The 135,673-nt window shown below is 42.8% G+C and overlaps 20 protein-coding genes, 2 non-coding genes and 2 pseudogenes across 34 annotated transcripts in view; 14 read left to right on the top strand and 10 right to left on the bottom strand.

The window, feature by feature from the left end:
- LOC127778311 (nuclear pore complex protein NUP214) overlaps nt 1-11,150 on the bottom strand; it is a 13,006-nt gene extending 1,856 nt beyond the window's left edge. Inside the window, exons 1-17 of the mRNA XM_052304892.1 lie at nt 10,535-11,150; nt 10,237-10,454; nt 9,790-9,958; nt 8,904-9,053; nt 8,150-8,274; nt 6,838-6,950; nt 6,235-6,377; nt 5,981-6,143; nt 5,672-5,847; nt 4,865-5,568; nt 4,313-4,465; nt 4,144-4,201; nt 3,059-3,192; nt 2,848-2,972; nt 1,881-2,199; nt 1,468-1,675; nt 1-1,370 (exon numbers count right to left, since the gene is read on the bottom strand). The exon at nt 1-1,370 is cut by the window's left edge and continues 595 nt beyond it. Coding sequence (XP_052160852.1) covers nt 1-1,370; nt 1,468-1,675; nt 1,881-2,199; nt 2,848-2,972; nt 3,059-3,192; nt 4,144-4,201; nt 4,313-4,465; nt 4,865-5,568; nt 5,672-5,847; nt 5,981-6,143; nt 6,235-6,377; nt 6,838-6,950; nt 8,150-8,274; nt 8,904-9,053; nt 9,790-9,958; nt 10,237-10,454; nt 10,535-10,745 — 4,539 coding nt within the window. The 5' untranslated portion in view covers nt 10,746-11,150. The remainder of the gene's footprint in view (nt 1,371-1,467; nt 1,676-1,880; nt 2,200-2,847; nt 2,973-3,058; nt 3,193-4,143; nt 4,202-4,312; nt 4,466-4,864; nt 5,569-5,671; nt 5,848-5,980; nt 6,144-6,234; nt 6,378-6,837; nt 6,951-8,149; nt 8,275-8,903; nt 9,054-9,789; nt 9,959-10,236; nt 10,455-10,534) is intronic.
- Nucleotides 11,151-11,198: 48 nt separating this feature from the next.
- Nucleotides 11,199-13,307, top strand: LOC127778312 (probable lysophospholipase BODYGUARD 4). Its single transcript, XM_052304893.1, has 4 exons — nt 11,199-11,851; nt 11,938-12,281; nt 12,370-12,566; nt 12,664-13,307. Exons 1-4 carry the CDS (start codon nt 11,422-11,424, stop codon nt 13,022-13,024), a joined length of 1,332 nt encoding a protein of 443 aa, XP_052160853.1. The 5' UTR covers nt 11,199-11,421; the 3' UTR covers nt 13,025-13,307.
- A 1,430-nt stretch (nt 13,308-14,737) lies between these two features.
- Nucleotides 14,738-14,934, top strand: LOC127780977 (U2 spliceosomal RNA). The gene has a single exon (XR_008018868.1). It is a non-coding gene; the product is annotated as a U2 spliceosomal RNA (small nuclear RNA).
- Nucleotides 14,935-17,922: 2,988 nt separating this feature from the next.
- LOC127779627 (protein ETHYLENE-INSENSITIVE 3-like 2) lies at nt 17,923-20,597 on the bottom strand. Its single transcript, XM_052306452.1, has 2 exons — nt 20,292-20,597; nt 17,923-19,980 (listed from the first exon to the last, which is right to left on the bottom strand). The coding sequence occupies exon 2, from the start codon at nt 19,913-19,915 to the stop codon at nt 18,137-18,139; it is 1,779 nt and encodes a 592-aa protein (XP_052162412.1). The 5' UTR covers nt 19,916-19,980; nt 20,292-20,597; the 3' UTR covers nt 17,923-18,136.
- Nucleotides 20,598-23,560: 2,963 nt separating this feature from the next.
- On the top strand, nt 23,561-26,846 carry LOC127778244 (short-chain dehydrogenase/reductase 2b-like). Of its 2 annotated transcripts, XM_052304818.1 has the most exons (7): nt 23,565-23,821; nt 23,917-24,017; nt 24,955-24,996; nt 25,075-25,321; nt 25,418-25,495; nt 26,027-26,212; nt 26,306-26,844. In XM_052304818.1, the coding sequence occupies exons 2-7, from the start codon at nt 23,992-23,994 to the stop codon at nt 26,684-26,686; spliced, it is 960 nt and encodes a 319-aa protein (XP_052160778.1). In that variant the 5' UTR covers nt 23,565-23,821; nt 23,917-23,991; the 3' UTR covers nt 26,687-26,844. The 2 variants fall into 2 exon arrangements, with proteins under 2 accessions (XP_052160777.1, XP_052160778.1); XM_052304817.1 differs by having other exon boundaries at nt 23,561-24,017; nt 26,306-26,846.
- Nucleotides 26,847-32,252: 5,406 nt separating this feature from the next.
- Nucleotides 32,253-34,591, top strand: LOC127780819 (subtilisin-like protease; annotated as a pseudogene).
- Nucleotides 34,592-46,747: 12,156 nt separating this feature from the next.
- On the top strand, nt 46,748-49,111 carry LOC127778870 (ABSCISIC ACID-INSENSITIVE 5-like protein 3). The gene is made up of 4 exons (XM_052305512.1): nt 46,748-47,059; nt 47,187-47,843; nt 47,956-48,027; nt 48,671-49,111. The coding sequence occupies exons 2-4, from the start codon at nt 47,232-47,234 to the stop codon at nt 48,812-48,814; spliced, it is 828 nt and encodes a 275-aa protein (XP_052161472.1). The 5' UTR covers nt 46,748-47,059; nt 47,187-47,231; the 3' UTR covers nt 48,815-49,111.
- A 2,733-nt stretch (nt 49,112-51,844) lies between these two features.
- Nucleotides 51,845-53,067, bottom strand: LOC127778942 (probable E3 ubiquitin-protein ligase ATL45). The gene has a single exon (XM_052305596.1). The coding sequence runs from the start codon at nt 52,992-52,994 to the stop codon at nt 52,449-52,451; it is 546 nt and encodes a 181-aa protein (XP_052161556.1). The 5' UTR covers nt 52,995-53,067; the 3' UTR covers nt 51,845-52,448.
- A 2,104-nt stretch (nt 53,068-55,171) lies between these two features.
- Nucleotides 55,172-60,604, bottom strand: LOC127778439 (uncharacterized). The gene is made up of 6 exons (XM_052305041.1): nt 60,451-60,604; nt 59,557-59,951; nt 58,485-59,083; nt 57,124-58,397; nt 56,716-56,922; nt 55,172-55,909 (listed from the first exon to the last, which is right to left on the bottom strand). Exons 2-6 carry the CDS (start codon nt 59,901-59,903, stop codon nt 55,592-55,594), a joined length of 2,745 nt encoding a protein of 914 aa, XP_052161001.1. The 5' UTR covers nt 59,904-59,951; nt 60,451-60,604; the 3' UTR covers nt 55,172-55,591.
- Nucleotides 60,605-62,229: 1,625 nt separating this feature from the next.
- LOC127778436 (nitrate regulatory gene2 protein-like) lies at nt 62,230-66,225 on the top strand. The gene is made up of 6 exons (XM_052305036.1): nt 62,230-62,515; nt 62,715-63,821; nt 63,910-63,984; nt 64,374-64,531; nt 64,912-65,135; nt 65,334-66,225. The coding sequence occupies exons 2-6, from the start codon at nt 62,810-62,812 to the stop codon at nt 65,941-65,943; spliced, it is 2,079 nt and encodes a 692-aa protein (XP_052160996.1). The 5' UTR covers nt 62,230-62,515; nt 62,715-62,809; the 3' UTR covers nt 65,944-66,225.
- Nucleotides 66,226-70,707: 4,482 nt separating this feature from the next.
- LOC127779931 (calmodulin-binding protein 25-like) lies at nt 70,708-71,853 on the top strand. The gene has a single exon (XM_052306865.1). The coding sequence runs from the start codon at nt 70,752-70,754 to the stop codon at nt 71,406-71,408; it is 657 nt and encodes a 218-aa protein (XP_052162825.1). The 5' UTR covers nt 70,708-70,751; the 3' UTR covers nt 71,409-71,853.
- A 1,753-nt stretch (nt 71,854-73,606) lies between these two features.
- LOC127779844 (RINT1-like protein MAG2L) lies at nt 73,607-78,009 on the top strand. 3 transcript variants are annotated; one of them, XM_052306759.1, is made up of 4 exons: nt 73,607-73,902; nt 74,036-74,146; nt 75,051-75,163; nt 75,315-78,009. In XM_052306759.1, the coding sequence occupies exons 1-4, from the start codon at nt 73,671-73,673 to the stop codon at nt 77,322-77,324; spliced, it is 2,466 nt and encodes an 821-aa protein (XP_052162719.1). In that variant the 5' UTR covers nt 73,607-73,670; the 3' UTR covers nt 77,325-78,009. The 3 variants fall into 3 exon arrangements, with proteins under 3 accessions (XP_052162719.1, XP_052162720.1, XP_052162721.1); XM_052306760.1 differs by having other exon boundaries at nt 73,833-73,902; nt 73,983-74,146; nt 75,065-75,163; XM_052306761.1 differs by lacking the exons at nt 73,607-73,902; nt 75,051-75,163 and having other exon boundaries at nt 73,989-74,146.
- A 1,187-nt stretch (nt 78,010-79,196) lies between these two features.
- On the top strand, nt 79,197-81,258 carry LOC127779577 (probable serine/threonine-protein kinase PBL2). The gene is made up of 4 exons (XM_052306391.1): nt 79,197-79,423; nt 79,564-79,907; nt 79,986-80,124; nt 80,224-81,258. Exons 1-4 carry the CDS (start codon nt 79,366-79,368, stop codon nt 80,862-80,864), a joined length of 1,182 nt encoding a protein of 393 aa, XP_052162351.1. The 5' UTR covers nt 79,197-79,365; the 3' UTR covers nt 80,865-81,258.
- A 1,304-nt stretch (nt 81,259-82,562) lies between these two features.
- On the top strand, nt 82,563-88,280 carry LOC127779575 (alpha-L-arabinofuranosidase 1-like). Of its 3 annotated transcripts, none has more exons than XM_052306387.1 (18): nt 82,563-82,888; nt 83,020-83,135; nt 83,267-83,498; nt 83,853-83,907; nt 84,041-84,252; nt 84,405-84,526; nt 84,610-84,763; nt 85,054-85,123; nt 85,212-85,357; nt 85,443-85,488; nt 85,571-85,864; nt 86,151-86,269; nt 86,377-86,448; nt 86,542-86,645; nt 86,900-86,956; nt 87,066-87,264; nt 87,373-87,516; nt 87,623-88,280. In XM_052306387.1, exons 3-18 carry the CDS (start codon nt 83,322-83,324, stop codon nt 87,740-87,742), a joined length of 2,091 nt encoding a protein of 696 aa, XP_052162347.1. In that variant the 5' UTR covers nt 82,563-82,888; nt 83,020-83,135; nt 83,267-83,321; the 3' UTR covers nt 87,743-88,280. The 3 variants fall into 3 exon arrangements, with proteins under 3 accessions (XP_052162347.1, XP_052162346.1, XP_052162348.1); XM_052306386.1 differs by having other exon boundaries at nt 83,020-83,098; XM_052306388.1 differs by having other exon boundaries at nt 82,564-82,888; nt 83,020-83,498; nt 85,571-85,623; nt 85,720-85,864; nt 87,623-88,279.
- A 1,557-nt stretch (nt 88,281-89,837) lies between these two features.
- Nucleotides 89,838-94,720, top strand: LOC127779576 (CBL-interacting protein kinase 3). The gene is made up of 15 exons (XM_052306389.1): nt 89,838-90,006; nt 90,855-91,043; nt 91,200-91,262; nt 91,397-91,468; nt 91,611-91,718; nt 91,815-91,895; nt 92,018-92,071; nt 92,156-92,281; nt 92,362-92,451; nt 92,645-92,767; nt 92,868-92,978; nt 93,128-93,241; nt 93,415-93,471; nt 93,551-93,625; nt 93,727-94,720. The coding sequence occupies exons 2-15, from the start codon at nt 90,855-90,857 to the stop codon at nt 93,799-93,801; spliced, it is 1,338 nt and encodes a 445-aa protein (XP_052162349.1). The 5' UTR covers nt 89,838-90,006; the 3' UTR covers nt 93,802-94,720.
- Nucleotides 94,721-94,880: 160 nt separating this feature from the next.
- Nucleotides 94,881-99,970, bottom strand: LOC127779578 (dihydrofolate reductase-like; annotated as a pseudogene).
- A 1,762-nt stretch (nt 99,971-101,732) lies between these two features.
- Nucleotides 101,733-104,252, bottom strand: LOC127780485 (SNF1-related protein kinase regulatory subunit beta-1-like). The gene is made up of 4 exons (XM_052307399.1): nt 103,983-104,252; nt 103,119-103,303; nt 102,839-103,001; nt 101,733-102,292 (listed from the first exon to the last, which is right to left on the bottom strand). The coding sequence occupies exons 1-4, from the start codon at nt 104,250-104,252 to the stop codon at nt 101,960-101,962; spliced, it is 951 nt and encodes a 316-aa protein (XP_052163359.1). The 3' UTR covers nt 101,733-101,959.
- Nucleotides 104,253-106,837: 2,585 nt separating this feature from the next.
- LOC127778483 (protein SCARECROW 1-like) lies at nt 106,838-107,251 on the bottom strand. Its single transcript, XM_052305085.1, has one exon. It carries the CDS (start codon nt 107,249-107,251, stop codon nt 106,838-106,840), a length of 414 nt encoding a protein of 137 aa, XP_052161045.1.
- Nucleotides 107,252-109,262: 2,011 nt separating this feature from the next.
- On the top strand, nt 109,263-112,522 carry LOC127778461 (rhodanese-like/PpiC domain-containing protein 12, chloroplastic). The gene is made up of 8 exons (XM_052305066.1): nt 109,263-109,606; nt 109,844-109,966; nt 110,204-110,295; nt 110,996-111,096; nt 111,171-111,281; nt 111,673-111,781; nt 112,008-112,058; nt 112,177-112,522. Exons 1-8 carry the CDS (start codon nt 109,366-109,368, stop codon nt 112,255-112,257), a joined length of 909 nt encoding a protein of 302 aa, XP_052161026.1. The 5' UTR covers nt 109,263-109,365; the 3' UTR covers nt 112,258-112,522.
- Nucleotides 112,523-112,840: 318 nt separating this feature from the next.
- On the bottom strand, nt 112,841-112,913 carry TRNAA-CGC (transfer RNA alanine (anticodon CGC)). The gene has a single exon. It is a non-coding gene; the product is annotated as a tRNA-Ala (tRNA).
- Nucleotides 112,914-113,301: 388 nt separating this feature from the next.
- LOC127779759 (transcription factor TGA2.1) lies at nt 113,302-117,250 on the top strand. Of its 4 annotated transcripts, none has more exons than XM_052306654.1 (10): nt 113,303-113,640; nt 113,942-114,035; nt 114,261-114,445; nt 114,851-114,934; nt 115,021-115,080; nt 115,340-115,417; nt 115,513-115,564; nt 115,701-115,972; nt 116,071-116,316; nt 116,457-117,250. In XM_052306654.1, exons 3-10 carry the CDS (start codon nt 114,380-114,382, stop codon nt 116,601-116,603), a joined length of 1,005 nt encoding a protein of 334 aa, XP_052162614.1. In that variant the 5' UTR covers nt 113,303-113,640; nt 113,942-114,035; nt 114,261-114,379; the 3' UTR covers nt 116,604-117,250. The 4 variants fall into 4 exon arrangements, with proteins under 4 accessions (XP_052162617.1, XP_052162614.1, XP_052162616.1 ...); XM_052306656.1 differs by having other exon boundaries at nt 114,268-114,445; XM_052306655.1 differs by having other exon boundaries at nt 113,942-114,025.
- A 2,958-nt stretch (nt 117,251-120,208) lies between these two features.
- On the bottom strand, nt 120,209-121,696 carry LOC127779150 (galactinol synthase 2-like). The gene is made up of 2 exons (XM_052305863.1): nt 120,837-121,696; nt 120,209-120,738 (listed from the first exon to the last, which is right to left on the bottom strand). The coding sequence occupies exons 1-2, from the start codon at nt 121,608-121,610 to the stop codon at nt 120,526-120,528; spliced, it is 987 nt and encodes a 328-aa protein (XP_052161823.1). The 5' UTR covers nt 121,611-121,696; the 3' UTR covers nt 120,209-120,525.
- A 3,341-nt stretch (nt 121,697-125,037) lies between these two features.
- LOC127779151 (manganese-dependent ADP-ribose/CDP-alcohol diphosphatase) lies at nt 125,038-128,118 on the top strand. Of its 3 annotated transcripts, XR_008018627.1 has the most exons (4): nt 125,038-125,442; nt 126,136-127,334; nt 127,766-127,854; nt 127,982-128,101. XR_008018627.1 is itself a non-coding variant. In XM_052305864.1 (2 exons), the coding sequence occupies exon 2, from the start codon at nt 126,150-126,152 to the stop codon at nt 127,113-127,115; it is 966 nt and encodes a 321-aa protein (XP_052161824.1). In that variant the 5' UTR covers nt 125,038-125,442; nt 126,136-126,149; the 3' UTR covers nt 127,116-127,639. The 3 variants fall into 3 exon arrangements, 1 of the variants encoding a protein (XP_052161824.1); XR_008018626.1 differs by lacking the exon at nt 127,766-127,854 and having other exon boundaries at nt 127,982-128,118; XM_052305864.1 differs by lacking the exons at nt 127,766-127,854; nt 127,982-128,101 and having other exon boundaries at nt 126,136-127,639.
- Nucleotides 128,076-132,697, bottom strand: LOC127779149 (pentatricopeptide repeat-containing protein At1g13040, mitochondrial). 3 transcript variants are annotated; one of them, XM_052305862.1, is made up of 4 exons: nt 130,102-132,697; nt 129,425-129,672; nt 129,151-129,270; nt 128,076-128,209 (listed from the first exon to the last, which is right to left on the bottom strand). In XM_052305862.1, exon 1 carries the CDS (start codon nt 132,317-132,319, stop codon nt 130,322-130,324), a length of 1,998 nt encoding a protein of 665 aa, XP_052161822.1. In that variant the 5' UTR covers nt 132,320-132,697; the 3' UTR covers nt 128,076-128,209; nt 129,151-129,270; nt 129,425-129,672; nt 130,102-130,321. The 3 variants fall into 3 exon arrangements, with proteins under 3 accessions (XP_052161822.1, XP_052161821.1, XP_052161820.1); XM_052305861.1 differs by lacking the exon at nt 128,076-128,209 and adding an exon at nt 128,259-129,023; XM_052305860.1 differs by lacking the exon at nt 128,076-128,209 and having other exon boundaries at nt 128,259-129,270.
- Between the last annotated feature and the right edge of the window lie 2,976 nt (nt 132,698-135,673).

The following is a 135,673-nucleotide window of genomic DNA, read 5'->3' on the forward strand; positions in this document are numbered from 1 at the left end:
CTGTGCTGGCTGAGATGAGGGAATACTCAGTGACGCCGGACGGAAAAGCTGTCCTGGACTGGTTGTCAGGGTAAATGACGAACCTGAACTCTTATTGTCAGAGGTAGTAAATGAGTTCCCAAAGGGATTGGATTTTGGGGGACTTGAAGAAGGCACAGACCCAAGACCAAACCCACCAAGGGCTCCCAAGTTGAGATCCGAACTTGCAGAAGGAACTTCCTCTTCCATATCATCTTCATCTGATGAGGGATTGCTCGGTCCTACATCTTTTCCGGTGGAAGTGACAACAACAGATTCTGCAGACACTGGCACCACTTTAGGTGCAGAGACAGGAATTGAAGGTAAGCTTCCACTGGTTGCTGGAATCGATGAAGGTTTGCCTTCAGTGATTGGTACGCTTGAGCTAGTACTTGCAGAAACAGTTGTTCCAGTTACCTCTGATGTAACCACTTCAGGCTTAGATACAATTTTATTCAAGCCAGTTGATGACTCCTTAACAGGCATTGGAATAGATAGTAGGGAACTAGATATGGTACCATCAGGTAATGGTGATGAAGATTTTGTCATTGATTCCTTTGATGGAAGAATGGAAGGACCTGTTGGAGACAAAACATCTGATGTTTTTGCAGCTGATTCTTGCATAGTTGACGAGGATGATGTAGCTGAAGAGGGAACAGTTGGCTTAATAGAGCATGGAGAAGATTGTGCAACAGGTGTTGGTGGAAATGCAGGAGGTTGGAATGCCACCTCAGGTTTAGCTTTCACTGGGCTCTGCACTGTTTCAGTAATCTTACCAAGTTGCACAGTCTTCCCTTGTAACAGAGCAGACTTGGGAGGTTCAGGAGACAAAGACGGTTTGTTAAGATCTCTAAATGCACCACCCATATTCTGTGGAGAAACATCCAGTCCTTTTGTGGTTCCCAAATATGGCATTGCCTGTCCACCTTGTTTGTTCTTTGTAATAATGGATGACGTACCTCCAGAATCCCCAGATAAAGTTTTCACGGTCAATGGACTCAGAGAGAATTTTGAGCCCGTCATCAAAGGCGACAAATCTGGGAGTGTACTGGTATTAGTTTTTGGAATGACAGTGGTTTTAAATGTCAAAGTACTTGACTTTGGCATGGTATGAGTTGTTCCAGAGGATGGAACATTGGATGAGCTGATATTATCCCAGACATCCTTATGTGAATAACTGAATGACAACGGTGAAGATGAGCCCAACTTTGGTGGCTGGTCAGAACTTTTCCGCTGCCCTGGTAATTCAGGATACTTATGCTGAGGGCCTTGAGATGGTCCAGCCGATTCCTTTACCCATTTGAACAGTGTGTTGTGCTGGGGTCCTGACGGCTTTGTTTTCTCGTGCAGCACTGTAAAAATGATTCAATAAGAAAGTTGTACCCAACTCTATAATCAAACTTTCTTAAAATAATGAAATTTCTACTGAAGAATTGTTAAATAGCTTACCTTCACTTGGATAATGCAGCTTGTTTGCATATGATTCTACTATGGAGGAAGTGGGGCTACTGCTGGACTTCTCCTGGGACATAGCTGCCATCTGAGAATCAAATATTTTCTTATTTGACCTGAATGGCAGGTCACTGCTGATCTTGAGGCGCTGTTGTTGCGCTATTCTTTTAACAGTAGTTTTCTGAGGCTCCAAACTAGCCAGGCTCTAAGAAATTGACAAGTATTTTGTGGTTAGATTTGCAGCCAATTCACCATACATAGAGCAACAAGAAAATACGATGAGAATGTGCCAAAAGAAAAGAAGTGCAGAAAGAAGTGATAAAATGGAACAGAAAGATCCACATTTCTTCCCTCAATCATGTGCATAATGCATATATATGCAAAGTTTGGGTCTGGGTTAAAAAATTTACCCTATCCAGTGACTCTCTCCTCCTCCTTGCAGTCTCAGGCTCAGCAGTCTTGGAAGGCCCTGATATGCTAGTTATGTGTTCTCTCGTTGATGGATATCTCTTAACTGACTTGGAAGGAGTACCACCTGAAAATTTGGCTGCATCCATCGTGTGATCTAGACCAATCGATTCAAACAACTCTTTGGCCACTGACCCTCGCTTTGTAGAAGGAGAACTTATATTTAGTGCAGATATTTGTTTTGAGAGGCAGTCTGACAGTTGTTCAGCTGCTGCTAATTGTGAATTAAGCGCATTGTAAACACTGGATATTTGTGTCTGACTGCACAATAAGAAGATAAAAATCAGATAAGAAACTCACATACATCGATTTATATTTGAAAACAAAAAAAAAAGATTAAAGTATTCTTTTCAGAATAAACAGTTTCTTATTACCATCACCATCCCAAAATAACTTCATCTTTGCCTATCTCACACATACCAATACAAAAGCCAAAAGACTAGGATACCCATCACTTTTTCAAACTCCAATGCATTTATCCCCAACTTCCTCAAACTCCAATGCAATGATTGCTCTAAAGTTGAAGCATTTGTGGGACAAATGAATTAGGTAAAGTCGTAAAGATGAAGTTATTTTGGAACGGAGGGAGTACTAAGAAAGAGTAAAGAACAGTTTATAATTTTGTCATTATGATGTGGTAAAAGTCGTAAAAGCGACTTTAGAGATATGTTAATGTGTGAGAACAAAATCAAAGAGGTATGAACAAGCTAACAGCATATGTACAAGCTACTACATGCATCTGTACCAAGATAGTTTCTGCTCACCCTGATCACATAGCAAGCTAGCAAAGCAATTGGTTACTTTGAAAATTCAGAAAAATAATTGGATATTGATCAAGTTTGGTACGCCATCCATTTAATGATATGACTAAACACACAGGAATTGCTCGTGAGGTGTAGTATTGAGTACCTGGATCGTGCCTTACTAGAATAAATAGCTCTGCGACTAGAAGCAACTCTTCCTGTTTCTCCAAATTTGTTCATCTCCAGATTATTGAAATGCCTCTCCAGCTCTACCAGCTGGTTTGTCAAATTCTGTATGACAAAAGAACCACGAATTACAAATTAGGCTGTTGATGTTATTTTCCTTAAAAAAAGGAACATAAAGGGTCAGATTGTACCTGGTTAGCCTTGAGAATATTCTGCCTCTTCGCTTCGAATTCTGGACTCAATTTCTGACGGTTCCATATATCCCAGTATTGGGTATCTGAAGATTGGTCGACGATTCCTTTCATGTAAGCTTGCCTAGCAGAGACTGTAGAGAAACAGAAATAAGTTTCTTATTTAGTGTGCTAACCAAAATTTAATTTACCCAGATAGCAGATGCGGGCTAAGTGTGGCGTCCACTTCTTGCCTAGAAGGCCAGGCACACTTTAAACCCTTTAATTTCCAATTGAGATATAAAACATTGACATCAGTAGAAAAGGAGAAACCGACAAATCCAAGCTCAAGTCATGATGGGTAAAACTCCTTTGTCATGTCACAACCATATCATTCACTTGGAAGGCTTGTTTCAAACCCACAAAGTCGAGGAACTAAAAACAGACCAGGTCTAGCATACACTCAAGTTAAGGGCAAGCAATCAGCATTCCGCTTTCTGGGTTTCCTCAATCCTTATATATGGAATGCACAAAAGCATTGCCAAAACAACAAATTTGAAATAAATACAAACATAAAATGTCATCCCCACTCTCCACAATTGCAATGTTGACAAAATGTTAAAATAGCAGCAGAGCAAACCAGTTCTTCAAACCTAACCCTGGCCTGACGAATTGTTTTTATTTTTTTTTCAATATATATAAATGTGCAGTAGGCATGTATTAGGAACTACTCCCTCTGTCCCAGAATAAGTTAATCTAGTACTAGGATGTGTTACATCCAGCACTTGATTAACTTATTCTGGGACAGAGGAAGTATGAAGTAACCAAAGTAATGACAGTCATCAATTGATGGAAATATCAGAGATGATCGATATATCAATTTTCATTTTTTTTTCCCAAACGCAAAGAGAGAATGTTGGTATTGGATGACCAACAATATCAACTACCAAAACAACGGCACCAAACCAGGTGTGGATAAAACTTAGCTAATTATCTGTAAGCACTATGAAGATACATATAACCTATATTTCTTTCAGGCATATATTGAAGTACTAGATGTAGTGTGTCTATTGGCAAAAAGAAATAACCACGAGTAGTAGACGTGCCTTGAAACATCTTATTCCGCAGGTCTTCAACTCTTGAACACTGTTCTGCTATCTTGTTCTGGAGATCAAAAATAAGAAGGAATTTCTTTAGCAGGTTAAAGGCAGAACTGGAAGATAAGAAAGGTAAAGGAGACCCAAAAAAAATGTGTGGTGAAAATTAGTATAATACCTTGAAGATCTGCAACAGTTCCAGAAAATTTTGCAAATCACCCTCAAACATAGAAAGAGGCCGTTCCTGGAAGGTTATGCAAGCATCTCTGAAACCACCATCCTTCTCTATGTATGATAGGAGTGTATCTAACTCCTTGGTCATATCATTAATCTGTTTAACAAAAGGGTAAGAAATTTACTAGTTGAATAAAGATAACAAAAGGTAGACCCAAATTCCAATATTTAAAATATTCACTCTGTTTAAGGACATGTTTCATACAGTATTGCACAACAGTTGAGGTGAATAAGATATTAGCATGAAAACAATTGAAAGAGTAGAGAGATGAAATAAAACAGGAACCGAGCATGAGTGCGGAAGAACATAATTATCTATATTTATACCCTATCCTAAGGAGATTTAATATGGCAAATTGAACTGAAAAGGTTCAAAACATCATTTCCGAAGACAATATTCAGGAAAATTAATTACATGCTGAATCATAAAAAACAGACCAAACTGAGGCATTGGTAGTAAAAAAACATTATAATCAAATGTTTTTGTTGATCTTACACTGTAAAATTTTTTAGACAGGTCCTGTTCAGTATCGAACATTGCGCCTAACTTGAAATTTTTAGAATGGTCCACTACTGCATGTGTTCTGTCATGTGGTTTGTCAATGCTTTCCTGTGGTAGAGGTGATCCACGGGAGGTAGGAAATGCCTCAAGATTTCCTGTGCGAAAGCCAGTGGATGAAGGTCCAGCTGAGGAAGGTTTTATTGGAGAAATTGATGGTGATGACTTGGAACTTAAGCCAACTGAACTAGGAACTTTCTTATCGGTAGTGTAGCTGCTTTGCAGCGGGTGACTTCCAAAACCAGGTTCATTCCTTTCTCCAGGCTTAACCAGGGTAGATCCATCAGAAGTGAACACTGATGATTTATTAAAGCTAAGGTTACCATCTTTCTTTGAGTTCTGAGATCCTCCAAATGCTCCCACCGGCTGAATGGAAGGTATGCTTCCTTTACCAAGTTGGTTATTTACGAAATTGCTACTGCTGCTTTGTTGCCAGGAAGAACATAATTCACTAGATGTGTTGCTTCCAGCTGGACTCAAACTGACGCTATTAGCAGTAGAAAAGCTGAAAGATATTCCAGGTTTCAAGTTGCTTGCTGGTGCTAAGAAAGAGGCAGGTGCAGGTGAGGAAGCCACTATTTCCTTGGCTTTTGAAACTGGAGAACTGTTTTTCATATCTGTTGATCCATGCAGGTCTCTATCTGCAAGATACAAAAGGAAGAATTATTAAGTCTCCAAAGAACTTGGAAACCTAACAAACAACCCCTCAAAGATAAAGTAACTGCCGCATAACAGTCCTTTTACCTGGTTGTACACTAGAAAGCTCAGCCCCATCTGGGCGAATACTCTTGTCCAATGAGCTGGTAGCACTTGGAGTAAACTCTTTTCCAGATACAGTTACAGGTGAAATTTCTTTCGTCACATCGCTATCTTCAATAGCAGATAGCTTTGTTTGAGGTAATTCAGAAGGATCAGAAATCCTAGGTAAGAGACCAGTGGCAACACATCAGTTTTTCTTTCCCAAACAAAGGTTAGTACACAGACGCTATAGCAAGTAATAAACAGACCATATTTTTGTTTGTGATTTGGCACTGGCAAACAGAGGTTGACTACCTGGCAAGATAATATATATTCAGTTTCCCTTCACCAGTCAGATAAAGTAGAATATGTTGAGGAGCAACCTCCTTTTGTTCAGGACCAACTGTTACTGTGATCTTCTGAAATAATGACACATTCTCGACACCAAACCCCAATATGACATTGTCATCACCATTCTCTGAAATGGTAGATTAGAGTAGAGAAACCCAAGTTTAGACTTTATTCACAGAGAAACAGTCTGCTCTAGTTGCGGCTGAATTATGTCTTACCTTGTAGGTCAATCCTAGGACTATATTTATCCTCCAACATCTCAAGATATACTACAGTTTTTTTGTCATCAGTTGCAGATGACCACTTCAAGAGAGAAATGTGTTCATCAATGCTCTTTTTATTGGAAGTCACCATTAGATCCCTGTCAAATTACAATCACAGCTAACAAATGTTGGAATAAAATATAAGTAAAAATAAATGCAATATTACCACATTGATGCTAATTAGCAGAACTAAGAAGATACTAATGCCCCAATCTAAGGTCAGAAATAACATAGCCAATTAGAAAAGTTGCATTGTGCAAGTTTAGTCCGTATAGCTTAAAATTTCAGCACATATACTATTTTACTTCATGCTATGGACAAAATAACATGAAATCCACCTATTAAACTCTCAGGAGGTGACAAAAGAACAGAAATGTTTAGCTAAATAAATACTTTGATCAAGTATTTACTTGCTCACAACATGAACATTTCTGTTGGACTCTTAGAAGTATAACAAAAAAAATACTGTGTAAATTGCAGCATGATAGAATATATCCCCACAAAATATGCCATATTTATCTATCAACACAATACAGTAGATAACTCAGGTCTGCATACCAGCGATGCAAATAGCCCAGCAGCAGATTAGGTCCAACTCCAGATGGTAAAACATCATCCATGATGCCTCGGAAAAAATCCACATAGGTGAAAACAACTGACTTGCTTGAATTCTGTAAGGACGTTGAAAAAGCACTTTAATCAATCAGAACCTTAATGCTAGAACTTAAGCGGGTAACTGGATTGCTGTCTCATTAAGAGGGCACCTCGATCAGTCAATACTTTTAAGAGGTCACAAGCTTTATAGCTTTATAACTTATTGCTTGAGTTCTATTATAGTTTTCAACCTCGCCAATTCATGGATGAGAATTAGGAAATCTTGTCGTCCGAAAAACAAAAAAAATTATCACATATATATTAATCATGCACATGTTCTTATTGATAATCAGAACCAAATATTTTAGTATACATGCAACATCATAACATCCATATCATAACAAATCTGCTGTAAGCCCAAGTATTAGTGTTCTGGTACTGCAGTTTGGAAAACATATATGTATATGACAAGAAGTTAACAAAATGACTTTTGTTCTTAGGAATTCTGTAAACTTCTGGTTGTTCCTTCAGAAGGCTAGTTTCATAATAAAAACTACTACCTCTGTGCCATAATACAACTACTTTTGCCATTTCTTGAGGGGATTAAGGTTGAAGAGAGAAATGGTTGTGATTGGTTGAGATGAGGGAGTAGGTGAAGAAATTAAAATTGGGATGGTTGTGATTGGTTGAGGTGGGGAAGTAGGCGACTAGGCGGAGAAGTAGTAGTATTTTGGGACAAATGTCAAATGCCAAAGGTAGTTGTAACATTGGATGAAGGGAGTACCAAGTTCAAATCATAGAAAGTATCAATATACAGCCAATTCATAACAGCTCAAAAGCCTCTTAAATTTTGGCCAGTAGACACGGTATGGATCAAAGGATTCATCCACTGAATTAATGCCAAGGATTATGTAGCATTTCAATATATTAGCACAACTCATACATATATGAGCACACAAGTATGCAGATGCACGTGGTTATGACAGAATGATGGAGATGAAGGCTACAACATTCAGAAAATGGTGATGAGTTGTTCCTCTCAAACCGCTCCTCTCTTCTTTGAAGACATAATTTCCATTTGCTGAAATATATACAAATATTGCCATCACAGCAATATGAAAATATGCGTAAAACTAAATCCTTGATTATTTAAGGTAGCTTGTTTCATACAAGCATATGATAAAAAGGAAACATCGTTTTCTAAAAAAATAAAAAATAAATTTCATGATATATAATCTACACAGCAGAAGCAACTGGAACTAAACGACAGACTAACCTCAAAAAATGTATTTCCGCCGCTTCTTATTACTTGGACAAGATAACCCTCTTCATTGCCTTCTTCATTCAATCTTACAGAACCAACAACAATACTGTCATCGCGCACCCACCCAATCGAATCCACTGATAAAAAGAAAACATTAATAACAAATCAAAATGATCACCTACTTAACACAGTCCAATGCATTTGACTGTGTGCCTGCAATGATGGCAATAGAATAATAAAAAAATGAATAAGATGACCTTGAGGAAAAGAGCATAAACTTCATAGAGCATGGAACAAATCTTGAAACCCATGTTCACCCCATTAGTCATTTTTATTCTATAAGTGGCGATCATATTTGTGGGTTGTGTTTTTCTCACATATTTTTGGAAAATAAGAAACGGGTATGTTTAGCATGTCTGTGTACTGTGACGCTAAGAGTAACAAACCATGTGCTGCTCATGAAGTATAGGCCTGAGTAACAAGCTTACTTGTTTCATTTACCAAAGAATAGAAAACAATTTTACGAGTTTTACGCACTAGGACGTAGTGAGCCAATCAATATGTCCTAGTGTGTAATAGTGCTAATAGCGCTACCAAATTAAGCCTGGTGATGATTGTATCTGTTCTAATAGTGCTACCATAAACCATTTCGTTTAAAAATGTGTGAATAATAATAACTGCGAAGAACTTGGAGCAATTCAATAATTCATCCTGTAACTGGGGAATAGAGATACAGGCCACAAAAGAAAAACTGAATGGTGCTTACCTTTGATGCTAGCATCATCTGAATCACTATCATCAGACCATAGCTGGAACAAGAGGGGCATGCAACATATTTCCTTAAAATCTGATGATAATATGTTAAGTGTATTCTTTTTTGAAAGAACAATGTGAGTCCCTTCCTTGCAGCAGTCAACTGTATACATTTCAAAACGATGGGAGAATTCAGTTCAGAAACTAGTATGGTGGTGATGGTTAACTTCAATTACAACAATGAATCATTGATCAAGAAATATGCTATGCTAGCACATAATGGCCAAGGAGTGTGCTAATGACTAAAGGCAGGAATGCGCCAAAGATAAGTACTCAATATGGCATCATCCTTTTTATACAGCCCACAACAAAAATCAATCTAGTTTGTCTAGTTGTCTTCTGTAAAGACTAAGCATTATAGAAAAAAGATGACTCATAGAAACAAAGATCTGTCGAATGAACTTGCAATACCCACAGAGAGATATATGTTGCAAATGAACGATGTTCTTGTAATTTTCATTCACAATAATATAGGCTATAGCATCAATAAATTAATGGTTCTTACCATCTATGATCCAAATATATACCACTTACAAACCAATGCATGTTTAACAACTGTACAGATGCATTTCTAAAACAAAACTACAAAAAGGATCCTAGAACATGATCTCCTATCCAAAACAGTAACATGACGAAATAAGGTTTTCAAGTATTGAACTTCACAACAGCCAATAACAAATAAAATTTACTTTATAAGGTGTGAATATTGAATATTTGAAATATATTGGTGTATGCTATATCTCACATCTGCTTCAAGAAAGTTTCACTGGAATTTGTAACAGTTAGTCATTGCATAACATTGTGCCTCAAATTTATTAGGAATAGAAGAAGCCACAAACCAGCATCAACATTTTCCATTATGTCCTTCAGACCTTCCCCCAGACTTCCTTGAGACAGCAACCCGTCTTTCGAGAGTACAATAAAGGCTTTGGAAGCATGATTTAGCCACTTGAAATCTTTCACAGTGCTGGATCCTTCCAAGGTACATGATGACAGTGGTTCCACATCCTATGTAGCATAATTGTGAATAGCATGAGTAGAAGATACATGAGCAAAATTACTAGATGTATAAGAGATCCACGAGGTCAAAGTGCAAATAGACATGGGATACTGAAAACATTCACTGACTATAGGTCATTATCGCATAAACATTTCTGTCAGATATTGTTATGTAAAATGCAGCTCAGTAGGATATATATTAAAAAAAACAATTCTCCGGTTCTAATAAGTTGTGCTGGCCTGTGGTTGAAATTTATCATCGACATGAGGGAAGGAGATGAGATAACCTTGTCTGTGAGCAGGGAAGAAGCCGAGAAGAAGTGGATCACACTGCCTGCGCAGGCAGCAAGCACCGATTCATCACGGGAGAGTTCGAGGAGAGAGACCCCGGGGAGAGGGATGTCCGCGACGCAGCAGTCCCGTGCGCAGCGGGTGGTCGACTTGCCCTTCTCGCGCGCCTCCTTGCTGGCCTCGATCAACGCCTTGGTCGTCGCAGCCATAAACCCTGGAAACACGAGGGGAAACCCGAAGCGGTGAGATCGAGATGGGAATGCCCTGGTCCGTCGCGACTTCTCCGTGGCTTACCGTTGGGGTGGGCAAGGAAGACCGCGGCCCGGCGGTTGGAGACGGCGAGCGGGCGCGAGGGAGGCGACTGGAGGTCGAAGAGCGGGAGCGGCGAGGAGGTGGTAGGGAGGAGGGGGATGGGGTCGCCGGCGAGGCGGAAGACGAAGTCGGTGGTGCCGTCCTCCTCGCCCTCGACCTCGTCGGAGAGGTCCAGCTCCCGCGGCGGCGCCATGGCCCCCCACCGGTGGTCGGAGGAGCCTAGGGTTTTGGGCGGGAAGCGGGACGGAGACGGCGCGGCGGCGAGGGAGCAATAGCAAATGGGGTTTCGTGAAGCGAGAGCGCTAGTAGCGGAGGCCTTGGCGTGGAGTGTAAGCAGAGCCCAGCAGCGTGGCCGGCGGGCGGGCGCACGCGGCGGAGGGGAGAGGGAGAGGCGGAGGCGGCCGCTTCGCTTGCCGGCGGTGATGGTGGTGGCGCTGAATACATGGGCTCTTGTCGTTGCCCCGTGGGCTTAATTGGGCCTTCTACTGGGCCGTCACATATATTAATTTGGACTTCTTTTTATTGGGCTTGACCTTGACGGTGAGTAAGAACGGAAGGCGCATGAATTTCAAGGAAAGCTACCGGAGGCGAGAAAATTCCGGCGATGTCGCGACGGTGACACGGCGACCGAACACAAAGATATCGCCGGCAAACTCACGCAAGCACCGCGCGACCGACGAACGGCAGGCGGAACCGCGCGAACAGCCGCTGCTTCCTTTTCGTCTCCACCTAGCGACGTGGAGCAACGCCATACACACGCTCCCATCCGCACGCGCATTTCCAGCCTTACTACTCTCTCGCACCATCGTCTTCCATCCGCCCATCTACCTCCCTCCTCCGTCCACCCTAACTACGGCGGGTCGCCGGCCATGCTCGCGTTCGCGGTCATCGTCTCGCCTTCCGCGTGGCCGAGAGCCGTCTCCTCAGCTTTCGCGGCGGCCGTCTTCGCGTTCCTGGACGTCGTCGACGTGCTCCTCTGCTTCGTGTACGGCTTCCTCGACGCCGTCTTCGAGGACAGCCCGGTCAGCTGCTACTGCCACGGGAGCCACAGAGCGGCGGCGCTGGACGACGACGACGAGGTCTCCGACACATTGTACCACCGGCGGAGCGCTCTCCGAGACGCGCTGATGGGGCTCGTCAGAGGCAGGAGCGGCGGCTCGCCGGAGACGGAGACGGAGCGGCGCAAGGGGCGGAGCCCGAGGTGGTCGGACTGCGGCTGCGATTCGTGCCGCGCATGGCAGCGCCACGACGACGGCCGGCTGCACTTCGTCGCCAACCAACCGCCGCCGCCGCCAAACGGTCTCAACCGCTTCCGTTATTTCTGTTACAATCCTTTCGCTTTGCCGTGTCGGCGACATTAACGTTCGCGAGCTTAGCTTTTGCAGATGGAGCAGTGACAACGACGCAGCAGAGTGGAGAAGAAGACGCCATCTTCATCCACGGCTTCACCTCGTCGTCGTCGTTCTGGGCAACAGTGTTCCGCGAATCATCCATCCTCAACAACTGCAGAATGTTGGCGGTCGATCTCCTCGGCTTCGGCAAGTCTCCCAAGCCGGCAAACTGCATGTACAGACTGAAAGATCACGTCGAGATGATCGAGCGGAGCCTCATCGATCCACTCAACCTGAGCTCCTTCCATCTTGTCAGCCACTCCATGGGCTGCATCATCGCCCTCGCATTGGCTGCCAAGCACCCAGAACGAGTCAGATCAATCACACTGATTGCACCGGTAAGTACAGTACATATATATCTGAAGAAGAATCAGTGAGAGCTCTGAATTTAATTAAGGAAATATCGATCCGTTGCTTTGGTTGTAGCCGTACTTCGGAGCATGCGAAGAGAAGGCGAGCCAAGTGGCACTGAAGAGACTGGCGGAGAAGAAGCTGTGGCCGCCATTGCAGTTCGGATCCGCAGTGATGTCATGGTACGAGCACATTGGGAGGACTGTCTGCTTCTTGGTCTGCAAAAATCACCTGCTCTGGGAGCGCCTCTTCAGGCTCATCACAGGAAAGAGGTAATCACATACTAGGATTAATTCAGAGTTCAGAAAACAAAGCTCCTTTTAACTAAGATTGATTTTAAACAAAAAAAAATGTTGTTGCATGCTGCAGGGATGTGGACTTTCTGCTGGGTGATCTGACGAAGCACACGCACCACTCGGCGTGGCACACGATGCACAACGTCATCTGCGGTGGGGCCATGCTGCAGGACAGGAACCTGGAGGCCGTCGAGGCGGCCGGCGTCCCGGTGCAGGTGATCCACGGCGGCGACGATCAGGTGGTTCCGGCGGAGTGCGGCCGCCACCTCAAGGCCAAGCTTCCCGGCGCCGAGCTCCGACTCATGGAAGGCTGCGACCACAAGACGGTGGTTTTCGGCAGGGAGAGGGCATTTGCTGAGGAGCTCAGAGCATTCTGGTCCGCGTCTCATCAGAATAAGCAGCTAGCAGCATCTGCATCAGGGTGGGCAGGTTAACGGATGTTGATTGTTGGTGTGTAGAATAATGTCTGATATGAAATCATGATGTAGCATAGAGAAATTCAGTCCACACTTTAAAATTACTGGTACTACAATTTTTAGAGATTAAAGACTAGGGTGAATCCATCGACACGTTTCTTTCGTCAGAACAGTGTCCGTATATTGGAAAATCCTTTTCTAGCTCGTGGATTGGCAGATTAATCTTTGAATTTGCAAAGGGGACTTGACTGTTTCAGATATAAGCACTCACTCTTGTTTTCATATTATAAATCATAATATAAGTCGGTTTTATTTTTTTTCTATTCAAATTTTATTTAAGTTTAACCAAGTTTATAGAAACAATACCAAATGATTTAATATTTTTTTGATAGTATATTTGTTTTGTGTTAAAAAGAAGTTACTATATCTTTCTACAAATTTAGACAAACCTAATAAAAATTGACTAGAAAAAAAAAAGTAAAACAATTTATAATATAAAACTGAGGGAGTTGATACTATCGACGACATGAAGTTTGGCCTGACAAATGTTCATACCCCCATGTGGCTGTTAACTGGGAGATATAGATTCCTTTCCCGATTGATCAAAGCGCACACAAATTAAGTCGTGCATATAGTTCAGCTCCATGCCGATCGCATATAGTTCAGCTACATTTATTCTCAGATCGCTTTCATAGCTTTTCCTTTTCTCATCGATCGAGCTGATTGCTGCTTCGCGTACGCGCCTAGAAATACAGCACGCCCCGTCGACCCGGGGGGTTGCAGATCGATCGGAAGCTCAAACGCACGCTAGCTACTGCAGGCACACCAAGCTGACGAACGACAACATGAGCACCACCGGAAGGGCTCTCCTCGTCGCTCTCGCCGCCGTTCTTCTCGTCACCGGCGACGCACTCCTCGCTCCCGCCGGTGGCCAGGAGCAGTACACCAAGGCGCCGGCGGAAGCGCACAAAGGCTACAGCATCGTGCCAGGTGAGCATGCAATTGTATAACGCTGCATATCTGAATCCATCCTAGCTAATTACCGTCGTCATGCATCGAGCTATGATAATGATAGAATTAAAAGAAAACGGCGTCTTCTTGTTGTGTTGTTACTCCCATCTCCATGGCGTTGCAGTTGGACTACCGGTGATGGAGAAGGAGGAGAAGGCCTGGTTTGCCGGACGCACCATCTTCAAGATCCCACCCGCCCCTCCTTGCCGTGCAAACGCAAACGCCATCTGCTGCTGAAATCAATTCCTATATACGGGCCGGCCCAGCCCAAACACAATTATCTCTCTCTCTCTCTCTCTCTCTCTCCACACTTCAAACCTCTCCTCCCCGAGTAATAATATGCCTAATAATATTCCGCTTTCATATATAAGAAGATGTAACCAAAGTAGTACTCGTATTATGCTACTGCATATCGTTGGATTGTTGCTATACTGAAACTCCCAATGTTATCAACTTATCATGTGATGATGATCGTCATCGTATATCGTATATACTGGGCCACGAGAAATATTGCATACTGGGCCCTTACAGATCGCATTACGGGGGCAGGATGTCAAGGCCCATGACCACGAGAAATTTAGCATACTGGGCCGTTGCAGACCTAGCTGGTAGCCCATGCCAAGAAATCAGTCCTCGTTAGTTTTGTACCACATCGCCTACCAGAGAGGATAGGGAGAGCACCCAGGGTATAAGAAGAGGGGTTCAGCTTCGTACCAACTCATACCTTTCTCGGCCTTTTGGCTAAGATCAAGTGTAGTATCTGTTCTTATCAGTTTAATATCTGATATGTGGGCCATGTGCCCACTTCGATATTAAATTTATTTTTTATGGGGGAGGGTCCACCATAGTGGCTTGCCACTGGGGCCCTCGCGTGTCGCCCAGGCGTTGCACTGCAGCCTGGGCCTGGCGCACCCCAACCAAGTCTCAACTTAAATTTTTAATTTTGTTTACAAAATCTAATCTAAGTTTTAAATTTATTTTTACCAAAGCTCAATCGAAGTTTTAAATATTTTTACTTCATTATTTCTTCATGCTCATTCAGGCTTGTTTTCAGCCCAGGAATGCAACTATTTTGAATCGACCCAAATTCCTTCAATTCGTAAATTCCTGCATCAATATGATCCCTTAGGAATTCGATTTGTATTTCTCATCACTATACATATGATGGCTGTATGAATAATCTGACAGCCTGAATATGAACTAGGTTCAGTGATACTAGAGGTCGCTTGGATGAGTTGGGTGGCCGACAAGTGTTATCCTCCAACCTGTCGCCGTTACTGTTCAGAGAGGATAATAACAAACGAGTACTATTGTAGCATAGTCACCCAGATTCCTAGCGTTTATACGTACTACAGAACGTATAATATCCGGCCTGTTGCTTCCCTCAACAGAGAACATGAAAGGCACATGATAGTTCAGCGTTGCTGATAAAAAGAGCACGAAGATTGAAGGACACGACGTAACATAGGCAAGCACAACTGGTTCAATACTTACTTCAGATTGTTAGATTTGCCTTTCCATGCCATGATGTAGTACTAGGCCATCACTTCCTTTAAAAAGTTCAGAACTTAACCTCTGCTAAAGAGAAGAAAGGGAAGACAGATAAGTTCAGCAATCAGCATTCCTGTTGCTAGATACTAGTAGAGTACAAAACTGCATGCATACAATTTCATGATTACCATATCTAAGTCTGGTAACTGTTCAAGACTTGAAGTGTTTATCATTCCTTTTGCTACCAACAAAGAGAATTTGAGGCCGTCTTGCGATATGTACGATTGGTACGGTACTCGGTACTCTCTCTGAATGTTGAGCAAGCAATGAGCACACACACACACGATGACACGAGACATCTGAAAATTGGCACTTCGAGACTTGTACAGTAGCAGTAACAGTAGTAGTACCAATCCGATGTTGAGATGGATTGGGTGCAAACGCATGCAGGAACCAAATGAGGCCCCAACACCTGTATCATATCCACGATCTCCATCTCCATCCATGTTCCCCAGTACTGCAAATATTGCGCCAGCCACTGTATGATATACATGCAGGGGGATCTATCTATATCCACAGTGTTGAGAGCACCCACCAATCGCAGGCACGAGACGTGTAATCCTGTCGAGCCAAGGGACCACCCACGAGCGGCAGATCAGAGAATTTCACTATTGCAGCGGCTCCATCTCCATACTGCAGTCGATCGATCGATCGCCGACTCGCCGTCGCCGTCGATGTTGCTGTCAGCCGCCGACCGGCAGGCAGCCGCTCTCGATCCCTCTCTGAGAAAGTCGAGTCTGAATTTCTTCGCTGGCCACACTTGGCGCGCAGCTGCGTGCGTCGTACTCGCTCACTGTCCTCTCCTCTCCTCGCGTTGATGCCGTGTCCTACATACTGCTAGCTATCAAAAGCCTCCTCCTCCATTATTTTTGTGTAGCTGAAGGTGGAGAGAAAGTTCCTTCTTGAGGCCTTTTGTTTTGTTTTGGCCACGAGTTTTCCATGCGTTTGTCAACTTGTCCTCCCCTATTTATTCCTGCAGAATTCGACGTGTGAGGTTTTTGGTCGGGAGTTACTACTAGCCACCAGTATTTCTTCACTCTGAAAATAGTAGGAGTATTTTTTTTCTAGTATATCTTCTTCTTCAGATTCAGCAAAACGGCTAAGGAATTCCTTTCGGTTGGTTTCTTCAATTGACTATACTTTTTAGTTATGAGGTTACTGTCAGTTTCTTTGAGTCTCATCTGAAGACTGGAAGGGTTTCAGATAAAATAAACAGCCATCCCCATATGTTTTAAAACAGCTGTATATTAGTTCTACTTTAATGAGTGATTATTCCGCTTTTTTTCTTCCTCCTACCGATTTCATAATTAAACATTGACCAAAAGTAGAGGATTATTGGTGAACCATACCATGGGAATGTTAAATTATCTCTAGTCACACTAGCCATTTTTTTAATCCTGTAAACGGCTGAAGGCATATGTTAATCACAAACCAAATCGTGTACATAAAAAAATTTCAAGGACCTCATTTTTAAGAGTCAGATTAGGTAGATCTCAAGAATGATTTGGAGCCGACAGGGCCCAGATTTGGTGGCATCAGCATGGTAGCTTATACTCCTAAATCCATAGCTCACAACTGGCTCAAATGTTCATCGGAGAGGCATCTTAATTCATTCAGTTATAAGTGTTCCCTCCCCTGTTTCAACCATAGCATCTGATTAAAAATCTTCAGACATTTTTAAGCCCATTTCGAGACAATTAAGCCACTAAAATCAGTTATACTACATTTCCACCAAAAAAAAAAGAACCTCAGTTACCTTGAGCCGAGTGCGCCATGTGCTGTATTGCCGTGTCCGTCAGGTAAACAGTCCTTATCATGACTCAACAGTTCATAGCTCCTACATGACCATGATATGCTCATCGAGGATTACGAGCATGTGAGTGAGGGGTCACCGAATGAATCAAAGAAAAAGGGACAAGATGATGGATCGATGGATGTATCGCCACCAGCACCGGCACCAAGCTGCAGCAGATCGAGTAAAGCACAAGATTGTTTTTTTTTTATTTTAACGCAAGGAAAGACTGTTGAAAGAGCCTTTGTGCTCATGAAAGGGCAACATCACTTTTCTAGATAAGGGAAAGACACCTTTTTATTATAAAAAAATATTGCAAAAAATGTTTTTTTATTTTTAAAAAAGGATCTTTGAGCTGCTGGACGAGCAAATTTGACCTTGTTCATGGAGAGAAACCGTGCGTATGCATGTCTTGGCTTAATTTGCATTTCGTGTCCATATCGATCGATCAGAAGATCACGAGAAGTAGCTCACGTAGTACATCTAGATCGTCCTATCGAGTACACGAGCAGCACCACGACAAAGAAAAAAAAAATCAAACATGGAAATTTCCATAAAGAGGTTTGATGGCGTGAACCGTTTTGCAGAGCCAACTGTGTTTTGCAAGCTTGCATAGCATGGATCTACACTGAAAAATTATTAACCAATAATTCTTACAAGCACACTGAAAATTAATCAGGCTTATGAGCTCCTCTAATCCCCTACAGCTACAAGCTACTGACCGAATCGAGCTAGGGGTGGTGATTCTTTTGGTTCCCATTCGATTCGAATTCGTTTCAGTAGAACCAGTTGGATCCGGCGTACTTCGCCGGCGGTTGCTGCATGGCGCCGCCGTAGTCCACGGCGCCCCCTCCTGACACGTTGAAATTTGAACTGAACCTGAACTCCGGCGCCGCCGCCGCCGTGGCGGCGACGTCGCCTCCGAACGGCGCGTCGTCGCGGATGAAGAAATTAGCCTGCTGCTGCTGATGGTGGTGGTGGTGCATCTGCGTGGCGGCGGCGACGTCGTTGTCGTACATGGTCATCAGCCCGGCGAGGCATCTCTGGCCGTCGACGGGGAGGTCGAAGTCGAAGCTGCCGAGTGGCTCGAAGATGTGCGGCGGCGGCGGCTTGCTCTCGGCGGCGGCGGCGGCGGCGTTGTGCTTGCAGGCGTACTGATGGGCGTTGCGTTCGTTGCGGTCGAGGAAGCCGAGCGCGTAGTTGCTGTGCGGGCACTGCACGTTGCCGCAGGTGTAGACGCGGGCATGGCTGTCGCTGCTCAGCATCAGCTCCGGCTCGCTCCTCTTCTGGATGAAGTCGACGTCGATGGCCTCTTCCTTCATCAGCGGCATGATCAGGAACTTGTTGTTGCTCAGAGCAGCATCCATGGTGGTGGTGAGGTCCATGAACGCGGTCGCGTCGTTCTGCGCCTTCTGCAGGTTGTTGTTCCCGGCCTCGTCGCCGTCGACTCCTTCGACGTCGTACTCGCCGGAGACGCTGGCGTTGAAGGACGCGGCGGAGAGCGGCGGGGGGAGGGCGCCGGGATGGAGCTTGAGGTAGAGGTCCTCCTCCTGCTTGAGGACGGCGAGCCAGGTGACGATCTCCTTGGCGGTCATCTTGTCCTGGAGGCACTTGGACTGACGCACGAGGCGGCGGACCTTGTCGACGTCGGGGGACATGTGCTTGATGACGGCGGTGAGCACGGCGACCTTCCACGCCTTCTTGAGGTCGTGCGGCTTCTTGTACGGCGGCGGGCCGAGCTCCTTGGGCACGCCGGCCTCGGGCCACCACGCCTCGCTCCCCTCCGGCCACCACGGCGGCGGCACGCCCTTCTCCAGCGGGAAGCGGCGCTGCGGCGGGTCGCAGTGCTGCATGAGCGCCGAGAGCAGCGATCCCAGCGTGGTGTCCTGCAGCTCGTGCAGGGAGTGCGGCCCCGCCGGCGCGGCGCCGCCGGCGTCGCCGTCGCACCCCGGCACGGCGTTGTCGGCCTGGTACTTGGCGATGGCGGCCGGGCCGTTGCGGTCGAAGCGGACCTTCTCCTTCCACCATGAGCGGAGGTTGTCGGAGGCGCCGCTCACCGGCTTCCCCTTCTCCGGGATGATGCCGTACACGAACCCCTGCGCGTTGCACACCTCCATCATCTTGAGCATGTACTTGAGGATCCCGTCCTGCGCCCGCGACATCTTCTTCCGCCGCGCCTGCTCCTGCGACTGCCGCTGCTGCCTGCCTCCGCCGCCGGCGTCGCCCGCCCGGCTCTCCCTCCCGGCGCGGCTCTGCTGAAGCTCCTTGAGCCGCTTGTGCCGGACGCGGTCGCGCCACATGCGGCGCTCCAGCTCCTCGATGTCGTCCACGTCGTCGTCGTCGTCGTCGTCGTCGCCGTCGCTCTCGTCCTCGGCGGCGAATCCGCCCTCGTGCACCTGCTGCTGCTGCTGCGGCGGCGGCGCCGGGTTGACCAGGTCGCCCTCGCCGACGAAGCACTCGCCTCCGAAGAATCCAAAGGCGGCCTTGCTATCAACGTCGGCCTCCGCCGCGAACGCCATGCGCCGATCCACCATGGTCACCGCTGCTCCCATCATCTCCTCGATCGTAGCACAGACTGACTTAATAGCAGCAGCAGAGCAGTAGCTATCTATAGATCCACCTGCACGTAAGCCGACCTCGAATTAGTTTTTTTTCCCCATAGTAATTACTTTGCTGATCAATGATCATAAGCTTTTGGTAACTCAAATGATGATTTCATTAACAAAGAGAAATGGTTTAGCAGAAGTGAAAACAAGCTAGAACATGCGCCCATGTGCCAAATGATGAACAAAGGATCATCAAAGGCCATCATCAAGTAAGAAGACAAAAATAAAATAATAATCGGGCCGTATACAGACACGCATCAAAATCAGGGAACTCAAAATGGAATCTTTATTGAATGAATCCTAGGAGCATGGAACACACACATACCTCTCTCTGACTCTCTCTATGCCCTTATCTGATCTCCTTCTGATTACTCTACCACTCTTTCCATAAGCTTGGCACTCAGCTAGTAGAAAGAGAAGAAGAGAGAGTGCCTTTGTGTGTGTGGACTGGAGAAGAAGAAGGACAACAACAACAATAAGGAGAAGTTAAAAAGGATAAGAAGAGAGGAGAGGAGAGGAGACGATGCTGCCAGCCACGAGTCCACTGTAGGAGGAGGAGGAAGAAAGGAGGAAAGAAGCAAGTGGGGGCGGGCGACGACGAACCGAGCGAGAGGTGCTGGGAAACAACAGCGACAACTACCATTTATAATGCCCTCTTGACTAACGCCTTTGCCCAAATTCAATCCAGGAAAATGCAGTACTACGGTTTTTAATACCACGTGTTGAGTGGTATCTCTCCTCGTGCGCCGATGAACAATTGTACTACCAAACCAAGGCGGCTTCTTTCGCTCAAAAACAAACAATTTGCCTTGCAATACACAATACTGCTGCGTACACTCCGTCAGTGACCAAGCAAATTTACCAGCATGATGCTTGTAAAACATGGTTCAAGCTCTGAAAAACAGTTTTTTTTAATTAAAAAAAAGCTCTGAAAAACAATTGCAGAGTTCTGAACTTTTTCGTTGCAAAAGGGAACACACTGTTCATCGGCTTTAGGGGTGGTTCCTAGTTCCTGCTGGAAATTAAAAGCACAATAATTTGACAAGGTACCTTCATTTGCTACGTGGCGAACTCTGTGCTAATGGCCAAAAGGACCAACACAATCAGGGCCCTACCATACCACCCACACCACATGTAGTAGCAGCAGCAGTTTACAAGAGGCCTGCAAATTCTGTTGGGGAGAGGTAGCTAGGTCTCCTCCGTCTCCATGGAGATGGAGACCACACATTTACTCATTAGCCTTATCGCACAGCTATTATTTTGGTTGGTTCCTCTAACTCTGAGATTAATTTCAGGATTTCAGGCCCCATGTAAAGGCTGGCTGGACCATCATGCCCATCTTCTTCTTCACTTGTGTCATTCTCCCTACCATTTCTCCATGTTTATCTGTAGGTGTCGGCAGGTTTGGCCAGCTTGCTCTCTCTAACTTCATCTGCAAATTAAAACCCAGCACCTTGATAGCGATCCACGCGTTTACTAAAGGATCGTTGAAAGACACCTCTTTCATCTGCGCTGCTCTTAATTCATGCTGTTGTATATTCATTCTGAAAAATGTTGTGTTGCTGTGCTGTAGTCAGTAACAGACTAACAGTAACACGCCTCATGCACATTCAATTTTGGAGAGGTCAAGTTGTAACATAAAGAATGAATTCTCAGGATCAGATTTCAGAAGACAGTGAATGAGAGAGAGAGATTTTGCACCATGTTTATGCCTGATGCTTTGATTGACAACAAAAGCAAGTCAACTGTATTAGCAACTTGCAAGCGTGGAGAGTAGTACTAGTATATCGAATGCTGCTGGGTCGACCATGTTTCCGGTAGCAGTGGCAATGATTGGCCCAAGTATTCTAGAGAGTTTTATTCAGTTATCGACATCTCCTCCCCAATCCTTTGATCTGATACACCACGTTGTACGCAATGTTTGCCAACTTATTTAATCCAGTTTGATAGTTCTATTTCAGGTCGTTATCGCTGTTAGTTTATTTTGCTTCTTTCTTCAAGTCTCCAATAGGAGGGATCACTACATTTGCAAATGCCGACTGAATTTTTTGAAAGATCGCCGACTGAATTTATTAACTTTTTTTTTTCTGAAGGTCAGTAAACTTGGTGTGACAATTTCTTGCCAAATTTCGGCACAAAAACAAGATGATTCATACTAGTACTAAGAAACAAGATGACTTGCTTTAACTTTGTGAAGCACATGCCATCTCTCCAAAACCCAAAGTGAACAGGTTCTCTGAACAACGAACAGGTAGCAGAATAGCTCGCGGTGTTGCATGTGTAGGATGTCGCACGCAGCAGCAAAGTTTTACAAGAGTTGCAGATAATTGACGATGACAAGGATGTGCTCCCTCCTCATCAGGCAAGGATCTCCTTGGATCATCTCGGATCTAGATAGATACTCAGGAAGATCTCAGGAGCAAATCTCGTCGTCAATGGTGTTCAGTTCACTGAACAGGGCTGTAGAAACCTGCAATGATCTGAACATTGGAGTTCCAAGTCATTGCTTGGACTTGTGTGCAATCATTTGTCCATGTTCAGATCACTTTGGGCGATGGTCTTTCTGAATGACTTCAGAAATCTAACTCTATATCACTTATATAGCATGAAACATATGCGTAGTTTGCTTAGAATTTTTTTTGTCAAAGTTTATGAACTTTTGAATCTTGAGTTCGTTGTGTCTTATATCACTTTCATAAATTCTGAAATTTAAAATGCCTAAAAAATTTTTGAGCACATCTCTGTTACTCAAAGCACTTGAAAATGTTATACTGCCACATCATCTATATATCCAAATCAGTTTCAGCTTAAGCAAGCATTGGCAACTGTGAAAATTCTCATTTTATTCCTCCATATTCTGAACATGTTTGACTTCGAATTTCAGTAGGATGCCGGAAACCCATATTTCGCACGCTCTTGATTTTTTGGGGGATTTTTTCGTGGTGATTTAGTGGGTAAAAATGGGGAAAGGTTGGTCAGGGAAGAGAACTCCGACCCCCTAATGAGTCCGAATAAAGCTGACCGAGTGACCGGTTACCTCCTTCCGTTGAAGAATTTTGAGCACATCTCTGTTACTTGAAAAATGCTACACTACCGCACAGTCTATATCCAAATCAGCTTCAGCTTCAGAAAACTCCGAACCCCCTGATAAGCAATGCAAAACCTGAACTTAAGCAAAAGCATTGGCAACTGTAAAATTTCTCATTTTATGTTTCCATCTTCTGAACGCGTTTGACTTCGAATTTCAGTTGGATACTGGAAAGCCGTACCCCGCGTATCCTTAACATTTTTAGGGGAATTTTTCGCGGATTAAAACGGGGAAAGATTTGGGGGTCGGAGAAGAAAACACCGAACCCAACCCCAAAAGGAGTCCGAATAAAGCGGAGCAGTCAACGCCAGCGGCCCGTCATCTCCTTCCGCTGAAAAGTCAAATCAGTCTTCGCCTACGCAGACTCCCGTCGCGCTCACTGCCATGTGGGCCCAACCGCCAACAAAACCCGGCTCCGCCTTCCGAGGCGAGCACGGTCGTCGTCTACGGCGCCGGCGGCAGTCCAGCGGCGGCGCACGGAGTCACGACGCCGGTCGTCGTCGAGACGAGATTGTGCCTGCAGTCAAGATCGCAGGCGACAGTACAAGAAGACCTAACGCAACGTCTTGTGGTTAAAAAAAAAAGCCTACAATGCTGTTTAATTAGGGTTTAGTCCATTCAGTCATCCACCGAACCCTGCAACCCCAAGCGCCGCCGCTTCCCTCCTTTTTTGTCGCTGGGCCGGCGGGGGCACGCTGGCCAAATATTTTAAGCAAAATCCGGCGGCCGGCGCCTCCTCTCACGCGGTTATCTATCCAAAGCTGAAGGTGCGATGGCCGCCGCCGCCGCCGCCGCCGCGAGCTACTCATCTACTTCTTGGAGAGTCCGACCCGGCCTAACCCCATTTCGCTCCCCTCTCCAGCCACACCCGCAGGGACGAGTCCAGCGGATAGCCATCTTCGCCACCCGCATCCGCATCGCAACACCCTCGGCGGCGATGCAGTCGTCCTCAACGCGGCACAGGTTGCGCCCCCTCCCCCCATTTCGTTACTCTGATAGGTCTGCTTCACTGTAAAATGCTGTATTCCTGTCCATGCTATACATGTCTGAAAGTCTGAAATTATCCTGAGTGCATGTCTGAAAGTCTGAATTTATCCTGAGTGCAGAGCATTTCATAGGTTGCATGTTTTTCTAAGTATTTATTAGTTACTCACCCAAAACCCTCATGTTGTTTTCAACATAAGCAGGTAGAAACCTCCTTGTTCAAGTAAATAACTATATTCAGTACTCTATATGTCGAGATATGGATAAGAGGGGCAGTTAGGGCCTGTTTAGATTCATACTATCATTTTAAACCATATCATTGTTTGGTAAAATCAACAAATGTATGGCGGTGTTTACTTTGTTATCAAATATTGGTCATGTCTAAAGAATTTGACAATATCATATTTAATCTATATTTTAGCAATGCTAAATTTTGGAAAGGTTGAAAATAGCTATAAAGTGAACAAGCCCTTAGTATATTGTTCCACGGCAATAAAAGCTATTGCCTGTTTATTCCTTTCTGCAGCCTGGTTGGGGTAATGCATAGATGATATCTATAAATACTCTTTATTCCTACTATATTCAAAGAAATTGGCACACCTGGTGCCGGTTCGTTTCCCCAAAAAATAGTAAGCTGGTTAGGTGCAACAGTTAGTCTGAACTTCTTCTTCTTTTTTTAGGATCAGCTACTCTAAACTTTTGAAGAACCGTATTTTGTTAGTTTAGCAGCATTCAGTTTAACCATTCCGCTCTCATGAGACGTCAAGTTACTCATAAAAATCATAGAGTTTTTGCATTTTTCTTTCTGCACCAAGAACACCACCCTGCGCCACCAGTACTTTTCAGCACAAAAGAGATTATAGGCATTTTTACTATTTTATCCAATGCAACAGAACTCACACTGTTTGTTCCACAGGCTTGAGGCAGTGAATCATGACCATGAAACAATACCTGAAAGGTATTACTATACATACAAAAAATAGGCACTTTTAGTCCTCAATGAACAGGATACTAAATTTTTGCCTGTCCGATTTAGGCTTGCAGTAGTCACTGGTGGAAACAGAGGGATTGGCCTAGAAGTGTGCCGCCAGCTTGCCCTCCAAGGTGTGACAGTCATTCTGACAGCAAGAGACGAGAAAAGGGGGAAAGATGCTGTTGAGTCCCTTTGCCATGAATCTAACCTCTCCAACATAATCTTCCATCAACTTGATATCCTAGATGGTAACAGTCGTGCCTCATTGGCCCGATACATCAACAGTAGATTTGGAAAGCTTGACATCTTGGTAAAAATACAGCTGTTTCCTTCTCTTTACTACAAAGTCTAGCCAATCTGTTTCTACAAGAACGAACATATACTGAAGATCGCGTGAGAAATGCAGGTGAACAATGCAGGTGTTGGAGGGGTTGCAGTAGACCAGGATGGCCTGAGAGCTCTCAACATTGATCCCAGGGTTTGGGTATGTAGATTTATCTTAGCTTTTTACTCCCTCCGGATTGATAATACTTATTGTTTTGGACAAAGCTATTTTCAAACTTTAAAAACTTTAACTATAAATAACATCTAAAATATTTATTGTAGAAATATGGTGACCATATGCATAGATTGGTCTTAAAAGGTGCTCCAATAAAATCATATATTTATTGATATTATATATATATATTATAATAAAAAATAGTGGTTAAAGTTGTTTTTTGCATACCGTGTCTTTGTTCAAAACAACAAGTATTATCAGCCAGTAGGAAGTAGCATATTTGCATAGCTTCAAATGCCTCCCCTATTTTGTTCTCTAATTTTTCCCTTGGATGATATGGCCCCTTACAGTTGTCAGTAGTTTTAGTGTCAGATATCCTTGCGTTATTTTGGTGCGTAGTGTTCATTGCGAACTTTGAACACTGGTGTCTATTCAATTAAAAATTCTCTTTTTGATGCACAAATGAATAGTCAGCAGCAACCATCTCAACCACTAAAAAATGTGTTTGCAATTCAGCTATCCGGCAAAGCAGTCAATCTGATCCAATCAGTAATTGTACAAACATACGACGAGGCAGTAAAATGCCTCAACACCAACTATTATGGATTGAAATGGATAACAGAAGCTCTCCTGCCGCTACTGAAACAATCGCCGTCAGGAGCAAGAATTGTTAACACCACCTCTCTTCGGTCAGAGTTGAAGGTACAAATTCTTTCTATTAAAAAAAAAAGGTAGTTCTGTGCTTCAACTAGCTTACCTAACAACATGATAGTTCCTGTGCCAAACTTGCCACAGAGAATGCCCAATGAGAAGCTCCGCGACGAGCTGCGCAACATCGACATCTGGGACGAAGCACGGATAGAAGCGATGCTGAACGAGTTCTTGCTTGACCTGAAGAACGAACGGCTTGAGGAGGCAGGATGGCCAACAATGCTGCCGGCTTACAGCATGTCCAAGACCGTCGTCAACCTCTACACCAGGATCCTGGCCAAGAGGCACCCGGAGATGCGCATCAACTGCGTTCACCCTGGATTTGTCAACACGGAGATCAACTGGAATACAGGGATCATCCCTCCTGAAGAAGGCGCGAGAGGTGCGGTCAAGGCAGCTCTGCTCCCTCAGGATGGACCAACCGGTTGCTACTTTGATCAAACAGAGTTGGGTGAAGCTTGGTAGTAAAAGATAGCATAATAAAATTATTAAGCATGTTTAATAATCATCCTTCCATGCTAGCTTAGCGATCAGAGCTGTGTAAACATATACCACTACATGATTCATGGATGTTTCACAGACTAAATTTGTTATGCAAGGATGCTTAATAATCAACCACTTTTGAATCGTTTTGCATGGATGTTCAGAGATGCTCAGGGAGTGGTGAACGTTGATGATGTCATTTTTTTAGAAGGGTATTCTTTTACTCTAGATATATACAATCTTTTTAAATTAGAAACTTAGCCTATTAAAACTTAGCTCTCAAATAATCCAATCCGAATATTCGATCTTATAGAGATTTGAACTCAAGATCTTAAAATGCTACTCAGAAAACTTCAATCACTAGTCTCCATACCCTTTCATGGTAATGCTGGCATATGCTACTCGTCTTCTCGGAGATAAGGGGCACACTTGGCCCTGGCCGTGACCAAAATCCTATCAAACGTGACACGTTGCAATACGTGTCCACCCTCTAAGGGACGTGTCGCCTAGCCGTCGCACGTACAGGTTTATATATGTTCATCATCAGAGGCGCTACCCTACGACGAACAGGAAACCACCAATTTAGCAGTGCAGTGCGCGATCATGTCGTCGACGCAGGAGAAGCGAGGCGAGCAGATGGCGCGCGCGCGGGAGGCGGCGCGCGAGATCACGCACGAAGGCACCGAGCGCGCGCGCGTGGTCGGCGAGGAGGAGGCCGGCCCCGAGCACCACCGCGCCGGCATCCTGGAGGCGGCGCAGCGGGGCGCCTGGTCCCTCGTGAGCGCCGTCGGCCGCACGCTCGGCGTCGTGAGGGACACCGCCGCCCAGACCAAGCCCAGCGAGTACGGCGACGCGGCGGAAGCGAAGGACACCACCGTGGACAAGGCAAGGGAGACGAAGGACGCATCCAAGCAGCAGAGCGAGGAGCTGAAGGCGACGGACAGCGTTGCAGGCGAGCGTGGAGGCGACGCGGCAACAAGTGGACGCGGGCAGGTGGCAGGGAAGGAGGAAGACTAGTACGGCCCGCCCATGTGATCCGTCTTGGGCCAAGTCGGCCCAGAAACGTTGACCTAATTATTAGACTTGGAATAAGTACACTTTGGGTCCCTCTATTTGTTGCCCAGTCCGATTTTCGTCCCTTGACCGCAAAACCGGGTATGACCCGGCCCCCAACTTAAGAAAACCGGGTAAACGTGGTTCCTCGGCGTTTTGAAGGTAGTTTGGCTGACGTGGCGCCTACGTGGCTTGTTTGACTTGGTCTTCGTCCCATGTGGCATTGATGTGGCGCTTACGTGGCAATTATACCTCGGGAAAATAATAAAAAACGTGGCCCCACATGTCAGCTGCACAAACAAAAATAGTTTTAAAATGGTGGGGCCCACATGTCAGCCTCACTCATCTCTTCTTCCCTCTCCCTTCTCTCTCTTCTTTCCTTTCCCCTCTCTTTCTCCTTCCCAGGCAAGGGACGGCACGGGTGGGCGGCGGAGCAGGCGAGCTCCGACGGCGGCGCGGGCGTGGTTGGCGCTGCTCCCCGACCGGAGCGCCGCCGGTCCGCGTGAAGGCAGGTCCGGCCGTCCGGGGGGGTCTGGCAGCTAGCGCTACGGCGGCGGCGATTGGCGACGGGAGCGCTGGGCGGGAAAATGAACAGGGCGGCGGCGGGCAGAGCGGCGGCACGAAGCCGAAGGGGTGCCAGCCTCGTCGTCATCTTCTTCCGGCGCACAGTCGTGGAGCGGCAGGCGGAGCGACGGCGACGGGCGGCGGGCAGCGTGGCGAGAGCACTGCGAGGGAGGAGGCGAGCTCGTCAGGGTGGTCGGCAGGAAAAGAGGTAGCGCAGCGCACGCCGGTCGATGGGAGGGAGGGAGAGGAACGGGGGTCGGCAGCCGGCGGGTGTCGGCGGTGCGTGGGGGTCAACGGCTGGTGGAGGTGGCCGGAGGAGGAAGAGGCAGAGGAGGAGGTCGCCGGCGAGCGCGGGCTCCATGTCGTCGGCCGCTCCGCCCGAGATGCCCAGCAGAACGGCGCCGCCCCTCCTCGCCTGGTCGCTGAGCGCCACCTCCCTCCTCGCCCGGTCGCCAAGCGCCGCCTTCCTCCTCGCCCGGTCGCCGAGCGCTGCCTCCCTCCTTGCCCGGTTGCTGCGAGCGGCCCCTCCTCTCACCCAGCTGCGGCGCGCCGCCTCCCTCCTCGCCCGACCGTCGCGGGCCGCTCCGCCCACCACCCCCTGCTGCGCCGCCGCTCACCATTCTATAAGGGAGAGAGGAGGGATAGAGAGTAGAGGGGGTTGATATGTGGGACCACAGGGGCCCCACCTTTTCTTATTATTTCTTGTAGCTGACATGTAGGTCCCATGTTTTTTATATTTTCATGAGATCCTATTGCCACGTAAGCGTCACGTCAATGCCATGTGGGACGAGGACCAAGTCAAAGGGAGCCACGTAGGCACCACGTCATCCAAAACCGGACACAATACTGCCGAGGGACCTCTTTTGCACAGTTTTGTAAGTTGAGGGACCCGTCATACCCGGTTTTGCGACGGAGGGACGAAAATCGGACTGGCCGACAAATAGAGAGACCTAATGTGAACTTATTCCATTAGACTTTGTGTAGGTCTAATAGCCCGGAAATGTTGGCCCAAATGTTAATGGAAGAAGGTGCAGGCTTCCCTGAGGAAAAAAGTCCAGATGTATCCTTCAACTTATGGTTCGTGTCTGATTTTGCTCGCTCAACCACAAAAGGAATAAGTTTATCTAAGTTCCCTTAACTCGTCAATGGATCCAATTTTCGTCCTTCAACTGAAAAATCAGATACAATGGGTCCCCTTAACTGTCAAAAACCGGTACAATATAGGTCCCATGGTAATTTGGATGGCGGTTTTCGTTAAGGTGTAGCCTACATGGCTAATTTGACTAGTCTTCATACGATATGGCGATGACATGGCGCTTACGTGGCAATTTGATTTGGAAAATAATAAAAAATATCGGCCCATATGTTAGTTACACCAAAAAATAATTTAAAAATGGTGGGCTTCGTGTGGGCCTCACATGTCATTCTCACCCCTCCTCTTCTTCCTCCTCTCTCCCCAACTCACCTTTCTTCGTCTCTCTCTCTCCAAGCCCGCATTGCAGGGAGATGGGGATCTATGGGATGTTGCAGAGCAGACGAAGCGGGGGATTTGGGTTTGGTTTATGCTAGTTTTGGAACAAGACCAACAGTCAGGGGTGGCCGGTGCCCGGTGGTGAGCACAGTAGCGACGCCCTATGGAGGAAGGCGGTGGAGGGAGCTCATCTATCAACTCCAGTGGCGAGTGCTTGTGGCGGCGCTGCCTCCCTCCTCACCCTGCTGCCGCGTGCCGTCCCTCCTCACTCACACCTAGAGAGAGAACGAGTAGAGTGGAGAGAGAAATGATTAGAGGGGAGTTGGGGTGAGAGGAGGAAGAAGAGGAGGGGTGAGAATGACATGTGGGGCCCATCATTTTTAAATTACTTTTTTAACTAACGTGTGGGGCCACAAATTTTATTATTTTTCAAATCAAATTGCCACGTAAGCGCCACATCATATAAAGACCGAGTCAAATTAGCTACATACGCACCACGTCAACGAATACCGCCGTCCAAACCGCCATCAGACCTATATTGCACCGGTTTTAACAGTTAAGGGATCCGTTGTATCTGGTTTTCTCGTTGAAGGATGAAAATCAGATTCGTTGACAAGTTAAGAGAACTCAGATGAACTTATTCCACACAAAACCAGACATGGAGGCTCTGTCAAATACGTAAATCGGCCCAATATCATGCTGAATTGCTGAGTAGCCTACTCAATATCTAGCACAACCTTTTTCCCCCTTTCCGTGATGAATTCCTATGCGTGCAAAATTTATATGATCTCTCCTGAGGCATTCGCTAGCTGTCACGATTGGATCCTCGATTACCTTCCATACTTGAGCTATGATTTACTATATATGCTACACCTAGGTGCCATGGCACCTATCATTTGCATGTGACTTAAATAGTTATAGAAAAAAATTAAAAAAATTAGTAACATCGTTTGTGATGATACAAGTCTATACACAAACATGCAAGACTAAATTTGATCTACAACTAGAGAAACAAAAATAATAAAATCAGACATTCAATAGTACCCGTACAGTGCAGATAAAATTTGTTATTTTTGTTTCTTCATACATCGATCGAATTTAGACTTGCATGTTTGCATAGTGACTTATATTATCATGGATTATCTTATCAAACTTTATGTATTTTTTATATAATTATTTAAATTACAGGCATACACCTAGGTGCCATGTCACCTAGGTGTAAAAAATACTTTCTGTTATAGTGCTGGACTCGATAATTTTCATAGTTAAGGGAGGCTTATAATATGTTTTTTTGCGTTTATGGGATCAAAATGGCCTTAACTCTGTAGTTAAGGCAGGCATAATAAGTGATGAGTTCATATACGTGCAACTGCAAACTTATCTGATCTCTCGCGACATTCACTAGCTGTCACAATTGGATCTCCGATTACCTCCCATACTTGGGCTATGATTTTCCTACAATGAATTAAGGTGCAAACGTGGAGGATGAAACTAAAACTCGTCTAGATTCATGCAGAAACATAGATAAGTGTTGCATTTGAGTCGCTGGCAGAGGATGAATTCCAACCCAGATCTGCTGAGATATCAATTGCCATGATACGTCGGGTCCAGATCCCCTAGAGTTGGGCATAACTTTACCGGGTGGAGTTGGCCAAATCTGTGCCATTCGGCATACTTCAAGGGCTAGGATTAAGCCACATTAATTTATACTTAAAACCAGTAACTGACCATGCAACAAATAATCTTACATCAACAGCTTGTCACGAGATCATTTTTACTGTATAATTAGCACAAAAAATTCAAGATTCATCTATTATTTAAAAAAATCATACACATTAATATTGATATGGTTCGCTGATTGCATATATGTAAAAGCACTATGTTGATATACACTGACTGCCGCTTTAGAGTTGATCGACTATATCTGTTGTTTGGGGAATAACAAAACGTTGTTCTATTACATTTTTTTGGGGTGAGAACTTAATCAAATTGCTATTATTGAGCAAACACATGAAAAAACTAAGTCATAACCATTAATTTAAGGAGTTAATTTATTAGGTGAAAATTCCTTAAAAAAACTTATTAGGTTAAATTGACGAGGAATGATCTCAGCCGTAGAAAACAATGGATAGTACAGATTTGGCCAACTCCACACGGTAGAGTTATACTCAACTCAATGGATAGCACAGATTTAACCAACTCCACACGGTAGAGTTATACTCAACTCCAGGGGATCCAGACCCTGATACGTCCACGAAATGCATTCCTCTCAAATCCCAGCCGGATTTGGCACCAACTAATGGCGGTGAATTGGATAGGTTAATTCATAGATGAAGGTAATTGATTGATACGGGCTAATATCATCTTGCCAAAACAAACATGCCATCCAGGCGTGTATAACAACACATCACCACCATTGCAAAGCTTCTTCATCGATCGCCATCGTCTTCTCCAGTCCTCATGCAGGCTATGGCGTCCTTACTCCCAATTCTGTTGCTCACCGCCTTCCTATCGTCTAAACCTGCACTCTGCTACATCAATCCAGGTGCAACGCCGCCACAGAAAATTGGCACGAAATCTTCAGGTGGCCGTGCAACCTACATCGTGTTCGTCGAGCCGCCGCCGCCGCTTGGCCACGGCGATGGCGAGGACGACCACCGCCGGTGGCATGAATCTTTCCTGCCACTGAGTGAGCTCGCCGGCTCCGACGACGAGCCACGCCTCGTCCACTCGTACACCGAGGCGGTCAGCGGCTTCGCCGCGAGGCTCACCGGCGGCGAGCTCGACGCGGTGTCCAAGAAGCCGGGGTTCGTGCGCGCGATCCCGGACAGGACGCTGCAGCTGATGACCACGCACACGCCGGAGTTCCTCGGGCTGAGGAAGGACGCCGGATTGTGGAGGGACTCCGGGTACGGGAAGGGCGTCATCGTCGGCGTCCTCGACACCGGCATCGACTCCTCGCACCCTTCCTTCGACGACCGCGGCGTGCCGCCGCCGCCTGCGAGGTGGAAGGGCTCCTGCAGGGACACCGCCGCCCGGTGCAACAACAAGCTCATCGGCGTCAAGTCGTTCATTCCCGGCGACAATGACACCAGCGACGGGGTGGGGCACGGGACGCACACCGCGTCGACGGCCGCCGGGAACTTCGTCGACGGCGCCGCGGTGAACGGGCTCGGCGTGGGCACGGCCGCCGGGATCGCGCCTGGCGCGCACATCGCCATGTACAGGGTGTGCACCGTGGAAGGGTGCACCGAGTCGGCCTTGCTGGGTGGAATCGACGAGGCCATCAAGGATGGCGTCGACGTGCTCTCCATCTCCCTCGGTAGCAGCTTTGCTGCGGACTACGACAAGGACCCCCTCGCCATCGGCGCGTTCAGCGCGGTGTCCAAGGGTATCGTCGTGGTGTGCGCCGCCGGCAACAATGGCCCGGCGTTCGCGACGCTTAGCAACGAAGCGCCGTGGATGGTCACGGTCGCCGCCAGCTCAGTCGACCGGCGGTTCTCGGCCCCCACGCGGCTCGGCGACGGCAGGGTCATCGACGGCGAGGCGCTTGATCAGGCGAGCAACTCGAGCGGCAAGGCGTACCCTCTGTCCTACTCCAAGGAGCAGGCTGGTCTCTGCGAGATCGCGGACACGGGCGACATCAAGGGCAAGATCGTGCTGTGCAAGCTGGAGGGGAGCCCTCCGACGGTCGTCGACAACATAAAGCGCGGCGGCGCCGCCGGCGTGGTGCTGATCAACACCGACCTCTTGGGCTACACCACCATCCTCCGGGATTACGGCTCCGACGTGGTGCAGGTGACCGTTGCCGACGGAGCCAGGATGATAGAGTACGCGGGGTCGAGAAATCCGGTGGCGACCATCACGTTCAAGAACAGGACAGTGCTAGGTGTTCGTCCAGCTCCCACCCTCGCGGCGTTCTCGTCGCGGGGACCGAGCTTCCTCAACGTCGGCATCCTCAAGCCGGACATCATGGCACCAGGTCTCAACATCCTCGCCGCGTGGCCCTCGTCGGTTGCTCGCACCGATGCCGCCGCCGCGCCGCCGTCTTTCAACGTCATTTCCGGCACGTCCATGGCGACGCCGCATGTGAGTGGCGTGGCGGCGCTTGTCAAGAGCGTCCACCCCGACTGGTCGCCGGCCGCCATCAAGTCCGCCATCTTGACGACATCCGACGAGGTCGACAACACCGGCGGCCCGATCTTGGACGAGCAGCACAACAAGACCATGTTGTTCGGGCCCTTCAACACCGGCGCCGGCCACGTGAACCCGACGAGAGCCGCCGACCCGGGCCTCGTCTACGACATCGGAGTCGCCGAATACGCCGGCTTCCTCTGCACGCTCGTCGGCGAGTATGTCCTGCCGATCATCGTGCGCAACTCCAGCCTGCAGAGCTGCAGGGATCTCCCCCGGGTGGGGCAGTCGCACCTCAACTACCCGTCGATCACGGTGGAGCTGGAGAGTTCACGGTGAACCGGACGGTGACCAACGTCGGGCCGGCGGAGTCGAAGTACACGGCGAACGTGACGCTGGCCGGGGAGACGTCCCTGAAGCTGAGCGTGTCGCCGGAGACGCTGGTGTTCTCCAAGGCCGGGGAGAAGAAGACGTTCGCCGTGACGGTGAGCGGGAGGTTCACGAAGGCGGCGCAGGCGGTGGCGGTGCTGGAAGGGAGCCTGAGATGGGTGTCGCCGGAGCACGTCGTCCGGAGTCCGGTGGTGCTCTACATCCCCGTCGCTTCCGCACCGCCGTCGCCGCCGATGCCGGCGGTTGGGACTCGGCGCGGAGATAACTGGGCCTGAAGTTCTTCATGGGCTATGTACATGGGTCGTACGCTTTGCTGTGTGAATACTAATAACTGGGCCGATTTTTTACTATAATCCTAATGGGCTTTTGGGTTACTCTCGCACGCAGTTTCAGCCCATCAGACTGTACTGGAACGGATTGAGATACTCTACCTGCCACTTTGCCTTGTTAATAACATGTGTGGGTCTAGGGTTCATCGGGCTTACATATTAGTGATGGAATCAGTTTACTTCGAAGGTTGAGGATCTTGATCCGTACTATAATAACACATTTTACTTAGCTTTTGCAATTGAATTCAACTGCATCTACTACTAGAGTAAGTACTCTAGTTTTGCTATTTTGCAAGCTTCACATCTTCCTTAATATAAGCTCGACAGAAGGGCAGGAGAAATGGAAAGAAGAACAGAAGGACAGACAGAAAGAAAAGCTTGAGCTCGGCATGAAGCCATGGGGATGGAGATCAGGATGGCACGAGAGCACCTTGCAGCTTTTATGGTGCTCTTGCTAGCTGAATAACGGCCGGTGGAAGGTGAGCTACAGGAAGATTCGTCCTTATAGCAATAAACAATGTCAGCATCGGTGCACAGAACCTAACTGTTCGCTGTTAAACGCAAAGCAGCTCTTCAGTTCAGTTCAGTTCGGTTCAGCTCTTCAGTTCAGTTCAGTTCGGTTAGGTTCAGTTGACAGCAACAGGAGCATCACTTACTAAACCAACACAAAAGTAGATAGGACACTACCTCTATCCAGATTCGTTGTAACATGTAGTATCTCATTTACTCATAAGTTAGTTTTTTCTTATGGGATGGAGGGAATACTCCGTTCCTTTTAAAATACAGTGACCTAAAATGGATGGGGTAAATTTTAACCCCTATTTAGATTCATAGTATTAAAACGCGTCTCATCCTATTGTATATTGTCGCATTTTAGAACAAAGTAAGGACTCCACTTGAATGGTTGAGACTACTCTACAAAGACTGCGTTGCTCGCCTTCATTCAGGTAAGGAGAGAGAGCCTTCTCTAATCTCTACAACGAACTGAACCGTGTGAGCGAGATCAATCTTAACGCTCTGAACATTGGAAATGCAGGACAGGAAACGAATCGAATCCGATGAAATTTCAGACGCCAGTAAAAAGGGTGGAAGGTACGGTGAAGGTAATATCAAAACGTGAGAAAGAATCTGCTGCGAATTGGACAGCAGTAGCAGTGAAAGGTAAGATCACAGTAGTAGGAGGAGGAGCATTTTCAAGACCAACCCGTTTACCCGCGTGCATTTCCACGTCAGGCCCGTACGAAAGTAGAAGCCGCAGTTGCCACTTGCCACTGCAGCTAGCTGGAATAGCTTACCGTACAGCATTCAGCTGGATCACTCCCAAAAAAAAAAATTCTGTAAAACATCACACCAACTCTTCGTTTGCACTACCCGTTTCAAAATAAGTGCAGCATTAGATATCTGTATCCAACATTTTACCATCCATCTTATTAAAAAAATTTAAAAGAATTAGTCACACATAAAGTATTATTCATGTTTTTTCATCTAGTAACAATAAAAATACAAATAAAAAATTCAAATAAGACTAGTGATCAAATGTTGGACTTAAACATTACAAAACTGTATTTATTATGGGAAGGAGGTATTACTACTACTTCACGTTTGCGTACGGGAAATTCGTTTGTACTCCATTGTCGAGAAAATCTCAGGGCTCATTAGGGTCAACCTTCATTTTTATTTTTGAAAACAATGTTAAATAAACAAACTTAAAAAGTAAGACATGATTGATAGTTAGACTTAAGAGTAGAATCAAATGAACAATTATCTTTTTCTATAAACTTGTAAAGATGTTTGATTTAGGATAAACCCAAAATAACTTATTACATAAAATAAGTTTCAAAATTTTAGTCAAATAAAATCAACAATTTTGGCCGTTTTTAGTTCCCTTCAAACTTCCAAAAATTCCGTCACATCAAATGTTTTGATACATGCATAGAGCATTAAATGTGAATGAAAAAAAACAATTACATAGTTTGCATGTAAATTGCAAGACGAATCTTTTGAGCCTAATTACGTCATGATATGACAGTGTGATGCTACAGTAAATATTTGCTAATGGTGGATTAATTAGGCTTAATAAATTCGTCTCGCAGTTTACAGGCGGAATCTGTAATTTATTTTGTTATTAGTCTATATTTAATATTTTAAATGTGTGTCCGTATAATTAAATAAAAATTAGCCAACGAACTAGACACAGCCTTTATACAATATGCGGATGGAGTACGTACGTTATAGGGCAAGCACTGCCTCTTCTTCTTAGGTTTCTTCTGTTTTGAGAGAGGGGTTGAACAATTGCAGGCAGGCACTGCAGCGTCTAGAAGAATTAGAAGCTCGGTTTTTGAATCATGTACAGTTCTTTCTCTTTTTCTTTCCTGGAATAAGGTAGAGCTAGCTCTCGAGCTCAATCTTAATTACCTCGTCTGTTAAAAAAATCTAATCCTAACTATGTATTTAGACACACGTATAATTTAGATTCGTAGCTTAAAGTTAGCTTTTTATATACGTCCTGATGAATGATGTATAGTGGCGTGTGTGGTGCTGATGATGATTAGCTATTTAAATCTGGGCGTGCCGCTCCCTGATGCTGTGATTATGAACTTATTTTGGCTCTTCCTCTTGTAGCTCTCAAGAGTGTCTGCCATGATTGAGCAGGGCCAGGGGCATGGATAGTTTACAAACAAGCCTACCAGATGTGTCCATGGACCCGCCATCTTCCTATACAAACGCACCCTTTGATACTCAAAAGATTCAGCCACAACTTGTGCTATTAAAGAACGTTGGTTACAAACGTTTACAGCTTTGCACTTAGGTCCTATTTAGATCCCACCCTAAAATTTTTCACCATATCACATCAAACGTTTAAACACCTATATGAAGTATTGAATATAGGAAAAAAAAACTAATTGCGCTGATTGCGACTAATTTACGAGACGAATCTTTTAAGCCTAATTGCTATATGATTTGATAATATGGTGCTACAGTAAATATTCACTAATGACTGATTAATTAGACTTAATAAATTCGTATTGTGGTTTACTGATGGATTCTATAATTAGTTTTTTATTAGTGCTGAACACCCCATGCGACACACATCCTATATAATACCCGATGTGACACGCCAAAACTTTACACCCCTGGATCTAAACACTCCCGTAAGATTACTATACCAACCTGAATCTATCTCTGTTTTTTTCTCTTTCACAGAAGGATGCTCCCATGAATTACTAGCTGATGAGTATGGTACTATGGTGTGTACTCATTCAGGCCATTGATGATACTACCAAGCAAAGTTATCAGCCGATTTATTTTTTGCTTGATGCATTACTGCATTATCCCTTTGTAATTTTACTTTGGGACAAATAAAGTAGAAAAAGGTGGACAGGGGAATAGAAAACGAGTAGTACAAACGTTGGAACTTGAACTCTTGACTGACCTATCACCAACCATCTCGTGGTACTAGCACACCACTTAGGGCTGTCTAGATCCCTCGTAAAATTTTTCACTCCGTCGCATCGAATGTTTAGACATATGTATGAAGTATTAAATATATAAAAAATAATTACTAGATTACGTGTAAATTGCGAGATGAATCTTTTAAGTATAATTGCTCCATGATCTGACAATGTGATGCTACAGTAAACATTTGCTAATGATAGATTAATTAGGCTTAATAAATTCGTCTCGCAGTTTACAGGATGATTCTATAATTTGTTTTTGTTATTAGTCTATATTTAATAATTCAAATGTGTGTCCGTATATCCGATGTGACATTCCAAAACTTTTCACCCATATATCTAAACACAGTTTTAATCTCCATCCATTCTCCAAACATCGAGATCTCTGACGAGTATAGGCCAACAAATAATTCCTCCATCTCAAAACAAACTAATCTCGTATTAAAATATAACACATACTAGTACATCGAATCTGAACATACTCTATATCTAGATTTATTGTATTAAAATGTGTCGTATCTTAGTATAGAGTTGTTTTATTTTTAAGGCGGATAGAGTACTCTAACCAACTCAACAGTCAATTACCATTAGGAACCACCTGCGACAACACTACTGCCATTAGTTTATCTGGAATGAGACAGAGCAATGAGCCATGCGTTTAACCCAGGAGAATTCTGAGGCGTGCTGACGAAAATGGGAACTTTCCTTACACTTCCTCTATTTTCTTTTATATGATGTTGCTTAGTATGATTTTCTATACTCTATCTATTGAACTAACCAATATTAAAAAATATTTACTACTAATACTTTCTCCATTTTATAATTCTTGAGGTTTAAATAATGACAAATAAACTAAAGAAACTGGAAATTAAAATCTAGTGTGGTGCAACTTGATAGTAAGCAGAGTAGTCTACTTGAAGTGGAATACTTCCTCCGTTTCAAATTATAAGACTTTCTAGCATTGCCCATATTTATATAGATGTTAATGAATCTAGACACGTGTCTTCTAATCTGAAACGGAGGTAACAGTATCTTTGCTCGGCTATCAAGGTGCAGGGAAAGTTCTCATTGGCATAGAGCGTATCTGACAGCAAGTCTTTTTAGCTTTTGGCAACATCTCTCTTCGCTCGTCGTAACTAGGCTTTCGATGCAATCGAGAGAAAGGAAAACTTCAAGGACATATCCAGTTGTGTTACAGAAAGATCAGTGGAGTTCACTTCCCCTGGGGCCATGCAATACATGCTGAGTTTTCAGTTCAGTTTCAGAGAATATATAAAAGACTTTTGGATCCGTAGCACTCAGCAAAACTCTTTATGTCTCGGAAACATCTGTGCTCAGTTTGATTTGAGGTCAATTTTGTTTTCCTTAGAGCAAGTTCAATAAAAGAATTAAGTTGGTGGTATAATATCGAGGCTAGCAAAAGTAATGAGCTTGAGAAATAATCTTTTTAACTTATTAATTTTCCAATCATCCGTTTGGAGGAAAAGAGTAGTATTATTTTTTCACAAAAGCTGGGAAAAGAAGGTGGGCTTTATTCTTCATCATGCCGTCACATGAATTGGGGCATACTCCATGCCACCATCACTAATCAATGTCACATCCTGCTAATGCAAAACTCTCGCACAAATCCACTAATTAAAACCGTGCTAGTCACCCTAAGATGACGCCAAATCAAGATCTTGCACATGTAATTAAACTACTCTAAGATAGAAGTATGCTTTATGCTAAAGCAAATGAATAAAAACCATTAAGAGATTTTAGAGTATCCAGGTGGCCGAATTTGCTAAAAGAAAGGGTTAAGAGAATTTGTTCTTGCCATTTCTGCTAAAGCCGAGCATCTTCGTACTCCTACATGCATATACATGTTCTGCCTGCCGGAATTTCTTTTCTACTCTCCATTTAAAAATGTAAGAACCTATAACCGAATGATACGTTTTATAGTACAACATATCTTGATAGACTCCTATCTAGATACATTATATTAGAAAACGTTTTATTCTTAGGCCATGTTTAGATTTCACCCTAAATTTTTCACCATGTCACATCGAACGTTTGAACACCTGCATGAGTATTAAATATAGGTTAAAAAATAACTAATTGCACAGATTACGATTAATTTGCGAGACAAATCTTTTAAGTCTAAATGCTCCATGATTTAACAATATGGTGCTGCAGTAAATATTTGCTAGTGACGGAATAATTAGGCTTAATAAATTCGTCTCGCGGTTTACTAACGGATTCTGTAATTAGTTTTTTTATTAGTGCTCGAACACTCTATACAACACCATATATAATATCTAATGTGACGCGTAAAAATTTTACACCCTAAATCTAAACGCCCCCTTATATTTTGGGACAGAGGTGTAGTAGCGTTATCTTATGACTGCTGAAATTTCTTGGTGAAAGGAAAACGCACACTGGACTGCCACGTGTCACGCACAATTAGCTGTTAAGCATCGGGCAGTGAGCGACGCGATCTGCTTTGCCCTTTTGTTAAGCTTTGGTTTGACAGCCAAGCCATGTCGGGGAGGCGCCACGTGGCGTGCACCCAGCAAAGCCCTTTCTTTTACCTCTCCTTTTTTACGGTTCACGATTGGTTGCTGGTGGCAACAACAGTAAAAACTGTACTGTAGTTTGGTCAGAGGGGTGACGAGTGAGTCCGAAATGGAGTCAGTGGTCAAGTCAATAATAGGAGTAGTCCAACCACGTTACCTGTGACGAAACAAAAAAGACGCATTGCATTATTAATTTATTAATGGTAGGAGTACATAAACATTTGGGACCAATAATCGCTACAGTTTCTGCACATATGGGAGTACCAGTACTACTCCTACGTGGGTGTTTTTTTTTCTTCATTGCTACCCCATTCCATTTTTTAACGTAGTTATGAGTTTTCGTTTTCAGTTTTAATGGTTTGTCTTATTTATTTATTTTTTAAAAAATAAAAAACATAAGTCACGCATAAAAGTACTACTCATATTTTATCATCTAATAATAATAAAATAATTAATCATAAAAATATTTAAATAAGACGGGCGATCATAATTAGACACTGAAACTTATAGTTGTGCTTAAAATGTGATAGAGGAAGTAATAATAGTAGTAGTGGACCAACCAAACTTTTTGTTGTTCACGTCCAAGTGTACAGTACTTCTGAAATTTCTGCTAATGGTTGGGTTGCTGGAGAGACTCCGGAGACATGGGAACACAGCAACTGTCAAGATCCAACACATGAACAGGACATTATCAGATAAGTGGGCTTGCACCATTAATATTATGGTCCAGCTAGCTGCTGGTACTCCTAGATAAGACATTATCTCAAGTACTTAAGTAGCATTAGTAGTACTTAATTATGAGTTAAACGGCTTGAAGAAAAAATATATGTGACCTTTGGTACTTAGTACAAATCAATGACGTTACGCAATAATTATCATCATTAGCTAGTACTAGGAGATAAGCTCGCCGGCTAATCAACATGATTAATTTGCTTAGAAATCTTTTTTGGTGCATCCGGCGATCTGATTGGGCCAGGCAAGATGTTTTCGGATTCTTTAAGGCAAAGTTGACGTTGTTTCGCTAAACCGGAGCCGGTGAATAATTAAACAAGCTGCCGAAGAAGATGTGATGCGCTGCTGGTTAATGGAATTAAAAGGGAATCAGACTAACATCTAGTTACATGATCGAGCGACATTTCCAGCATCTTGTTAATTAGTAAGCAATTATTTCTTCCATGTCGATCGTTCAAGTGAGCTAGACAACATTTTTAACGACATAATATGGCTATACTCTTAGGGCCATCGGATTTGTAGATATTTAACTATTTACCACTTTTAGATGTGGCAAATAACTTTTTGCCACTGGATCCACATGTCATAGATACATGTGGACCCATATATCGTTGAAATAGGGGCAACAAATAGTTAATTGCTAATTGGAAAAGTGGCAAATAGTTAAATGCATACATGTGTCTTATAATAATTAAGACAATAAAGACTCTAATCATTAACCTAAAATATATTTTTTATTTTCTATTCTAAAAACTCTAAAATCCTGTTGAGTGAGACTAAGTGCCTTTTATGAATGATTATTGTACATGCCATATTAATTAGTGATTTGCTGAAACATGCATAATGAAAACCCGTGAATTAATTTTTGTATGGTACAAATTTCATTCCTTGGCTGATCTTCAACGGCGATGCAAAGCCATATAGTCCTATATGCAGGCAGGGGCAGGCATGAAATGTTCCCTCGTGACACTTTTTTTTTCCTTTGCTCTATGCCTTTTTCTGTACCCTAGCAAATTAACAAGTTTTTGTTTTCTTTATCCTGTGCCTTTTTGTGTAGCCTTGGAAATTAACAATGACAAATAAATATATGGAGTATGAAGGACACTAGGCATCGTTCGTTCGGGGGAGACAGGGGACATTTGAGTCTCGTTTTCCGCGCGCACGTTTTTTAAACTATTAAACGGTGCGTTTTTTACAAAAATTTTATATAGAAAAGTTGCTTTAAAAAATCATATTAATCTATTTTTAAAATTTAAAATAGTTAATACTCAATTAATCATGAGCTAATGGCTCACCTCGTTTTCATATCTTTCCAATCCACTTAATCCCCTACTCCTCGAACACACGCTAGATAGTGCGTCATGCCGTTTTCGGCAGCTTCTTTTTCTATCATTACCGTGTATAGGAAAGAAGGAATCGGATTCCTTCCTGAAAGACAGACTTGATGAGATAAATGACTTGACCAATTTTCTTGCATGTTTACTAGTAGTATGCCGGAAGGAGTAGTCAACAAGTTCAACAGATTGCATATAATCGAGCGAGACACACTGCATTACATGGTAGCACAATCTGTAGCTTGCATTTGTTTGGTCTTAAACGACAAAGTGCATTAATAGTATTTTCTCCTTTCAGTTCAGTAAGATGAAGATTTTCCCTTTTTTTTTCGGCATGTTCTTTGTAACTGATAGATAAAATTAAATTCATGACAATTATTTGAGGACACAGCATAATAAATTAAATATTAGAAAGCTGAAAAATTGATTTGAATTTTTTTTCAAAGAAATGTTGATTAAGAAACTTTCTTCACTAGAATTTCTTTGAATGTTTTAGAGCTTAGAAACTATGCCCGTGGCAATCCATAATCTATAAGGGCATGTTTAGATCCCCGGTAAAATTTTTCACACTGTTATATCGAATATTTGGACACATGCAAAGAGTATTAAATATAAACGAAAAAATAACTAATTATACAGATTACGTGTAAATTGCGAGACGAATATTTTAAACCTAATTACTCCATGATTTGACAATGTGGTGCTACAGTAAACATTTGCTAATGATGGATTAATTAGGCTTAATAAATTTGTCTCGCGGTTTACAGGCGGATTCTGTAATTTGTTTTGTTATTAGACTACGTTTAATACTTCAAATGTGTGTCCGTATATTCAATGTGGCAGAGTAAAAATTTTTACCCTGGATCTAACCCATGTCTAAGACAAAAGGAAAGGACAACCCTGAGTTCAGAACCGGTGTGACAGGTTAAGCCAATCCATTCATGTTTATTTCAGGGTAGTTAAGAATTTTCATGCAATTTCCAGTTGATCAGGACATCAGAAGAAAACTTTGATCCGATTTCTCCCGTAATAGTAGATTCACTGAGATACCTAGGATGATCCAATATTATTCCTTTCCATCCATATCGTTTGACTGTTGAAGGGACCCCACCAAAACTGCCCTAAACCCCTTGAGCCAATCAATCAGTTTGACCGTCCGAGTACTACGAGTACGAGCAGTACTAGTAGCATTTGGTTTGCATAGTCACACACTAAACTGTCAGATGATCACGTTATCCACAATAGTGTGTTGTGTAGGTCACTGCAATTGCATAGTAAGTTGTGTTTAAATCCAAAGTTTGGATCCAAACTTCAGTTTTTTTCCATCACATCAACTTGTCATACATACACAACTTTTCAATCACATCATCTTCAATTTTAATCAAAATACAAACTTTAAGCTGAATTAAACACAGCCGTAGTAGCAGAGTGCTATGATAGCCGGCATCTTGTGCTGCTCTTCTCTTCTCCATATGTTTGTTTGTTCATTTGTCTCTGCCTTTATCGGACGTCCAATCAATCATTGACTAGCCATAGCCCATGGCCAGCCAGCCAGCACTCCTTGTGTTGCTCATCCAATGCCCAAACGATGCAAAAGATGTCAGACTATGCACAGTGTCTAGTACATGTCCTCCATTGGCATGCTTCCTTTGCTCTGGGACGGTTACTGTTGTGCTTCTATTATCCGGCTGCATTTCTTCACTATTTTTGAATTCAACATATAAAAGCCTGTACAATTTATGTTACAAGCACTTTTACAAATATTGGTACGAGTACGTAGTACTGGATGTTACCAGCTATAGAGCTTGATTGAGCAAACTCACGGAGATAGCAAGGACAAAGAATGTACTTCCTCCGTTCCACAATGCAAGGGCCCCTTTGAATTGCAGGATTGAGAAAACGTAGGAATAGGAAAAACATAGGATTTTGATAGGAATGTAAGACCTTATTTAGATGGGACTAAAACTTTTAAGTCCCTATCACATCGGATGTTTGGACGCTAATTATAAACATTAAACGTAGACTATTAATAAAACACATCCATAATCTTGGACTAATTCGCGAGACAAATCTATTGAGCCTAATTGATACATGATTAGCCTATGTGATGCTACAGTAAACATTCTCTAATTATGGATTAATTAGGCTTAAAAAATTTGTCTCGCGAATTAGCTTTCATTTATGTAATTAGTTTTGTAAGTAGTCTATATTTAATACTCTAAATTAGTGTCTAAATACAGGGACTAAAGTTAAGTCCCTGGATACAAACACCACCTAAGTGTAAAACATAGGATTGCAAAACGCAGGAAAAACACATGAATGACTGTTTGATTGAATCGCAGGAAAAACACAGTAATTGGATGATAGAGATAGACTCGAAGGAAAGTTACCAAGAGGTTCTACCTCATGTTAAATTTCCTCTAAAATTTGCATGGGAAGAGGCATTCCATAGGAATTTTATAGGATTTCATAGGATCCATTCCTTTGATTCAAAGGGCTATATAGGAAAAATTCCTATAGGAATAAAATCCTCTAAAATTCCTATGAATTTCCTTTGAATCAAAGGGGGCCTAAGTCATTCTAGCATTTCTCATATTCATATTGATGTTAATGAATCTAGACATATATATCAATCTAGATTCATTAACATCAATATGAATATAGGAAATGTCAGAATGACTTACATTGTGAAACGGAGGGAGTATAACCCATGGTTTAGAGTGATGAATCATATGTACTGTTAGGCCGTGTTTAGTTCATCCCCAACTACCCTAAACTTCCAACTTTCCATCACATCACATCACATCTAAAACTATCCTACACACATAAACTTTCAACTATCCTCAAACTTCCAACTTTTTCCAGAAACTAAACACAGCCTTATATGTTAACATTGGGTTTTATAGCAGCTGAAGAGCTGCATAGTGATTGCTTTATAACTTATGTCTTGTATTACAGAAACACATATATGATAGAGATTTTCTTAAATCTCAACCACCTGCTCTCTAGCCATGGATCTTAGCCTAGTAAAAAACATTGTCTTCAATCTCTAGCCAACAGAGAGAGGGACGTGAATCCTGATGGAGCTTAGAACTCAAGGTGATGGAATTATTTCCTACGATTATGACGTGGCAGTGGTACAAGCAAGGCGGTGAAAGCAACAACGCCCAGAGGGAGGAAAGGAGGGATTTATGTCTCTTTTTTTTTTCTTCCAAAATATCTTCCTTTACTACATGTCCATCTACATTGGCATGCTTCCTTTACTCTGGGACAATTGCTATTGCTGCTATTATCGACCTGGAATTCTTAACTATTCTTGAAATCGCATACAAAATTTATGTTAATGGCACTTGTACAATAACTGGTGGATGTTAGTAGGGCGAGAGCTTGATTGAAAGAATTCAGAGGTAGCAGGGACAAAAGAAGGTATAACCCATGGTTTAGAGCGGTAAATCATACTTACCGTTATATGTTAATGTTGGATTTTGTACTAGCAATTGAAGAAAAGCACAACGATTCCTTGTATAAATAAATATATGTTACAAAATATACTGTAGAATGTGATTTTCTTAAATCTCAACCACCCGCCCATCTCCCCTCTCTAGCAAACAGAGAGAGGGACATGAGTTGTGATAGCATTGAACTCAAGGTGTGGTGGTGGAGTTTTCTCCCGCGACTGTGACTTGAGAGTATTATAAGGAAGTCAGTGATAACAACATCGATGAACGGGATGAAAGGAGGAAGAAATTATGAGCTTTTTTTTTTCCTTCCAAAATCTCTCAAATTTGTTATTTTTGTGTTAGTAAAAAAAGTTCTACAGCAGAAACACTAAAATATCCCAAACAGAAAGCCCCAAAAAACTTCTTTTGAGATTGATGAGGCACCTTGGGGTTGGGCCCAGCCAGCCCAGTGGAGGTGGAGTACTCTGCTCATCCCCACAAGCCACAGTTCTCCCTCCAAAAACCAAAAAAAAAAAAGTTGGAAAATACTGCTTCCTTCTACTACCCCAGCAATGCCTACAGCCCTGGAACATTGGCCATGCCAAAAAGTTAGGCTTTCTTTCTATTCATTCATTCATTCATCAGCTAGCAAAGCAAAGCATTTTCTCAGCTCAAGTTGCTTGCTCCTCTTCTTTCTTTCTTCCTCCTCCCCTTCCCTTTCAGGACTCCTCCCCCCACATCAGTAGCTTTCACTGCCCAAACCCTCTTTGTGGGTGGCAACCCTAGATTATTAATGTCCTCCTCATCATCACCATCTCCTCCTCTTCTTCCTCCCCTGCTTCTCTCTCCAGATTCTCTTCTCATCTGGTCCCTTCCTTCCCCTGCTTTGCTTGCTCAGGTAAAACCTCTCCCCTCCTTGCAAGATTCTCCCCTTTCTTGGCATGCTCCAAGATTTTTCTTTCCTCCTACATCGCCGGCAAGATCGCTTCTGTTAATGTTTCCGCGCCATTTTTTTTTGTTTGCAGCTAGCTGATCGCACGTGGGTAGGGTGAGTGTGTGTGCGTGTGTGGATGGGAGTCCACGCAATGTCGTGCCACGGCGGCGGCGGCGGCGGCGGTGGCGGCGAAGGGGCACTGTCGCGGCAGGGGTCGGTGTACAGCCTGACGCTGAACGAGGTGGAGAGCCACCTGGGCGAGCCGCTGCGGAGCATGAACCTGGACGACCTCCTGCGCACGGTGCTCCCCGCCGCGGCGGCGGCGGCGGAGACGGCGGGGAGGAAGACGGTGGACGAGGTGTGGCGCGACATCCAGGGCGCCAGCACCGGCCGGCACCACGCGACGCCCATGGGCGAGATGACGCTCGAGGACTTCCTCTCGCGCGCCGGCGTCGCCGTCGACGGTGCCGCCTCCGCCGCCAGCGCGCATTGGCTGCGTGGGCACTACCCGCCGCCGCCGCCGACGACGACGACGCTGCAGTACGTGGGCGGCTCCGGGGCGGTGGTGGACGGCGTGTATAACCGCGTGGACGGGCACGGCGTCGCGGGGTTCCTCTCGCAGGTGGGCGGGGCGGGGCGGAAGCGCGGCGGCGGCGTGGACGGCGTGGTGGAGAAGACGGTGGAGCGGAGGCAGAAGCGCATGATCAAGAACCGCGAGTCGGCGGCGCGGTCCCGAGCACGGAAGCAGGTGAGCTTTCCATCCATCGAATCAATCTGCAGAGAAGCTTCAATTTCCTTCCCCCCCCCCCCCCCCCCCCTCCCCCCTGGATTTGTGAGACGCTCATGTGGTGGCAACGCAGGCATACACGAACGAGCTCGAGAACAAGATCTCGCGGTTGGAGGAGGAGAACCAGCGCCTCAGGGAGCACAAGGTAACAACAAAAAAAAATGTTTATTAGTAGCTTCTCCTCCTAAATCCTACTAATTGCTCACTGCTACTACTCAGTTCCACTGATCTTGATGTGAGCTTCAGCTCCACTGTTTCTTTGTTTGTTTTTAAATCTTTTCTGTGGCTCCCAGTTTGCACAAACTCAGCAAGTCATTTTTTAGTTAAAGCCAAACTAGAAATATAATTTTCTTACTAGTTGTTAGGTTTATAATCGAGCTGGATGCTCAGTGGAGAGAGAGAGAGAGAGAGAGAGAGAGAGAGAGAGAAGGGGGGTAACGAGGCTTGATTAGCATCTTGTGTGTGTGTGCAAATGTGGTACTCCTTGGGATGCTGGGTCATAGATGGGCGAGCAAAGGTTGCAATTTGAGGTTAAACAAGTGACATTGTGGACAAATCATGCACGTAGTACTCTGCTAAAATGGTTCTTTATATCTTACTTGCTCTAGTATATTTTCTCAATGTACTAATTCCTCCAGATGCGCACTTATAGGACAGATTATGACTGTTCAGGGTGGTACGAATTTCTAATTTGAGCTGAACGATCGTCTTAATTAACTAGGGAATAGTATATAGTTTTTTCTACAGTTCAGTTGATGCATTACTGAATCTTTGTTTTTATGAAACAGGCTGTTGCTGATTTCTCAACATTCCCTAGCTGCGTCGATTTCCTGAAAGCATTCTTGACGCAGAAGCTGGAACCAGTAATGCAGATTGTGCCCCAGCCGGAGCCGAAGCAGCAGCTGCGACGAACTACTTCGGCCTCTTTCTAATCAACCAACCACAATGTTCATAGCGAAATGATTTAAACTCGATCTCTGTAGGAAAATCAATGGGGGTTTGTACTTGGGGATGCTGGCTGTTGTGAACAAGAGCTGAAACGACGAACTCTTTTCTTAACTATCGATCTGCACGTCTCTTCCTCTTGCAAATTTCACTCTGGTTAAACTTTCAACGAAAGATTCACTCTGATGGGCGTGATTCTTGTGTTGATCGATGTGGTGCGAATGATTCTCTTTTGCAAGGTTCGAGTAATTCTCATTGATCCTTGTATTTTGCTGTTTGTTTCTTAAGTTTCTTCGTCTTAGAAATGCTAGTACTACCTCTGTTTTTTTAACAAATGTTAACTTTTTACATCATGTTTGATCACCTTATTCAAAAAATTTAAGTAAATATCTTTCCATGTGTTGTGGTTTGATTTGTCAATAAACAAAATTTAAGCAATACTTATATTTTTAATATTTGCATAAATTTTTAAATAACACGAATGATCAAAGGTTGTAACAAAAATTAACAACTTTATATATTATAAAAAGCGGAGGAGAGTATAGTACCGGTATATTGTGAAGCAACATATTTTAGAGCTCAGGTAACTTGGGCCCTTGGCCCGTTTTGGAATTAAGAAGGCCTAGGTCTCGTTCCGTGGAATAAGTTCATCTGAGATCCCTTAACTTGTCAACGAATCTTATTTTCGTCCTTCAACTTAAAAACCAGATACAGCGGGTCCCTCATCTATTAAAACCGATGCAGATAAGATCTCTTGGTGGTTTAGATGGCGGTTTTGGCTGATGTGACTCCTACGTAGCTATTTTGACTATGTGTTCATCTGACGTGGCGTTGACGTGGCAATTTGACCAAGAAAAATAACAAAACTTGTGGGACCCACATGTCAATTTCACACACAAAATAAAAAATGGCAAGATCAACATTGGGTTCGCGCTCCTCTCATCCTGCCGGAGAGACTGTGGGAGGGAGGATAGAGTCATAGAGATAAGATGAAGGGACCTCTGTTGTACCTGGTTTTCCGGTTGAAGGACGAAAATCAGATTCGTTAACAAGTTAAGGGGCCTAAGATGAACTTATTCTTCGTTCCGTTTGACGTCGCGTAACGGGCGTAAGGCCTGCTAATCTGGCTGTCTGGGCCTCCCTTGGCGTGGCCCACGTGGGCTTGGGTCAGGCGGATTCATGTACGCACGCACGCACGGTCACCGCAAGATCCAACGGCATGCAGTCTCCGGAGCTAGGTTAGCGAGAAAAATCCGTGCAACTTTTCTTTCCAACGAACCAAGAGGGATCAACATAGAATAGACTAGATTGACTCTGTATTTAAAAAGTAAATTATATTAACCGAACACGAACCTAATAGGTGGATGCAACATAGTACAGTGGACAAAATTATAAAATACTTGTCACAAACTTGTCTGGTGTGTGCAAAATTAATGACGCCAAAACCGTGGTTGATATACTAAGTTGAAACATGCTTAGAATGGCACGTGCACACGTCAGGAGGTCATGAGGCATACTATATGTGCAAATTATCACTATTTTTTTTCTTCCATTGTTTTTAATTCACTGCATCATTGGTATTTTTTTTCACTGTATAATTAGCATCCCCTACTATCAGTGGTGTGCCCACGTACAATTTACCGGTGTCACAGGACACCGGGTAAAATTGTTAAATTCTAACTAATTTATGCTATTTTGATTAGTATACTAGTGAAATAATTAGATAACTACTATGTAGTGGACCCCAGATAATTTTTGTTCTAGGTTCGCCACTGTCTACTATGTATTTGATCGAGCACACATATGTCTAGATGGCATTCTGATATGTGTACCCATGTAGCATCCTAATAAACATTCAAACTTAGTAAGATTAACCATGGCATGCTTATTTGGTTCTGATTCGCATGCATCAACATGTCCGTACATTAAAACGTGTGTTTTACAAGCTTATGTAATTCGTTACATCCAATACAATTTACTCTTTAAAAAATAGGCATCCAATTTGTCTTCAACATAATTCGAATTTGAATGGTCTAGGCATACACCCATACCCATCAACCAACTGAGCTAAGCCCTAGAATCCATGCTAGTGCTTACTACTAGCATGCGGGCGAAGCATATCGATATCGATGCCACGTAGCGGTCAATTTGACTTCATTAATTCTAGGGTGCATTCATGCAGTTGACTTCCTTTAATTTGTTACGGGAAAGCGATCGGTTAATCCATGTTGAGGGCAAACATCCTTATCCGAAATGGAGTTGGAACCATTTGAATCATTAGGCAGAGTGAATCGAATTTCAACCAGAAATTGTAATACGGTGTTGGAGTGTCATTTGGGACTGATCATGCAGCTCCAGATCGAACGCACATATACAAAAAAAACCCACCGATCTACACTAAAATTAGTCACAAATGTCATGGACATACTCATTCTCAGGCATCACTTTGGTCCCTATGCACCAAAACAAGTTTTGGGTTCATTTGATAGGACTCTAACTCCTAAATTCTACTCCCTCCATTCCAAATTGATCATCACACATATAATGTTTGTGCACTAAGACAAAAAAATTATTTAAACCGCATCGATTAAGAGTTTAAGACGTCATGCACAATATACACACATTCTCTCATAATGTATGCATCGATTAAAACACAATTCATAATTATATCCTTAGCATGCACTACATTCTGCTCTGCTACATTAATTGTACTCCGATAAAATCCGTGTCCATGCGATTATACGACGCTAATCAATTTGAAAAATTATATAATGATTAATTTGGTAAGGAGGGAGTACTTTAGAAGTTGGATATATTAGTCGTGCTAGCTTGTTTTGTGAGAGCACTATAATCAGCTCCACTCTACTCCCTTTTTAAGTGAAGCTAAAATTATTTGGTTGAGCTTCAGCTCTATACCAGAGATGAAATTGAAGCTAGAACTACGCCGAATTAACACTTACTCTGATACTATTACGCCAACGATACACATGATGACATAAAACCAATAACAATGATACTAGGACAGGAACATCTCTCTTGTATGAACAACGTATAAAATACTCAGAGCACAAGATCGATCGATGTACGCGTGTTACGTGGCCCTGCCTCATCCAACAAAATAGAGGCGTGGGCGATCGAGTGATGAGACACTCGGACATCAACCAACGTTACGTTACGTGCCTCCCTCTCTACGTGGCGCTCTTCTAGTTCTCCCTCGCACGCTGCCTGCCTGATGCTGATCGATCGATGCTGCGACGTGATCTCCATGCATCGCCTGCCTCTCCATCTCGAACATCAATTAGGCATGTTTTAGCTGGTGAAATAATTTTTTTTTGTCACATCCACCGGATGTCGAAAGGGATTTTCGAACACGAATAAAAAAACTAAAACCACGAGATAAATCTTTTGAGCCTAATCAATCTGTCATTAGCACATGTAAGTTATTGTAGCACTTATGGCTAATCATGGCCTAATTAGACTCAAAAGATTCGTCTCGCAATTTATATGCAAACTATACTATTAGTTTTTTATTTTATTTATATTTAATATTCTATATATGTGTCTAAAGATTTGATGTGATGTTTTTGAAAAAAGTTTTTGGAACTAAACATGCCTTAATGGCTAGAGCCAGGTGCTACTGCTTCGCAGGTACGCCATGAACATCACCATGTCCGAGTCCGAATCCTCCTCGCCGTCGCCGTCGCCGTCGTCCGCCGCCGCCGACGGGCTCTGCAGGAGCCGGCAGCGGCAGAGCGGGCACGTGGCGGGCGGCCGCGCCGACAGCCACCACCGGTCGAGGCAGCCACGGTGGAACAGGTGCCGGCACCGGAGCTCCCTCACCTCGTCGCCCTCCTCGATGTCGCTCAGGCACACCGCGCACTGATCCGGCCGCCCACCATCATCCGCCGCCGCCGCCGCCGGACGACTACTCTCGCCGCCGCCTGGTTGTTGGACAGCACTAGCGGCAGCGGCGGCGCTAGCGCTACTGTACCGCGCCACGCGCAGCAGCTCGTCGCGCGCCGCCTGCTCCGGCGCCACCTTCTTGGCGATCAGCTTCTTCACCGACGACGACCCCGACGGCCACGCGAGGCTCGGCGCGGCGACGGCGAGGAGGGCGGACAAGGGTGGCACGAGGAGCAGGAGCAGTGCACTCCCCAAGATCTCCATCACTAGCTAGCTATAGCTACTCGATCCACAACAATGCAGTGAGACGCGAGGCGACATGGGAGACGACGCAATATTTATATATCTGCGCAGCAGCTTCAATTCAGAGCTTAATGTCCTCTAAATAATTTATCTATTTAATTAATACCCACTCCGTCTTAAAATATAAAAATTTAGAATCGGATAAAAAATATTCTTATATTTTGGGATGAAAAGAGCACAAATTAAGATGATCGTTTAATTAATTTATCTTCATCTATCTCTATCGCTATTGTACACAGTTGCACAAGACGTGTCCAACATCGTGATCAATAGGATGGCTGAAAGCTCTAGTGCTGTAAATGTCAGCTTGTAATAGAAGCATCAATGGCTTTAATATTTGGGTCTCGTTTTCAATCGGTAGCTACAGATGAACTTCATCTAGATCGTCTTTTTGGTTTGGTGCAACCAAATTGGGCATTTGCTCCTCTGCAAGTAGCTATGCCGTCGAGCATCAGTAAGGAGATATCATACTTAGTTCGTCCTTCTGACTTTTCGATGTGTTTTTGCATTCAATATGCAATCCTTTCAGGACAATGACTTCAAAGGGAGGTAGAATAACAGATAGAGATCGTGTCACCGTGCCATTCAATGCGAGTCCTACCTGTTCACAAGTCACAACACCATCTCATATCTAGGCATCTGTCTCCCTTTCTCCCCTTAATTTCCAGAGCTACTATACCCAATCGATCACACGTCTCCTCTCTGTCCCTGGTTCATTTTTTTTTAAGAGATGGTTGACGCTTCTTCATATATAGTCCAAGAAACCTTACAAAAAGGAGGGCAAGTTAATTAGCATGGGCTAATTGAGAAAAATGGAAGATTTTTCTCTCTTAATACTACTAAACAGGAGAGGAAGAGACTAGACATACATGCATGGATGTAATAATAGTAAAATCAATTGGGACGTCCAGGATTCAGGAAATTCAGACATGTGGGTAGCTCTCCAAATCTTGTTCTGGTCAACTTCTTTTTTCTAATCCGGATTAGGCAAAAACTTAATGCCTATCTTAATCAGTCTGTACCAAGATCAACTTGAACATACTCCTCTTCACCGATGTTCACTGACCAAATATAAATATCCCAGAGAGGATTCTAGATTGCCAAAAACAAATTATTCAGAGTTCCAATGCAACATACACTTTCGGAGTGATGTAATCGTTTCTTAATGTCAAGCTCAAAAGTTAAACAGATCTGGTGCACTTATAGTTAACCACTGAGGTATTCCTTCACTTCCACTCAATAAATAATGTATACACAGTGTCCAGACTTAGGGTGCGTTCGTTTGGAGAACAAAGCGAGTAAGTTTGTTTCGTTTTCCACGCGCATGTTTCCCGAACTACCAAACGGTGTGTTTTTTTGCAAAAAAAATTCTATAGAAAAGTTGCTTAAAAAATCATATTAATCTATTTTTAAAGTTTAAAATAGTTAATACTCAATTAATCATGTGCTAATGGCTCACCTTATTTTGCGTATCTTCCTAATCTTCTCTATCTCCTTTTCCTCAAACACACCCTTAGTGTCTCCGTCTGACACAAACTTATAAAAATAATGAATGAGAGGTAAGACTATCTTATGCTGCCGCTGCTCACAAGCTTCAAAGCCACATGGACAGAGAACAGGCACACCTATCTTAATTTGATTCTTTTATACTCCCTCTATCCCATAAAAAATCAATCTAGAATCAAATGTGATATTTTAGTACTATGAATTTGAAAATATCTACTAAAATATGTCATATCATCAGATATTAAGTTGGTTTTTTATTGGACGGAAGGAGTAGGTATCTACTAGTACTTTTTTTTTTATGGAACCTTGCATATCTATGTCAGACGCCCCTTTTCACCCTTCATTTTAATGAACAGACGAAGACCATATTTCAGCGTACAGTCCCTCAGAGCATTGCACCAGTGGTTGAAAGGTACCTAAAAATCAAATAATTATTCAAAAAGGTTGGACAAAGCCAAAGCCAGCGAACCCCAACATATTGCTTAAATACCAAATATGCAGGAAGCAGAATGAAACTGTCGCATGCATTTCATTGAAAAAAAAATTGAAACTACTGCAAATGCTAGATGCTAGTTGCTGCTGATCTACCACCCACTAATGCAGGTTTTGGTCTCCAATCGCTCCCAGTGCAGCAAACAACACCGGCAAAAAGGACACCTGAATTGTCTAGCTACCTACCATTAGGCCATCAATTCATGCAACATGTGCTCACTCTTTGATCATCAGTCGATAAAACAAGATAAACGCATTGACACTGGAATATCTCATTCTACTTTGCCACAACTTCCGGATTCATGAAGAGACATGAACAAAACAGAAAAAAAAAATGGAATAGTCGTTCAAGCTTCCGAAATTAAGATAGAAGTACGCAAGCTTTACAAAAGGTATAAGCTGGGTAATGGGTTGCATAACATATCGGTATGGAGTAGCGAAGATATTGTAGAAGCATATGAACACTGTATTCACAAGCATCTATCTTTGTCTTCAGAAGTATAAACTATTGAGGCTATCTGACAATCTCTGTTCTAAAACCTTTTCTGTGTATGCAGTTTTCACTCCAGGCCAAACTCCTTCACTGATCTAGGACTGCAGATGAAGTCAAGTTGAGGATTCTTGATGTTATCTTGTAGTATTGATATCTGACCCTCCTTAACAAGTATGTCTTCCTCAAGGGCTTCAATTTTCTTCTTTAGTGAGGCAGTCTCATTTTGCATGATGCTGATGGTTTTTCTCAGCTGCTTTGCTTCCTGCCATAAAAGGTCCCTCTCATCAGTTACTGTTTTCAGCGTTCCTCTAAGGGCACTAATCTCCTTTGCAGATTCCTGGAAATCCAGCTGGACCTGACTAATGATCTCATCTTTCTTCAAGCCCTGCTAGTGCAACAAGTATGTAAACAAACAAGGTATACAAATTGTAGGTTCTAAAGGAGTGCATGGGAAAAAAATGCCACTAATACAAAAGGACGATCATAAGCATATAATCCGACATAGAGAATTTTCACACGCCTTGCAAGTTACACCACTAGAGGCTCCTGGTACTGGTCAAATAACATGCTAAATGTCAGATTATAGACTCTCTATACATAAACTGATTTATGGACCCTGGTGAATTTTCATGCTTCACTTAGTATAACAAAGAATATCACATTGTAATCTCATTTACCATTTATAGTCAGTTTGTCTAAGCATTTATTTTATGATCCGTGAGCTGATACTGATATTCTTGTTGACCAGAAGCCACTAAAAACTCGCATAATTTCATACGCTAATTCAGAGTCTTAAAACTTTGGAACTTCTTCTACAATAATCTGAAACACCTCAGTTGAAGAACCTATCAAGAGGCAAATTGAAGAGCTTCCGTTACTGACCTAAGCTCCAATACTAACAGATGACCTTTTTCTCTCAGATTGTCACTAATATTTACGGTTTAGGTCATATGAAGTCTGATTTCATTAGTGTTAAACATGTCCCTTGTAGCACACGTATAAAGTCATAAGTTGATTCTTAGTAAGACAAAAGCACATTTCATATTTTCACAACCAAACCAGAGGACTAGTTGAAGGTAAAAAATAACAAAATAGATTTTTCTTCAGGATAATACAGTAAAACAGCATGACAAGGGAACTCATTGTTTCAAAGAAGGATTTTGTTGGGGAATAAGGGTAGGAAAAATCTACCTGAAGCTCCAAGTGCTTAGCCTTGTGGTTCATGCAAGATAGTTCGTCCTGAACTCTCTGGATCTCATTTCTCATGACATCCTGTATACGAAGTGAAGATGCCAGATCTGACTCTAATAGTTCAACATCAAGTTCCTTTGAAAGGAGAGCCTCCTTTAGCACTCTATTGAGTATAGCCTCTTCTTTCAGCTTGAGTTCAGGAATATCCTACAATAAGAATAAGATGGTGGTAAACAAAGGCTCAAGGAGTCAAGGTTATGCACCTGCTGAACTTACTAACACATATTATACTACACTAATTATTTTTCCAGCTGAGTGCTCCCCTGTCTTTTCTTATTCCAACCAAAAAGGAAAAAAACTTGATTGAACAGAAAAAGATTTACAGTAAAACATAATAGGTGCTCATACCAGAGGTAACTCATCTGTGTGCTCCCTGGAAGGACTAGATCCAACTACAGTCTCTCCAGAACTTCCCTTTATATTTTCCTTTTCAGTGAGGACAGAACTAATAATCCCCAAACTTTGCTTCAGACTCTGGATTCGTCCTTTGATGCTCTGGAACTCCAAAGTGTAGTCAGTGACAGTTAATGCAGCTATGCCATTGCCAGCTTCATTTTCATGCCTTTTGCATTTCATTAGTTCCAACAATTTGATGCACAGTTGGCTAGTCTTGTCAAGCAATGACAAGCCATGTATCTGCAAGTTATCCACTCTGGCTAGTAGCTCCTGGTCAAGACGAATTGAGGACAAGCGCGGTCCATTTCCAGTACTTTGTATACGATTTAAAAGTGCAATGTTCTCTTGCCTTAGGGACTCTGATTCAAGATGACAAGATTGAACTTCACCTCTTAACTTCTGCTCAACTCCTGTCAGTCTAATAAGTTCCATTTGCATTCTCTTCTTTATCTTGTCACTGCACTCAACAGATTTCTTATCTAATTCAGTACTGTATCCCTGTCTTAAGCCACTGATTGTTCTTTCTTGTTCATTGCATATGGTTTGTAGCCTTGAAATCACTTTATGCAATGCTTTGTTCTCACCATCCTTATCTTCCAAGAATTTCCTGAGATGATCTTTTTCCTCCACAGCCTTAGTAAAACAATCATGTAACTCTACAGATGAATTCTGGAGATTGTCACAATTGTTTCTGACTTTCTCTAGCTCATCAATTAGTTTTTTGTTTCCCATTTCCAAACAAGCAACCTTATTAGAAGCGTCAACCTTTTCTGCTTCAAGAAAAGTAACCTCTCGCTGAAAGGAGACATTCTGCTCTGCAAGTTCTCTCACCCGATCACGTAATCTCTCTTCCTCGCACTGAAATCTTGATAGTCTGATTGACCAATCGTCTGATCTTCTATCCATCTCTTTCTCCAAAGTAGTTTGCACTTCCACCTTTTCCTTCTCTAGCCTTCTAGTTCTGATGTCCAACTCTTTCTTCAAATTTTTGCATTGCTCTTTGGCAGCAAACCTTTCTGTAAGGCGTGCCTTGATCTGTGAAGACAATTCATATGCTAGTTGTTTCCTATCTTCAGTCAAACATTGGATCATCTGGAACATGTCATTTGCGCTTAGCCTCTTGTTTTTGGACATGTTAAGCTCATATTTTTTTTCAGAAGAGACCATGAACTTTGCCTCAACCTCTTTTGCCCTTTGGAGCAACTTGTCATCAGTTTCTACATCCTCTGTTGCAAAATACAAGACAATATCAGAAAAATTGTTGGGCAATCATATATAGAAGAGTATGGTAATATAGCATCTTGAGTTGATACCTGAAGTAGGATCGATGGAGGGATGATTAAAGTCTTGCAAATCCTCATAGATATCTTCAACAGAAGTAACACTTTCCGATTTGTAATCTTCTAAATGTGAAAATCTCTCAGAAGCATCTAGCAGACCTGCATGGTTTCTACTTGCATTGCACAGTGTTGTAATCTTGCATGTGTCTCTTGTATCCTCTTGAGCTAGTTGGTGGAGATGTTCATCCTTTACATCCTCATATGGGTAAGTCTCAAGGATCTCTTTTGTTAGTCTTGGCAAAGATGGTACTGTAGACTGCGGTCGAGGCGGCCTTCCCAAATTCGAAACCGCAGATCTGGTGGGAGAGTTTTGCTTCTGTCTCTCACCGAGGATGGTGGCTTCCTGCTCTCCATCAATGTATCGATCTAGAACTTCATTCTTGTTCAATAAATTGGTTAGTCTTGTTGACCTGCGTCGAATGGCAATGGGAGAACTAACAGGAGAGTGCCCTGTTGAGCATGAATAGCATCTCGAACCAGGAGAGTCACTTTGCAGGACTGAATGTGCTTTTGGATCCTTTATTGTGTATTCTCTTGGGGCTGGACGCCTTTTTGGTGACCATGCATAGCAGCTGCAAGTCAGTACGCACTGTTAGGACCAGCAAAAAAAATACACACTTTATTATCATCACTCAGATGAAAGGAAATGGTAGAGTCACAATTGCACATAATTCACTTAATGAGTGAGGATTGCAGGTCCATCTAAAACTATTCTAGTTGAAATGAGTGAAGAATTACATTGGGAAAATGGGATTTACAAGTAACTGAAATGCCTAAAGAAAGCTCTGAGTGCATTGGCTGAACAATTTATAAGGAGGGCAATCACCACCGTATAATTAAGCATTTAACAATTATAGCTGATAAGCTGAAATGAGTAAAGTTTGCAAGTGCACAATACTTCTCCTTTTCTTGTTTCTACTAATATGGATAAAAAAGGGAATAGGGTGTTGCTACCATGTATTGGTTTGATAATGGCAAAAACATCCTAGGTTTCAATGCACTATTGAACTGTTGATGGTAATCAAAAGGTAAACCAATCACTTACTTAGCAACATGATCGGGTGCATCAGATTCATTAAACAGAGAAGATGGGACATCACCCGAGAAGCTGAAGCTCTGATCCTTCAAGAAACTGTTGCCGACTGGTGATGAGAAGGACATAGACCTCCTGAGCTGCTTCGGATTAGATGGTTCCTCATTGTTCAGATTTCGACGCTGGCTTTTTGATCTACACACTTTTGTGACAGGGGAATTGGAAGCGGAACTGGAGCTGCCATTGCTGTCACCTCCGTCCAATGCCTTCTTCTTAATCCTGCTATCATCGTCACTTGGTGTTTTACCGCCATTCCCAGTGCTTGCGGTGGATGATCCAAAGAAAAAGAACCTTCTCATCTTACAAATGTTCAGAACATCCGCAGATCCCCACAATTGAATCAGTCCCTACAAGGAGCGAATCTTGATCAGCAAAGAAGTAGCAACGAGAATAAATCTTGTAGCAACTACTGAATGACACCAGATGATCTGCAAATATACAATAGCAAACCCTTGTGCGAGGGAGGAATAGCCAATAATAATAATTAAACAGGAGTAACGAACCAAGCAGGAAAAGCGATATCTAAATGAAGTTTCAAGCAATTCCACGTATCCTTTTGCAGGGAACTCTGCAACTAAACCACACATCAAACTAGTTTGGGCCAGGAAATTGATCGAGCAGGTGACACGCAAGGCTAAATGAAACCAAAACACGCCAGCAAAGCATCAACAAGCCACACGAGACAAACCTAACCCCAGAATTCAGAAGCACCAACCCCTTGATTTGGCGCTTGATCCCGGACGCAACACCAAATCCAAACCCCAGAATTGAGATTCGCAAAGCACCCGAGACACCAAAAACGAACCCAAAACGAAACGAAGTCGCAGGAAGGGAGAGGAGGCGAACCTCTCGCGGCGGAGGGAGACGAAGGGGAAGTGGAGGAGCGTGGTGGCTTTGCCCTACCAACGGTCAAGAAATTTGGGGAAAAATCAAAGCAAATCATACGCACTGATTGCGATTTAACGATGGAGACGCGAATCCGGGGGAAAAGGAAAAGGGAAAAAGGGTTTTCAAGTCGAGGTGGGAGCGGGACGGGAAGAGGAAGAGGGAGAAGAGGAGCGTCTTAAATGGGCCAGGCCGAGCCGAATCGTTTCTGTGGGCTTAATTGGTTAGATGGGCCGTAGCGGAGTAATGATGCGTCGAGAGGGAATAAGTTCACCAGAGGTCCCTCAACTTAACAGCGAGATTTTTCGAGGTCCATCAACCACAAAACCAGAAATGTTCGCCCCTAAACTCAGTCAAACCGTTCACCGGAGGTCCCTTGGCAGTATTTTTGCCCGGTTTTACTGACGTGACATCTTAGTCAGCAAAAAAAATTAAAAACAATCATAGGGCCCGCATGTCAGCTTCACATATCTCTTTTTCTCCTTCTCTTCAGTCTTCTTCTCCTCTTCACTTTTCTCTTCACCGGCGGAGCAGCGGTGGGCGAGAGGTTCGGCTGCTGGCGGTGCCGACCAGCGACGCAAGAGAAGGGGAGGGCGTCGGCGGCGGCGGGAGGTGGCCGGAGGAGGAGGTCGCCAGCGAGCGCGCTCCTGGTCCTGCTCTGGCTGCTGATGCGGCCGGGAGGTACCGCCGATATAGGGGCTCGTCGTTGGTCATCGTCACGGGAGGTATCGCCGTCCGCTGGGAATGTCAAAATGCAAAGAGTTCTTGTCTTAGAAGACGGCCATGAGCTTGGCTTCTCTCAGCACATGCCCCTCGATGGCGTCCATCAGCTTGTCCTTGATCACCTGTAAGCAATCAAGAATCAATCACAGTTAATTAATCCTTAAACAGCAAAGATAATCGCTAAAAGATTGTTCGATCGACTTGCCTTGTTGCCGAGGTGCACCTCGTCGTCGAGGACGTAGAGCTTGAACTGGATGCGGTGGCCGCAGGAGGGAGGGATGATGACGACGCCGGCCGCACCGCCGAGGCCGCGACCTGCGCCAGGGCCGGCGCCGCCGCACAGCCACGCTCGCGCCGAGCGGCCACCAGTCGCGCCTAGCTGCATCGGCGCCGCCGTCGCTCGGCCGAGCTCGGCTGCATCGGCGCCACCGCCGCCGCGCTTGCGCAGTAGCAGCCTGAGCAGGAGCAGGAGCAGGAGCGCGCTCGCCGGCGACCTCCTCCTCCGACCAGCTCCCGCCGCCGACGACACCCTCCCCTTCTCTTGCGTCGCTGGCCGGCCCCGCCGGCAGCCGAACCTCTCGTGACCCATGGGCCGTGGCTCCATGCTCGTTCGCCGTCTGCTTCGCCCGCAGCCCGCCCACCGATGCTCTGTCCGCCGCCCGCAGCTGGCCGCCGCTCCACTGCCGCGCTTGCCCACCGCCGCTCCGCCGGTGAAGAGAAAAGTGAAGAGGAGAAAAAAGATATATGAAGCTGACATGTGGGTCCCGCGGAATTTTTTAATTTTTTTTTGCTGACTAGGATGCCACGTCAGCAAAACCAGGCAAAAAATACTGCCAAGGGACCTCGGTGAACGGTTTGAATGAATTTAGGGGCGAACATTTCTGGTTTTGTGGTTGAGGGACCTAAAAAAAATGTCGCTGTTAAGTTGAGGGACCTCCGATGAACTTATTCCACGTCGAGAGCGACTCGGCAAGTGGGCCCGTGGCGACGCGCCACACACACGCACATCTGCAGTTACTCACTCCTCTTCGCCGTCGCCATTGCTGAGCTGCTGCTGTTGCTGTGGCTGGCTGATAGGCGACGGCAATGGCGCCCTCCTCCACTCCTCCGCCCTCCCCGAGCCGCCACCTCCTTCCGGTTTTCCCTACACCCCCGCGTATCCTTCTCCAGTCGCCGCAACTCACACAGACACAGTACTGCATCCAAGACGGACGGCCGTGCCGCGCAAATTTTTCACCGGCGAGGCGGCGACGCTGGATTCCTTCGCCGTCCAAGTCCAGCCATCCGGACGCTATCCAGACAGGTTCTTTCTTTTCATTTTCAGATTTTCTTGTTTATATTGGAGTAATCTGCTAGCAGAATGGATGAGAACTGGTTGGCTTCTTCCTGATCCCTCCAAACCCTTTCTTTTGGGGGGAGTTTGCTTGACAATATGTATATAGTCTCTTGTCGACTTCAATTCTAGCACATGAATTAACTATGGCAGTTACAAAATCATGCAGAAGGTGATCCTACCACCAACCTGTGGTGATTGGTCTCAAATTTTCATGCCCTAGCAATCTCTGCACAGCTTTCAGTGCTGCTGCTGCCCTTCAAAATGGGGGTGGCGCCTTCTAAGATTGAGGATGATAGGGCCCTCGTGTTATGCCAGGAGAGGAAGCGTTTTGTCAGAGAAGCAATCGACGGAAGATGCGCACTTGCAGCTGCTCACTGTGATTATATTCGGTCACTGAGAGACACTGGCTTTCTGCTAAGGAAATGTTTTGAACATGAAGCATCTGAAGAATCGATACCAAATAATAAATCGCCGTCTTCTTTTCAGGCCAGTCATATGAAAGCTGCCATGAATTCCATCAGAACTTATCTGGAGAAGGTGGCAACTCCTGTGACAGTGACTATGGTCAGTGCCTCATCTCAAGATCCTACTGGTACTTCACCATTGGACCATTTTGACCAAATTCACCCAGGTGACAACCAGTTTTCACCTAAAGAAAAGGATAGATCTGGCCAATGTTTGGACATGGTGGATGATCCTAGACCCTTCCTAGAGGAGGGAATCCCAGAGCTCGAAGAGGAAGTGGAGAGAACTCCTTCGAATGAGGAGGATGGTTTTGCAGAATCAAAAGATGATTTTGCAAATGAGGAAGAGAATTTCTCTGAATCAAATGATGCTTTCCTCAGTCCATCCATTGAAACGTTTGTGCCAGTGTCAAACAGCAACGACGTGTCTGATAAAAATAGTTCAACAGACAAGGCACCTGAGCATCATGGTCATGGAAGTGTGGCATCAAAAGATATTGCTTTACCAAATACTGGTTGCCAAAATGATAACCCCCAAAATGAGAGGAGAATGACTGACATTCACACAAATGAAAATTATAGCAATTCTGCTGTGTCCCCAGTTAATGTCGTACCACCTTCAGGTGCTGCCTTTCCTATGGTTTCAAAGGAACCGTATCCTTATTTAAGCATATCTGTGAAGGACCTATATACAGGCATGGTAGAGATTGAGAGATTATTTTCCAGAGCTTGTGATTCGGGAAAAGAAGTCACAAGGGTTCTCGATGAAGATAAATTACAGTTCCGCGCCCTACTACCACAAGAAACAGGTTAGATATCTTGCAATGCTTATTTCTGTTGCACTATTTCTTTTCATATCTTCTCTTGTAATTTGAGGTGCACAATAATTTCTGGCAGCGCGTGGATCAGCACCATCTAGTTTTCTGTCAACATTGTTTGCCTGCTGCAGGGAGGATGTCCCTCTTCCTGAAAGTAAGCTTTTTTTCCATTTATTAGTATGAAATTATATTTCCTGCACTGCTCAGCCCTATGTACTCCTTTTTTTTATAGACATATGACATATCACATGGAACTTGTAATGTTTCTGTGTAATTGTTCTTATTGTCATACTCCTCTATTGTAATAGATGATATCATACTCTGCTATTGATCTCATTTAGTTTTGTGTTTTTTTAATCTCTCAGCTATTGCATTTTCCTTATATTGTAACAAATGGTGTCTCATATAGTCATATCTTAGAGTCAAGATTGTCCATCGTAATTTGACCTTGCTGTTTCTTTAGTGCTCTATTTTCCTGTGTAAACTGTAATACCTGTGTGTTCCCACTGTACAATGAATTTAATGTACCATGGTATAATGCAGCTCCTTCTCAAGCTGAGGTAAAATACCTTACCTGGCATAGGTCAGTGTCTTCACAGTTGTCGCCGTCTAGAAATCCTCCTGGGGCTATTACTGTCATGCATACCTCAACACTAGATAAACTGTATGCATGGGAGGAAAAGCTTTATGATGAAGTCAAGGTAATTAGCTTTTTTGTGGCTACTCTATGTGAAATACCTAAATCTTTTAATTTTGGCTGACAGTTTAATCCATTTTGATTTATGTTCCACATGTCTGATTGCTTGTCACAACATGACTTTCTTTTCCCTGCCTTTCAGAAACCATCGAATATACATTGATTCTTCCGATTAATCCCTTAGCTGGAACTCCCTACATTGATCGCTAGAATTCATAGATAGATTACTTGCTTCTTTAATCATAGAGGTTTCAGATATTGTATTAGTCAGAGTTTATGCAGTTTATGACTAGTGGTAGTGATTTTTTGTCAAGAATGTTCAAATAAAATCTGATAATTCTTCTGAAGTTTCACACCAAATGATTATCATGATTCTGCTTTCAGGTCAACAGTGCCATATGCAGGAGATATGATGAGAAATGCAAGCAACTGAGAGACCAGGAGTCGAGAGGGAAAAATCAAATTCTTGTTGATTTTACCCGCGCTACTGTAAAGGATTTGCATTCCAGAATTCTAGTGGCTATTCAGAAAATAGACTTCATTTCTAAGAACATAGAAGACATAAGAGATAAAGAGCTTCAACCACAGTTGGATGAACTAATCAGAAGGTATATTTGCCAATTCAGTTTTTGTAGAATAATTTGTAGTTTGATGTGCACAAGAAGAGAGTATTGTGTGCTTGAGTGTCATGCATTGTTTCAGGATTTTCTCAGACTGTTTTAACAGAATGCACCAATCACAGTATGCAGTTTGCATTAAACTGACAGCTATATAAATCTGACAGTGTCTGCCTGTCTTTACTGTAGTTTAACTAGGATGTGGGAAACAATGCTTGAGTGCCATCATCTTCAACATGCAATCATGAAGCTAGTATCCAGCAAACGGAGTGTAAAATTATCATTTCAGTCAGAGTCTGAATGCCAAGATGCCCTTCTCCTCTCAGCTAAGCTAATTAAATTATGTTCGGACTTCCAAAACTGGGTGGCATCACACAAGGTTTACCTGTCTAGCCTTAACTTATGGCTGCACAAGTGCATGAAACCGCTGAAGAAGAGGAAGGGCTCCAGGAAGCAAAATGTTGTTGATGTTTCTCTAACAGAATGTGCTGTTGCACCCATATTTACAACTTGCGAAATCTGGATTAAATTAATTGACGATTTACCGACCAATGAGTTGGTGAAAGCCATTGAAAATCTCGTTGCAGATGTTGGCCGTTCCTTTCCGCACCAAGAGCAGGTGCTAAATGGTGAAACAGGAGGAGAAATCCTGAGAAATAATGCCCCTGCTGATGTACAGTCAAGTCTGATGGCATTCTTAGAGAAGCTTGAAGCCTTTTCAGCAGTTTCACTGCAGAAGTATATTGATCTGCAGAAAAACATCAACGAGGCAAAGGATAGGTTTTCGAGAGAAGATTAAAGTACGATTGCAAGTAGCTCAAGTGAGCTTTTAGTAATATGGCCCCCCTTGAGTTGGATGAGTAAAATGTTCCATATGTAAATTCCTGGTTGTGATGATATTGTGTATCGAGTCGTTTTGTCAGTTGTAAATGTTTTGTGTAGTCTCTGGTGGGAGTATGGGGCTACAGTTAAGTTAGAAACATGAGAGGACAATACGCTGTAAGATACTGATATGAACATGATGTATGCACCATTTTTCCAGAACAGTTCAGTGATTTGTCAATGTAGCGTTGAAAGCTAAGTCTCCAATCTCATGAATTTGACGAAGTACAAATGATCAGTATGAATACTTTATGAAAGAACAAGTCCTCTTGATGCATATTTTAGATGATACCATCATCATCCATGTAGGGAAAAAGTTATTTCTGTCAAATACTGGGTACCTGTTCCAATGCCCCAGCACCCAGCTGGGCAAGTGATGTGAGCTGAAAGCCTGAAACATTCAACTTGCCTGACAGAGCACACGGATGCCTAACTAGAGTGGCATTCAACTGTGATGCAGATTGCTGCTTTCTCATTATAATACGGGAAGGGAATCAGACCATGCATCTGACCTCTAGGAAACGAACAAACAGGTCGAGCAGATTCCTGCCTGTTTACCCTCGAGAAAGGACAAAGCCAAGCTGATCCATGGCCAAAGTCAAAAGCCATTTGCACTCACCATGATGCAGATGCAGTGTTCCTTCCCTTTGTTTCTCATAGATACAAACAGGCAGCTTGATTGTCGAGTCCCCTAGCTGCTCAAACTGAAAACAAAAGAATACTGGTCTACTGTTTGCTGTTCCCAATATTTATTTTTTTTTCAGCATATGAGAAAATAGATTAGGAGATGTCATGCTGTTGCTTAATTTAATAATGCCAGTGTTTTAATAGCATAATGCAGGAGAGAGGCAGGGGTTTAGAAAGGTACAAGCAACAACCATGCAAAAAACAAAGCTCTGGGCCGTACCCAGCAGCTTTCCATGTTCTGAATTTTTCTGATGAGGCATTGACCTAGGGATAGGGACGTTCTCGCAGCAAATACATTACATGTCAAAGGGAATTATGCGACAAGGAGATGGTCCAAGCTTAATTGCTTTATAATTCCTAGGGAATCCGGCATGGTTAGGTACAGTTATTTTAGTTTTTGTGTACAGATGATTATATATCTTATATATACTCCTAGCTAGCAATCTTTGTTAATCTGAAGGTGTTAGTTCAGTATATTCTGAAACATGTACGACTGATGCTATTACAAGGAACAAGTGGATGAGGAGCAGGTGTGATAAGTCAAAACAGCCTAGTGTATCATCACATGAAGAGAGCTCTCTGATGATGTGCATGGAATCCTTTAAATAATGCACAGTGGATGGCCACAGCATGGTGATCTCATCATGCCCTCACTACTTATGTCATTTCTTTTCCAATCTAATTGCCACACATTTTATCTTTTGCTGATGAAAATGAAGAGGACTGATGAGAGTTTCAGGCTCTCTGAAAACGGTTCAAGTCAGAACAATCATACCGTAATTTTCTCCCTTTTCTGCTTGATCAGCATTCAACAACGGATCGCATTCTGGATGACTTGGATTACGTAGATCATTGAACAAGTAAAATACATCTCCGATGTCAAAGTAGGTTTTCAGCTTTGCAGTTGAAACTGACCTATGCAAGATGTGCTGATTAGTGAGGTAATACTACGAGCTAGTGGAAGTAATCAAGTGTTTGATGGACCCAATGACACACACAAAGTCTTCGAAAGCACTCAATCACAAGGGAATGCCTCATGGGATGTCTTGATTAAACTAATTTAGCCATGCTCCTACCTCTCGATCGGTGCAAAGCTGCTGCAACTTGTGGATTTGTAGTAGTGTTGACTGCTAGCTTGTGGGTTCGAGATTAATTGGAGTGGGTGGCTGCTGAACTGTTTTCAACGCTGACAACTGCCGGAAACCGTCAAACTTGTTCAGTTTTGTGTAGGAGTAATCTATAAGCCTCCGTCCATGCTGTCAGCTCGCCTGTTCATCCTGTGCGCCTCTCGTCCCTGTGTGCTGCCATATGCTGCTGGTCAGCTACTATCGCATTCTCAGAAACCTGACGAATGGCGATGCAGTTTGTTCAGAGAACATCTGTCCACGCCTTGTTTGAGTGTTCAGACTGATTTCCGTAGTCTGAACCACAGTGTTCAGAAAACGAATAAGGCTGTCAGAAGCATAACCAAATTGCCCTTTCCTGATTACTCATCTAATAATTTCCTGATTGATTTACAGCCTTACGCAAATATGCACATGACAGCAGAGCACAGTGGTGGTTACTGAAGAAGGGGCATGGAAGATGTGCAGTCGCATTTTGAACACACATTTGGACTTGTGCAGAGGTCAACGAATGGTACAGCATCGATGAGGATTACGCAATTTGGTTTGAGCTCAATGTCGTCGTCGCCTCACGAGACCGATTCCATACAGTTGCAGGGTTTGATTATTACTATTGTTTTTTCTTCGGTGGACAGACACAGTTACAGAATACAACATTTTTCTTTTTCTGAAACTGAAGATTATAGTATTAAAGAGCTAGAGCTGGAGATACTCCATATAGGCATCGTGGAATCATTCAAATCGTTGGCCGGTGGTCCTTTTCACTGGATAGGTGAAAACTGCAAGCTCACTCATTTACACTGATTTACAGTGGACGCATAGAATCACCGTCAGAAAAGAAAACCAAGGAAGAAACGAATATTCAGAGAAACGCTTTCAGGTAAAGTTGGCACCGCACCATGGACAGAACGACCGATCTCCTCTAGATCTTGGCAGAATAATAATCTGGTGCAGTAGTGAGTAATAATATATCTCATGCGGTTTTGTTTGGTGACGTTACGGCAGCCAATATAAAGAAGAGATCTTTAAACTTTTTCTCTGAAAGAAGAAAGAGGAAATCTTTAATTAGGTAATACTCCATCCGTTTCGAAATGTTTGACGCCGTTGACTTTTTAGCATATGTTTTGACCGTTCGTCTTATTTAAAAAATTTAAGTAATTATTAATTCTTTTCCTATCATTTAATTCATTGTTAAATATATTTTTATGTAAGCATATAATTTTACATATTTCACAAAAGTTTTTGAATAAGACGAACGGTCAAACATATGCTAAAAAGTCAACGGTGTCAAATATTTCGAAACGGAGGGAGCAGTGGTTTAGGTGCTAGAGCTAGCATCGATCGGAGGTGGATAGATGGATGAATGGATGCAGAGTGTGATGGACAGGTGGATTGTGATTCTAGGTAGAGCAAATTTGGCCATTTTCGATGAGCGAGGTTGATCGAGAGGGGTGTAGGGGCTAGCTAAGGCAAGCTAAGCTAAGGTGGAGTGTAGAGAGAGATCTTTGATGTTTGGGTGGGTAAGGGAGAAAAAGAAAGTAAATCTGGTGAGAGCGACAAGGAGCCCACCCCCTCTACCCCCCGCTATTCCCGCGATTGTACTGCTGATTAGCCGGGAATGGATGCTCGATCTCTCATGGATAATTTGCACATATAATGTGTGCTACTGCTGCCTTTGTTTGTTACTTACATATGCTGCTGATTGCTGCTCGATGAAAAGGACGGAAGAAAATAAAAAAAGTTTGAAATAAATTGTGTAGTATTAGTGGATTCCACTCCCTATTCCTTCTGGTCTCTTGGCAGCTGTGGAAGAAGCGGAACTTCTGCAGCCTCATCTTTTCGCTTATGCTCATGTTTATCAGCTAAAATTTGAATTTTTAACTTTAATTTTAGAGTTGATTTTGGGGTTTTTTTTCATCGAAGTTTATTTGTCAACCTTTACTTTTAGATCGCTAAGAATATGTATATAAAAGTTGTATTTCACAAATTTTTTTTCGTTTGCAAATATGTTGTTTCGCTTATCCCCTGATAAGTGAACGATGGGGCTACAGAGTTTTCGACTCAGCCGTCTCCTCGGTCTTTGTGCGTGCTTGTAGTGTTTGTCCACTCAGAAGGTCGTATGCGGTATTCCGCTGGCATAACAACTTTTAGGGGAATGCTGTGAGTGTAGCGTGGCTCCGCCTCCTATCTCTAGTTTGTTTGGAGTATCCTTTGTTTCATAGTAGCCTCTTGGTTTTTCGTCCTTCCCCCATCCCGGCATAGGCCTGTTTAGTCGATTGCGTTGTGTAATTAAAACTTTTTTCTTTTAATATATTGATATGTAATTTTTTACGCGTTCGCAGAAAAAAATAGTATTAAGTGGATGCATAGGTGAGACGTTGGCAAGCATATTGCGGCCGACAGACAGTTGAAAGGTCGTGCATGGCGAAGAGAAGAGACTGTTGCTGGCTTGCTTGCTTGGCCAGCAGCACAGGGATCGAGCGAGTTATACCTATTCCATGCTCGCTACAGTTAGTACGAAACACTTGGCAATTAATCAATTAATCAGCTACTAGTACTCCACATGCATGCAGTTGAGTTACCTGAAATCGCGAAATGGCACAGCATCAGCATGGGCTCCCAAACCAAACCACCAAGCGATATCCTATAGGCGATGGATGGCATATGCCACATGCCACCGTCGCGCGTCGACAGCGCCACCACGCGATACGGCGCGGCGCGGTTGGCGGTGGCCTCCGACACCCAGACAAAAAGCCTCACCTCACCCTCACCCGCACACGCCGACACCCCGACGCGTTTTCCACTGGGTCCCATGGGCCATGGCCTCTCTCTATATACTCGGCCCATCCCCGCCTCCTCCTATTCCCACCTTCCACCTCCACTTCCTCCTCTCATCGAAGCTAGCTGATCTGCCATGGACGCTCTCTCCTGCCTGGCGCCGCACGCCGCGCTGCTGCCGTGCGCGGCCTTCACCGACGCCGACATCACGCGCGCGCTCCACTTCTCCTCCTCCATGCCCGACACCTCCTCCTCACCCTCCTCATCCTCCTCCGCGGCCTTCCTCGCCGACTTCTGCGGTGGTGGCGCCGGAGGAGGGTTCGTGGTGTCGGCGCCGCCACCGACGATGCCGGCGATCACCTGCGAGTCCGTTCTCGTGGCCGACAGCGCGCGCCCGTCGCCGGCCGGGCCTGCGCGGCGGCACCAGCAGCAGCAGCTGGGGCTGGGCCCCGCGGGTGGGCGCGCCGGGAAGCGGCGGTCGCGGGCGTCGAAGCGCGCGCCGACCACCTACATCAGCACCGACCCGGCCAACTTCCGCCTCATGGTGCAGCACGTCACCGGCGTCCAGGCCGACCCCGCCTCCCTCGCCGACGGCGCCGCCGGCATCCTTCCCACCACCACCACCACTGCGCCGTTCGACGCCTCCTCCGGCCTCCACATGCTCGACACCTTCGCCGCCGCCAACCCGCTGCTGCAAGCCGAGCAAGCGGCGGCGCTTCAGCAGCAGCCGTGCTTCCCCACGCTGGACTCGTCGTGGAGCGCCGTCATGTACGATGGCAGCGACCTCCTCTGAGCATTCCTTCATTCCCAGCTGCTGCTGCTGCACTGCAGTGCCAACACTAGTTAATTAGGACGCCGCCGCCGACGACGACGACATAGCTAGTAGATTTCTTGCTCTCGATCGCAGTGGCCGGCCTAGCTAGCTCTACATCGATCGATCAATCCACTACCATTTCTTACTTGATTAGTTTGTCGTTGGAGCCAAGATCGTATCGATGATGCTCGCTTGATCAGGTTAAGTTGTTGAGTTACTGTAGGGTGTTACTACTAGTATTATTGTACAGCTAGCGCATTATGCATGTCATGTCGTCGTCCGTCGGTCAAACGGAGTGTGGCTGCAATATATGCCCACATTTTATGCAGTAGTAGCTGTCTATAGCTGATCTCAGTTAATTTAATTTGTACTACGTGTATGTCAAAGCTAATTAGTCAGCAGTAAAACATCAGTTTCTCTCGCAATTAATCTGGTGAATTCTAGAATGCATGCTAATCATCGTACTACCTCCGTTTCATATTACAAGACTTTATAGTATTATTCACATTTATATAGATGTTAATAAATCTAGATATTTATATATATATCTAAAGTTATAATATATATATGAGCCATGCTTGAAAGGAATCAAATGTATAGACAACGACTTGTTCCGTGCTGGAGTAATTCATTGGCTCGCAAGACCTGCGTATTGGAGGTAGTTGCAGCTAGCTTCCAAACCCACGATCTGGACATCATTTTGGATTTAAGCTATATATCTGCAGGTTAATTAATTATTATTAGTCGCAAGAATGAAAGATCGAGAGAGATCTGTTAAAGAATAAAATATACGGTAAACGAGCGTACTCAATTAATATTGCCGCCTTTTTTACTTTGGATAATTGAAATGAGCACGTCGTGGGTCGGTGGAATTGACCTGGTCGCACCATGGATGCTGCTGCTTCGTCATCGACAGACGGATCATGTATATGATCCGATCGAGTGGAGATGGAAGGCCGAGGGGGCCAGGCCCATTCAGTCTCTTGCCGCCTGTACTAGGCTTTTCTCATCGATAATATATGTGGGCCCATACTAACTAAAAAGGAATTTTGCACTATTTATTACAAAACTTCAGGTATTTTACACTATTTATCATAAAACTACAGATTTAATAGCTTGTTTCACAAAACTATAGATTTAGTGTCTCCATTTATCACAAAACTACATGTATTTTGTACAATCTATCACAAAAGAACATATTTAAGAACTTGTTTCACAAAACTATAGATTTAGTGTATTTGTTTATCATAGAACTACACATTTAGTGTCTTGATTTATCACAAAACTACATATTTTGTGTCTCCATTATCACAAAACTACATGTTTTAACAATGCTAAAACCTATAGTTTTGTGATAATGAAGACAATAAACCTGCACTTTTATGATAAATGAAGATATTAAATCTGTAGTTTTGTGAAACAAGTTCTTGAATCTGTACTTTTGTGATATATTGTGCAAAGTACCTGTAGTTTTGTAATAAACGAATACACTGAATCTGTAGTTTTGTGAAACAAGTTCTTAAATCTGCAAACTTTAATCAGCCTAAAAGTATAGATTTAACACCATATTTTTCATAAAATTGTAGATTATAGCATTGTATAAAAAAAATGAAGATTAAACTCATTTCTGTCACAAAGCTACAACTTTTATAACTTTAATAGGGCTATGGTTATAAACTCTAATATCGGTAGTTCTTTCATAATTTCATCACTAAATATATAACTTTGGGATACGATTCTTAAATATATAGTTTTGCAATAGTTTGTTTGAAGTACTTGTACTTTTAAATTTACTCTTTTACCTCTCGCCGAACAACACGGCCCCGGCCCATGATAATTCCATCAAACGACCGCTTTACACCGGAATTGCTATTTAGTGCAGCAGAGTTCTTAACTCATTTTTTTTCCATTCATAAAAGTTTTCGTGTGAACATTTTTTGAACAAAAGTATTCGAGACGAAAGTTTAAAGAAAAAAGAATGCGCTGGGACCTGGGAGCCTGGAAACACAATCGCGCTAAATAGCAATCCCCTTCACACCGAGATGAAAAAGTCTGCACATTACCACTGAGAAGGCCCACAAATAGGAAGCCCAAAACCTTTTTGGGCTCCCGCCAATTTAGCCCATGGGCGAAGCTGTCTCCAGTCCACTTGACCACTTCCCAGAACTGATTTTATTTTCTGGGCGAAAAAGAAAAAAAAGAAAAAGAAAAAAGGTTCGCGTTTCTCTCTCTTGGGCAGCCATGGCGTCCCCGCGGCCGCCGCCGGCGAGCCTGCGGAGTTTCCTGGACGCGCACTTCGCCTCCCCCGAGGACCTCGCCTCCGCGCCGGCGCTCGCCGAGCTCCTGCGCCGCGAGTGCGTGGGCCTGGATGCATCCCTCCGCCGCCTCGAGGCGCAGCTCGCGTCCGTATCCGCCTCCTGGCTCGCGCGCTCCGCCGGCGCTCGCGCATCTCTCCGCCGCATCCGCTCCCGAGGTTCGCTTCTCTGAACCCTAGTACGGTTTTTGTCCCCCTTTTGTTTCGTTCTGGATTTGTAGGGACGCTCACTGTTACAGTATTATTGCTTCGGGGATTCCGCTCGGGTTTCAACGGATTTTATCGGTGGTAGGCGGGGGATTCGGAGTGGAGGAGGAGGATGGCGAGGAGACGCTGCGGAGCGCGGAGCTGCCGGCGCTTGTGCAGGAGATCCATCGGATCGACGCCATTCGACTCTATGCGGGTCAGCCTTCCTTCGTCTCTTCGTGCTTTCCTAATAACTTGAAAATTCCGATATTGGATAGTTATAGTGCTAACTTTTGCAAGTTAATTTGGATTATGGGGTCACTCCGATTTTAGAAAAAAAAATGCTCTTAGAATTTCAGTGGTGTTTTACCTGCCAAATCAGTTCTGAGTTGGGCAATAGCAAGTTACGCTTGTGTCGAGTAACTGGAATGTCCCAATCTTGGACTAGTTACAATATTAAATTTGCAAATTAGTTTGGTAGATGTAGTTGTTACCTACTACCATAATAGCCTGTATGCTTGAGCATTGAGTAACTTATCTATGCATTGCAATATGGATCTCTTGATGAATTGTTTCTTCATACTTCACTAGACACTAAGTACTTCCCTGAAATAAGGCACTAGCTACAATAACCTGGCAATGCACTTCACGTGCCCACGGCCCACCCACCACTCAATCTCAAACTACTGTAACTTGATGATGTCAATGGAGAATATCTGTGTTAAACAAAGCTATTATCAACATCGAGTTTTTTTCTCAACAATTGTTACATAGAGTCAGGGGCGGAGGCAGCATTTTAGCTAGCTGAACCATATAGCTATAAATTTTTTGTGCAAATTCTACGTAAATTTCAGTGTTTCTCCATTGAAAATTTTTGCCACGTGTGGGGCCCAAGCCCAAGCTGCCCCACACGTGGCTCCGCCCCTGCATACAGTGCAATGTTGACCATGCCCTTTAAACTGATTAACGCGGATTACCTGCCAGTGATCTCCATGGGAACATGCCATTTGCGCTAAAGAATTTGTTTGGTGCTGCAAATTATATTATATCTCCTCCATCATATCCGGCATGATGTAGGAATTTGTAGTACCTTCTGTAACTTTTCTATGCTGACATTCCAGAAGCTGCTCTACAGTTGGAAGCTTTTGTTGGTAACCTAGAAGATGCAACGTTTTCCATCGTTAGACAGGCCTCAAAGTTGAACTTGTCCTCGGTATTTAGGCCAGCATCTAATGTGAGAAGCTGAGAAACCTTCTCTTTCCTTTTTCTTCCTTAATTGTTATTTTAGGTACAACCTACAATTATTGGTCATGCCGATATGACGTCTGTTAGCAGTATGTTTGTTTGATATGTTAATCACACTTTTTTTCTCTCTCCAAATGTAGGAAATGCAATGGAAGCAAGAAAAGTTGCTCCAGGCTGTTGATGCCATGAGGGATATTGAACTAGAGTTGCTACGGATCAGCACGAATAGGCCACAATGGACCAATCTTATCATGGCTGTTGATTCTAGAGTGGACAAAACCCTAGCAATTTTGAGACCTAAAGCACTAACAGATTATCGAGCTCTACTTGCAGCACTTGGCTGGCCACCTTCCTTGTCTTCACCAGATGCAGCAAATAATAAGTACTCGGAAATTCCAAACCCCCTCATCTTAATGAATGAGGCAAATAAAGAGAAGTATTCACAAAGTTTTCTAGCACTGTGTGCTCTGCAACATGCGCAAGCCAACCGTGAAGCGCGTCAATGCCAAGCGAAAGGAGCAAGTGCTAGCATGTCAGATTCAAAGTACTTTGATAAAACTGCTGCATGCTTTGATAATGGACTTTGGGCAATTGATGAGTTGGTTCAGCCTATTGCTTCCAGGTTGGAATATCATTTTGCTAAATGGTCTGAACAGCCGGAGTTCATTTTTGCCCTTGTTTACAAAATAGCAAGAGATTTTATGGGTGGTGTGGATGATATATTGCAGCCTTTGATTGATCGAGCAAGACTTGTGGGATTGAGTGCTAAAGAGTCTTGGGTAACTGGAATGGTGAAAATGCTTCTAGGTTACCTTGAGAGGCAAATTTTCCCAGTCCTTGTCACATCTTATCAGGCTACTGATGACAAATTTGAAGTACATTCCTCATGGATGCACTTGAATGACCTGATGATTACTTTTGATAAAAGAATGCAGTTGCTTGCAGATTCAGGAATACAGAAGATAGCTTCAATTTCTGAAGGCCTGACCAGGTCCTTATCTGTCTTTTCCATATATAGCGAGCATTCTGATTGGCTTCACATGTGGGCTGGTGTAGAGCTTAATTCTGCACAACATAAGCTCAAATCTGAGATGGAGGATGAGATAAATTGGTCATATAGTATTAAAGAGCTTGGTCTACAAGAGATCACTAGTAATTTTCTTCTGTCTACAAGAGAAGATTACAAAGCTCCAACAATTTCTGAATTTGTGGTCAAAACTGCATCTGCTATGATTGAAAGAGGCCATGCTCTGCCAAATAGGGGATTAAGGATTCAGTATAACAGATCCTCTTCAGTCCAGTTCCTGAATGATTTCTTTCTTGTCTTACGTGAACGATGTGAAGCCCTACAACTGACAAATACAGCTTTAGAAGATGATTCTTTACTAAAAGCTTCATTTGCAATTAATGCTGCTCGATATTGTGAATATGTTCTTCGGGAATGGGATGACGACATAGTTTTCCTGGAGATGGGTGCCCATAGGAAACATGTTGATGAAGGTCAGGGACAAAGCCACAAACACAGTGCCCAACATCCATGTTCTTTCTTTGGCGATGAAATCGCCTTCTTGGCTAAATTGGGGACCGATTATCTGGAACAGATTATGTCTTCCGTTCTGCTCGAGTTTGAAGATCTATCCTGGGACTATGTCCAAAACATTGGATTGCCCAATGAGCAGATCCATCCAGTTGATGAGGTCCTGGATGAAGAAAATCTCGGAGTATCTCCTGGATTTGTTGCCTCTCTAGAAGTTGTGAGAGACAGAACCACCAAACTGATGCTACATCTTAATTCGAAGGATTTCCTTGATCTGTGGAGGAGTATAGCAGAAGGCCTCGACTACTTCATCTACAGCAGCATACGATGGGGGGAGTTGACATTCTCTGACCAAGGAGTTGTACAGCTAAGAGTCGATACGAAGGCCCTTCTCCACATCTTTAGGCCCTTCTGTTTAAGACCTGAAGCCTTTTTTCCATTCATAAGTGATTCCCTGAGGCTGTTAGCCATGAGAAAGACAGATGCACGATACCTGTTGGAAGTGCTCAAGAATGCCAAGGAGAATGACAGTTGCCTGAGGCAACAAGGACTGCAACATGTAAATGCAAGCCAAGCTATGAAAATCTTAGGTAGCAAAAGGTCTGATGGATAATCTTCTTACCTTAGCGTAGAAGACCTGCTGGAGATGATCAGAATATGATTTTGCCTATGCTGGGCTGCTCTATGTCACTATGATGACGGCAATCTTCTGCCTGTCCTCCTTCCAGGAAACATCTCTTCTGAGAAGTTTAACACGTGGTTAGTGGTTACCGGCTGCAATTCCAGGCCCACTCCAAGGATAATGCGCCTGTTGGAACGCAGGATAGCAAAACAGTTTGCGTTTCAAGATTGAAGAGACTTATCTGGTGTTCGCAGCAGCTTCGCGTTGAAACAAGTTTTGGCATGTACTACATTCTCTCCAGGGTGATGAGACCTGCGAGTCTTGGACGACAAATTGGAGATGGCCGCTTTGCAATGCAAAAGTCCGCCGCCGCCGCCCCCTGTTTATCGCTTCTTTGACCGGCTCGATCGTAATCAACCCAAACACATCATGTTGCATGCAAAGCTAGCAGATGTAACAACAAAATATTCAAGATCTCGTCTGCCTCAAATTCTCTGAGTAATATAGTCAATGTTCACCGTCTCGCAGAATATGATTATGTCGCATATCTCATGTATGTCGTGTTAATCCTGATCCGTACCTTGAAAAAAAAGATTATAATCTTAATCTTTATCTACCTGGTCACCAGTTGCATGTACATAAATAAAACCGCCAGATCGCTCTCCTTTGACTCCAATTGTTTGACGCAGCGAAGATACGAGGATCCGAGCGTACAGTGCTTGCAGATGCCAATCTATGACACCCATTAAAACTCATTCTAGTTTGACTAAAAATTTGTTTCTATGTTTTTGGTTTCTTCCCAGTTCGACTAAAAAATGTTTTTATGTTTTTGGTTCCATTCCAGTTCGACTAAAAATTTGTTTCATGTTTTTGGTTACTCCTACTTGGAGGAGAGACCAACACAAAAGAAAAGGTTGTTTTTATGTTTTTGGTTACTCCTGCTTGGAGGATAGACCAACATAAAAGAAAGAAAAGGTCAATTAGAAATAATATTTGCTGATCAGGTCAAGAAAGATGAGCAGGAGCTCATGTTGATGCACATGCATCTGACTTTGAGCTTGCAAAAATGTAGTTTCTTCTTTCTCTCGAACACAGAAATGCAGACTATTGATAATATATTTTATTGAACCTTGTGAGATCCATGCCCTGAATCCTGCATTCTACGGTCAAAGCCCAACAATCTGTAGAAGATGTGAGCCAGTATCTATCAGTTTGAATGTGTCAAAACTGAAAAGCAATAATCCTATCTTGGTAAAACTAACTGCAGGACAGGAGCTATTTTGTGCTAGTTACCGGCTACAAGCAGACAGATCTTCAACAACTGAAAATGATGTGATAGTGCACATTACTAACCTTTTTCACACTAATGTGGATAGCTACTAAAGGACTACTGACTGTTCTGTTCTTGTCCTTTGTGAGCACTAGTTTGAGCTGTTACTGAATCACACCTTTTGTTTCTTCCAGCACTGTACTCTGCAGTTGACAAAGTAGCAAATTTTGCCACCTGTTTCAGTGTTAGTGCTGTATGATGCTACTAGTAGCTGCTAAGCAATAAAGTTTCTCTCCGAAACCAAAGAAACTATCTTTTTCTGCCAACATATGTATTTTTTTTCTTCTACCCAACATGTTCAAAGTTAGAAGCTGTCAAAGACTTGCACCTAATGCAGTTCCCATTATGAACCATTAGTTTTATTAATGGTGAATGCCTTGCCTGCATCAAATTAATTGATGGTGTTTAATTAACAGGGAAGGCTACATCTAATTAGAGGTAATTAATTTATCAGCACTTTGGTTGACTGACAAAACTGGAGGAAGCCTCCAAGTAGGCATCTAGTACTAGACATGTACTCGTAGTCAGTCAACTGACAGCTTGATCAGTCATCTCTATCCCTTGAATTCTTTGCCTTCCTGTCCATATATTCTTCCATGCCTCCCATCACAACCTAAGACCATACTCCATTTTGGAGTTCGCAGCAACTGCTCATCTGGGATTGCAGTTGCAGGTGATCAAGGATTAAGAGGTTCATCCAAAATGGGGAACTGCATGGGCTCATCCAAGTGCGCCAGTGCATCGGCTCCACTTGAATCAAGTAAGATGCTACTCTGATATATACATCATATTTCTGTTCGTGGTTTGATTAGCCAAGAAACATGATCAGGAAGAAGCAATCAAATAGACAATTAGCAGTATCCATGCTGATCTATGTAATATGGTTTGAAAATTATTCAGAGGTTACGAGAAGCAGCAACTCGACGACGACGACGGACAACACCTCCAAGGCATCGCAGCGCAGCTCGTCGGCGTTCTCGTCGGGGCAGTTCTCGCGAGCCAGCTCCGACGAGTCGTCGGCGGCGCCGTCGCTGTCGTCCCTCAAGTCGTTCAACATGGGCGACCTCCGCGCGGCGACCAAGAACTTCGGTTCCAACTCGTTCCTGGGAGAGGGCGGGTTCGGGTGCGTGTACAAGGGTTGGATCGACGAGCTCACCCTCGCCCCTACCAAGCCCGGCGTCGGCAAGATGGTCGCCATCAAGAAGCTCAAGAAGGAGAGCTTCCAGGGTCACAAGGAGTGGCTGGTAATTAATTAATTAACTAACTACACTTACTAATCATTTCAACTTTTCATTGATTAATTAACCTTCGATCACTTGCAGGCAGAGGTGACCTACTTGGGGCAGCTCCACCATGAGAACCTGGTGAAGCTGGTGGGCTACTGCTCGGATTCCGACAGCAACAAGCTGCTCGTCTACGAGTACATGCTCAGAGGCAGCCTCGAGAACCACCTCTTCAGAAGTGAGTAGTATATAGTACACTGTACACTGATCAAATCGAATCGATTCTTCAATTCAGAAGTGAATGTAATGGATGTTGCATACTGTATGATGCATGCAGGAGGGACGCAGCCGCTGTCGTGGGCGATGCGGGTGAACATCGCGGTGGACGTGGCGAGGGGGCTCTCCTTCTTGCACGGGCTGGAGAACCCCATCATCTTCCGGGACCTCAAGTCGTCCAACGTCCTCCTCGCCGGCGACTACCGGGCCAAGCTGTCGGACTTCGGGCTGGCGCGGAACGGGCCCACCGGCGACAAGAGCCACGTGTCCACCCGCGTCGTCGGCACCAGGGGCTACGCCGCGCCGGAGTACGTCGCCACGGGCCACCTCTCCGTCAAGAGCGACGTCTACAGCTTCGGCGTCGTGCTGCTCGAGCTCCTCACGGGGCGCCGCGCGCTCGACGCCGCCCGCGGCGCCACCGCCGAGATGCTCGTCGACTGGGCGAGGCCCCACCTCGGCGATCGCCGGAAGGTCAACCGCATCATGGACACCAGGCTCGGCGGCCAGTATCCCAAGAAGCAGGCGCAGGACATGGCGGCGCTCGCGCTCCGCTGCCTCCACCACGACCCCAAGCTCCGCCCCGCCATGCCCGACGACGTGCTGCCGCAGCTGCGCCTGCTGCAGCAGAACACCAAGCCATCCTCCTCGTCGACCTCGGCGCCGGCGCACAGGTCGAGGCCATTCCAAGCGCTAGCGAGCTAGCTAGCTAGGCGTCTTGTTAATTAATTACTTCGTCATCTCTCAATTACTCCAGTATTATTTGTTTGTTAATTTCATGCTAGCATAGTAGCATGTGGTGTCTATACAGACAAAAGAATCGATGAACATCTAGCTACCTAGTTTGTAATTAGTTAGGTAGGAGATATATATCATTGCTGTGTGAAAATTGTGAATTATATATTGCTAGCTGCAAATTAAGTAGATAATATTATTATAGCTAGGTTCAGAAATTCCATGCATTTGTGTGCATCATCAGTATAGAGACGATTGAGGATTTGTGATTTGTTTTGACACTATGTTCTTGCTTTCATTTCCTTTTACCATCAAATGAAGGCTTTGTTTGCTCATGCCAATCTGTTGAACTTCAATTGATTAATTACGGACGCTGTTAGAGTTTTTATCGAATATGTGTACAGAGTCGGTTACAGTTCAGTAATTGGAGTTGTACTAGGTATATGAATAGAGTAAGAGTCAGAATCTATCCTATAATCTCTTTTAAATAGAGAGACGGACCTGTTGTAACCTCATAACGACTTAGCATAACGAGAGAGAGTAGCTGCCGGTGACGGCCGGCTGTGAGCCGTTGTAACTTGTAACTTTGATAAGCGCTATAATATGCTGGATCGGGGAGGAGCGCCTGTAATCAGTACCCCGAAGATATAGGTTTCGGCTGAACCTCGTTAACAAATATCATGTCTCGGTATCGTTATTGTGTTTAGATATCCTATGATGTTTCTTCCGTGTTTGGTGAGCCGGTTTTATAACAGACGCTACTCCTTCATATGTGGAGTAATTAGCAGCTTCAAAATGGTTCAGTCAGCGCTCAAGACGTGCACGCTACACACAATTAGCCTAGTCATACAGCATAAATCAGACGACAATCAGTAATAATATTCGGATTTGCTGCCTCACTTTTAACCGTGCCTAATTTCGCATCTTCGCGCTTTCAGAAAGCAAGAACTGATTAACACCACTATTACGATATCTGTCTAACTTTGTTAAACTGGTCATGATCTCGCATATATATAGATGGTATCCACACACTTTATACTTTCAAAGGACAGTACGTATTCACACACTCAAGTTTCAAAAGATAGTATTCACACACGAACTTGGTGATATATTGACTATTTGACTAGAGTCATCCATTTCATCATGATTGCGCGCCGTATGTTGACTAAAATGACAATCACTTCCTGCAATAACATACACCCTTCATCCTAAAAATAATTAACTTTTAGAAATATATTTGAACAAATAGTTGTCTATAGAAGTTGTTTTTTTTTTTTTTGACATATGGAATACGAAGCTTCTTTTGTAGATCAAAAGAGGATCCGCTTCTTTTTTTTCCCCTAGACAATATGGCATAGCGAAGAGGTAGAGAGTTAATTCAGTGCATTATAAGGAAAAAACACAGTTAATTTAAATCGGCGACTCTGTTAGGGCATCATTACGAGTAATAAATATAATGTTCAGTGAACAAGAACACTGAACTTAACTCTGTATGATCACTGAAAGGAGGACAATTGATCTTGAGTAGAGATTCGATCAATTTAGGCCCAATGGATTACAGAGAGGCCTAATTGCAAAAACGAGCCCATTAGGCAGTTTGCATAGACGGACTGGGCTTTGCATTTTCGCCGGGCCTATTGGGCTTTTCTTAGGCCATCATGGACTGGCCCACGGAATCACTCCCGTCACTCCTCGAATCCGGCGGCAGCGGCACCGGCGCTGGCGACGGCCACGGCGAGGCGTATCGGTATTGGGGAGCGGCGGCTAGAGAGAAGGTGGTGGCGAGATGCGGCTTGGCCACCTACTCGGCGTCCGCCACCGTGGCGGTCATGCCCAAGAACAAGGCCTAGGGAAGCAACTGCGGCGACCGGCAGTGCCGCGGCGGCGGCAGCGAGCCGCATCGGGGACGCCACGGCTTGAGAGGCGGTGGCGGTGAGATGGTGAGGTTGGCCGGCTGCTCCCCACCCGCCATCGTGGCGGACATTCCAGTATAGGTACGGCAAACCTATGCACAAACAAATAGGCAACTATCTTGAATCAGATTCAGACTGATTTCCTTCAGAATTAAGCCAAGCAATCAAGCACCATTGATTTTTCTTCTTGTTTTCTCCGACTCTGAGAATAGTTTTTCGTGCGCCATCTTATCGAGGAAAATGACGGCACCTGGTTTTGCTTCCCCGCGACGTGCAGCAGTGGATGGAGAAGTAAGCTTCAAACAGAATGCTGATGACGTCCCTATCGGTTCTTATCTCAGTTCCTCCCCTTCTCCTTCTTGCCTAGCTTTGCTTCCACTCATGCAACTGCTTTTGCACAACTTGATGATGCATGCCTCGATCGTCTATCTCATCTTGTAGTGCGTTTCGGCCTTTCAGGCATATATATGGACCGTGCATTGAGTTGGTGTGAGCTGCGAGCTCATTGAGCACAATGGCAGTGCAGAGAACAGATGCTGCCTCTTGGCTCCGTGAGCTGGTTCTTGTTTACGCCATGTGCTGGACAGTCTCACTGGGTTTTGTTGCGGGTCAAACCGGGCAGTTGAATGTCGATGCCTCGCCGCAGAATGCAAGGAAGATCCCTGATAAGATGTTCGGTATATTTTTCGAGGTGAGACTGAATCTGGATATTGGTATCTGTTTAGAACAACATTTGTTTTCTCACTCAAAAAGAAAATAGAACAAGCATTTTTGTTCTAACCGGTATACAAACTAAAAGGGACAATTACTTGTATAAACTTGGTGCCAGCACAAACATTTTTCCTAGTTGTAGACCATATTGTTCAGATAGCATTTCTAGTTATTTACTGAATCTCATACAATTAAAGTATGCACTGTTTGGAACACAGTTATTTTCTCCTGATTTGCAACATTTTCCTATATATAGTACCTGCATATCAAATGAGGTTGCTTCGACTTCTATTCCATGCTGGGAGCTTGAATATATTTGTGGTTCTACTTGTAGGAGATCAACCATGCTGGGGCTGGTGGGTTGTGGGCAGAGCTTGTAAGTAACAGAGGTAAGGCAAAGCATATCTGTGTTAATCAAGATGATAGAAGTTATAGAGGAGCTTGTAAGATGATAGGAGGAACAGCGGTGGTTGGGATATCGTACTTTTGCTTAATGTTTGTAGTGCTCAAATTTATTTCCAGGTTTTGAGGCTGGTGGACCTAATACACCTTCAAACATTGACCCATGGCTGATAATTGGGAACGAATCAAGTATCATTGTTGGGACTGATAGGACATCCTGTTTTGAGCAAAATCCGGTGGCACTTCGGATGGAAGTTCTTTGTGATTCTAAAGGAACCAATAACTGCCCTTCTGGAGGTGTAGGAGTCTACAATCCTGGTTATTGGGGCATGGTATGATGTGTTTCTTATTTATTTATCTGTCCGTCTACAATTTTTTTTGAAGTTTACGTAATCTTATTTGACAGTTTAAATTTGATCTGGCATGTATTTAACTGATTAAACATCATGGAATACACTATATAGTATTTCTTCACATTTTCCAGAATATTGAAAGAAGAAGGGTTTATAAGGTGGGCCTGCACATTAGATCTTCGGATGCAGTATCCTTAACTGTTTCCTTGACAAGCTCCGATGGTCTGCAGAAACTGGCCTCTCACACCATAACGTAATATTTATGTTTCCATTAATATCGCTGGGATGCTGCATTTTTTTCCCTAATAATTGCTTGAATTTCCATGTTGCTTCCAGGGCTAGCAAGAAACAGTTTGCTAAATGGACAAAGATAGAGTTTCATCTGAAATCTAGCCAAACCAATACTAATTCAAGGCTCCAGCTTACAACCAGCAAAAGTGGAGTGATTTGGCTCGACCAGGTGTCAGTTATGCCATCGGATACCTACATGGTATACTTTATTCATGTCTCATTTTATTTCTTTTGGTGTACCATTATCTTTACTTATTTCGTGCTTCAGCTGCACAGTTTTGCAGACTATTCATCAGTAAACGCCAGTAGACAACTAATGATTTTTTTAAGAGCAAACCCATCACTATACTGGATGGCCCATATCCTATAAGGGAAATTCCTTTTTTGCCGGGTCTATAAGGGAAATTCCTACTGAGTTGCCGTCAGATTTACAGCTGTTTTATACTTATCAGTTCCCACCTTTTATTCATTGTTATGTTTTCATTTTAGGGACACGGTTTTAGGAAAGATCTCGCTTCTATGTTGGCCAATTTAAAACCTCAATTTCTTAAGTTTCCAGGTTTGCCAACTTTACATCATATATTTTTTTTCTGAAGTTAGGTATATCAATATTATCATATAGTTTTGATAATATGTATCAAACTTAGGTGGTAACTATGCCATGGGAAATTATCTGCGAAATGCATTTCGATGGAGTGAAACTGTGGGTCCATGGGAGGAAAGACCCGGTCACTTCAATGATGCCTGGGGATACTGGACTGATGATGGACTTGGATTCTTTGAGTTCCTTCAGGTAATTGGAACGTAGTCCATGACTTCAAAACTAATATTTATTAAAATATACTTCATAAGTTCATATTGATATTCATGTACTGCAGCTAGCTGAAGACCTCGGTGCTTCGCCAGTATGGGTGGTCAATGATGGTAGTTCAAATCTCCATGGATTATTAGGTACAACTAACACTCTGTTTCATGTTGTGTCAATAAACTATTTTCAACATTGCAGGAGCAAGCCAAAATGAAGAGGTATCTACTGCAACAATTGCATCATTAGTGAAGGTTTGTTCTTTCCAAAATATTCAATCCTTTGATAAAACGATCAATCTAGTACGTCAATACCTTGTTCCCCATTTCCTTCGTTCTTGTAATGTTCAGGACGTGGTTGATGGCATCGAGTTTGCCAGGGGAGGGCCCAAGACTACATGGGGTTCAGTTCGTGCAGCGATGGGTCATCCACAACCCTTTAACCTTGACTATGTTTCAATAGGGAATCAAGAATGCTGGATGCTCTATTACAGAGGTCTGTAGCTCTTCAGTTGCACGTCCTTCCTAACTTCATACCAAGAATTGATGTTTGAACTTAATGCATCATATTCCTGTACTTCATGTTGGAAATTTTTGTTAATCGAATAATGTCATGTTTGTGCTTGCAGATGATAGACCAAGAGTTTCCTTTTCCTTCTTATACATCAATTTTTAATAGTGTTTTAGTCCTCTATAAGATAATTTGTAAAATAATTTCATCTACCTTTATATCTTGTGGGTAAGCAGGGAGAGCTCATATTATATGATCTTTCAATTAACAGGCAATTACCAAAAATTCTATTCCGCGATTAAAGCTGCCTATCCAGACATCAACGTCGTGTCGAGTTGTGATAAATCCACTATTTCTCCGTCCAACCCTGCCGATCTATATGATGTTCATGTAATGTCTATTCATTATGTTCCTTTCCTTGTTTGTTTTCACAATTTCGTGTTTTTTCCAAATTATGGTTTCATTTATGGCTGACAAAAACATCATCTATACCACAGGTTTATACCTCATCTAGTGATATGTTTTCCAGAACTAGTATGTTTGACAATACGACGCGCAGTGGACCGAAGGTATGCTCAAATGTTATCCCTACATCTGATATACATAGATACTTCCACTTTCCATGCTCAGAAATTGACTTGGGGAGCTCTATGACTCTTTAGGCAATTGTAAGTGAGTACGCTGTGACTGGAAAGGATGCTGGCAAAGGAACACTGGTAGCAGCACTAGCAGAGGCAGCATTTCTCGTTGGATTAGAAAGAAACAGGTTAATAATCATACTTTTTTAGAGGAATATTTATACTTTTATTTTCTCTCCATCATGGATTTCTGCTGTATAAGCTCTGCCATAAATTGGTCCATGATACCAAAGATTTGAAACTGCTTGAAGATTAAAGCTTTGGGCATCAAAGGGCAATGTGAACGAACATGCTTCCCCTTCAGGCTACCACATCTGGGCTTTCTGCATCACTGGTTGATTGCATTGCAAAGATAAACATTCCGTACCTTGTTTTCCTGCAGCGACGTGGTAGAGATGGCAAGCTGTGCACCGCTCTTTGTAAATGACAATGATCGCAGGTAAGGATCCAACAACTCAGGAATTCTTATTTTTCAGATTGCTTTCTTTGTGTCATATCTGACTGAGTTCACAACCCTCAAAAATAAAATGAAATGATGCATACCATAGATGGAGTCCAGACGCAATTGTGTTCAACTCATGGCAGAACTATGGATGCCCAAACTACTGGATGCTACATTTCTTCAAAGATTCATGCGGCGCAACGTTCCACCCATCAAACATTCAGATTTCCAGCTACAACCAGCTGGTTGCATCTGCCATCACTTGGCAGAATAGCAAAGACAAGAGCACTTACCTGAAAATAAAGGTGCGAACTTTGTTAAGCTGCTCTTTGTTTCAGAGAGAGTGAGCTATGCATTGGTTTAGCTTGGAAATGACCAAGTGAGCACAAAACGAAACTTTTTTTTTTTTGCAGCTTGTGAACTTTGGCAACCAAGCTGTGAATCTCAGCATATCTGTGTCTGGGCTGGATGAGGGCATCAAGAGCTCAGGGTCGAAGAAGACCGTGCTTACTTCCAGCGGGCCGCTTGATGAGAACTCATTCCAGCAGCCACAAAAGGTTAGTACACTACACACTGACTGACAGCTGATCATGTATCCTATCCTGTAAATTTAAACAAAACAGATGGTAGTAACTATATTGAATGTGTACGAAATTGTTGTAGGTGGCGCCAGTGTCGAGCCCGGTGGACAACGCGAATGAGCAGATGGGCGTGTTGGTGGATCCATACTCCCTCACGTCGTTCGACCTGCTGCTGCAACCGAGCAAGCACTCGACCATATGAAAGGAGATATATACTGTAGTAGTAGTAGTCTTAAGAATATTTATTAGCCTGCAAAAAGAGGGGAAAAGAGAATAAAGGAATGTTGATGGGGGGCTTGATTGCTCAGGCTAACTGCATTGCATGGAACATAATATGCCCATCAATATTCTTATTCGATTCAGCCCAAGAATAGAGAGATTTACCAGGTGAGGGTGAGTCATCCAACTCAAGAATTGTTGTTTCAATGAAATTCAGATTAGCTGACGTTGCACCGCATCTGGGATCTTGGCTGGCACACAGCATATGTAAGTATGTACATACGTGCATACCATCACCACCTGCTAGTGCTAGGAAGCTTCCTAAATTCCTTACAGTGGCAATTTCCTTGGCTTATTAGGTCGCATAAAGCTATAACATAATGGTATATTACTTGTCAATTGTATTGCTATGCAATTTTCAGATGTTTGGTGTATATATAGCTGTATACGCGTCACCTAAAGTGCACTTATTGTATTGTTCGATCGAGACACCCATATAGTTCAGGCTATTTAACTTACTGAAGGCGAAATCTCCTGGAAAATACATCATCTTAGCTTGCAATGCAGTGCGTTGATTGATTGAACTACATAGCTAACCAGGCTGCTGATCGGCGACCGCTGACAAAAATATGCTTAATTAATTCCCTTGTGGCTGACATGATAGATGACGTATAAATTAATGACCTGCAGAAATGCTTAAGATTAATTAACGGCAAATTGTATATGCTTAACCTCCACAGTTGACTGCTCCAATTAAAATTCAGACGTGCGCGCATCTGCGTTTACTCAAGTTTTTCACATCATCGTGATAAGCATGACGTCATGTTCTGATGTGCATGCTGCAGATGCCTAAAAATCAATGCATTTGAGATCGATTCATGTGACCTGAAAAAAATCAAGCTACTCCCTACGTTTCACAATGTAAGTTATTCTAGCATTTTCCATAGCATTAATGAAAAATATATGTCTAGATTCATTAGCATCAATATAAATATGAAAAATGCCAGAATGACTTACATTGTGAAAGAGAGGAAGTAACATGCTAAAATGGAGTTAAACAGCCCGGCGAAAAAAATGGAGTTAAACAAGCTAGCTAGCTGCAGGTCAAGGCAGTTGTGTTAGCCTATATTGATTCCCAAACAATTCGCGTCTTCAATTTCCTCGTACCTACGGGCGATCATCATCTTGTTCTCTTGTATTGCAAAGCTAAGAGAGAGAAAATAATCTGTCAATGGTTAAATAAAACCTGCCATAGTTGCATGTATCACGCGACCTGAAGCCTCTACTTGCACTTCTCAATTCTCAGCGTCTGACCATCTGATCAGTAACTTATAAAAAATATCCGCTCTGTTCATAAATGTAAAGGGATGATGTTGGTGGTACTTTCAAATGTAAGGGGTGATGTATTCCCTCCTTACAGAAAAAAAATCCAATCATGAGTGATGTGTCCAGATCCAAACTCAACATTGAGTTTTTCTTTTACATATATCTAGATTTAAATTTAGAATTGGGTTTCTTTTTGGAAGAAAGGGAGTAGTATTTGACTGGAATATGATAAAAAAATTAAATGCCAAGATATTGAATGGACAAAAGAGAAGAGGTGATGTGATACATTTTTTCTACTCAATATTTTAAAATCTTTTAAATTTATGGATAAATGAAAGAATTAAAATCCTTATACTTCACCTGTTTAAAAATATAACAACTCCTAACATTTAATGTTTGTCCCAAAATATGACAATTTCTTCATAAATATTTTCTGTCTCAACCAATTATAATCTTCTACCATTCAATTTTCTTATCTACCTTCACTTCCCAACCAATTATAATCTTCTTCTATTTAATTTTATCTACTTGCTTAATACTCGTATTTAATTTAAAAATATTTTTATATTCTGTGATGGAGGGAGTATATTTTTAACGGAGGAACAAATGGCTGGACGATCGGATCTAAGCACGGACAGCTAAAAGTTGATGTCAGTGCATCATTAACCATTCTTCTGTTCAACTTAAACATATTCAATTCCTTGATTAAATTCTGCGGGCAAGAGAGAGGAGTCGTTTGCTGCAAAAACAAAACCAAACAAAACAGCTACGGGCCCCTGTCTCTTCCCCTGTCGTCTCCACCTCTCACTCTCTCCTCTCCACTGTTCCGGCCTCCTCTCCTCCATCCTCCCTCTCCCATTCTACCAGTTCTTCTGTTCTTGAATGCTCCGGACTCCATAGATCACCCTTCTTCTCCCAAAGGTATGTCCAGTTCTTCAGCATTAGTTCCTGTTCCTTCTACCTCTATTAGTTACGCCACTCGCCGGAGGAGAGGAATGCTGTTTCTCATTCCAGATGCAAGGGAATTCCATTTGGCTCCTGACTGCGATTAACTATGTCTCCAGCTGCTTGCATGTGCAGCATTCTTTCGGTATTTCGTTCCATTCTGTCAAGGAATACATGGAAAGATAAAAGGAGTCGATTTTGACCTATTTCAAGGGTTCGAATATGGCTTGTTTTGATTGAACATGGCTCTGTGTTTTCTTCCTAATACATGAACAATGAACATGATGTTTTATTATTTGTTAGCTAGTGCCTTCAGATTTTGGTTTCTTTTTTTAAACCGGCGTCTACATCCTGAAATGGATGTACACAGCCAATACTTTGGTTTCTTGTTTTGCTGGTTATATTAGGTCGATTTTGGTTTCTTGTTTTGCTGGTTATATTAGGTCGATTCCATCAGCGTTTAATTTCTGCACTTCTGCAAATTTTTAGGAGATTCTAGGGACTAAAAGCTTGCACCTTGCAGATTAGCTTACAGTTAGATTTTTCTTTCATACTATTTGATACAATCTCAGTTGGAATTTTCATTTGCAATGAAATTTCGTATTTCTACTGCAATGGATTATTGTTATCTCCTTTTGATTAATAGCTTTCCATTCAGATTCAACATAATGCAATATCTTCTGTTTTTCTATGTGCTGACCATCAAATGGTCAAGCTTTATGAAAATAAATCTTGTAATATTCCCTGTCAGATTCAGTTGAAGTCTAGTTTGAAGGAAGGATTTTTTTTTTTTTGACTGAGGAAAGATTTTTTTTTTCTGGAAGATGTATAAGGCTAAAAGGACTGCTGCCCAGAAAGTAAGGCGCTGCCTTGGAAAATATGAGCTTGGACGCGCAATTGGTCAAGGAACTTTTGCAAAGGTTAGGTTTGCAAAGAACATGGAGACTGGTGATCATGTTGCTATTAAGATCCTTGACAAAGCGAAGGTTCAGAAGCACAGATTAGTCGAACAGGTTATTTTCAGAGTCAGATAATTACTCACAATATTTTGTTCTACTTTCCTAGATTTTTCGCAACAACGAAAATAGCCAAAAGTATCTAGAAAAAAAATATTCCTGTGTACGCGCCAGCTGTGCTCATGCCACTCTAAAGTCTAAACTCTATTGCAGATTAGACGGGAAATTTGTACGATGAAGTTGATACAACACCCCAATGTTGTTCACCTGCATGAGGTAAATCTAAAGCATGAGAGACAAGAATATATCTTTCATTATTACCATGTTGCTAGTTTGAAACTTTGTGCAGTAGTACACCCAAGCCTTCTGTTTATGATAACTTGGATTACTTTTGTGGTGTTTTATAACAGGTGATGGGAAGTAAAACAAGGATTTTCATTGTTCTAGAATATGTGATGGGAGGAGAGCTCCATGATATTATTGTTAGTACTATTATACCTCTGAGGCTCTGATCCCCTGTATGACATTTTTCCTTTGCAGTAGCTGTAATTGAAGTAATCTCCACTTACTTTTTTTTTGCATGACAATTAAGTGAATTTCAATAACTTCATAAATTATAACCAGGCCACAAGTGGAAGGTTGAAGGAGGATGAAGCACGGAAATACTTTCAACAACTGATCAACGCCGTAGATTACTGCCACAGTAGGGGTGTATACCACAGAGACCTGAAGGTCTAGTGTTAACCCCATTGCTCTGGTTTATAAGTTATAACTATGATCTGGCATAAACAATTGGAAATTGACAAATTGATGTTTTATGCATGACAGTTAGAGAATTTGTTGCTTGATACTGCCGGGAACATCAAAGTCTCGGACTTTGGCCTAAGTGCTATATCTGAGCAAGTGAAGGTAATATCACACAACTACTCGAAAGTTAAAAAAAAAAGGTTCCTGCACATCTATATTGTTTCTATGTCGATTGATTGCCTTTTTTACTGTGTGTGTGTGTCAATTAACTTCAACTCTGTCAGGCTGATGGATTACTACATACTACATGTGGAACACCTAATTATGTTGCTCCTGAGGTAACATTTGCTTGTACAACTTCTCTTATTTTTCTTTATCCAGAAATGAGTTTCTCCTATAATAAATATCTTTCTGTTTTGTAGGTTATTGAAGATAAGGGCTACGATGGTGCTCTTGCAGACCTTTGGTCATGTGGAGTAATTCTTTTTGTGCTGCTTGCAGGATATCTTCCTTTTGAGGATGAAAATATTGTCTCCCTTTATAACAAGGTAAATTTAGAAATTTAACCAAATCTTGAACACCAATATACCAGGTTATGATACATTTTTTTTTGTCATTCTGATGACAGATTTCTGGAGCTCAGTTTACTTGTCCCTCTTGGTTTTCTGCTGAAGCTAAGAGGCTCATTGCTAGAATTCTGGATCCAAATCCTGCTACTGTAAGTTTTTTGACACTTACAAAATGTGGATAGAAGCTCTTACAGAAGTGACATTTTGAAGTTTGTTTAAACTTTAAATCTTTTATTTTTTATCACTGATTGTACTGTACTAGATAAAGTTGCAATTTGGATCAGTAATCAGTGCCCAAAATTACTTGTTTCTTCTTACTTGGTTTTCTTTGTTGCCAACCAGCGGATAACTACTTCTCAAGTGCTACAAGATCAATGGTTCAAGAAAGGCTATGAGTCCCCTGTTTTCGATGACAAATATTACCCTTATTTCCACGATGTTTATGATGCTTTTGGAGACTCAGAAGTGAGTTAATTAATCAATAGTATTATATCTACAATGGTACTTATCCTTTTGTGCTTCAGATGTTCATAATCTTAAATATACCGTCTAATAAATTTGCCAGGAAAAACATGTGAAAGAGGCAATGGAAGAGCAGCCAACCTTGATGAATGCCTTTGAGTTGATTTCACTAAATAAGGGTCTGAATCTAGACAATTTTTTTGAGTCTGATAAGGTAAGGATCTTTTCTGATTGCAGCAGTATGGTTAATGAGCCAGTGGGCAGTGGGATCAAATATGCACGTATCATAAACATTTTTCATAAATTACTTCAGAAACTATGCAATTATTGCAGTGGACTCACTTTTTTATTTAAACATGACAGAAGTACAAGAGAGAGACAAGATTTACATCTCAGTGCCCTCCGAAAGAAATCATCAATAGGATCGAAGAAGCTGCTAACTTACTAGGATTTAATATTCAGAAGAGAAACTACAGGGTATGCTAAGAATCCTTGCAAGTAATGTTTCTCTTACTAGTACCACTTTCAGCTCATTTGTACAAACTATGAAGAAGTTGAATATCACAATGTGAGATTACCTTTATCACCCCTGCACTGCTTCCTGAACCATGACAAGCATCTCACTCGTTTTTTTCTACTGTTCTATTTAGATGAGAATGGAGAATATAAAGGAAGGAAGAAAAGGACATCTAAACATTGCAACTGAGGTATAGAAAACACAAAATTAAAGAAGATATCTGTCACAAGAAACATGAGGATTGATCAAAATATTATCCCGCTGTATAGGTTTTCCAAGTGGCACCATCCTTACATGTGGTTGAGCTCAAAAAGGCCAAGGGAGATACCCTGGAGTTTCAAAAGGTATATGTCTATCAATGGGGTTACTCTTATTATGGTCAATTGATCACCTTCAGTTTTGTTTAAATGACAAAGTAACTGAGCAAAATTATTACTATGAACAGTTCTACCAAACGCTCTCGACGCAACTAAAAGATGTTGTTTGGGAATGCGAAGATGCGGCTGAGGATATGAGCTAAGCGGAATGAGGTTTGCTGCAGAATAGATTTCAGAGTTTAGTGCTAGATTTCTCTGTACATATCAAAATTTCCGAGTTGCAGTAAATCCTTTTGTTACCCATGTATAGATAGATTCATATAAGTACCCAACAGGATTAGGCAACAGCAGGTCACGGCTTCACTGCTCACCATTTGATTTGTTCCTTTTAGAGCAGAAAATCTACTCAATTTTATCTTCCACAGATGTAGGTTGACATAGGATCAGTATAACCATGATCAGTGATATGCTCTGAATATTTCCACCATGTGTAATTTGTAGTATCGTTGTTTTTGGCACTGTAATAGTATACTACTGTATCAAAAAACATTGTGAAATGAATGTATTGTATTGAGAGGGTTATTTAACAGGATCTTCTGGAATGGAATTGAAGGTAGATGAAATGCAGGCCAGAAGCGAGGAATTTTATGGTCCTTGAGAAAGTAGCTTGAGGCACCTAAATTTTTTTAGTATCTTAAGATAGTTAGTGCTTAGATGTACCAAATTTTATACTAGAAAATATATAGATACCTTCTAAAGGATAGTAAAATTATCCCCAAAAGCAAAGGATGGATGGTGGGCGCTTGCATCGAGAACAGCTTCGCCGTAAGCCGCCGCCACTCCACGGAGATGTGGCTCACCTTCTCCGTCTCCGGCGCACGGCGGCGTCCAGATACTTTTCCTCCTTTTCTGCTTCGATTGGTTCCTGTTTAAATTGGATCTAGCGGCTGAAGTTGGATCATTCGTGTGGCCAAACTGCCCAACTTGGATCTTAACTCGCGGCCCAAAGTTGGATGGGCGGCAGAGTCAGGATTGAAATCATTTCACTTTTGTTTTTGTTTTTTTGCCTTTTTTGTTTTTGTTTCTGATAATGGAATTCACTCAGCCTCTGAATTGAAAATCATTTCAGTTTGAACCTCAGAATGTTTTGTGGACATTTTACACCAATTACTCTCTCAAGTAGCTGGAGCTACAGTGATGAATCCCTGAATCCATTTGGTCCGGTTATGAGTCGATTCAATTAGTCCCCCCAGAGAATACAAGCAGTACCCAGGCAAATATATTTGTGGTAACAAAGTTTTTAAACATCTTCGCTAAAAAAGAAAGCTCTTAAAGACTTAAACATTTGGATAGATCGAGTTTCATGACGGACTAATCCGGTTTAATTTGAAGCAGCAATCAGCTCCAGCCTCCAGACAGTGTCAAGACTGTCAGTTACCATACTCAAGCTGCAATTTGCTCCACCAGGTTTTCACCGGACTCTGCCACGGTATTACCCTCAGATGGCTTCTCCACATTTGAAGCCTTGGCAACATCATCTGCATTCTTGATGTCTTCCAGGATGCTTGAGCTCCACTCAGAAAGCTGCTTCACACTTGCCTCATCTGTGAATGAACAATTTCCACTCATTAATACTTAACAAGCAAGCAATGTTGGTGAACAGTTTTAAGAGGAGTGAAAAGAAAAACAAGATGGAATGCAAGTGCTGGGTAGGGTGCATGCATACCAAGCCTAGGGACAGTGTGGCCCTGGGGATGTCTTATGATGACAGGGTCCTCAAAGGCAGCGGCCAGCTCCTCGGAAGGCACTTTGAGCCAATCCTTCTCTCCAATGAAATGCACTGATTTCACCTTGATCGGATCCTTATAGGCTACATTGCATATGCTTGGGTCCCTGAACTTGCTCCCAGCTATTGAGACCATGAACTTGATTGGTGGATGATCATTCAGTACTTTGCCCTAAGTCATTCAGCTTAAGTAAGAATCCAGATGGAACTAGATACTGCAGACTTTGAATAACATCTCTCATATAAAGGACTTATCCCATAAAAGAAGTACCCTGCTCAAGTCCATGTTCTAGTGAATGAAATGTTGGTGCAGCTTACAAAAGCTAGCACCTAGCTAAACGATACTATTCAGTATTTACCATAGCCTATAGGAGTGGGACTTTATATTTGTACTAGCATTTAACAATTTGAAGCCAAAACACATCACCAACAACTGAATAGCTCATGGAAACTGCTAGGTTCAAATATGGGACCTTGATGTCACAGTCGTTTCATGAATATTCACACATTATTGCCCTCTGTTCCTTCAAACTACAACCAAAATTGAAACCTTCTGCAAAATTAAGAGTACAAGTGTACCTGTGCTTGGTAACCTATCAAAAGAGCAGAAAGAGTTGCACCCTGGAATGAAAAAGAAATTAACAGATGAGCTGAAGGACATGAGCAGTTGTAAACAAGATGTTAAACAAACAGTAAGGGATTTCGGTCAAAACTGAATTATGATATTGTTCAGTAAGTCAGTACTGATTAAAAAATCTAAAGGTCTGACCACAACCCATGTCTTTTGGCTTTCCTATGTGAGTGTCTGGTCCAATAGAAAAACGTGAGTACACAGGATTCTGTAAAAAAAAATGCGAAAGTTTTTGCAACTTGGATATAGAAATAAAATAAGAGATCGACTGCAAGGAGTGAGTGATTATCTATATACAGCAGAAGCTTCAGATAATCTAGTGTTGCTCAGTGTGTCGGAACTGAACTCATAAATTACAGCACCTCAAAAGTTGACAATTTAAATGGTGAATGCACTTATCTGGAATTTCATATGCAAATTCTTGGCCCAAGATCTCTAGCATGCACATAATAATAACACTCAAGTACCAAGTGGGTCAAATACGTTTCATAGCTAGGTTCCATTTTTACCTGGGAGAATCCAAGCAGGCCATCAAAAGGTCCATTTTTCACCATGTAATCACACAGGTATGAAATGCACTCATCCAGATTTGTGTATTCAGTGAAGTCCTGTGTAGGAACATGCAACAGTAAATAAATGTTTGTCTATCTTTGGTTTGAGCCAAGGCACACTGTATAGTATAGCAACAAAACTGAAACTATAGTACAAAGTAAGATCTGACAATGCTATTGCAAGTGTTGTTTCAGTTTGGGTTCCATCTGAAGCATTTAACCTTGTTGAACTGAAACCACTCAAAGTAGGGTGGGGGAAATATGCCTTCTATCTCTGATTTCCCTCCAGCTGGGAATATGCCATCAGGGAAGACCTGAAAACCAGGAAAATCATGTAAACAATCAACAAAGCAATACAAAAACCTGATCTTTGGATCCAGCGTAGTACCATGTCAAATTGTTGGAAGATGGAAGGATTCCATTTGCTGATTTGCTTCTTCAGAAAACTCCCACTTGTCCGGAAGCCGTGCAGGCAAAGCACCTTAAATTTCTTGTCCAGCTCCATGCGCAATCGTGTATGACTCTTACAAGCACAGAATACATTCAGAAAAAGGCCTTAAGAAGGCCAGGAGCATGTGGTAGTTGCTACCTACTGCCATACTCTCAGAGGCTGCACGCAGCTATCAGTCTATCATTCAACACTTATAATTACTAGTAGTTGTTGCAACCTGCCAGGCAACCCTCTTTGAAAGGCATGCCTGCCTTTCCCATTTGCTCAATTCAAATCCAATTCAAACCCCAAAAGATCCTTCTCTGCAATTGAACAAATTCTTCTGCATACAAGCAGAAGAAACATATGTAGATCGAAGAAGAGACCAATGGAATAAAAAAAATACCAGATATCCAATTGATACTAGACTCGAGCATAAATTGATGAAAAAATATATAACTACATACAGGCCCAACTGCAATCTGGACATACCAAGGACAAGAATTACTGGTTCACATAAAACACAAGAGATCTGAAAACACACTTCAGAGGAACATAGCAGGAAAATCCTTTTTAGCGACTACAGCTAGTAGGATGCTTCACTGGAAATTGATAAAACAAGTGTTGCATCTTAACTAGGACTATGCAACACACAATCTCCTCTGCCTTAGAGTATGGTTCCATGGCTCACTTGGCCATCATGACCTTCACAAACTCCTCATAGTTTATCTGACCATCACCATCAACATCAGCCTCACGGATCATCTCATCCACCTCCTCGTCAGTTAGCTTCTCGCCAAGATTTGTCATCACATGGCGGAGCTCAGCAGCGGAGATGAAGCCATTTTGGTCCTTGTCAAACACCCGGAAGGCCTCCTTGAGTTCTTCCTCTGAATCAGTGTCCTTCATCTTGCGAGCCATCAGATTGAGAAACTCAGGAAAATCAATGGTTCCATTGCCATCAGCATCAACCTCGTTGATCATGTCCTGGAGCTCAGCTTCCGTTGGGTTCTGCCCTAGTGAACGCATGACAGTTCCCAACTCCTTGGTTGTGATGCAACCTGTAAAGTTCACAAGCAACCAATTGTACAATCAATTGCTGAACAGTGTAGTCATTATAACTAGATACTAACAGAAAAACTAGGCACACACTACACTTCCTAATAACTAATAATAATGTCAACATGCGTCTAATTGGATCCATACGGAATGGACTGTCTGATCCTAACACTGAAGTCCAAACGTAATTACTTGTTTGGTTTGAAGAATGGAATGTGTTGGTACATAGCAATTGCATCCTCAGAAGGGCATGCTAAGAAGAAAATTGAAGAATGGGATCATCCCAACAAAATCAGGGGATGACTCAACAATAACCAAATCATTGTAGGATGATTATCCTAACCAAACAGGCCATTAGGGGATATTAACTTAAAAAAGAAAAAGAAAAGGGACTCCTTATTGGCTCATCACCAGTTGTAAAGAGTTTGAAATAGTACAATTATGTCTATTTGAATATGCTGAGAGTATTCCGTTAAAAGTTACAAGGCTGAGTGATATTTGTATATTTGGATGCTTTTAACTGGGTGATTCACCCTGACAGTAATATCAAGAAGGGATTGCTGCAGTCAAAACATTTCAGCACAAAGTTTCAAGGTGGGTATCGATCAACTTTAAAGCCATACTTAATCAATCAGTGAGCTAAAATGTTAGCTGTTCAACAATAACTAGTCCAAGACAATTTCCACGAACATTTCAGCTCAAAATTTCAAGGTGGGTGTTGTTCAACCTTAAAGCCGTACTTAGTGAATCAGTGAGCTAAAATATTACCAGGTTAACGAGAAACCAGTCGAAGACAATTTCCACCAAGGTAATTGCAGGGTTATGGTCTTTAACAAGGTCCAAGGTAAACCACAAAATTATTTGCATGTACTTGCTGTATAATTTTTTCAACGTGCCCCCATGAAATTTATACAGGATTTCCCTGTGGACAAATTTCTAACGGAGAAGGTATTCCAAGGGCTAGGAATCCAATTACCTAAACTGAACAGCTTTCAGTAGCGATCAAGTTATTGATACAACTACAGCCCACCATAAAAAGGTTGAAGCTACCAAATGCACTAACCTAAGAAAATGACCAAAGTTGCATGCGAAAGGGAGCAGTTGATAGCTAAGCTACATCCAACACATACACTCCTCTCTGTTTCCGACTATGTAATAAACCTTTTCGTACATAAAAATCATTGTAATGAAAGTATATTATTCTTTGCTGAGCTTATTAACGGCATGATTAATTAACTACTGTAAACTTGAAAATTAATTTTTTAAAAAGAAAATTATATATCCGAAGTTTTTGCACGAAAAAGAAAAATGAGGGAGTAACTAAGCAAACTAGCTGAATCAAACAGGGCCTAATATAAGTTGAAAAGTTATTATGATGTAGAGTAAGTGTTCCCGAACCAAACAGGCAGCGAGACACGATTGCGATAGTGAAGTCGAGGGAGGTGGCGCAGTCAGGAAATGGTCAAGTCAGCACAGCAGATAAGCGTTGCGTCCATGTCGGACAATTCGCCACTGGACACACAGGACGATGACAGCGACCGGTTTCCGTCCAGATCCGTGCCCGGATCGGATCTGCCACCCGACGACGCGAGGAAGGAAGGGCACCCGCGCGGTGGAGGCAATGCCACAGGCGCGAGACGGCCAGCGTGTGCAAACGAGAGAGATCGATCCAACGAACAGATAGAGATGGAGAAAGAGAGAACAAGGTGGTGGTGGTGGTTGTTGTTGTTACCATCGCCGTCCTTGTCGAAGAGGCTGAAGGCCTCCTTGAACTCGGCGATCTGGTCGTCGGTGAGCTGATCCGCCATGGCCTCCTCTGCGCGCGGCGGGTGAGTGGATCAACGAAGAAGAAGAAGAAGGGAAGCGGAGATGGGAGGAGGAGAGACTTGTGTGGCGTGGCGTCCGGTGGAAGTTTCCCACCCCCGATTTATACCGCGTCTTCCGTCACCTCCGCTTTACCTTCGACCACCTGCTTTTCCCAAACTACCCCTCCTCATTAGTAATGGGTATAATGTTTTTCAAAACATAGACATGAAAATAGTTTCATTTTAAGGATCATATTTTTATTAACATTTTTTTACACTTTAAACCACCCCGAACTCTTTTATCCATCTACACCTAAATTGTCATATGTCAAAAAACATATAATCATGATAGTTTATTAAGGAACCGACACACTCAAAATCGCTCTCATATGTTTGAGAAGAGAGTTGAAATGATCTAAAATATATAGTATATAAGAAGATAAAATGGTCCAAAGTAAAATTTACTTACTTATTTGGTAAAGTTGCATTTTCTTTAGCTTGTCAATGTCCAAATCATCCTATATTTGTGGTGGCATGAGTTTGCTTTGAGCCAATCCCTCAATTGGTAGGATAAAAAAAAATCAGTCCCTGGATTGGCGGGATTCTACCTAGCTATTCCCTCAGTCCTTTCGCTTAAAAATATACTTCCTCGGTCCCATTTTAAGTGTAACCATGAGTTTTCGCGCCTAATTTTAACCGTCCGTCTTATTTGAAAATTTTTTATAATTAGTATTTTTTGTTGTTATGAGATGATAAAATATGAATAGTACTTTACCCGTGACTTATGTTTTTAAATTCTTTATTTTTTTTCAAATGAGATAGATGATCAAAGTTGGGCACGAAAAATCATGTCTGCACTTAGGCTCTGTTCGTTTCAGGCGGTTCGGAACCCAACTCCCCTGCGCGGAAAATGGAGCAGTCCATTAGTGTGTGATTAATTAAGTATTTGCTTTTTTTCAAAAATAGATTAATTTGATTTTTAAGCAACTTTCGTATAGAAACTTTTTACAAAAAACGCACCGTTTAGCAATTTGAAAAACGTGCGCGCGAAAAACGAGGAATAGAAGTTGGAAACCTGCCCAAACGAATAGAGCCTTAAAATGAGACGGAGAGAGCAACTATCTTTTTATTTAAAATAGAGGAAGTACTATTGTACATGTTCCATTGATTCTCTATGTATGCACAAAAGCAAATTCTACAGGATTTTCACATAAAAACAGTTTTATTCTTTCAGAATTTACGTAAAACTCATCCCAACCGAATAGTCCTTTGCATGACAGATTAAATATGTATGTACATCATTTGCTTTTTGGCACAATATCAAACGTCAAAGTACAGCATGTGTGTGAGGGCATTTGTGTAATCTTGAATGTTCCGTCAAGGACAAGCCTCTGTGACTTTACGGCATGTGGGCCTGTAAAACGGTGGAATTTTCCGATGATGGATGCTTTCTTGACATTTTTAAATGAGCAGAATGACGTATGTACCCTCGACGCGGTTTGGACGCGGAGTGCATTTTATCAGTAAAGTCCCCCGACTTTCCAAGCTTTCGTGTTATGGCCTTGTGGGCCATATGAAACGTGTTACTACAACTTGGGCCTTTTTCCTGGTTGGATGCTCGTACTGGGCTTTGGGCCCATCGCCTTTATGTGGGCTCAATTTAAGCTTTCTGATATCATCATATCATGACAAACTGAAAAGGGATTGGTATGCCCTTTGATTAGAAATCCTCTTTCTCCCTACAAAATATACATATTAGAGAAACCGAAATATAACAAAGGGATAACAAATCTTGGAACGCAACAAGATAAGAGATGTGAGCAAACGAACACAACTACAAAACTGACCAACCCTGACACACACACAAAAATGTATGAAAGAGTATCGATCACCATCTTTATTCTTCTTGTAGATCCTTAATATGGCGTCAGCAAACAAATTGGTGACTGAAAAGCACATCAATGGGTCTATTTTTGTTCCTAACACTGATGAAATCATCACGGTCCACGCCCTCAAGATTACCATTATTATTACTATTCCAAAACAATGAATGAACAGAATGCATGACTAATTTGTTCTAGCATTGCCAGCTAATAAAGCTATCTGTCCTCTCTTTGGATGGCCTTGTAGAGGACTTTGGTGACAAACTTGGACTGGAACCTGAAGGTGGTGCCGAGGGCAGCGACCATGGGTGGGGTGCCCTTGCCGATGAAGACATGGCCGAGGACGTTGTGCTTGGGCATGGCGCACTCTCCCTCCTTCCCGCCGGAGCCTCCTCGCGAGTTGAGCACGCCCAGGTGGAGCTGCGGCGGCAGAGCGGGAGGCTCCTTGGTGAACTCCTTGTCGTCAGGAGCCAGGAAACCGTAGCTGGAGTCCGGTGATGGAGGAGCCATCAGCTCTGACACACTGTCCACGCTATCCGGGACATAATCCTGCAAGCAGATGCACACCAGTTATACATTCAGGCAATACGCAAACACTGAATTTTCAAGAAGCAGAGATAGGTGATGCATTCGTAGTGTGTGTTTCAAATGCTAGCAGATAAATCATGATGTGTGGGAATGATCTGTGCAATGCTCAGGCTTTGTGCTCCTTCTTTGGTGCTTTGAGTTGTAGTCTAATCCTAATTACATTAGAATTGTTTCTCTCATATATATGTGCCTCCAAGTTAGACTCTTGCAAGACACAATGAAGAACATAATTTTATTGATTATAACGAAACAAGGGGACAATTGGTTATACTAGTGCAACGATTATTTGCATCATTCAATTGATTCTTACTAGGCGAGAAATATAATTTTCAGATATCTGAGCTTGGTCCCTTTCTTAATCATCATCAAGTACTTGAGTGGGAATCTCCCTAGCACATTTTCTTGGGTTTAAATAATCATGGTCAAGAGTAAGTTTTGCTGATCAAGTTCGCACAAACAATCGTACGTGCAACGGGGAAAAAAGTTGAATGAAAAAAAAATACTCACATGAACATCAATAAGATTTGAAATGGTGCCCATAATGTCAGCTTCACGGGGACGATCAGGCTGAAATCTTCTTTCTCCATCAACAATGAATCTATAACGGTAAACTCCAGATGCAAGCCCTAACATGACGCAGTGATCCTTTCCACATTTATGGACGAGTTGCCTGTGATACACACTAACAATGTCAGAACAAAATCAATTCTATCCTTAAGCTTCAGTTTAGGTACTAGAAACAAAAGGGAAATACTATATGCTATCTCTCCAAAAAATAAAAATGTACTTTGATTTCCAGTTATCCCATGATCCTTCTATATAGACATTCTTCCCTCCAAGAGTCCACACAAGCAGAGTAGGAATCAGCTTGTCAGGGGGACCATCGTGATCCTCCTCTTGTTCACTCGTTAATATCTGGTTAAATACTGGAGGAGGTCCATCTACAGCTCTATGCAATGGAGTTACAGGACTCTGCAGTACATTTATATCAGTGCATTAAAAACACAAAACTTAGAACAATGACATTTGGGAAGAGGTAGACTGACTTGGCAAGAAACAAGGTAATTAGATCATCTGAAGCGACCGTAAGATTAAACATGTTCGCTAGTAGAGCAACTGAGCAAAGTTGTATGCCTGTACTACCTCTGTTTAATACATGAGACGTCTTATTTTTTTCAAATATATATAAAAAAATCATGTCTAAGGAACTGATAAATCAAGTCACAACATAATAAATGATAATTATATTAATTTTTTTAAGACGAATGGTTAAATGTATCTCAAACAGTCAACAACATCATATACTAAAAAGGAAAAAGGAGGGAGTATTATTCTAGATAAATCTGATAAAACAACAGTACATTATTCTACAATTTTAATTGTCAAAGTTGTAACGAATATATTTCATATTATGAACTTTCTAAAGAACATATATTTCAGATCATGTTTTTTTAAAAAAAACAAATTGTTAGCAACCAAAATAAATCATAGAATCAGCGAGGAGTCCCCAAAATGCAACGCCGATGAAATTGTGGCATGCACATTACAAGTGCGACGCGCGTCACATGCACTGATCGATCAAGAGGATGTATATTGCACATGGATGGGTGGAATTGAAATCGAGATCGAATTGAGTTTAGCGTGATCTGACCTGCGGCACGAACATGCGCGGGGAGTGCGGCCGCGGGGGGGTCCCCGGCGGGGACGACGACCCTCCGCCGCCGGAGTACCCCGCTGCCGACGACGGGGGCCGCACCAGTCCGCCGCTTCCCCCGGCGCCGCCGTACGGCGGGAGGCCAGCACGGTCCATGGGGCGCAGCGAGGAGGAGTAGTCCCCAGCGCCGGCGCGGTTGCCGCCTCCGCCGCCGTCATCCATTTCGGCGTCGGCGATGTCGTCCAGCCTGCCGCTCGCGTTGCCCATCTCCGGCCACCGGCGCCGCACCACCTTACCAAGATTATATACACACACGCGGAAGAGGAGAGGAATGGGCCTAAGCCCATTTTTTCACTTATGGGCCCAAATATCTGTTGGGCCGAAAATATGGCTCTGCAGTTTGGGCTTGAGGAAGCTTGTTGGTCTTTATAAGTCAAGATTTACATTTTAAAACTTAAACTGATTTTATGTTTTTTAATCGTGGTTAATTTAATAATATTTGTTTTTATCACTAAGAACACATATAAAATTTTACCTATAAATTATTATCTATTATATTATTAAAGGAATAGAAAAAGGAGCCTCCACGTTTGCTCTCATGGTCTAGAAATTCTCACATTAATCGGAGAAAAAGAAAAAGCAAAGTCCACATAGAAATACAATTTAGTAATAGCTGAAATTTGGAATTAAAAAAAGGAGCCTCCACGTTCGCTCTCATGGTGTAGAAATTCTCACATTAATCGGAGAAAAAGAAAAAGCAGAGTCCATATAGAAATACAATTTAGTAATAGCTGAAATTTGGAATTAAAAAATAAGGAATATTAGAAGAGAAGACTAGAGTACATATAGAAATACAATTAAGAAAAAATAGAAATTCGGAATTAAAAAGTAAGGATATTAGAAGTAGAGTATAGAGTCCATATAGGAATTTAAAACTAACTAAAATTCGGAATAAAAAGGAGCCTCCACGTTCTCTCCCATGACCTAGAAATTCTCACATTAATCGGAGGAAAAGAAAACACAGAGTCCATATAAAAATACAATTTAGAAATAGCTGAAATTCAGAATTAAAAAATAAGGAATATTAGAAGAGAAGACTAGAGTTCATATAGAAATACAATTTAGAAATAGTTAAAATTCGGAATTAAAAAATAAGGAATATTAGAAGAGGAGACTAGAGCCCATATAGAAATACAATTAGGAAATAACTGAAATTCGGAATTAAAAAATAAGGAATATTAGAAGAGGAGACTAGAATCCATATATAAATACCATTAGGAAATAATAGAAATTCGGAATTAAAAAATAAGGAATATTAGAAGCAGAGTATAGAGTCCATATAGGAATTTAAAACTAACTAAAATTTGGAATAAATGTAATAAAATTAAAAGTAGAGTTTAGAGTCTGTATAAAAATACAATTTACAAGTAACTAAAATTCGAAATTAAGAAAAACATGGGAAGAAGAGTTTAAAGTCAATATAGGAATACAATTTAGAAGTAACTGAAATTTGAAATTAAAAATTAAAGAATATTGAAATATGAGTTTATATAGAAATACAATTTAGAAATAGCTGAAATTTGGAATTACAAAATAAGGAATATTAGAAGAGGCGACTAGAGTCCATATAGAAATACAATTTAGGGATAGTTGAAGTTCGGAATTAAAAAATAAGGAATATTAGAAGAGGAGACTAGAGTCCATATAGAAATACAATTAGGAAATAACTGAAATTTGGAATTAAAAATAAGAAATATTAGAAGTAGAGTATAGAATCCATATAGAAATACAATTAGGAAATAATAAAAATTCGGAATTAAAAATAACGAATATTAGAAGTAGAGTATAGAGTCCATATAGAAATACAATTAAGAAAAAAAAAGAAATTCAGAATTAAAAAATAAGGAATATTAGAAGTAGAGTATAGAGTCCATATAAGAATTTAAAACTAACTAAAATTCAGAATAAACATAATAAAATGAAAAATAGTGTTTAGAGTCCGTATAAAAATACAATTTACAAATAACTAAAATTCGAAATTAAGAAAAACACGAGAAGAAGAGTTTAAAGTCAATATAGGAATACAATTTAGAAGTAACTGAAAAATTAAAAATTAAAGAATATTGAAAGATAAGTTTAGAGTCCACATACAAGTACAATTAGAAATAATAAAAATTCAGAATTAAAAAAAGAAATATTAAAAGATGAGTCTAGAGTCCATATAGGAATATATATAATTTACAAATAACTAAAATTTGATATTAAAAATAATTAATAACTAACACGTATATAAAATACAATATTAATATTACACATTAGTAGTTTCTTAAAGTTACTGCAAAATTTAAAATTATGTTGTCATTGTAATATATTTTAATAATATAATGAGAAAACATATATGCTATTATATGAGAGAGAATATAATGATGCTAGCCGCGCAATCTGAGCGGACCACCATGCTAGTTTTACTAATATAAGCGGTACAAATAAGTATAAGAATAAATGAAAAGGTGGATGTTGGTTTCTCATACAAAACCAGCTAATAAAATAGAGTGGAAATGGATAATATAATTTGAATTCTAATTGATAATTTAAAAACCTCTCATAAGTGTTTTTTTTTTCATAAAATTGGTTGGGGCTTTTCTTCACACCGGCCTGACCGAAAAAATAATACTAATATAATAATTTGCAAACCTTCATATACAATAATTTTACAGCCCTGCAGTTTCAACTAGACAAAACTTAATTATTTCACTATGAGTGAATTCAATTGATTTCCTAGCTAATAATATAATTTAACCTCCATATATATACATTATTATTCATCTACTAATTAGGAGTAATAGTGTTGTCTACCAGCGGTGCCCTTGTCCGCCGTGATCATACGACTGAAATGTTTGCGGCGGCAACGGCGGAGTCAGCACCGGCGGTGGTACAGCTGCGACGGGAGGCGCCGCCGCCGTGGCCGACGCAACATAACTGGCACAGTATGCTGGAGGCGGCGGCGGCGGCGGCGGGAGATCAATGGTGGAGTCAACGTAGTGACGGTCGGCGATGTTGGAGTGGCGGCCGGTGAGCTCCTGCACGACGGCGCGGAACTCCTCGGGGCTCGCCGTCAGCTTCATGGGGCTGGCTATGTACACCACCCTCACGGCGCCAGGGCATTGCGGCGGCTTGTACTTCCTCGCCGCCGCCTTCCCCTTCTTCGCCGGCGGTGGCTTCGAGATGCCGTGCCTCTGCCGGCCATGCTGCTGCACCCCGAGCATGTTATCTAGAGCTTTTTGTGAGCGTGGTGTGCAGCCGTACGTGCAATGTGCGTGCCTTCATAGAAACAGTAGCCCTGTTTCGGAACGATATCCTGCAGTAACAGACGAAACAGTGGTAATTTTCTGCAGTAACAGACGAAACAGTGGTAATTTTGGGAGAATTGGATCAGAGCATTTTCATTGGGCGGCTGGGGTGAGAGACAGGAGTAGATATTATTGTGCCAGTTAAGTTTTTTTTTATATGATGAATATTCTGGCTTTTTTTTTTTAAAAAAAGAACTGGCATTTTCTTCAATTAAGATAGAAACCACTTATTACAAAATTTTGAACGTAATGACCAAAGATGATGAGAGAATAAGTTCGAACAACAAAAGGAGAAATCTTATTCAATCCTATGTGTAAACTTTCATCCAAAGTTAAGCCAATATCTACATTAATGGACTTCAAATTCCAACATGCAGTATGTATAAATCTTTTATCCTTATCACACATTTGTAGTTAAGTTCAGAATCTGAGCTAGTATGCTATGCTACCTTGAAAAAATCCTGCCTATAAAATTTAGTTGGAGATTTGTACCAGCTAGCTACTGTAGTTATTAATTTTAACCATAGAAAAATTCACGCATGGAAGGAAGGAAGACAAGACAAGAGACTTGTTGGTTCGAGTTAGAGGGAGGTCACCCAGTCAAGTACTGTTACCCAAAGGATAGGTTGGAATTAACTGAGATAACCCATTCAAAGTCCAGATTCATAGGATGTGTTTCATCTATCTACAAACAAGAAGTTATCTAGGTAAAAAGATGAACGGTAAAACCAGATTGCTAGCTAGCTAGCTGTCTCACGGCTATTCGCTCTCTCCAGTCAGTCTCTAGCCAATTGGCTAGCAGGTAAACACAAGTTATTCTCTTCAGTCAAAAAATGAAGTCGTTTTCGAGTATATATGTTATATTTGGATTCTTTGAAAGCAAAATCATCCAGCGCAGCATTGATCGTCAGTGATGACCGTCATCGACGATGGCATCGCAACTGCTCGACGACGAATTGAAGAAGGTGGGTGTGCTAGCCTGCTACTATTTTTTAAAGACTTGAGAAATTCAGAGCTAGAAAATCATCCATTCGTTTTGAGTTTGACCTGCCGATCGATTAATTATATTCCTTGAGATCGATCGATAAATTGTCTCATTCACACGGACCCAAGGCGCTCGTACATTTCAACATCCGTGCGCACGCGCGTGCGACTGATCAGGATATATAGTTTTTGGTGATCGATAAAATTCCCAGGTAGCTAGCATGCAGATGCAGATCATACTTATGTGCCTAATGCATGCCTAGACTAGATCAATCGATCGATTGCTGATCGAGGACAAAAGCAATCAGGAATCCAGATGCATGCATTGTCGATTCATAATTGACTAATTAAGCAAACGCATATCCAGGATCAGATACTAGTCCAATTGAGTGATTATTGACCATATAGCTTGAGTACTTTTATGGTACATTCTAGACCGGTATACGTACTAATAGCTGCTGTTTGCAGTCAAGATACATATAGATACTAGTACTACAGTCAATGTCTATCCCTTTCACGTAGCTACCGCCAGTAAAAGGCAGAACGATGAGAGATAATCTCATTGTTCATATATGGGCTTTCAATTAATTCCTCGCAATATATATTACCAGTACTGTACGAATACTAGTATTACCAGTGATAAGAGACCGATGCACGATTAAAGGTAGGGTCCGGATCACCATCTGTTCGGTGATGCTGGTTTGCTGAATTTTTTTAGAGGGAGAAGTTCGGTGATTTGTTCGAGTAACGGAAATGGTGGCCGCATTCTAAGCGGGCCTCATTCTTGGTAGGGAAGCAGGTGGGAGGAGGACAGGAAGGCCCAATAGTAAGTAAAATGGGCCGTCGGATGACATGTCAGGCCCAAGTTGAAGTGAGCCCATACAGCGACTCCGGCCTTGTTGACGAACGAACGAACGAATGATGCGGAGGTGAGGGGATCTTTCTCTTGGCTTCACTCGTCTTCCAATCCTTCTTCCTCCTTCCTCCTCTCCTCTCCTCTCCTGCAGCAGCGCCCACCGCCATCGGAGCCTCGCCCTCGCGCGGCCATGCTTGGTCTGAGGGGAGCCAGGGCGGCGCAGCTCCCGTACGCTTCCGCCGCCGTCGCTCCCACCCCCACGCCCTCGTTTTCCGGCTTCGCGCGCCGCCTCCCGCTCCTCGCCTCCGCGGCCCTCTCGCCTCTGCCGCCCTCCTTCTCCTTCTCCTCCGCCTCCGCCGTCAGGAGGGATAGGGACCCTCCCATGCGTCCCGTCTCCGGCGCCCTCTCCAGGTCCAGGCCAACCACCAGGGGTGAGTCCTCGTGCTACTCATTTACCTCTACTCTGCTGCTGTATATGTATCGTATGTCCACCAGATATCTAGCTATTCTCGCATGTGCCATCCGTATCAATACTAGGTTTTGCTTCATTTTATTTCCTACTATACTATCCGGTTACTAGTTAGTACTAGTGTTGTTTGCATTTGTGTGCTTCTTGCATGGTGCCACATGGTTTCATCAAGTAATTGACATGAACACCTGTTTGTTAGTTTTCTGCTCTGCGGCTGCTACTGCTCCCAGGGAGGGCAAGGAGTTGCTTGTCCAGCATCTGCTCGTCGGCGAACAGGATGTCAGGCTTTTGGTCGATCTTGAAAAGAACATCATTACAGGAGGTACCAACCTTTTTTACCTGCCTATGTTTCTTATGCTCTATGTTTCATGTACTCAACTCAACTACGCTAGAGAACCGTGTGGTCCAATATGCCGCAGTCCTAGATTCAAATGTATGTCCCAATTTATAAATTCTTTACATTCATCATCATGTGGATGCTGATATACACTTTCACATAAACATGGAGACTAATTAAAAGGATATTGCTCAGCATCTAGCTTTTTTGTGTGTGTTTCAGGTGCAGACTTGAGCGATTTAGCTGTCGAGTACTCTTTATGCCCATCGAAAGAAAATGGTGGAATGCTGGGGTGGGTTCGAAGAGGACAGATGGTACTCCATTTACATGCTTTTCTGGCATGGTAGTAGCGACTTTTCATCTAGGACTTTACATATTGTTAATTGATCAAAGGGCTGATCAAAACTACAAATGAGCTAATCACATGCCTAAAATGTACTATGGAACCATCTGGTTTCTCTGACTATGCTTGGTGGTGCTGATAAGGTCCATACTCCATACAAGATGCAGTTGGAAACCTTATGCTTGGCAGTATAAATTTTTACTTTACCACTAAAATTTGGCTTGACTTTCGTTGGTCAACTTACTTCTTTATGATGGTTCCAATTTGTTAGGAGTTCCCAACCTCACCAATTGGCGAACTAGAAAAATGTAGAATTAATTGTTTTGGTATTGGTACTTGGTTGCTTGCCTTGGAAACTAACTGCTGTGAATTCATGCCACAAGTTTTGTCTTTTCTTATTAAGCGCATTGATACTGATGTATGTACTTTATCTAATTAATTTCAGGCCTTTATGACATACACACCTAAATCCATCTGCCCCTTATTCTACTCTATGCTAGCTCTCTTCTCACAACCATTAAATTCAAGTGTGACAATCACTTGCTAGCTTGATGTGTGAAGCTCCACCAATTTTATGTGTGTTTTTTTTCCTTTTCTCTTTTCTGTAAGCACCGTGAAGGCATTAACAATGTCTTCAATGGAGTTTGAACATTTTTACTTGAACTGAGCAGGTTCCAGAATTTGAGGAAGCAGCTTTCGGTGCTCCTTTGAACAAGGTTGTACGGTGTAAGACAAAATTTGGATGGCATTTGTTGCAAGTGCTTGCTGAGAGGTAGATACTTGTAACAAAATTATGTTCTATGTATACAAACAATATTTATTGATTTCTTTTCCACCTAACTTCAGAGACCAATGCGTAGTGGAAGACATTCCACCAGAGGAGCTTCATGCAAAAATGCAAGATCCTAACTTTCTTGAAGAAGCTCAGTTGATTGATGTTCGGGAGCCTGATGAAGTGTAAGATTTACCTGTGTCCTGATTGCTAGAATAATACTCATAATTACGCATCAGTGAAATGATAGACATGTTTAACCAAAATAGTACTACTAGGACCTGTCCATTTCTTTTAAGAGCTGTCCTTATATTGCCATCCTCACACAGAAAATGAGCTTCATTTTGACATTTTGTACTTTTCTAAACTATATTCCAGTGAATAACTGTTGCGACATCTTCGTTGTGGTTTTCAAAATACACATTATCAGGAGTAAAGAAAAACTGTTAAGATGATCAAACATGAAGTATTTATCTCCATATCCATGATGTTGTGGTTACCTAGTTCAGTACAGTTACTGTTATTGTTCGCCTATTCGCATGAAGCTTATGTTGAGTTTTACTTCTTGCATGGCAGAGATAAAGCTTCTCTTGAAGGGTTTAAAGTTCTATCTCTTCGACAGTTTGGAACTTGGGGACCAGTTATGACAGATGAATTTGATCCTCAGAAGGACACTTATGTTCTGGTAAGTTGGTTACTCCTCTAATGAAACTTGCTGCCAGTGTGCATCCATAAAGGCCAAGTACCTGTCAAATGAAAAAGAGAGCACCAGTACCTCCTACATATTGTGATTTTGAGTTGATTCGGTGATTGCGGAAGGAAGTAATATGCACACATCATTGGTACACACATTTGCATCAATGTGTTATTATTATTCATTCTAACACTTGTCCTTTCATATTTGCCCCCAGTGCCACCATGGTATGCGCTCAATGCAGGTAGCTAAATGGCTGCAATCACAGGTAATTGAAGTACTCGCATAGTTCTTGCAAAGTGTAGTCGCACTCTATGGTGGATGTGCAATGCAGAGCAACTGAGTAGTGGAACGGCATCCTCACATGAAGTTCCATTGTTTTGCAGGGGTTCAGAAAAGTTTACAATGTTGCGGGTGGGATTCACGCTTATGCCGTTAAAGCCGATTCTTCCATCCCAACTTACTAGACATCTCCATGATCACCAATTCAACGTCAGAGCCTTTTCTACGTGTTCGTTTTTCAGGCCAAACCAAAAGCATGCTTAGTATAGAATGATAGGATTTTCCACGATGATTTTGTACGGAATATCGGTACCAGAAATTCAGAGTTAAGTTTTGTCGTTCTCATGCTGCTGTCATGTACTAGCAGTTCTCTTGAAATTTTATATGGAGGATATATCACTTTTATTAGTTTGAATACAAGGGAAATACCTGGGAGGAACTTGTGGGACTGATCCAGGCTCATGGCCTAAATTTCATTCTGAATTTCTGATCAAACATGCTTTTGATTATTTTATTTACAAAAAAAAGGTGCTTTGATTATTGGGAAACGCTGAAATTCTATACGGAGGTTACCATTTTGTCAGCCCGAATAGAAGAGATACCTGGGAGGAACTCGCGGGAGTACTGATCCAGTATTGGGTCTCATGACCAAAGTTTCATTCTGAATTTTGTGATCAAACATGCTTTGATCATTGAAAAAAAAAGTTTGTGATTTTATCAGTTTCATTCTGAATTTCTGACAAGACATGCTAACTTAAAAAATGAAAGTGGAGGTGCGGGGAATCGAACCCCGTGCCTCTCGCATGCGAAGCGAGCGCTCTACCATATGAGCTACACCCCCATTTGTGCTATTCGTTGAACTCTCACTTACTAATTATATGTAAATACACCATATTTTTGTGAGATGATTTGCACCATGTCGCTGTCGCCTCCTCCTCCTCTGTCTGCGCCGCCGGCCGCCGGCCGCCGTCCGCCGGCGACGGCTTGCTCACGTTCCTCCTTTGGTGTCCCGGCGGTTTCCCTTGAGTTGAAGTGGGCAAGTCAAAGACGGAGATTAGCAAGAGGAGGAGTTGGTGAGCGGAGGCTAAGCGGCGGGCCCCACCAGCGCCGCCTGCCTATCCACAAAGTTGCGTCACGCGACGAGCCAACTGTTGCTGGGCCCACCTGTCATCCTCACCCCACCCCATGCACCGAGTCCACCCCGCCCTCCCCCCACTTTGGCGCCTTCCCTCTCTCCACCTCCTCCACTCTCCCACCACCACGAGACCTTCTCGAAGCTTCCTCCCCCCCAAACCCCTTCCGCTCCTCCTCCTCCTCCCAAATCCACCACGGCGACGCCGCTGCCGCAGAGCCCCTAGCTCCCGGAGGTCCCTCGCCCCCGCCAGCTCCGACGGCCTCACGGAAGGAGGAGTAACGTGGGCGTTGATTGGATTTTTTTGTTTTCCCCCCACCTTGAGTGAGTCTGTGCCGTTTCCCCGGCGGCGAGGGAGGGCAGAGGGCTGATCATGGTCGTGCGCCGCCGGTGCCTTGCCGAGATTTCCCCCAACCGCCACCGACGATCGTTCACTGTATGCATGCTCTCGCTCCCCTTCGTTTTTGAGTTGGTTTCGATTATCAAGTAGTATGTATCAGGCCGGGTATTAGTATTACCACCAAATTCTCTTATGCTAGTGTGCGCCCGCTATTGCTCTAGTATTTACAAGCTGTTATTTTTACTCCTTAGTACTACTTGTTTTGGTCAAAATTCAAAACGTCTACTGTACCTGTTGTATTGGAAATTTTAAATGGTTCATGAATGAATTCACTACCCAAGAACAAAGCTTGTCCAGTAATGACATTATCTATTGGCTCGATTTATGTTTGGTCCAGTGGCACAAAGGGGAGTAGCACTGTCCAAGCTGTTGTGGTCCGTCAGGGAGATTGGCCAACCTGTGGGGTTTCAGATCGACATAAGTACGTCAGTGTGCGTATTCTTGTCCCCACGTGCTTATCATTTAAATTCTTCTACTATTATGTTTTCTACTATGTACGATTGCTGTAACTCCTGAGGAGTTACTGTCTTTGATTAGAAAGAATTTGGCGCAAGCATGTACTGTACGATATCCTTAGCTGTTTGAGGTTTCAGTATGTAAGCTACTAAGTCGTCAAAGATTTCCCTTCTTTTTTTTAAAAAAAAAATGATCTGTAGATTTCAGCCATCGATCAATCTGGCGGTTCATAGGGCTGTGCTTGCAACCTTTCTGGCAGAAAGGAGAGAGCAAAGTGATTTGCTGTCTCCTGTTGATTGTGGCCTGTTGAGGCCCAGTAATGGCAGATGCTAGTTCAAGGACTGACACATCGATTGTTGTAGACAACGACGACAAAAACCACCAGGTAATCCTTTTTGAGGTTGTCATCTTTCCTTTACACGCTAAGATGCCATCAAATTGACTGCTAGAGCTCAAGAATAGAGCTGGTGCTGTTAGGGTAGTAACTTCTTTTCTCGTTTTCTACTTGCTATGAGTTGGATAATTGAGAGATACTCAACCAATAGTCTTCTGGAGAATGGAGATACCACTGACTATGACAGTAGTAAGAAGAATCAAATGTAATTGACCGTTTAAACCTTGCAATTCTTGTGCTGTTTCATCTACTGACACTGAAGCACTCATACTTTTAATCTATTTTATTTACTGATTCGCAATGTCATGTTTTGCTGTAGCACCCTGATAACATATTGATACTATGAATCCACTGCCAAATAGTGCTCTAAATATGCTCAGCTGCTCAAACTTGCAGTTAGAAAACGGACATAGTGGTGCAGTCATGGCTTCTAACTCTTCAGATAGATCTGACAGATCTGACAAACTTATGGACCAAAAGGTGACATTTTAGTTCCGTTTCTTTTCGTATACAATGTCACTTAATCTTGTGTGATTAATTTCATATTGTATTTTGGCATGCAATAGACAATGCGGCGGCTTGCTCAAAATCGTGAGGCAGCAAGAAAAAGTCGGCTGAGGAAAAAGGTACTACTGCAGATTTGCTCTTATGTTCGCTTTTGCTCTGAATAAAAAAGCCTTGTTTGGAAAAGCATAGGATTAATTCTGTGAACTTACCTGTGCAAACTAGGTCTATCTAATTTGAATTGTCGCAGTTGTTATCTCTTTTATATGGGATGGCAAGGGCTTAAGTCAAATATGAATCAAGTTTAATTGTTTAATTGCAGTTTTTAGTGATAGTTGTTTTGATCCACCATGACATGTATTTTCTCTTTGAACATTTAAGGCATATGTGCAACAACTAGAGAGCAGTAAGCTGAAGCTTGCACAGCTAGAGCAGGAACTTCAGAAAGCTCGTCAGCAGGTAAAATCTTTATGGTTGCATGCTGGATCATCAAAAAATAGTTTTGAAAAATACTACCTTCTGTCCTCAGAGAATTCTTGGATATTCAATTGCAGGGAATCTTCATCTCTAGCTCTGGAGACCAGACCCATGCCATGAGTGGAAATGGTAATTTGTCATATTTTCATCGCTTGGTACCCATTAACATTTTGTGTCTTGTGTACTTACATTGTTTTATCTTTTTAACAGTTTATATTAACTGTTTGCTGCATGCTTTCTAAAACATTAAGCTTGTGTTTTGCAGGGGCATTGACTTTTGACTTAGAATACACTAGATGGCTCGAGGAGCAAAATAAGCAGATAAATGAGTTGAGGACAGCAGTGAATGCTCATGCAAGTGACAGTGACCTTCGTCTTATTGTTGATGGCATAATGGCGCATTATGACGAGGTATTCAAGGTTAAGGGTGTAGCTGCAAAGGCCGATGTGTTTCATATACTTTCAGGCATGTGGAAGACACCCGCAGAAAGATGCTTCCTGTGGCTTGGTGGTTTCCGTCCATCTGAGCTTTTAAAGGTGACCGCGGATTAAATCTCAATATTTTCTTATTTGTCTGATGCCCCTTTCTGGTCCTGTAATTTATACTGATTTCACCATATGGTACAAAATTTCAGCTCCTAGCAAATCACCTCGAACCTTTAACCGAGCAGCAGTTGCTGGGATTAAACAACCTCCAGGAATCTTCTCAGCAGGCAGAGGATGCACTTTCACAAGGTATGGAAGCACTGCAGCAATCTCTGGCAGATACTTTGGCTGGATCTCTCGGTTCATCAGGGTCTTCTGGGAATGTGGCGAACTACATGGGTCAGATGGCAATGGCCATGGGTAAACTAGGAACGCTCGAGAATTTCCTTTGCCAGGCAAGTATCTTCACCTTCTAAGTGTCATCGTTCTTCTGCCTGACAACATGGATTTATTAACTGGTGATTTGTGTCAGATGTCGCCTTTGCAGTGATTAAAGCTTAGATTTTGACTATTCTTTTGGTTTCATTTTTGTCAGGCGGACAACCTGCGACAGCAGACATTGCATCAAATGCAACGAATTCTGACGATCCGGCAAGCCTCGCGGGCTCTTCTTGCCATACACGATTACTTTTCACGCTTGCGTGCTTTGAGTTCGCTGTGGCTTGCTAGGCCACGGGAGTAACAAAATCGTCATGTGTGCCTGTGACGAGGTTAGACGCTCATTTTGATGGACTGCAGATAATTGGGTTTTTCCCTGTACAATTGTGTTGGCAGCTGTGGACTAAAGTTAAAAACTGTACCTAAAGTGGTGTATGCAAATAGGTGAAGCCTCTAAGTAAGTTATAACGATTGCATTATTGTGTTAGCAATAAAAGTTGGGTAATTCAGGATGTGTCCTGAGTTGTTTTGTTGTAGTAGAAGAACTGCATGTAGTGGCTGGAAATGCAGTGTTGAATGTAACTAAAGCTCTGCTGCTCACGTTGCATAATGTTGTGTAGTAATAGTTAGCTAGTGATGCCCATTTTACCTGCACTCCTCTGGGAAGCTGAAACTGCAACCTGAAGCAACCACGGTGCAGAAGACCGCATGCATGGTAAATGATTAAAAGGATATATATGGGCTCAACATCGCTGCCAAATCCTGAGATAATGAACAGGCATGCTAAACTGCTACTTCCACATGAAACTTCCCAGTTGACATGAAGAATGAGCTGTTCAGTTTTATGGTTTCTGTGTTGCACTGTACATAATTCCTGTACGGGTCTGAATTTATCCTGAAATCATGCTAAACTGCAGAAGCATATGAAATCTCCAGACCGGTTGACATGAATGAGGTGTCCCAGTTTTTACGGTTCCCGCGTTGCGTTGCACATGTTTTCCGTATGTTTAACGGGTCCGAGTTTATCCTGTTATAGTATTGACAATTACTGTACCATTCACAGGTGTTTGCGACCTAAGAAGTCATGACATGTAACAGTAACGAAACAAGAAGAAGACTGGGGATTCGTGTGACAATTTTAGAAAACCGTCGGCAGACAAGGCCGTCTGCCCCTTGTACTCTAGAAAAAAATTGACTAATTAATGGCCGGTTAGCCAAAATGGCTGGGTCTCCCTTTCCTGATGTGAGTACTGAAGTTAACGGCAAGACGATGGCAGCCTGCAGCGCGCGGCGGTCGCTGTCCCAGGTGACTCAATGCACACATATATACTACGTATATGACTCATTTCTACGTGCTCATCCAAGCTGAGCCGAGCCGTAGTCAAGCTAGGCAGCAAACACATTACACATAGATGGATGGATAGACGGTGGATGGAGTGCTCCTTCCATTCCAAAATATAAGTATTTTTAGCGCAGTGGTAAGTCAAATATTTTCAACTTTAACTATTAATAAAAAAATCAATCACGTAAAATTAATGTTATTAGATTTATCATTAAATAAACTATCATAATATATAACTCTTTTATTTAAAATATCTTACTTTTATATAGATTTTGTTGGTTAAAATAGTATATCAGAAACTATGTTAGAGTCTAAAAACACTTATATTTTGAGACTGAGGGAGTACCTAATTTGTCGTCGCCCGAGCGGTGAGGGCGATGGCGAGGCGACGAATGAAGGTACGTGCCATGGTTAGGAGGGAGCAAGACAGTGTTGACATGCATGCATCGCCTACTCTCAAACTCTGTTTTGATTTGATCTGTTTCCTTCTGGTTTTCGTTCAGCGCCCGTCGAATTGCCTCACGAATTAATCCTCAGGCAGCCAGGCGATGCTTCCTTTGAACCTGGCACTGTGACAAGGGGGCTACTACTTGCTCCCTCCGTTTTATATTGTGCATCATATATTTTTTTTTTAAAAAAAAGCAAACTACTCTGTGCTTCATTTAATGTAAGTATGTGATGAAAAAACATAAAAAGAAACATACTGACTTTAACTCCCTCTACAACACTTACATTAAATGTTCGCATGCAACATAGATACAAATTACAATAAGATTAAATGTGTCAAACAAAAGGACCAAGGCCATATTTAGTTCACGTGCCAAATTTTTCTAAGTATACGGACACACATTTAAACTAACAAAACAAATTACATACTAATAACAAAACAAATTACAGATTCCGCATGTAAGCTACGGGACGAATTTATTAAGCCTAATTAATCCATTATTAGCAAATGTTTACTGTAGCATCACATTGTTAAATCATAGCGTAATTAGGCTTAAAAGATTCGTCACGCAAATTACATGCAAACTGTGCAATTGGTTTTTTTTCGCCCACATTTAATGCTCCATGCATGTGTTCAAACATTTAATGTGACGGAATTTTTAGAAGTTTGAAGTAACCTAAACACTGCCCCAAGGTAATATTAATAATAACTTTGGAAATTTCCATTTTTGGATAATGTGATGATCAATATATAACGGAGAGACTACTTTACTAACCGTACTATTTGTTACTTATCGGATGATGCAGTTTGAATTGGTTAAGTGGATCACCGGTGCAATTCAAGCAGCAAAAGAAAGAAAAACGAAACGGGTGGATAATTAAGGTAGGTAGTACGTGGACGTGGTTGAAGATGAAGGGCGTTGGCCACGTACCCCGACAGGTGTGCAAATTCGATTGCGACTCAGGAGACAGGAGAGTGCATGTGTCACCCGTCCATCGTCATTTGCGCGCCCAATCGCTTAAATTAATTACTAACTCCGTTCCAAAATAAATGCAGTCGTAAATATCCCTACCCAACGTTTGACTGTCTGTCTTATTTAAAAATTTTATGAAAAATTTAAAAATATTTAGTCACACATAAAGTACTATTCATGTTTTATCATCTAAGAGTAATAAAAATACTAATCTAAAAAAAATTTAAATAAGACGAATGGTCAAACGTTGAATATGAACAGTGTAAAACTATACTTATTTTAGAACGGAGGGAGTAGTCTCAAGTTTTGTTTCGGATAAGGTAGCGTACTCGATCCATGATCCATCAGCCAGTAATTGAATTGAATTGTCCTAAGCGTGGGCGGTGCACCGACCAAACCACCCCCTCTCCTGTGCATGTGCTGCTGATGCTGATCGATCGTCTCTGGAACCCATTCTTGGCATTCATGTCAATTAACGGCTTGATGATGATCGCTTTCCAAACCAAACGACATGTACATGACAACATCCGAAATTACCGCTTCATTCTGGATCAAGACGTACCTGATTTCCTTCCCTTTTTTATACTCTTATCTTCTCTTTCATTTTTCATAATATCTCTTGTTTAGATTTTTCTTATATCATACCTTTCATTCTTTATTTTTCACATCTTAAAAGAAAAGATATAGCCTACAACACAGGCATAGGTACGTAGTTACATGTTCAGATCAGGACGCTAAGTTATCAAAATATTGATTGTCTTACTCCCTCCGTCTCAAAATAAGTGCAGTTTTACACTTTTCACGTTCAACGTTTGATTGTTCGTCTTATTTGAAATTTTTTTATGATTAGTATTTTTATTGCTATTAGATGATAAAACATGAATAGTACTTTATGTGTGACTAAATATTTTTAAATTTTTCATATTTTTTTAAATAAGCTGGACGGTTAAACGTTGGGCACAGATATTCACAGCTGCACTTATTTTGAGATGAAGGTAGTACAATTTTATAACTTGATAATCTTATTTAAGATTTTTGATTCTACAATTCTATATGTACTTAGAGCTTGAAACTTTTAGTTCAGAATCGTGATTTTAACAACACTGAGAAGACATTGACAATATCATAGAAGCTAGTACAAAGGTATATAGAAGAAAAACCTTTATTAACTACAAAATGTATCAACAGTAACGTACATGTATAGTAGGCAGATCTGTTTATAGTTAGACCAACCATATACGTACGTATTTACAAACTGAATACAGACTTTGGGTGTTACCTCGTACTAAACAAAAGAAAAAAAACACACTCAAAAGTAAGACCATGACCGATATATCTGCAATACTAAAATGTTTATGCAGATCATATCCCCTAATTAATCATAGCTAGCACTCCTTAATAAGCGCCAATTATTATTGTAGCTATCAAGACTTGACGGCGGCCACTGCCGGCGACGAGCGCGCCTACGCGGCGGAGGGCGCCGGGAAGTACTTGACGGCGCCGGCCTCGGCGAGCGCCGTCCGCATAGGCTGGCTGGCCTCGTCGGCGTTGTCCTCCTCCTCCTTGTAGTCGAGGCTCTCGTCGTTGTAGATGTCCCACCACCTCTTCACCAGCATCTTTATATCTTCTCTGTCCATGTTCTCCTCCTTCCCGGTGAACCTCCATGGCTTCGAACCCTGCAATCAAATCATGCCATCCATCGCTCGATCAGATAATCGATCATTCACCGATCGATTCATCGAATTATCGAGATGATCGATCATGTAATGCTTACCGCTGCACAGTAATGGACGACCTTGACCTGGTCGAGGTCGACGTTCTCCGGGTGCCTCCAGAGCATGGCGAGAACGAGGTTGTAGACGTTGGGGATGGGCTTGTACTGTTCGCGGAAGAACATGTTGAGGAAGTCCTGCTCGGCGAACGGGGTGGGCGGCGTGACGACGAGCGCGTCGAGCAGGTCCTTGGCGGTGCCGAGGCCGGGCTCGTGGACGAACATGCCGGCGTTGAAGTAGAGCGGCGGCGGCGGGCCGAGCTCGCGCTCCGGCCACGCCACCTCGTCGGCGCGCTGCTGGCAGTAGCCGATGTCGTACTGCGGCGTGTGGCTCCACGTCTTCTCGCAGAAGCAGTCCTTGACGGCGTAGAAGGCGCCCTTGTCGAGGTCGAACAGGTGGTCGATGTTGTCGAACACCTGGATGTCGGCGTCGAGGTAGACCATCCGCTCGTACTCCACGAACTCCCAGATGCGGAGCTTCGAGTAGTTGATCACGTAGTAGGCCATGGCGAACTGCGTCTGGCTCTCCGGCGGGTACACCGGCTGGATCTCCCGGACCACGCACCCCTGCTCGACCAGCTTCCGCCGGTGCTCGCCGGGGACGTCCGGGAGCACGGCGACCACCAGCGGGTACGCCGAGCGGACGCGGCGGAGCCCCTTGGCGAGCCCCACGACGCCCTTCCAGTAGTCGCCGTCGCCGGCCAGGAACGTCACGTACGCCCTCCTCTTCGCCGCCGCCAACGCCTTCTTCTCCGACGACACGTTCGGCCCCATCATCGATCGATCAACAAACAAGCTTTGCAAATGATCTAGCTAGATCGAAATTTGCAAGAGAAATGTTAATTTGCTTCAATGGATTGGTGTGCTGCAAGATTTTGATGAGGAGTTCGTAGCGGGAGGAGGAGTTTAAATAGGGAGCCTGGTCGCCTCTACCCGTGGCGGTTTTGCGGTTGAGGACGGTTATCACGGGGGATCTGGGACGTACACGTGTCCGGCACGGGAGATCGAACGGCTGCGGTGGAAAGGACGGGCCTCGGCAGGTTGGCGCGATATTTCTTTCTGGATTTATGAAGTGGGGTCCACTGATTAAGTAAGGCTGGGTGCGATGAATATTCGGCGTCATGGTATGGCCGGTGATTACGTGAGCAAAATCGAAATGGATAAAGTGGAGTAAAAAAAGGAAGAAATTATTACTGACCTGGTTGGTAAATGTAAATTAAAGGTAAGAAAGTTAAGGCGGTTGGAATGTGGTAGATAGCTCTCTCGATCGAATATTCGATCGGATGGTGTTTTTTTTTACTGCCTTTATCCGTTGCAGTTTGGAATGCAATGGGGATCCTTCCATATTTATTGATTTTTCTTTCCTTTCATTTCTGGCCAGCCTTCAAAATTTAGGCTGTTGATTTTAATCGGGGCGGGTTTACTGGGATTTGATCGGAGGCTACCTTCAATTCCTTTTTTTTTTATCTCTTACCTTCAATTCCTTCAATTCCTACTGCCTTAACTGAATGAAAGGAAATGAATTATCGAAAAGAAAAGAAAAAGTAACAGAACGAGCTAGAAGCTGGAATGAGGAGCACTCAGACTATATGGTATGAACTTTGGGTATGTTCAGTAAATGGGGGTAGGAAAATAATATCACATCTTTTAAAAAGTAATATTAATTGCATCATAGTTATTTATTTTTCACACCTCATCTAATTCTAGTCATTCATTCATCGTCCCTTTTCATTCTTATACATCTTATATTACCTCGTTTGCCAAACACAACATTTGTGGTTTAGAAAATCGGGTGTCCATTTATTCGGAAATCAAAATATGGTCTAAGAGACGACGATTACGCCATTTGCATAATATATTATAATAATTCGGATGGGATAATAAAAGGGAACATGTAGTATATTAAAAAAAAAAGGGCTTGCATGTGTCGCTGGAGTAAAGAACCAACCTGAGGAAACAATATTCCGATGGTTCGCTTTATATATCCGTGAAGGGAGGCACGTGGTGAAATGGGAGGGGATTGCATGGAAAGAATATGCAAATCTCATCTTCATTTTTTTTGGGTTGGGGATAAACGTGCATGGCCGGTATCTGCAGAAGCCTCTCCTCCAGTCTTTTAATTTGTTTCTAGAGTATTTTGGCAATCTGGCTACTAGCTGGAGAGTAAAAATTAAGAAAAAGAAAAGAATCTGGAACTGCTGCTGGTTGTAGATGGGCATATCAAGGGCAGACACATGTACGTACGCGTGGGTGCAGAATTAAGAAACGATTGATCCATCCTGTTGCAACAACACACGTAGTAGATCAGCTGGTATACCTAGCTTACCCTTGTTGGGTCAAATTAAAGGTCTCAAGGATGACGTATGTTGCGATCTGGTCGGTGTGTGTGTGTCATTCATATTCGGTCCTGCTACGCTAGCTGCTTCTGCTTCTTCTTCTCCTTCTCCGCTATATGCGCGTGACTCGTCGGCATGGCAGCGTGCGCGCTGTCCTGTACAATATCTACTGTCCGTAATAAATATAAATAATATGAGCCTATTTAGATTGTAGCTAAAATAAATCTTATCAAGTTTCAGTAATATTGTTAAAATTTTGGCAGGATTTCTTACATATTGACCAAATTTAGCAACAAACTAAATGTAAACATTTTTTTTAACTTTGTAAAAAAAATAGTATGGTTGAAATGGTATCAAATGAACAGCCCTATATAATATAGCTAGATAATATAAGTTTATATAAGTTAACATGGTTTACGATAATTTAAACCGTATACATAATGATGATCCAAATGTAAAAGTAAGGTGATGTGGCTTTACGAGAGAAGAAAAAAAGGAAGGTAATTTCGATTGTAGCTTAATTAATCATCTAAGGGTTAAAAACAATTAAGATGATATAGCTTAAGGGTATCCACAATGTAGTGCAAAAGTAGTCCATAAGCAATACAATATTTTATTCAGCCACCTAGCAATATTGTGGAACTAGTCCACAGCAAAGAATAAATAACAAAAGCTACCCATAAGTATATGGGATGGCCATAGAGAATAAAATATGTTATTTGTCTCTACTTTCTCTCTCTCCTCCTAATATTATTTGCTATATATATACATTGTGAAGGTTACAATAGTTAAAGCTCATATATATATATATATATATATATGGGTCCCATCTATATGGACTAGTTTTTCTATATACATTAGTGTTGCCCTGATGAGAGTATAAAATAAGAAAAAAAATTGGACTATAGATTAATCATATAAGGGCTAAAAAAATTGATACGTTATGGCTTAATGAGAGAAGAAGAAAATAGCATTAACTAAGTGATGATGAACTCTGTAAGTATATAGAGTCCTATGAAAAATAGTGAAGAAATATATTCAAATATTATGTGAATTATGTGGGATGATGATTTTATAGAATTATAGATAATACAACATACTTGTATGATATTTTAGAATGGTGCAAAGAAATAACAAATCCTATCATATCTTATAACCCACTAAATTCTAAAGTTCAACATGCAAGGATATAATCCTTGCATGTTGAACTTTAGAATTTAGTGGGTTATAAGATATGATAGGATTTGTCCTTACAAGGTTTGGTTCACTTCAACACCGATCCACATACTATACACATTTTGGCTGTATATATCCACACCTGAACACATTGGCTTCTGGGCATCTCAGTGGGGGTGGCTCTGAGCATGCGGGATAGGAGCTTGACTAGCATGACGAGGCAGAATCCCCAACCCTCACGCGCACAAGTGAAGGCGACATTATAGTTGCAGTTGGGACCCAGCCGCCACACGTGCACAGGTCCATGACGCGATCACTCCCGGCCGTTGGGAGCCACTCGCCCGGGGGCCTTCGTCGCTGAGCTTGTCCCCGATGGCTGCCACCCTTCTCCCCCACTCATTGTCGGCTGACCTGGAGGTTGCGTTGAGATGGGAAGGGAGGTGGAAGAAGATTGCCAGTTGATATGCGGGGTCTACATGGGTCCCACACTGACTCAACCGTCAAGTCACCAAAACTGGAGAGCGATACTGTCTTATAACCAAATGTGACATGGTTTTACAGGATTCTGGTATTCCGGTTCAAGGACAGGTTTAACACTCGATGACAAGATAAAGGACTGCAGGTGAACTTTTTCCGAGATGAAAAATTTCCAGCCTCATGGGCCTGTGCATATGACCCATAGGCCATAGGCAGGCCGCAGGCGGCAGCAGAGCGACTTCCCCAATCCATCATCCCGTCTCCGTCCTCGCCCGCCGCCGCCGCCGCCGCCGATCTCCATCCTGCGAGGTGGCGCCGGCTTCCGCCGCATCATCGCTCACCGTTGAGCATCCTAATCCATCCCATCCGCCCTCCTCGCCCGCCGCTTCCGCCGATCCCCATCCTAGCCATCACCATCACGCACGCCACGCCATCCGCCTCCATCCCTCGCCGCCGCCGTGCACCACCGCCGTCATCCGCCTCTTCCTCTTCTTCTTGCTCCACAAGTAATCTCATCTCCCTCGATCTCCTCTTCTCTCCATTTCTCTCCGTGTAGAGAAAGGAGGTGGAGACAGGGGTTGGGGAACACCGCCGCGTAGATAAGGCCCTTCTTCCATTCGGTATGCCTATCATTTTTCGATTTTGCGCAACACGTGATCAATTGTTCTGATTATATTTCAAATAATTAATCAAATTATCCAGCTCCGTAATAATTAGGGTTCCCCACTTTCTTCATTTTTTTGTACACTGATAATTGCTTCAGGTCAAAATTGATACAACAAGGCAAACACGCACTATCTTTGCAATACATTAATTTTAATACTACACAAGGCAAACGGCAAACTTCTTTATTTTAGTAATCGTACTACATTTCAGTGTTGTTCTTTCGATGTTCTTGAAAATCACCACAAATTTAGTTTTCTTGAATGCCAGTTTTTAGTACCGCAATCCAAATTCAGACTTTCAATATCAATCATTTGGCAATTAAAAAAAAATCACATATAGATACAAAGAGATTCATTTTACTTTGAACACTCCCATATCATGATATGGAGCTAATCTGCTAGTCAAACACTTCTAAAAGGGATTATGACTGATTAAGGGGAAATCAAGATTCAGAGCCTTACCAAATTGTTTGGTGAATTTGTTAGTGTAGACTATGACTTCAGTAATGTGCAAGAGTAGCATTAAAGTAGAAAAGTACAACGTAGAGTTCTAACACCTGTTTAGACCGTGCTCAAATCCTTTCCTCGTTATTGTGGCATGGTGCTTATATTATAACTGATTCAATATTCTGAATAAACCTATTCTAGGTTCTATCACAGAGATGATGGCTGTGACAAATGGAGTAATCCATGCATCTTCTAGGGAACCCTTATTTTCCTTCGGTGTCATTGCTGATGTCCAGTACGCTGATATTCCAGATGGTCGCTCATTCCTTGGTGTCCCACGCTACTACCGTCATAGCATCAGCGTCCTCCAAAGGGCTGTCAGCACATGGAACAAAGAACACAACATCAAGTTTTCAATCAACTTTGGTGACATCATTGATGGATATTGCCCAAAGGACAAATCGTTGTGGGCAGTGCAGAAGGTCCTTGATGAGTTTGAGAAATTTGATGGCCCAACTTACCACATGTTTGGGAACCATTGCCTCTATAACCTTCCTCGTGGCAAGCTAGTATCGTTGCTGAAGATGCCAACCGATTCTGATCGTGCATACTATGACTTCTCTCCATGTCCCGAGTACAGATTTGTTGTCCTGGACGCTTATGACTTCAGTGCACTTGGCTGGCCCCGTGACCATCCAGTGACTGCCGAAGCAATGAAGTTCCTGGAAGAAAAGAACCCAAACTCTGACAAGAACAGCCCTGACGGTCTGGTTGGCGTTGACCGGCGGTTTGTGATGTTTAATGGTGGAGTTGGTAAAGAGCAGTTGTCATGGCTCAATGATGTCCTCCAGGATGCATCAGCACGCCGGCAAAATGTCATCCTATGCAGTCATCTCCCAATGGATCCTGGCTCAGCTTCTTTTGCAGCTCTCATGTGGAACTACGATGAGGTGATGGCTATTGTTCGCCAGTACAAATGTGTTAAGGCATGCTTTGCCGGGCACGACCACAAGGGAGGTCACTCTGTGGACTCGCATGGCGTACATCACCGGACTCTTGAGGCTGCATTGGAGTGTCCTCCTGGTACTAGTGCATTCGGGCACATCGAAGTGTATCCAGACAAGTTGTTGCTTGTGGGTTCTGATAAAATGGCTGATACTGAGATGTGTTTTGAGCCCTAGAGTGAACTGTGTAGCGAAGGGAAATTCATCCAACTTCATTGTTTTGATTAATATTCAGAAACATGTGACTTCATTATACTCATTTTCTGGCAGCATAATTACATGTAAGTATGTAATAGCATGGAAACTGGAGGTGGCAGCAGCTGCTATGCTTGCCGCTTAATCTCCCCTCCTCTCTCCCAAGAGGAAAGAGGCAGCAAGATGAAAAGCAACCGAAAGGTAAATAAAGTAGGATAACTTTTTCCATGATAATATCACAAATTAGAACATGCTTGTTTCTTGAATATTGGACAAATATCAGAAAATAGAGTGTGGTAATTTTAGAAATGAATCAATCCAACGATTGCTTCTTGCCTGTTCCCTTTGTTTCACAACCACCTATGGGTATTCAATATGCTAATATTTATCTGGCATTGTTTATGTGCCATATATCTCACTGTAACTGCAAGATGCAGAGAATACTATCTTCCTGGGGTGGTACCTTAGCTTTTGCCCAGTAATTTTCACCGTTAACCATATTTTCCTGACCCTGTTTGGATTTGTAATGTTTTCAATTTTCCTTTAAGAGAATTGAAATGGTTCCTGTAGATAGTCTTTTCTGTCTCTCTACTTGTGTGAACTCTGAACCAACATTGGTCAAACTTATGCAGCCAATTTGACGATCAAGTGAAAAGCTTATCATGTCTAATATGCATATTTACACATTGATGACTACATCGCCAACCAACTGTACTATCAAGTATCATCTGGCACTTAAGATACAATATTGTTCACATCCTTCGATGCCATTTGATCAAGTGATCATTATCTACAAAAGAATTAATTGATCATCTGTCCAATTCTGAATTACTGATTTTCTTCTCCAGGGGTGAGAAGACCTTCTGCAGTCACGAATGCTGCTACCAAGAGATGTTCCTTTTTGTAACTTGTCAATTCAATTAGCCAGGATAATTTCCAAATGTCCGATCAACATGATCTGCCTCGAGCCCTCTTGCTTTTCTTGTTCTTGTAGAGTGATTGTTGACCAATTAGGAGCTAGTGTTCAGAGTTGAGATTAAAATCCTCATTGTGAGATGCACATCAATTCTGGTTGTCTGAAATGTTGCATTTTTTATATGACTGTTATATCAATATAAGTAAAGCTGCCAGGATGTTCATCAGTTTGTACTGCTCCCACACAAATGCATGCTGGATACGAAAACGGACTGGCAGGTGGCAGCCCCCCTCTGTATACAGTACTACATACGAAACGGGAAAAAAGAGAGAGGGGGTTTTAAGGATAGGAGGACTGGTCCCTGACAGGCAGAGGCCTAGCCCATCTTATCAGATGGGCCGCCAACCTCCTGAATCGTGGGCCGCCAACCTCCTGAATCGTCCTTCTCAATGCATTGCATACAGGCTTTGCAGTATGCAGCTCAGGAATCTCACAAATCTTAGACTGAAGAACTAAAAACTTAGAGTAAATTTCACAAAACTACAGGTATTTTGGTCAAATTATCAGAAAACTACAGATTTAACATGATGTATCACAAAACTACAGATTTAACACTAATTTTATCACGGAACTACAGATTTAAGATAAAATATCTCAAAACTATAGATTTTAGTAACAAAGATATCACAAAACTACATGTTTAATATCAATTAATCATAAAACTTGAACATTTTCAACTCAAACATAATATTAGTGCAACGAATTTAACCCCCAAAATATGTAGTTTTGTGATAATTTTATTATTAAATATGTAGTTTTGTGATAATTAGTCTTAAACCTGTAGTTTTGTGATAAATTTGTTGCTAAATCTGTAGTTTTGTGATATATAACCTTAAATCTGTAGTTTTGTGATAATTTGGTCAAAGTATATGTAGTTTTGTGAAATTTACTCAAAAACTTAAAAAGATTTGGCCCTGTAGATACAAGAAATGAAGTAATAAAAAGGTTAGAAATGCAAGGATACTAAAAGGTCATTAGCTGACCATCGGAATCCCAACAAGCAAACCATACAGACTATTTATCTGCCGAAAGTTAACAGACCTGAATAGGCTTTGATTGAACATATGGGAATATGGTCATCAACTGCCTTGACAACGCCACATACCAGTAAACCTTCCACCAGCAAATCTTCCAAATCCACTGTCTTTTACACCATTTTAGCTGCACCGACAAAGAGAAATGAATAAAAACATGCTTCAGCAATACGATGAACATGAATGCCAAACACTACAAAATAAGCATGCAGGCTGCACAAGATCTTTCAATAATTAAAGCTTAAGGTTATAACACAAACTAGCAAGTGCTAATTAGCTACCTGACATATAACTTGAGGCAAAATCATCGATTACCGCAACACCACAATGTAGTTCGGATGCTATTTCGATGACACCTTCCGGGTTGCCATTAAAAAACAGCACAACCAGTTGCTTCATGAAGTAATATACTGCTACCCGATAAAAATACGGTTGAACTGTCACCAATTGCCTTACTGCCAGCTTTTGCTGATTTCTCCAGTCCAGATTTGGTTAAAACACATAGCTGTCATCTTATGTTATATTGAATCTGCAAATGGACAAACCAGACATTATAACAATTGATAGCACCGATGAAAAAAAATTATATGTTTGTCCCCAAAGTTGCCTTTGTGGGTTTGCATGTCACAGCCTAGCGATAAGTGTTAGCTCGTGATTAAAAGTTCCAGGAACCAACATTCATAGCTATTGTAGCAATATATGGGGATAAGAAAGTTTTTTTGCCGATACATATATATAGGAGATATCAGGTCATATGTCTTCAGTTACGATCATAAATGATTTACATGAGCTATAACCACGATTATCTAGTTCCGCTAGATCTGTCCCCTGAACAATCTTGCATAGTTTCTTTTGGATCTGCTAAAGTACAAGCCTGAGAATCACAGTTAGATGTACGATGTTTACATGAGAAAAGTAGCATAGTGTCCATATTTCAGAAGGTTTAAAAGAATAGTACCTTGTCGCTTTGCTACCTTGGTGTGTGTGCCATGGTCTGGTTCAGAAGGTGCAAAGTACTGCATGCATCAAGCCGAGGTGTTCATGAAATCTGTGTTCAACCATCCACCAGCTTAGAGCCTTAGATCCATTAAGAGTAGATCGGACCTTCAAGCTTGTTGGTATGTCCATGTAGGCAACACAAGCAAGAAAGCATCTAGAAGCTCAAGTTTTCGAAAAACTTAGTTGTTCTTCAACTTAAGCACACTTATCAGCCTTTCAGAAACATCTCTGTCGAGAATGATACCATTCTCCATCATATACTCCCATATCTCATAAGCCAACGTAGCTTTCCCTTCATCCAGAAGACCACTGATTATATACCTAAATGTCAAGTTATCTGGTTCTACCCCTTTTGTCCTCATTTCCTTAAAAAGGTCAAGGGCCTCAACGGCTCTTGAGCTTTTTCCAAGCCAGTATATTAGTGTGTTAAAAGTAACTGTATCTGGTGATACTTCTTTCTGAGTCATCTGCCAAAATATTTTCTGTGCATGTTTGAAATGACCAACCTTACATAAATTATGCAGCATAATATTGTACACATTTACATTAGGAACAATTTTGGTGTTTAGCATCTGGTCAAAAAGCTCTTCGGCTAGATTTGAGTATCCTATGCCAAAAAGACCATTAATCAGAATCCCATAAGTCACAGCATCAGCTTGAATTCCCTTGTAACCCATTTCCTTGAATAGGTTCAGTGCAGAATTTACCTTTTTTGCCCTGCAAAATGCATCGATGAGTATGTTGCAGGATACAATATCGCAGAACCCACCAACTTCCATATGATCAGAAACGAAAGCAAATGCTTTGTCCAGTTGATGAGCTTTGCATAGCCCTTTTAACAGTATATTATAGCTGTACCTGTCAGGATTCACCCCACTCATTTCCATCTTTCTGATCAAATTTTCAGCTTTATCTGTCATACCTATACTACAGTAATGGTTTAGAAGGATATTGTACGTCACAACATCTGGTTCACAACCATTTCTCTGCATGAAGGACACAGTTTTGTAGGCTTTCTCTATGCTGCCAGCTCTCCAGAAACCACTTATTAGGGCATTATAAATCGAAACATTAAGTTGGATATCCAGAGTTAGCATCCTTGATGCTAATTCAAAAGCCTCATCAACCTTTTGATTCTTGCACAAACCAAATATCAATGCACCACAAGCTACAACATCAGGTTTAAGTCCCCTCCTCACCATTTCTTCCCAGAGCCCAACTGCTTCTGAGAACCTCCTGTGATCGCATAAACAGCTAACAACTGTTGTGTAGGTGATGACATCTGGGCCGGTTCCTTTCATGGTCATCTTCTCTACCATTTGCAAAGCATCATATAACCTATTGTGACCACACAAATAGTGAACGTATATGTTACATGCCCAAAAATCTGGGAAGCACCCAAATTTATCCATGTCAGTCAGAAGCTCCTCTACAAGCTCAATCCTGTTTGATTGACACAATGCAGTAATCCACCTTGAGTAAGTGAATGGAGTTAAACAAAATCCTTTTGCAAGTGCCATGTTGTAATACTTCTCGACCAAATCAAAGCAACAGTTCTTAATCATAACACCTATGAACCTGTTGTAATCGACACCGAACTCACGACAACCTGATGTGACCATCTCATCAAATGTTTCTATGACGGAATCAAACTTGCCAGCTCGGGCATAGCCAGCCAAAAGTACCCGATAGAGAGAGCGATGAAATGCTACCCCCTGGCTCCTTACTCTTCCCAGGAACTCCGAAAGCAGGGCGAAATTGTCATCTACAAACAGCAAGCTTATGATGTACGCTATGGCAAAATTGTTATGATAAAATCCAGGGCGTGACTCTGCCCACCAGTAAAACCGAACTGCCATCCCCGAGTCCGACAAGCCACGGAGCACCTTGTTGACGACGAAAGGATCCAGCTCGACATGGAGGCCCTCCAGCTCCAGCTCAACCGACTCTGACCACCTCCCACACTCCAGCGCTCGCCCAATAATAACGCAACTGGTCTCTGTGCGAACTGGCCGGAAAAGCTCAGACAACCGGCAGTGAGCCCCTGGATTGGCATTGTCGACGCCGGTGATGAACCTCGCTACCTGCCTCGATGAAACGATCCAGGAAACGGTGTGGAGCACGCAGAGCCTGGTAATGAGAGACGACGACCCAGATGGTCGTGTGGCCAAGAACATAACAGATTGACCTCCTCAGGGGAGTTGTGTCGAACACCTTGCCGGCAGTCAGGCGCTGGCTGCGGGCCAAGGCAGACGAGCGGACTGGACGCGACCACGCCGGTTGTTTCGCCGGGCGGAGCTGAAGACGAGGAGGATGCAGGTGGAGAAGGTACCGGATTGAAGCGGCAGGCGAGGTAGGATGCGAGGCGCAGGTGGTGGGAGCGCGCGGATCGGAGCAGAGGGAGGAGAAGCGAGGAGCTAGGTTAGATAGAGGATGGCGCAACCGAGCGGCAAGCGCATGGGGAGGAATGGGGCGGGGGAGATGGTGCGGAAGACGGATGGGGATCGAGCGGGGGGTCAGCCGGCGGCGAGACGGCGGTGGCGGCGGCTGGCGACGAGACGACGAGGGGGGGGGGGGGGGGGGGTGAGATGGCAAGGCAACGGCTCCACCTCCGAGATGGGCTGTGCTGTACTGGGCGTGATCTAGGAGGAAGCCCATGAGAGAAACTACGGCCCATATGGATGGATCATAGTGGGCCACATGTTGACGGCCCATATAGATCAAAGCAGCCGCAGAAAAGCCCAATGGACGCCGAGGAGCCGGTGGTCGCACCCATCTATCCATGGCTCGCGACCACCGTGGATGGATATATGGATGGTCTCAATCGGGAATAATTAGGGTCGTTTGCTAATTACACCCTTAATTAACTAATTGGGATTTCCCTTAATTATTCTTTTGGGCTACAAGCCTACAATACAATACATAATACTACCACCAGCCAATCGCCCAATCAGTACGAATTACTGTTTTTTTGTTCTTTTCAAGATGAAAACAACAAGTGTAGGGAGTTCGGAGACAGGATTTTTTTTTTCTAAACAAGGCTTAATGGGATCTCGAAAATTAAATCGAAGAGGGAAAAGGAGGGAGAGGGACGAAATTTTACTCTACCGATCCAAATGATCGGGGTTTGTCTTTTTTTTTTAAGAACGAGATTTAGGGGTTCGGCGATGAAATATCCGACCCCTTCTACGGCCGAAATTTCTTGTTTTTTAGAACGATGCATGCACAGCACAGTGCGGCGCGCGCGCATGAGCTTTTGAACGATTCATGCATGCACGCACATACGCTCACTGGTCTAGGGAAAAAAAGAAGCAGCTCACCTGAATTTTTTACATTTTGGTCCTTTTTGAAAACTTATTTTACAAATAGACCCCTGGAAAAACTTAAACCTAAAATGGTCCTTTTTGGGGCGCCAGAGTTACTGGCGCCGTACCCCAACATGGCAGCGCCAGCCATACTGGCGCCGTGCCCGTGCCACCGTGGCCCTAGGGCTGGCGTGGAGGAGCTGACTGGGCAGAAGTGGGGCGCCAGCCACACTGGCGCCACCCCTCATACCACGGCGCCAGCATGGCTGGCGCGCCCCTTCTCTGTGGGCCGCCCCCCTAAACCCCGTGGGCCCCACCACCTTTCTTCTCCCCACTCCCATTTTCGCCCAAGCATCAGCCCGAGCTGAGCAGCAGCAGTTCTTCCCCACTCTCTCCCCCTCACCTCCCCACCTCAAATCCACTCCATTTGAACTTGTTTTTCGCGGGATTTTTTGTGGAAATCGAAGAGAAAGGTAGACTCCTCCATTCCCCCCTCTTTTTTTTCGTTTTTATTGGTTGAATTTGTAGATCGAAGGGTAACCCTAGAATCCCTTTTTTGCCCAAATTTGTGATTTTTAGCATTTGTTCTTAGGATTTACTTGTTGTAATGCTACATGTTTGCAATGTACTCATTGGTGTCATGATTTTTTTAACCATATATGTGGTAATGTTAATATTTGGATTGTTTGGTTGGATGGATGGATGAAAAATTATGGTTGAGGCATGAAAGTAATTTTAATTTGATGGACTTGATGCTAGAGCCTATAGGTTAAACTTTTAACCATTAATTATATGAAGGGGAGAAAATTTTAGTTGCATTATAGAAATTGATTATAGTTAATTAGAACTAGGTTGGGTTGTATGACGGAGTATTTGTAATATTTAGATGTGTAATGCACTAGTAAACTTGTTGATAGTTGTCGGTAGATTAAATATTTTTTTTTGGAGTAGTAGCTTTGGGATAAATTAAGTTATGCATTGGTTATAATACGTCGGTTTGGACTACGTTTAGGAATGAAGATTTAATTTATGTTGCAAATTTACATTTGATTTTTTGGTGTAGATGGATAGAATTGTTCGTGTTTACTACGGTGGTAGAATGGTGGAACCTTATGTTGGTGCACATGTTGAGTTTGAGGATATGTCATTGAAGACCATTTTATTTCCCACCCACCCAACTCTAGATGAACTAAGGTCACGAGTGAAAGAAGTTCTTGGATGGACCGAGGATAATGTGGAGATTTGTTTTTATGGGAGATACGATGTTGGTCAAGGGCATAAGTATATATTAAATGTAATAGGTCAGTTGGAATGGGAAGTTTATTTTGATTTGGTAAAAGAGTCTCAGTTTAGATCTCTAGAGGTGTTTGCATCAAAGTTGGTACGTACCGTAGAAAATTTGGATCTAAACAAATCTCCTTCTTATCATTACATTGAGAAGAATTTTGTGACATATTCTTCTCGTCGTGGAGGGGGTGCAAGTAAGACTGAGTTGGTACGAGAAGACTTGGAGGGGGAAGAAAATAAGAAGAGACCTTTGCTTGGAAATGATTTAGGGGAGGTAGGCCCATCAAAGAGACATTGCGGTAGTGATGATGTGGATGCAGCGAGGGAGATGAAAAGGGAGTTAGTACAAGAGGGGCTTGATCTAAGTGAACATTTGTCGGAGAGTGTGCATTGGTCGTTGTACGGAGGCAACCGTGAATACACGACGGAAGTAGCAAGCCAATATGTGAATCCAGATGATTACTTTTATGTCGAATTGAGTGGTGGTCACGATTCTGTCTCAGTAGAAGTCAATAGAGAGGAGGTTGACGAGGAGGCAAGTGTTGAGCAATATGATGTTGAATTTGCTGAAGACTCTGATGATGACCGTCCATTCCCTCCACTAACTAACAATGACAAGTTAGCATTAGAGGAATGTCGTGCGTTTGAGAAGGTGTTTGGGAGGAAGCCGGACATTCCTGAGTTTAGGGACCTAACACATGCCCATGGTGCAATACTAGATGGCGGCATCAACCTAGATCAGTTGCCAGAACCATTCCAGGTGGATGGTCTCAGAAAGGGTTTGGAGTTCCCATCCATGGTCGCATTGAAGCTATGGCTTCAGGAGTACGCCATCGTGCACCATCGTCCATACCGTGTTGTCAATTCTGCCGCAAACAGGAGGTACACTGTTAAATGTGAAAACCCACGGTGCAAATGGAAGGTCCATGCAACTAAGAG

The sequence above is a fragment of the Oryza glaberrima genome, chromosome 7 (genome assembly GCF_000147395.1).
Source record: "Oryza glaberrima chromosome 7, OglaRS2, whole genome shotgun sequence".
Classification (NCBI taxonomy): Eukaryota; Viridiplantae; Streptophyta; class Magnoliopsida; order Poales; family Poaceae; genus Oryza; species Oryza glaberrima.

Excerpts from the sequence above, each read along its gene's own strand:
- LOC127778312 (XM_052304893.1), top strand. The coding sequence starts at position 11,422 with ATGCTCGCGTTCGCGGTCATCGTCTCGCCTTCCGCGTGGCCGAGAGCC. Across the intron at positions 12,282-12,369 it reads CAATCACACTGATTGCACCG|CCGTACTTCGGAGCATGCGA; the intron begins GTAAGTACAGTA and ends CTTTGGTTGTAG. Across the intron at positions 12,567-12,663 it reads AGGCTCATCACAGGAAAGAG|GGATGTGGACTTTCTGCTGG; the intron begins GTAATCACATAC and ends TGCATGCTGCAG.
- LOC127779627 (XM_052306452.1), bottom strand. The coding sequence starts at position 19,915 with ATGATGGGAGCAGCGGTGACCATGGTGGATCGGCGCATGGCGTTCGCG.
- LOC127778244 (XM_052304817.1), top strand. The coding sequence starts at position 23,827 with ATGGCCGCCGCCGCCGCCGCCGCCGCGAGCTACTCATCTACTTCTTGG. Across the intron at positions 24,997-25,074 it reads CATGAAACAATACCTGAAAG|GCTTGCAGTAGTCACTGGTG; the intron begins GTATTACTATAC and ends TGTCCGATTTAG. Across the intron at positions 26,213-26,305 it reads CTCTTCGGTCAGAGTTGAAG|AGAATGCCCAATGAGAAGCT; the intron begins GTACAAATTCTT and ends AACTTGCCACAG.
- LOC127778870 (XM_052305512.1), top strand. The coding sequence starts at position 47,232 with ATGGGAGTCCACGCAATGTCGTGCCACGGCGGCGGCGGCGGCGGCGGT. Across the intron at positions 47,844-47,955 it reads GGTCCCGAGCACGGAAGCAG|GCATACACGAACGAGCTCGA; the intron begins GTGAGCTTTCCA and ends GTGGCAACGCAG. Across the intron at positions 48,028-48,670 it reads AGCGCCTCAGGGAGCACAAG|GCTGTTGCTGATTTCTCAAC; the intron begins GTAACAACAAAA and ends TTTATGAAACAG.
- LOC127778942 (XM_052305596.1), bottom strand. The coding sequence starts at position 52,994 with ATGGAGATCTTGGGGAGTGCACTGCTCCTGCTCCTCGTGCCACCCTTG.
- LOC127778439 (XM_052305041.1), bottom strand. The coding sequence starts at position 59,903 with ATGAGAAGGTTCTTTTTCTTTGGATCATCCACCGCAAGCACTGGGAAT. Across the intron at positions 59,084-59,556 it reads GCACCCGATCATGTTGCTAA|CTGCTATGCATGGTCACCAA; the intron begins GTAAGTGATTGG and ends ACTGACTTGCAG. Across the intron at positions 55,910-56,715 it reads CTAAGCACTTGGAGCTTCAG|GGCTTGAAGAAAGATGAGAT; the intron begins GTAGATTTTTCC and ends TTGCACTAGCAG.
- LOC127778436 (XM_052305036.1), top strand. The coding sequence starts at position 62,810 with ATGGGGGTGGCGCCTTCTAAGATTGAGGATGATAGGGCCCTCGTGTTA. Across the intron at positions 63,985-64,373 it reads GGATGTCCCTCTTCCTGAAA|CTCCTTCTCAAGCTGAGGTA; the intron begins GTAAGCTTTTTT and ends GGTATAATGCAG. Across the intron at positions 65,136-65,333 it reads TTGGATGAACTAATCAGAAG|TTTAACTAGGATGTGGGAAA; the intron begins GTATATTTGCCA and ends TCTTTACTGTAG.
- LOC127779931 (XM_052306865.1), top strand. The coding sequence starts at position 70,752 with ATGGACGCTCTCTCCTGCCTGGCGCCGCACGCCGCGCTGCTGCCGTGC.
- LOC127779844 (XM_052306759.1), top strand. The coding sequence starts at position 73,671 with ATGGCGTCCCCGCGGCCGCCGCCGGCGAGCCTGCGGAGTTTCCTGGAC. Across the intron at positions 73,903-74,035 it reads CCGCCGCATCCGCTCCCGAG|GCGGGGGATTCGGAGTGGAG; the intron begins GTTCGCTTCTCT and ends TATCGGTGGTAG. Across the intron at positions 74,147-75,050 it reads CGCCATTCGACTCTATGCGG|AAGCTGCTCTACAGTTGGAA; the intron begins GTCAGCCTTCCT and ends CTGACATTCCAG.
- LOC127779577 (XM_052306391.1), top strand. The coding sequence starts at position 79,366 with ATGGGGAACTGCATGGGCTCATCCAAGTGCGCCAGTGCATCGGCTCCA. Across the intron at positions 79,908-79,985 it reads AGGGTCACAAGGAGTGGCTG|GCAGAGGTGACCTACTTGGG; the intron begins GTAATTAATTAA and ends GATCACTTGCAG. Across the intron at positions 80,125-80,223 it reads CGAGAACCACCTCTTCAGAA|GAGGGACGCAGCCGCTGTCG; the intron begins GTGAGTAGTATA and ends TGATGCATGCAG.
- LOC127779575 (XM_052306387.1), top strand. The coding sequence starts at position 83,322 with ATGGCAGTGCAGAGAACAGATGCTGCCTCTTGGCTCCGTGAGCTGGTT. Across the intron at positions 83,908-84,040 it reads AGAGCTTGTAAGTAACAGAG|GTTTTGAGGCTGGTGGACCT; the intron begins GTAAGGCAAAGC and ends ATTTATTTCCAG. Across the intron at positions 86,270-86,376 it reads CCGATCTATATGATGTTCAT|GTTTATACCTCATCTAGTGA; the intron begins GTAATGTCTATT and ends TCTATACCACAG.
- LOC127779576 (XM_052306389.1), top strand. The coding sequence starts at position 90,855 with ATGTATAAGGCTAAAAGGACTGCTGCCCAGAAAGTAAGGCGCTGCCTT. Across the intron at positions 91,469-91,610 it reads GAGAGCTCCATGATATTATT|GCCACAAGTGGAAGGTTGAA; the intron begins GTTAGTACTATT and ends AATTATAACCAG. Across the intron at positions 93,242-93,414 it reads TTCAGAAGAGAAACTACAGG|ATGAGAATGGAGAATATAAA; the intron begins GTATGCTAAGAA and ends TGTTCTATTTAG.
- LOC127780485 (XM_052307399.1), bottom strand. The coding sequence starts at position 104,252 with ATGGGCAACGCGAGCGGCAGGCTGGACGACATCGCCGACGCCGAAATG. Across the intron at positions 103,002-103,118 it reads TGGGATAACTGGAAATCAAA|GCAACTCGTCCATAAATGTG; the intron begins GTACATTTTTAT and ends TGTGTATCACAG. Across the intron at positions 102,293-102,838 it reads CAAATCTTATTGATGTTCAT|GATTATGTCCCGGATAGCGT; the intron begins GTGAGTATTTTT and ends ATCTGCTTGCAG.
- LOC127778483 (XM_052305085.1), bottom strand. The coding sequence starts at position 107,251 with ATGCTCGGGGTGCAGCAGCATGGCCGGCAGAGGCACGGCATCTCGAAG.
- LOC127778461 (XM_052305066.1), top strand. The coding sequence starts at position 109,366 with ATGCTTGGTCTGAGGGGAGCCAGGGCGGCGCAGCTCCCGTACGCTTCC. Across the intron at positions 111,097-111,170 it reads TTGCAAGTGCTTGCTGAGAG|AGACCAATGCGTAGTGGAAG; the intron begins GTAGATACTTGT and ends ACCTAACTTCAG. Across the intron at positions 111,782-112,007 it reads AGAAGGACACTTATGTTCTG|TGCCACCATGGTATGCGCTC; the intron begins GTAAGTTGGTTA and ends ATTTGCCCCCAG.
- LOC127779759 (XM_052306654.1), top strand. The coding sequence starts at position 114,380 with ATGGCAGATGCTAGTTCAAGGACTGACACATCGATTGTTGTAGACAAC. Across the intron at positions 114,446-114,850 it reads ACGACGACAAAAACCACCAG|TTAGAAAACGGACATAGTGG; the intron begins GTAATCCTTTTT and ends TCAAACTTGCAG. Across the intron at positions 115,081-115,339 it reads AAAGTCGGCTGAGGAAAAAG|GCATATGTGCAACAACTAGA; the intron begins GTACTACTGCAG and ends TGAACATTTAAG.
- LOC127779150 (XM_052305863.1), bottom strand. The coding sequence starts at position 121,610 with ATGATGGGGCCGAACGTGTCGTCGGAGAAGAAGGCGTTGGCGGCGGCG. Across the intron at positions 120,739-120,836 it reads TCGTCCATTACTGTGCAGCG|GGTTCGAAGCCATGGAGGTT; the intron begins GTAAGCATTACA and ends ATTTGATTGCAG.
- LOC127779151 (XM_052305864.1), top strand. The coding sequence starts at position 126,150 with ATGATGGCTGTGACAAATGGAGTAATCCATGCATCTTCTAGGGAACCC.
- LOC127779149 (XM_052305862.1), bottom strand. The coding sequence starts at position 132,319 with ATGTTCTTGGCCACACGACCATCTGGGTCGTCGTCTCTCATTACCAGG.